The sequence below is a fragment of the Camelus dromedarius genome, chromosome 2 (genome assembly GCF_036321535.1).
Source record: "Camelus dromedarius isolate mCamDro1 chromosome 2, mCamDro1.pat, whole genome shotgun sequence".
Classification (NCBI taxonomy): domain Eukaryota; kingdom Metazoa; phylum Chordata; class Mammalia; order Artiodactyla; family Camelidae; genus Camelus; species Camelus dromedarius.
The window spans coordinates 20,594,545-20,716,440 of NC_087437.1; the positions used below are offsets into that span (position 1 = coordinate 20,594,545).

Here is a 121,896-nt window from a genome sequence, read left to right on the forward strand (position 1 = left end):
TTTATAACGATCAAAAAGGCAAAAATGAATAAATCAGACAATCTCAAGTGGATGTAGAACAAAGGAATTCTTACGCACACCAGTTGAGGGTGTAGCGTGGTATCATCACTTTGGAAAATATTTTGCATTATAAAGTTAAAGATACTTTAAGCTGGCACTTCCACCCCTAGGTGTATACCCCAGAGAAACCCTGGCTCAAATGTTCTAGGAGTCATGCCCAAGAATGTTCACAGCAGCCTGGTTGCAATAGCAAAACACTGAAAACATTCTAAGTGTCCAAGGACAAAAGAGTGGAGAAATTCACATCAGTGAAAATGAATGAACCACATGATCAACATGGCTCAGTCTCAAGAACTTAATTTTGAGTAAGAAACACAAATCATAGAAGCATACATATAGCATTATTCTGCTTCTATAAAGTTCAAAAACCTGCAAAACTCAACAAAATGTGTTTAGGCAAACATATACATGTATGTTTAAGTGATCCTAAAAAGCAAGGCAATGATAAACAAAAATTCTGGATGGTGGTTACCTCTGGCAGGAGAAAGGAGAGGCAAGTGGGATGGGAAAAGTCACATAGGAGGCGTTGAAGGAACCGATGCTCTATTTCTCTAAGCCACTGGTGGGTCTGATGATTTAAAAATTTTTTCTTCTAATCTATCACTGCATAACAAATTACCCCCAAAGTGAATAATTTAAAGCAACAAATACTTACTATCTCACCATTTCTCAGGGGCTGCAGTGTCAGCTGGGGTTGCCAGTCTTTATAAACTAATCTTGGGAGTGACAGCCCACAATTTTTGCCATATTCTTCTCAGTGGAAGCAAGTCACAGGCCTAGTCCACCCTCCAGGGGAGGGAACTGCACAAGAGTATGAACACCAGGAGGGAGGAATCACCCACAGCCACTTCCAAAGGTGCCTACCACACATATTTGGGTGTGTGTGTTCACTTAGTAAATATTCCATAATAAAAATCCCTATGGTGCCTCCCCAGGAATTTCAGGATCAAAGCAGTTTCCTTACTGCAGAAATCCCATGCAAAGCTACCCTTTTGCGTGGCCTAGCCTTGTCTGCCCTCCAACATCTGCTGTCCCCCCATCAGACCGATTGACTTGATTTTCTCAAACAGGCCATGTGCTGTCAAGCCTCCAAGCACTTCCCCCGCACTGTTCTTCCACATAGGACGTCTTCTCCTCACTGATCTTCTCCACCCAGTTACTAACTCGCATCACCTCCCTGCAAAGCTATCTCTGTCCCACTCCTCGCCTCCCTGCCCTCAGGCCCAGGTTGGGTCCTGCTGATCTCACAGCACCTTGGCATTGGCTGCACTTGACTCCAGGTTCTCAGAAGGCAGAGCCCTCCTCCCTGTGTTGCCTTTCAGGACCTAGCCCAGAGCCCGGCACATGAGCCACCCCAGGTGAAACAGTGCAGAGGGAGTGAAGGGATGCTGATGGACAGACAGTTACAGCAAGGGGGAAGCAGAGGCTGTGAAGAGCCTTGGGACAGTTCAGGCGGGCCTTTGAAGCTAAACACAGTAAGTGCTCAGAGCTTCCGAATTCAGATCAGAGACTGTGAATTTGGGTTGCTTGAAATATCCAGCACTATTGTAAGGTTTTGTTTTCTTTTTAATTGAATTTTTTCTTTGGAAAAAATTTTAAACCCACAAAAATTTGCAAGAATTTTACTGTTAACTCCCATACACTCTTCATTTATGGTTAACTTGTTAACATCTTAATACATTTGCTTTCTCTCTTTTTCTTTCTCTGTGTGTGTGTGTGTGTGAGAGAGAGAGAGAGAGAGAGAGAGAATAATGGCCTCCAATGATATCTACATCCTAATCCCTCAAGTTTATGAATATAGTATGTTACATGGCAAGGGGGAATTAATGATGCAGAAAAAATTAAGGCTGCAACTCAGCGGACTTAAAGAGATTAGCCTGGATTACCCCGGTGGGTCCAAGGTAATCACAAGAGTCCTTATAAATTGGGGAAAAGGGAGGCAGAAGAGTCAGAACCAGAGATGGCATTGTGACAAAGACTCCACTGGCCGTTATGTACTTTGAAAATGGAAGGACAACATGAACCAAAGAATGCGGGCAACCCCTAGGAGCTGGAAAAGGCAAGAAAACACATTCTCCCCTGGATCCTCCAGAAAGGAACTTAGTCCTTACTGGATTTTAGCCCAGTAAGACCCATGTCAGCCTTCTGACTTCCAGAACTGTAAGATAAAAAGCTTGTGTTATTTAAAGCCGCTAAATTCGTGGTATTTTGTTAAAGCAACAATGTGAAATGAATATAATGTGCATATTATATACACATTCTCATTTCATGTTTGGTTTTTTTTTTTTTTTTAGTTTTTTTCAACTAAGAGTAAATTTCAGAGATCAAGGACATTCTCTTGTATAACAATAGTGCGACAATCAAATTCAGGAAGAGCAGCTTTTACACAATACTATTATTTAATGTACAGTGCATATGCAAACATGGTTGCTTGTCCCAGTAATGCCCTTTAGAGCAAAAAGATCTGGTTTAGAATCACATGTTGTTGCATTCAGTTTTCATGTCTCTTTAGTCTCCCTCACTCTGGAGCATGTCTCAGCTTTTCACTCTCAAGACACTAATGTTTTTCACAGACCAATTCTTTGGCAAAATGACCCATAATTTGAGTTTGTCTTATTTTATCCTTATGATTAGATTGAGGTTATTATGCACTTTGGGAAGGAAGACCATAGAAGTAGTATGTTGCAAGGCATTTAAACAGCTGATAATTCCACCCCTGAAACCACTAGAAAATGATTACCAATGCAACCCAATTTATAACTTACGTGAAAAATATCTTAGGAAAAAAAAGAAATCGGCCCCACCGTTTCTCTCAGTCCAAACGCGTATTTGAAAATGCTTCAGAAATGGAATTAGTTTGACTGACATAAAAATAAGGCGTCTTGCCCTTCAGAAGCTCTAGGGGGCGCCCGGCAGCTGCTGTGGTGCTCGCAGCACCGTGGGTCTCCTGGGTTCTGCATCGGGTTCTTCCCCTCTGAGCCCAGGAGCTGGCACCCAGAACCCGCGGAACCTGGAAAGAGCATGCTCCCACAGAGAAGCACCCCCGAAAATTCGTTGCATTAACATTTAAAGAAAATCTGGGAGCTGCCTGAGGGCCTGGTAAATTACAAACATTAAAACATGGAGAGAAATAAAGAATTATTTTATAGTCTTCTGTGACGAGAGAGGACAAATTAAATGTAATTTGAATAAATATATTTACCATTAGGTATTTGTCCTCTAAGAAAGATACTAATTTGATACTGGTTGTATAGGACCAAATGTGGGCTGCATATTAATAATTCTATGATTTAAAGCTATAATTTAGCCAGAATGCAATTATGAAGTTGAAAACAGCAGCTGGGTGCTCCCAGATTCTCTACCCCGTAAGGGAATAGTTTGTAAAATATTGACATTGTATCTTTAAAATAATTTGATTCCGATTCTAATTGCAGTTGTAATAAATGCCCTCTTTTTATCTCCCTCTACCTCCTCTCCTTTTCGGGGATGGGATTTCATGCTGACATGAGTGGGCATTAGAGTAAATACTTTGCTATGTCATACAGGAAATCAAGGATTTAAAGTAATATTGTGTTTATTGGTACAATTTCCTCTGTTCCCAGAGGGTTTCCCTTTAAAGCAGGTGGGATGGGAAGAAGAGCCAATGGCTGCAGTCAGCCTGTCCCGGCGGCTCCCTCGGCCCCATCACCGAGAGTGTGTTCTCAGTCTGTGGAAGCACAGAACACATTCATCAGTTTTCCTGTTTATTCATTTATTAATATTCAGCAATGTTTACTGAGTTACAGAGAAATCCTGGCAGAGCTGGAATTTAGACTTTCCTTCCAACAGTTCTTCATTGTTTATAGTGAAAGACCAATATAATTGTACTGGGTTGTAATTGTGAGAGAGAGCTGCTTTCCAAAGGACTCGGTGGGTAGAATTTGCAGTTACAATTGCACCCCTGGAGTTTCAGATTTGGAGACTGAGACGGAGTACAAGGGCAGAAAGTCCAGCACTTTGTGCCACACAAAGAATTGTTCCTGCTGGGCAGTGAACACTCTGCCCCCTGTGAGGAGGTGGAGGAAGGCAAGGCTGTGCCAATAGGTAATTATCAAAGGCTGTGTTAGAATCATGGTGGTTTCCTAGCTCAGACAGATCTGGGTTCAAATCCTGAGCCTAGCACCCGCTCTGGGAACTGAAGCAAGTCGTCTTCTCTTATTTTTCCCATCTATATAGTGAGAATTGTGATACCTGCCCCAGTAATGCTTTGAGCATTAAATGTGATTTACACTTGTGAGAAAGCCTGCTACCCAGCGGAAAGTCAGCACGTGCAGCGCCCTTCAGGGCCTTCTCTTTTGCCCAGTTGGAGGAAAGCGGTCAAACTGCACCCTCATTGAAACCCTTTGTCTGTCAGACTTCTCCTTCAAGGAATTCATGCCAGCCTCAGTCTTTGCTGTTCCAAGAAAAAAAAAAAAAAAGCCAAAACTTGTGTGCAAAGGACCGAATTGGATAAGGAAAGCATTTTTCTTTATTTTAAAATGAAAAACATATATGGAAACAGTGAGAGAGGAATTATCAGTAAGTTGAGTTCACCCATTGCCTACAGAGGGAAGGAGAGAGATCACAATGTAAGTTTGCCATGCCCAAAGCTCTGCAAAACCAAGCTAGTGTCAGAAGATTAAAAAGTTGGTCAGTTTCTTGATAGCAGAAATATGAATTTTGGTGTGTTTTGTACTGATTCCCCTCATGTCACTGTTCTTGGGAACTCCTATAAGTTCCGTCTTGCAACTGACTGTATCGGCCAAGGGCTGGCTTAGGACTGTGAGTTTAAAGAGAGTTCCTGCTCATCCATGTGGCTTTTCAGGCTGAGAAGTTGTTAGTGGAAATCTACCACAAAGGCGTATCCTCTCTATTCTTACAATGAAGCAAAGCATGATTAGCTTATAATTTCATATCACCCAAAGATTAATTAGCCAACCCAGGTTAATGGGCAAGTGTCTTACAAGAAAAATGTACAGCACTGGCTTGGCTAGGTGTTTGTGTATAAAATAGAGTTGTGTTGATGGTTGCCACTTCCTTGTTAGATCTCTTAGAGATTTGGAATTTAAGTGTTGAGGAGCTCAGCGCTTAGCTCTTTTAGCATCAGCAATTTCCCAGGGTCTTCTGCTGCTTTGTCTGTCAAGTGGGGACAATGATACTTGCCCCCAGAGTCTCCCTGGGGTTCCAGCAGAAGCAGAGAGCAGAAAGCACAGCTCTTTGTGGGACTGCAGAGGTGATGTTTGCCGCCGTGCTCCTCCCGCAGTCTTCAACACTAGGGGGCGCTGGGGAAGTTTGAGCCGTGCTCTTAGTGCTGGGTTGACTGGAGGGGAGTCCTGGCGGGTGTGGCAGGGGTGCACTGTCCCCTACAACGTGTGGGACAGTCCCATACAACAAAGCTGTCCTACACCCCACACAAATTCTCCGTGTTCTACCAGAAACTCATGTAGCTGAAGAAAAAAAATACCCTGTTCCTAATTAGCTCATCCTGGAACTTTGCTTTTTATATAAACGCAAAGTATTTTTGTGTGGTTTTAATACTGTGTTTTCTAGAAATGCATCTAACGGTGTAAATCGAGGTAAGACTATGCTTTGTTTCATTATGACTGAAACTTTATTGAGAGTTGTTTGCCATTTCAGAATGTCAAAACCACTCCTGTATTTTAATAAAAATACCCGCGTAAGCCAGCTGCATTGGAGGCTGCCACACGCACGATGATATTATGTATAGGTATTGGCATCTAACGACTGCCTCATTGTGTCTGCTGGTGTAATTGCACCTGAGCATTTATAAATTGAAATACGTATTTTTACAAATTATTTTTATTCCTCCTAACATAACGTTAGAATTGGGACATTAAATTGATTTGGATATATTGCATGTGATTGATTTTTATTTCAGAATGATAAAGGGAACCTTGCAAAATATTTGTCATATAAAAGGAAAGTGTTCTCAGGAAGGCTGATAACCTTTTCGGGCATCACCGAAAATCCAGAATTCTGCACTGCTTCTGCGTTTGATGTTGTTGCTTACATCTATTTGGATTAGGCTCAGCTGCCCTGAACAACATACCCAAATAAATGGCTTAAGCAAGACAGAGTTCTGTTTCTCTCTCCCATAAATGAAGTCCAATGATGAGTGTCAAAGAAAAAATTACTCGGGACAGTCGGTTAAGGAAGATTCTATTCAAGGGGGGCCACTACACAGGGTTGTGTAGTAGGGGAGAGAGATCCAGTTCAACTCTGAATACAAGGACAAGTGGGGGTTAATAGCCAACAAGCAGTGTTGTTGGGGGGGGGGGTCAGTGGATAGAAAATTATTAAAAACAAACATCAGGGTTAAAGGAGGATTCTGGCTAAAACGGCCTAAGGGGCTTCCTGCTGAAGGCAGGCCAGTGTGATCAGACATCACCTAGAGGATAGTGGAGATGAGGAAGCTGATCTGATATCAAGAGTGATCAGATATTGATGGGGTGGGAGGGGTCTGCTAAACTGATTTAGCAGGATCTTGCTAAAACTGGACAATGCAGAGATGAACACAGAAGCTCAAAAGTCAGGGCCTAGTTGAGAAGAGAGTTCAGGGGAGCCTGAATAGAATCATTCGAGGAGAGACTCTTGAGCACAGGCAGTCCAGCCTGGCATGGCCGTTCCTCACCTTCAGGGACCCAGGCTCCTTCTGTCTTTTTGTTCCCCAATCCTCAGTGCCAGGCTTCCATGTTCAACACCATTTTATGATCCAGGATGACAATGGAGCTCTAGTCGTCTTGGCCACGATGTAAGCAGGAAGCTAGGAGCAAGGAGGGCAATGGGTCCCCTGCAGTTGTCTGTCCCCTTATAAGAAGCTTACCCAGAAGTCACGGCCAACAACTTCTGCTGACATCTCATTGGCTGCCCCTAACTGTGAGGGAGGCTGGGAAATGTAGCCTCTCAAGTGTGCCCATTGCTCTCCAGAATAAAAGCAGAGATTCAATAATAAGAAAGAAAGGGAGGTTGGATATTAGATTGGCATTTAGCAATTTCAGTTGCTGCTGCTAGTGTTTTTGGTATTGTACCAGTACCTCCCTCCCCAGGCATAGGGAGCTTCATTATTCATTATGAAGTCCAAGAGGCCTGGGTCACATTGTAGCCCATACACTTACATATCATGTGGTGACCTCAACCACGTGACTTAACCTCTTTGAGCCTCATTTTCCTCATCTGTACAGTGAGGACAGAAATGGTACTTAGCTCCTAGGGCGGATGTGAGATTTACATTGTTTGTAAAGTCCTTACCAAAGCCCTTAGGGGCACCCACCTCTCCTGTCCCACACAGACATGGTTACAGAACAGCACTGTTAGATCCTCCATGAGGAAGCCTGGCACGCTTTGTCTGAGACATCAGCTTGGTGAGCAGAGGATGCAGGTCTCCAGGAAAACCCCCCCGCCTCACACCTGTCAGATCTTGGCCAGTTGCTCTGCGGGAAGGATGCGGAGACAGCTGGGCTTGGTTTTTCTGGGCTTTTCTCCATGGTCCTTTCCGGCAAGGCCAGCCAGAGGCCAACATCTTGAAAGCAGTGAGGTTTCTCTGCAGCATCTGTCTCTCCTGGCTGCACCAGAAAAGATCTGACCAGCGATTGTGGGAACTGCTTGTCTGCATCACTTCCAGAGGAGAAGGGCTTTTTAAATGCTTGTGTTCTTTTAAGCACCATTTACCACCGAAAGGAACCAGGGCTCCTTGGGAAAATGACAGACTCCAGGCTAGGGCAGGATGTAGCCAAGATAAGCCTGGGACATCTTGTGCCAGAAAATAAGGAAGCTCTCAGGACTCCCTGGTTCCTGTGGAAAGGATGTAGAATCCACTTGAAAGGGCTCTGTGGCCAGAGATGAGACAGTCTGAGCATCGAAAAGAATAATGAAGATAATTTATTGAAATATCATGTATGCTTTAAATCCTCTTTAAATGATACTTGTGAAAAATATATTGGGATTTTTTTTGTTTGTTTAATTTTGGTAGGCAATAAATCTTTATTCTGAAAACAGGTACATGAAGGGAAAGAAACAAGCACGTATCCTGTCTTTACTGGATGGATTATATTTCAGAGCAATCGAAGAGATGATGGGGAAAAGTTTATAGAAGAATCATGGCGAATAAAAGAAAGAAACATGATTAAATTAGAAAACCACCATTTTGTCACTCCTATTGAAATAATGGATCTAAGCCACAATCATCAATGCTGTTAAAACCATGAAGTGAAAGGTGAGGGGGCATTATGATGGATAATGAACCCCCTGGTCCATTTTAACATCTCCCAAAATTCAGCATCCAGACGGGATGTGACCCAGGTACGATGTCATGGAACGTCCATGCCACACTGTGAAGTATTCTTACCCCTAAAATTGACCCTGAATCAAACCACACTTCTAGACCTTCCTACCGCTTTACAGAGAGTACGAGGGATAGAGGAACATTTTAAGAGGCACTGGGAGGATACCACCTGCCAAGGCTGGAAATTCTACAGGATAAATGACTCTGTTTCTCCAATAAATAAATGATGTGGGGTAAAGAATGAAAGAAGCTAGTATTATAGATTAAAATAAATTTAAAATACACTGAGACACATAAGCTATGTGCAAAAGGAACCTAACTGGATTCTGATTTGAACTAACCAACTATAAAGAGACATTTTAACACAACTAGGGAACCATGAACATGGATTGGGTATTCGATTTTAAGAAATCACTGTAATTTTGTTATGTGTGATAATGGTATTATGGTAATGTTTTTTACAATCCCTTATCTGAGGATAAAATGATAATGTGTCTAGAATTTACTTTAGAATGAACCCCCCCCCCCCAAAAAAAAAGGCCAAGAAGCCAGCAGAAGCCCCAGGACTGAGTCTCCGTGGCTGATCTGGGTCACCTGCACACCCCTGAGCCCATTGCTGTGTCCTAGGGACTGACGGTGGTGAGAGGCTCAGCTGGGTCAAGTGCCCATACCGGGAGCCAGGTAGCCTCACCTGAGTCACGGCCGACTGTGAGTGGGACCAGGGTTGCTACTAGCCAAAGAAGGGGGCTCGATCTTTGGCAGAGAAGACACACAGATATCCCTTCATCATGTCACCAGCTCCAGCCCCCATTCCTCATCAGTAAAATGGAGGTGATGCTGCTTTCTTGAGGAGTCAATGGGGGCTGCAAAATCCTGGCACTCAATAATATGATAGACCTCGCTGTCTCACCTCCACTCCCTCTAATGGCTCTATTTCTCTTCCTTTTCATGGAGACAGAGCTTGTGCTGGAGGCACCCCTCGAGTCTGCTTGTGTGTGCTGCACGACAGCCACCTCGAGTCACCACGCTTCCTCCTCAGTGGTACCAGGGAGCCCTGGAATTGGCAAAAACCCCAGGAGGAGCGCCACACAGTCATTGGTCAGACCACCTCCAGGTGTTTGCAAAATGTGTTCAGTGGAGCCGGCGGTAGTTCAGATTGCTTGTGCTTCAGCACAACTGTGTGCGGTCAAAACGCTCTCTTTTGGAAAACAATGATTTTAAACATCTGAAAACACACATTTTATTGTGATATGAATACCTTTAGTCAAGAAATCTGGTAACTTGATTCATTTTTCCCCATTGAGAATTCTGATATTTCCTGGCTTTTGATAACACAGGTTGAGGAATTTTTAGTGTTTTATCTTTCTGACTGAGGTTAGAAGTCGTGCAAGGGGCCAAGAGCTCCATGTTTATCATAGAGAAAGAATCCAGTGAGGTAGATCAAGAATATAGGACTTGGAAACAGACTGCTTGTTTTAAATCCTGACTTGTGACCTTGGACAGTCATTTATTTCTTAGACCCAGTTTCTTCATCTGTAAAATGGGGGTTAAAATTTGGCTGTGACTTAAATGAAGAAACTGGTGGGGTCAGGCCCAGGCAGGCCAACACAGGGGGGCAGCCCCCTGCCCCTGTCAGGATGGTCTGAGGCAGAGGGTCAGGTGGGGGCCTTCGGTGGGGACTGCCCTGGGGCCTTCACCCCTTTGTCTTTCCCCTTTGTTCGCCATCTGTCTGGCCAGGGTGCCGCCAGCCAGCTGGGCCCCACCAGCTCCCCTCCCCCAGCCTGGGGCTGCCCTGGGCCTCCCTCAGAACAATGAAGGGGATGCCTTCCGAGGCCTGGGTCAGGCCTTTGCTTTGTGTCCGCCTGGCAACCTCTCTCCCTCCCAGCCAAGCCCAGATGGGCCCGAGGCTGAGGCCCTTGTCGGGGACACCAAAGGGGGGCTTTGTGGACAGGAATGTGGGGGACATAGGACAGGGATGGCCACAGCACCGCGGCCTCCCAGACTCCCTGTTCACCCAGGCCTTGATTTCCTTAGCAGGGATGGTTCTGAGCTTGTGTGGAGACCCGGCAGGCCTAGAGGCATAAGTGTGTCTGGATTTATGAGAACTTTATGCAAAGTTAATTCTGTCTCCTGGGAACTATTCTTTCTTCCTCCCATTCGGACAGCACCGCCTTCAGTTGTGTTCAGGTGGCATTTATTAAGGAAATTCTCTCTCTCCTATAATTGCCGTGCAATGACTCTGTGGATTTTTTTTCTTTTCCAGTTTTATTGAGCTATTGACATATATCATGTGTAAATTTAGGATATACAATTTGATGATTTGATACACACATATACTGCAAAATGATTCCACAATGAGGTTACTTAATACCTCCATTCTCTCACATAATTCCATGTGTGTGTGGTGATAACATTTAAGAGCTATCAATTCTCTTAACAGCTATCAGTTGTATAATACAATATTTTAACTATAATCACCATGCTGTACACTAGGTCTCCAGAACTCATCTTATAGCTGGAAGTTTGTACTCTCCATTACCCCCAACCCCCAGGCCCTGGAACCACCATGCTATTCTCTATTTCTGAGTTCAGCTTTTTTAGATTCTACATATAGGTGAGAATGCACAGGTTGTCTTTCTCTGACTTATTTCACTTAATCTACTGCCCTCAAGATCCATCCAAGTTGTTGCAAGTGGCAGGATTTCCTTCTTTTTTATGGCTGAATAACATTCCATTTTCTTTATCCGTTCATTGGTCAGTGGACACATCAGTTGTTCCTACATCTTGGCTATTGTCAATAGTGCAATAGTGAACATGGGGTGAAGGTATCTCTTCAAAATAATGATTGGTTTTCCTTTGGATATATATCCAGCAGTGGAATTTCTAGATCATATGGTAGTTCTATTTTGAATTTTTTGAGGAAACTCCATACTGTTTTCCATAGTGGTTGCACCAATTTACATTCCTAGCAACAGTGAACAAGTGTTCCCTTTTCTTTGGTGGATTTTTTCTGAGTTAGACTCAAGCACAGGGAAACTTCATAGGCTAAGGGTGTGTGATTATGTGCAGGGGGCCAGAAGGAGGGAGTAGGGGATGGGAAGTAGATAAAACAAAGAAGAAAAAGAACAGTTTCAAATAATTGGTGGGGAGGATAGTTCCATTTTTAACTATATACATAACATCAGGCTTTGAATGTTTAGGTTTTAGTATTTAAAAATAAAATGAGTGAGGAAAGACACTCCCAATAAAAAAAATCACAATGAAGCAGATTTGTCTTCACAGAGAAGGAAATCAAATGAGTTCCTTGTAGAAGAATTTTATCTTCGTTGTGCATTTGATCATCATAAATAGCCCTAGGAGGCAGGTAGTGTTATCACAGCAAAGCTTAAGAAATGAAAGCTCAGAGAAGGTAAGTGACTTGCCTAAAGTCACACAGCTGGCAAGTGGAGGCCAACTCAGACCTCAGTTTCTCTAGTTCCAAAATCTGCACCCCTTTAGTGCTCCCCATCTCCTTTGAGACATCCGATATCCTTTGAGCAAGGTGCTGTCCTTGCTTGCTTTGATGGCAGTGAGGAAGACTCTTCCAGGCAGGAGTCTCCTTCCCTGTAAAGTGAGGATTTCTCATCCCACTGCCCAGGGCAATCCTAAGGCTTAAGTGAGATATTAGATATGGAGGAATTCTTAAAGAGCAGCTGTTCTCTGTACAGGTGCTGCTGTTTATCCCGAGAGCCCTGTTATTTTTTTTTTAATTGGATGCATTTGCAGTCCGGGCATGCTCCACCGTGGCTCAGGGCTCTCCCCTGATAGACGAATGGAGAAATACAGCAGTTCTGGCCAGAGAGCAGGTGGCTGACTGTGATGGTCCTGAAAAAGAAGGGATGAAGATGAAGAGGCAGAGGCAGCCCTGGCAAGGGCAGGAGGGATGATGAGCATCCTAGAGGCAGAGCCGGGGAGGAGGCCTGACAGCAGAAGGGAAAAATGCATACACAAATGAAAGAAAGCAAGCCACGGGAAAGAAACCATCTTATTATCCTCACCTTCCAGCGACCTTGGATGCCCACAACACACACATGCACGCACACACACACACACACACACCTCCCACTGGGTGCCCCCATTCAGCTATGGCCCAGTGCTTTTTCCAGCCCACCCTCCTAAATGATGAAGGTCTCCCAGACCCAACTTTAAAACCCTTAAGTATAAAAAAAAAAGTAATTTATACTTCTATTAACATTCTATATTTTTGTACTATACAGATTTTATTGCCCATTTTTTAAACTGACTTATTTATTTTCTTATTACTGATCTGTGAGAGTTTTTCATAAATTCTGGATACAAGTCCCTGATCAGATATGTGTTCTGCACATTTTTCTCCCCAGTGTGGCTTGTCTTCTCATAATCTTAACTGTCATTCAAAGAAAGGAAAATTTTCATTTTGAAGAAGTCCAATTTACAAATTTTCTTGTAAGGTTCAGGCTTTTTGTGTCCCCTTTTAAGAAATCTTGGCCTAGAGGTTAGATCAGAAAGATTTCACATGAACTCTGATTCATTCTGAATTAATTTTTGTACATGGTGCAAGTTTAAGATCAAGGTTCTTCTTCTTCTTCTTCTTTTTTTTTTTTTTTTTTTGAAAAGACTGTGTTTTCTCCATTGAATTACCTTAGTAAATTTGTTGAAGAATAATTGACTGTATATGAGTGGGTCTAGTTCTGGGCTTTGCTTTGTTCCAATGATCTATGTCTCTATGATCTGTATGTGTGTCAATGCCACACTGTCTTGATTATTATAGCTTTATAGAAAGTTATGAAACCAGGTAACATGAGTCCTTTAACTTATTCTTCCTTTTCAGATGGGTTGGCTAATACAGATTCTTTGTTTTACCATTTGAATTTAGAATCCGCTTGTCAATTTTAAAAAGCCTCCTGGAATATTGATTGGGATTGTATTGAGTCTAGACATCAGTTTGGCAGAGTTGAATCTTGGTAATGAGTCTTCTAATTTATGAATATGGTGTATCTGTCTACTTCTTTAAGTCCTCTTTGACTTCTCTCATCCAAATCTTGTACACACTTTAAAATTTTTATCCCTATGTACTTTATGGCTTTTTATATTAAGACTTTGTGTTTTCTGATATCGCTTATCTCACTTAGTCTTAACAGATTTTCTTCTGTTGATTCTTTGGAAGTTTTTACCTAGATGATCATTTTGTTGGCGAATAAAGATAGTTTTATTTCTTTCTTTCCCATTTAAATGCCTTTCATTTTTGTTTCTTGCCTCATTGCTCTTGCTAGGGTGTACAGTATGATGTTGGTTGGAGTGATGAGAGTGGACATTCTTGTTTCCATTCTTTAGGGAAAGCCTTTAATCTTTTACCAACATGTATGAGATTTTTAGCTGTAGTTTTTTAGTAGGTAGCATTTCTGAGGTTGAGAAATTTCCCTCTGTCTCCTTCTAATTCTTAGTTTGCTGAGAGTTTTTATCATAAATGAAAATTGATTTTTCAAATGCCTTTTTTTGTATCTATTAATATGATCACATAGTTTTTTCTTTAGCCTGTTGACATTGAGAATTACACCAATTGACTCTTGAATGTTCAGCCAATCTTGCATTCCTGGGATAAACCTCACTTGGTTGTGATGTATTCTGTTCTTTAATAGTCTGTTGGATTTCATTTTCTAAATTTTTAAAGAAATGTTTGTATCTATGTTCATATTAGTCTGTGGTTTGCTTTTCTTGCCATGTCTTTGGCTTTGGTATCCGGGTGATGCTGGCTTTATAGAATGAGTTGGAAAGTGCTCCTCACTCTTCTATTTCCTGGAAGAGTTTGTGTAGACTTACAGTATAGAATCGTAATTATAAAAGCTACTTTAAAATCCTTATATGCTCATTTGAACATCTGAGTCATCTCAGTTTTATTTTAATTTATCTTAATTTTCTTTTTTCTTGAGGATGGGTTAAATTCTCCTGATCTTTGTATTTCAAATAAATTTGAATTGTATCCCCAACATTGTGCATCTCATTTTCTAGAGATTCAAGATTCTAGTTTGGAAGTTTATTCACTTGTTTCTTAGCAGGTAATTACCTTTGTTGGATTTCAACTACAAATTCTCTCTTGAGTAGCAGCTCAAACCTTGGTTCACCTCATTTTTCCCTTAAGGAGGCTGCTCACAGTCTGCCCAAGGCATGCATGGGTCAGTGGTTCCAGAGATGTGAGTGGAGATTATGCACTGAATTTGGAACTTCCTCTCTCTGGCTCTCTCCTTTACAGGATCTGCCTTCACTTTTCAGTGGCTACCTTTGCCTTGAACTCTGTCCTCTACTTTTTCAGACCAAAAAGCAAGCTTTTCCAGCAGAGACTTACCTGCTGACTTAGGCTTTCTTTGACACTAAAAGCCATACTTGTAAGTAACTCGCCCTGTGTCATTCATTTTTTCCAAGTATAGACGTCTCCCAGAATCTGCCTGCTTTTGTTCATTGTTCAGCGTCTTCAGGTTTTTTTTGTTTGTTTGTTTGTTTGTTTGTTTGTTTGGTATATTTATCCAAAGTTTTCATTGTTTTCTCTGGGAGGATCAGGTCCTTTGGCCATATTGGCAATGGAAGTATCCTTTACCTTTGTTTGGTCTATATAGTTGTTCCTTTTAAAATTTATTTTAAGCTTTCTTACATATGTGTGACAAAATGTTGTCCAATGTAAAATGAGCTTTTATTTTGTTGAATTCCAAAGACCATGACATCAACAAAAATCTAAGATTATTAAAATGAAGGCTGTTGACACCCTTCCTCATTCTCCACAAGACAGTGTTCATTCTTGGGTGTTCTGACAGCATGGAGGGAAAGCCCTTTGTGAAGTGATTTTCTGTGATGAAGGTGAAGTTGTTAGCTCAGAATAAGGGGGTGGGAAGAACAGAAGAGGAATCACTGGATAAACAATGCCCTGTACCTCCACAGGGGAGACTTCCCCCCCACTTCCTCTGTAGGTGATTCATTTACTCATTAAATATTGACATAGCACCTACTATGTGTCAGACACGGCTCTGGATGACAGGAATATGATTTTCAGCAATTTACTAAGGGAACCAGGCATGAAACAACCCACAGGTACAGAATTTTAAGCTGTGATGAGTGCCACACTTTAAAAGCATAGGGAGTTTTAAGAGTGAGTAACAGTGGAGTCCGGCTCAGCCTGAGAGGTCAGGGAAAGCCTCCCTTAGGAGCGAGAAATCATCGGAAAGAGAAGTAAAATTTAATGAAGTGACATACAACCTGCCAAATGAAAACCCAACAGCAAATACTTTAAAAAAAAAAAAAAAAGAAGAAGAAGAAGAAGAAGTTAATGAAGTATGTGTGCTCATGGGGGTAGTTCCAGGCAGAAGGAACAGCATGTGTGAAGACTCAGAGACGGGAGGGAGCATTGGAAATGTGCAGCCCTGAGAGACCAGTGAGCTAGAGCGTGGAGGACAGGAGGGCACGGAACACGAGACGAAGCCTTTCAGCATCATGGAAGGGCCTGATCATGTGAACTTTGTGGTCCAGTTTAGGAATTTGGTTTTCCTTCTCCTCCCTTTTCCCAGCCTCCTTCCCTTCTCACCCCTTCCTTAAATGGTGATGAAAATAACTCATGGACTGTATTCAAAGAAAACTTAGTGTCCTCCCCCATCCCTGTCCCACTCCATGAAGATAACCACTGTCAGACTTTCTCATATATGCTTCCAGAAGTATTTCACAAACACACACACACGTGTATGCATATATAGCTTCTTCTAAAAGGCAGCTAGTGTGAGAGTGGACGGAGGATGCGGTTCTATGCATGGTGTTTTGGACCTTCACTTGTTCCTTTGACAATACACTTGAAAATGCAAGACAATAGAGACTTTTCAACATCGGCGTAGTTGGATATACATCATTTATTTCAAGGGCTGCCCAGTACCCCAATGCGTGGACATGCCATTATGTATTTAACTCAATCTCTGATTGACAGATACTTTCAGTTCTTTCCATTTTTTTTTATTGTTATAGTGTAGCCAGGAACACTCTTATAAAGATATTTGCGGGCACATGTGTGAGTATATGTGCAGGATAAATTCACTTCAGTGGAATTTCTTGGTGAAAAGCATGCACCTATATAATTTTGAGTGGTATGGCCTAATTGTCCTCCAGAGATGTTTGTCCAGGGCCCCTTCACCATCAAAATGTTCTATAGACATGGCTTATCATCAGGGGCCTAGGAAAATGGGCACTCAACAGTATGGATTAATTTCCTGACACAAAGGGAAACTGCAAATTTGAGATAAATAAATTTTTCATTAAATATCTCTACAATGTATTATTTGTATTCTTCATGAAAAGTTCATTATATTTGAAAACAATTTGTAGTTTATGTATTTGGCTCATTTTGTGAGAATTCGCAAGTTATGTATAATGTTGAGAAATCAGATGTCATGAATTAAATAGCCCGTCATAAGAATTACTTACAGCCAAGTAATTTCAAAAGCAAAATTATAAAAATGCTTTCAGTATTTCAGTATCAGCAAAAATTATGCTTTAATATAGGACATATGAGTATTTTAGTATATTTCATATGATGTAGGGCATGGCTTCTGACAGTAAGGGTGCCTGAGATCTGTAACCATGATTATACAAACCTTATAGGAAATTGCCTGTGTCTTTATATCTTCATCAACATTGTGTGTTTTCAAAATTTTTAATCTATGCCAACCTGATAGGCAACTTTTTTGTTTGTTTCTTTAAAAAAAAATTTAGTAGGGGAAGGTAATTGGGTTTACTTACTTACTTTTAGAGGAGGTGCTGGGGATTGAACCCAGGACCTTATGTATGCTAAGCATGTGCTCTAGCACTTGAGCTATACCCTCCCCCTCTTTTTTTTTTTTTTCTTAGTTTCATATTTATTTAATTATGAGGGCAGTGGAGCATCTTTTTTGTGTATTTACATGCCACTGTTCTCTTTATTGTGAACTAAATTGTTGTGTTTGAAACCCATTTTGCTATTGGATGTTGATCATTTTCTTGTTGATTTGCTAGGTCTTTTATATAATGAGGACTATAGCTCTTGGTTAGTCGCATGGTGTTGCAAATATTTCCCTTCAATTTGTTCTTTGTTTTTAGCCTGCTTTATGAGAATTTATATGTATTCATTTTTGCCTCAGAGAGTTTGACACATTTTTTTCTAGTTAAATTTAAAGTTTTCCTTTATGGCTTCCTGAAGGAAGTCCAAGAACAAAAGGAAGTTTTGAATGTTTTAAGCAGGGAAGTGATATGATCTGATTTGTGTTTTAAATGCAGCTGCTGCCCAGAGAACTGGAGACCAACTCTCAGGACGGCAGGATTAAACCCAGGGGAAGTGGTTAGAAGGTGAGAGGCAATGGCTTTGTTCGAACGGGACAAATGGGAGAGAGATCAGGAGGCAAGACCAACACAGCTGGTGATGGAGAACAAGGGCGAGGGAGGCATCCAGGGTGACTCCCAGATTTCTGGTTCTGATCCCGAAATGCAGTGGGGCAGCCACTCTCCCATTAGCAAACACTGAAGGAGGCTGGGTGATTTATCCAGTTATTGCTTGTTTACTTTAGTGGGGGTCGGGGCTCAGGTTGGTGAGAATGTGAGTTCGGTTTAGGACACGTTGAGTTGAAGTGCTGCTGAGGATCCAGGGGAGAAGCAGAAGAAGCAGTTGGATTGATGACGACAGAGCACAGAGGCGACACATTTTAGCAGGTGTGTTTCCACTTGATGAGTCTTGGTTTCCACATTGAGCATCAAAGCTCAACAAACCCCTTCGTGGTCTTGACTCACAAGGTTTCACTCAAAAAGTTCAACTTGGGTCTAGAGGTTGGCATAGATTTTAGGAATTGCTAAATGATTTTCCTGCCGAGAAAAAGCTTTTGGTTTAAGCAAAAATACACACCCATTTTAATGATTAATTTATGGCCCTAAATTTTTTAAATTTAAATTGATATCAAACACAGAGAAGTTGCAAGAACAGTACAAAGAATGCCCATTTTTAATCAATCTACCTAGTGCTAGTTATCTATCTTTATATTTAAAAAAAAAAAACTACCCTGAAACTTAATGGCTTAAAACAACAACCTTTATATGATGTATCATGATTTTCTGTGTCAAGAATTTGGGCAGAGCTCAGCTGGGTGATTTCTGTTCCATGTGGTGTTGACAGAGGTCATGGAATGCTATTCAGCTAGTGGATGAAATGATCTGGAGAATCCAAGATAGCTTCACTCACATGTCTGGCATCTTGGTGAGGATGGCTGGAAGGCTGAGTTGGGCTGGAAGTGTTGACTGGAGCACCTAGGCAGGGCCTCTTCAGTGTGGGGGTATCAGGGAGCTGGATGTCTTATAGCAGTTTGAGGCCCCTGGAGAAAGCTTTCCAAGAGGTCCAGATTGAAGGTTTGAAGTTTCTCATCATGTAGTCAAGGAAGCCCCAGAGCATCACTTCTCCCACATTTTGGTGGTCTAATAAGTCATTAGATCAGCTCAGATTTAAAGAAAGGAATTGGTCTCTGTCTCCCAATCAGAAGAGTAGCAGAAAATCTTGGCCATCTCTCTTATACCACTGCTCACCAATTGTTAGCATTTTGCCATGTTTGTGTCATCATTCTTCTCTCTGAACTGGTTGAGAGTAAGTTGCACACATCATGCTCCCCTACTTCCTTATATATTTCCTAAAAACAAAGAATTATTTTACATATCCGCAGTGCGGCAGGAATTTTAACACTGAATACTACTATTATCTAATCTATAGTCTGTATTCCAAAATTATCCAAACAATGTAATTTATAGCAAATTTGTTTCTGGCCCAGGATCCAATCCAGGGTCATATATTACACTTAATTATCAGGTCTCTTGAGCCTCCTTTAATCGGGAATGATTCCTCATCCTTTCTTTTTCTGTTATAACTTCGGTATTTTAAAAAGTCATACCACTTGCTTTGTAGAATGTCCCTCAGTTTGGGTTTGTCTGATATTTCTTCCTTATTAGTTTCAGGTGTGTCCTTTGGGCCCAAATACCACAGAAGTGATGTTGTGTTCTTCTCAGTGCAACATATCAGGAGGCAGTGATGTTGATTTGTCCCATTAGCAGTGGCGTTAACTTTGATCGTTTTGTTAAAACGGTGCCTGCTAAGATTCTATTTTTCCTTTCTTGTTAATAATTGCTTTTGTGGAGAGAGTTATTGAGACTGTAAATATCCTGTTCTTCAGTAGACTTTCAGCCACATGTTTTAGTATCCCTTGATGATTCCTGCCTGGCTCTATTACTAGAATGGTAGCAAAGTGGTGAATTTTCTGATACTGTCATTTCTTCTGCATTTATTAGCTGGCATTCTACAACAAGGAGCTGCTGTCCTTTAGCTTTTGTATGTATGGACTTGGATGAACGTATGGATTCTTATTATACTCAATTGATTATAAGCCATTACTGTCAAATATTTGGATGCTTACTGCCTCCTGATGTCTCCTTGCACTTTTGATCTATTCATATTCTTATTTTCTGTCACAGTCCAATGTTCCAGACTCATCTTGTCCCTGAATCAGCCGTTTCTTCAAGAAGCCCTGATTCCTTTTAACAAAGAATGCTTTTTAGAAACCAAAAATTGTGTGCTGGAGTGTGCTCATTGCCAGTCATGTCAGCGCTCCCAGGCTCTTTCACTGGACAAGCTAGAAATACTGGTATCTCTAATTCCAGTCACTTTGTAGGGATCTGCTTGCTTTGCCCCATTTCAGGGTTGTGTCTCCTCTCCTCCACAGTAAGAACTCTGATTCCCGACAACACTGGTATATTCATTTATTCGTTGAGACCTGAAAACATAGAAAATAGTTTTGGAATTCTTGTACTCGTACTGCTACAGAAAACCAAATCTATTAAGTAAAATACAAGACTTATTTGGTTATGTATGCAGCTGCCAAGATATTCATCCGTGAGGCTGGATATGTTGTTGCTGGACTAAAACTACTGTTCTGGGATCGGGAGGGAGCCTTTTCAGTGGGCAACCAATAGTCATTGCCACGATCACTCTGGGTGTTATTTGGAGAACACTAGGAAAGGGGTGAGTGAGGGAGAGGAGACTAAACTGCCAAGTTCCAGGAGAGATGATAAAGGCTTGGACCAGGAAAGCCTTCCAGGGCCATGTTGCCCATGAAATCAGCTAGGTCCTTCTAGACTCTTGCATGCTCTAGTCTGTACCAGCTCCCTGGATAATACATTTCAAATGATGTTGGGCAGAGATATTTTTCCAAGTTTTACTTCTAATCAATGGTTTAGGCCAATAGCATGATTTTCTCTAATTGTCAATTACACATTCCTTTCAACACTACAGGAATCCCAGATCCTTTTAATAGATGGCACTGTAATTGCAGTTTTCATCTTAAACCACTTTATTTTCAGAGGGAATGAGAGACTGTGTCAGGAACATAATGAGATAATTCAAAGAAAAAGATGAAATGCTTGACTACCACATAGGTAATAGCTAATAAAAAAAAGTCTCAGTGGCAGTAGATCAGATAGTGTGGAGTGGGTAACTTTCAATTGTGTGAGTGGAATATATTCTGAGTTATTATTTCCCCATGTGCTCCAGGCCAGCCATCTTCAGTGATGTCTTGACCTGGCTTCCTCTCAGCAGAGTGGGTGCTTTCTGTGTCAGTAGTGGGGTGCAGTGGCAGCACTCAGGGCTTTGGAGTCAGTCACACCTACATTCAGATCCTGGCTCTGCTTTTGTTTTTTTTTTTTTTTTTTTCTCATTGAAGTATAGTCAGTTTACAATGCTGTATCAATTTCTGGTGTATAGCATAATGTTTCAGTCATACATATAAATACATATATTCCTTTTCATATTCTTTTTCATTATAGGTTACTACAAGACATTGAATATAATTCCCTGTGTTATGCAGAAGAAACTTATTGTTTATCTATTTTATATATAGTAGTTAGTATCTGCAAATCTCGAACTCCCAATTTATTCCTCCCCACTCCCTTTGCATCCGGTTAACCACAAGTTTGTTTTCTATGTCTGTGAGTCTGTTTCTGTTTTGTAAATGAGTTCATTTGTGTCCTTGTTTTTTTTTGGAATCCACATATGAGTGATATCATATGGTATTTTCCTTTCTATTTCTGGCTCACTTCACTTAGAATGTCAATCTCCAGGTCCATCCATGTTGTTGCAAATGGACTTATTTTATTCTTTTTTATGGTACAGTAGTATTCCACGGCATAAATATACCACAACTTTTTTATTAAGTCATCTGTTGATGGACATTTAGGCTGTTTCCATGTCTTGGCTATTGTAAATAGTGCTGCCATGAACTTTGGGGTACATGTATCTTTTCAAATTAGAGTTCCCTTCAGATATATGCCCAGGAGTGGGATTGCTGGATCATATGGTAAGTCTATTTTTAGTTTTTTGAGAAATCTGCCTACTGTTTTCCATAATGTCTGCACCAAACTACATTCCCACCAACAGTGTAGGAGGGTTCCCTTTTCTCCACACCCTCTCTAGCATTTATCATTTGTGAACTTTTTGATAATGGCCATTCTGACTGGTGTGAAGTGATACCTCGTTGTAGTTTTGATTTGCATTTCTCTGCCAGCTCTGTTATTTATTGCTGTATGATAGTGGGCTGTTAAATCTGACCCCATAAGATATGATGTGCCTTTGATGAGACAATAAATGGTGAAAGCACAGCATAGAGACACACAGTGAGTGTGAGTTCCCTCTACCTCTGCAACTTCATGGATTTACTTCTGTGCCCTGACAAAGCTCTGTTTATCTATATATCCTCTCAGCTATACAGTGGCCTCAACCTGATGTCCCCCTAGCCAGCTCTGATAAGAGCTGAGAGAAGCAATACTTCCTCCAACACCACACCCAGTATTTATTTCAGGACTCAAGGAGCACTAGGTCACCTGCTTCTCTCTTTATAAAAAAGTCATTTGATAATGTTTTTAAACATTTATCCAGTGTTCAGTCTCTGTATTGGATTTTATGGATGATACAAAGACATATAAGATGTAGTCCTTGCTTTCTAAGAACTTAAAGTCCCACTGAGGACCCCACATAAGTGCAATGCAAAGCAGGCAGACCTGGGTTCAAATCCCAGCTCTGCCACTTACTAGCTATGTGACCTTGAACAGTCACTTAGTCTCTCTGTACCTCTATTTCCTCACCTGTGAAATAGAGCCACCAATACCTGCCTCGTCAGGTCATCACAAGGCTTCGAATAGCCGCTACATGTAAAGTGCCTGGCACAAAGTAGGCACTTGGAAAATCTGAGTTCCGTTGTCTTCCAACCACATGGTAGTTAAATAATGTAACAGAAGACCTATTACAAAACTACCTGTCAGTCATTGCCAAGTGAAAAGCCCTGAAATAAAGGCTCTTGGAGTTCGATGGAGGAGAGAATCAATCAGGCTGAGGTACGCAGGGTAGATTCTTGGATGAAGAAGGGAAGTGACTGGCATCCTCCAAGGGTGGGCTGATTTTCTCAGATGTATCATGGGAGCCTTGTTTACTACACCCATGATAAGGAATAAAGATCTGAGTACCTAAGATAGAAGTGGCACTTTTTAAGAGTCTCATGCTCTACCAACTGAGCTAGCCAGGCACCTAAGACTGAAGAGAGTCATTCAGTTATTCACTCAATGCCCAGACCACTGATCCTGTCTGTCCTTGAACTGCCAGTTCTCACCATCCGTCTGTCTCAAAGGCCTTTCAGCCCACTATGAATGAGTCGTCGCTCCTCCTTCAGTCATCCAAGCCCCCTGGGCAATAACAAACCAAGTGCAGGACAGATACATACCGAAGATAAAGGAAACGCATTTAATGGGCAGGGGTGTGTTCACTCCAGTGGTCCTAACAAAGTACTGCTTTGAACAAAAGTGTTCAGGGAAACTTCCTTGCAGAAGAAGATGTTAATAAAAATCACCAGCTGTGGTAAATTATGTTTTATTCCCAGTTATCAGCTCCCTCTTCTGTAAGAGAATCACACTTCCTTTCTCTGCCAGGACTCCCGGGGATGGAGTATAGAGGTATCCCACTGATTTGCAGGATGGCCATGTGACCTGCCTCGGTCAGTGGAATATGAGAAGATGCAACAGGCACCACATCAGAGCAGAAACATTAAATGCATTTCAGTGGTTTATTTGGCCTCATGCTCTTGTCTTCTCAAATGGTGCTACTGTCATTCTGGGCCCCAGAATGAGAAAGCCTAGTGCTCAAAGGGAGCTAAGCACGGCTGAGTCAGCTTTAAAGCATAAAGCAGACCAATAGACCAGGACACCCATGAGCTAGAAGTGTTTGTTACTGTAAGCCGCTGAGGTGTGGAGGTTGTTTGTTGCCCCAGCAAAAGCTGACTAGTACACCAACATTAACTGAATACTTGCTCGGTGCTGGCACTGTCTCAGACTTTTACTCATTTAATCTTCACATTAATCTTGCAAGGCAGTGTTTCAGCCAGGGTTTCCACTGTAAACATCAGAAAAGTACTCTGGCTGTGTACAAAAGGAAGTACAAAAGGAAGGCTTCTGCTTCCAGCCAAGATGGAATAACATAGTCTGAATGTGCCCTTCCACCTGAAAGAACTAAAACTTAAATGAAATATAAGAAACAATGTTTTAAACATATTACATAATGGGCAATGAAGGATGGGAAACAAATGTGATGAACCCTATAAATGACCCAGTTGACTGCTTGGAGAGTTTTGAAGCCGTAGTGCAAACAATGGGAAACCTGACAGATTGGTGATCTCCTTGGTTTGGGAACATGGAGCTAAGAGAAAAGAGCCAAGGCGACTAAAATGTGCTGAGCAGAATACTGGAAAGGAGAGGAAGAAATACTGCTCACAGAGAGGACCATGGAGATTTGCAAAGGGTCCTCCTGGAAGACTCAGCTGAGTACAGATTAGGGCACACAGGAGAGGAGACTATCCAAGGTGTGGAAAGTAACTGTCAAAAAACTAGAGGGAACAACCCCTGGAACTCACCTAAGACTAGAAATGGTGGCTCTTCCTACCAGCCAGAGTGGACATTAGGCAAAATACAAAATAGATCTTGCACCATGGTGGGAAAAAAAATTACCAAGCATGCAAAGAAGCAGGTTCGCACAACCCAACATGAGAAGAAACATCAGTCCATCGAAACAAACCCAGAAATGACCCAGAGAATAGAATTAGTAAACAAGGACATTTTAATTTATTTATTTATTTATTTAAGAGGGGAAGTAATTAGGTTTGTTTATCTGATGGAGGTGCTGGGGATTGAACCCAGGGCCTCATGCATGCTAAGCATATACTCTACTGCTGAGCTATATTCTCCTCCCGGACACTTTTAAAAGTACTATGACTGTATTCCATATGTTGTAGATGCCAGAGGAAAGAATGAACATGTTAAATAAAGACACAGGAATATTAAAAAAAGGCCCAAGTTGAATTTCTAGAGAAAACTATAGTATCTAAGATGAAAATACACCAGCTGGGATTAACTGCAGATCAGACATGGCAGAAGGAAGGATTAGCAAACTTGAAGACATAAAAATAGAAACTGTTGAAAGTGAAGCACAGAGAGAAAACAGATGAAAAACATGAACAGAATAATAGCAAGTTGTGGGACAATTTCTGTCAGCCTGTGCATGTGTAGTAGGAGTCCTTGAAGGAAACAGAGGGGGCAGAAAAATATTTGAAGTAATACCAGCCCCTAGATTTCCCAATATGAGGAAAACTCTAAACCCACAAATCTAAAAGACTCAAAGAAACCCAAATACATTCATGTAAAGAAAAGTACACCAAGGCACATCATGACTGAATGGATTAAAACCACCAATAAAGAAAAAAATGTTGAAAGTAGCCAGAGGAAAGGAAGGAATGCATTACAAACAGGAACAAGGAGTATTACAGTCGATTTTTTGTTAGAAACAATTTAAGCTAAGAGACCATGAAGCAACATGTTTAAAGCAATGAAAGAAAAAAAATTATTAACCTAGAATTCTTTACCAAGAAGAGTATCTTTCAAAACTGAGGGCAAACAAGACCTTTTCAGATATACAAAAGCTTCAAGAACTCATCACCACCAGATCTGCACTGTAAGAAATATTGCAAGGAAATTATACCAGGGAAATTATACCAGATAGAAATATGGATCCATACAAAGGCAGGAAAGGTATTAGAAATGGTAACTCTATGGGTAAATGTAATGACTTTTAAATTATTATTTGAATCTCTTTGAAAGATAATAAACTGTTTATTGTTAAAAATAACAATGTATTAAAGGGTTTATAACATATTTAGAAGTAAAATGTATGGCAACTAAGCAAAATGCCAAGAAGGGAGACAGAAATACACTGTTATAAATTTTTCCTACTAGGCATGAAATGGTATAATAATACTTAAAGGTAGACTGTGACAAGGTAAAGATGTACACTACAGCAGCCACTATAACAACACACTGACTTACAGCCAATAAACCAACAAAGGAAATAAAATAGACTTCTAAAAAATATTTTTTAAAAAGACAAGAGGGAAAAAGAACAAATGGAACAAGTACAAAACAAATAGTAAGGTGGTAGATATAAACCCAACCACATCAACAATCACACTAAATGTAGTTGTCTAAATACCCCAATCAAAAGGCAGAGATTATCCAATGAGATAACAAAATCAAGTCACAACTGTATGCTGCTTATAAGAAACCCATTTTAAACATAAAGACACACATAGGTTAAAAGTAAAGGGATGAAAAAAATACATTATGCTAACACTAATTTTAAAAAGTGAGACAGATATAGTAATATCAAACAAAATAGATTTCAGAGCAGTGAGTATTAGCAGGCATGAAGAGAGTCATTTCATAAAGGGACATAACAACCCGAAGGCTTACGCACCTTAAACAAAGCTTCAAAACACATGGAACAAAAACTGACAGGACCGCAAGAAGCAGCAGACAGATCTACAAGTACAGTCATACACCCTTCTCTTCATGATTGACAGAGTGGGTAGACAGAAAATCAATACAAATACAGAAGACAAGCAGCACGACCAACCTGACCTCATTGGTATTTCCAGAACACTCCACCCAACACAGCAGAATACACATTCTTTTCAAATGCACCAGAACATTTATGAAGTTCAACTGTTTTCTGAGCCATAAAATAAGTTTCTGTAAATTTAAAACTATTCAAGTTAAAGTTATACAAGGAATGTTCTCTGATCACAATAGAAATAAATTAGATATCAATACTGGAATGACATCTGGAAAATCTTCGAATATTTGGAAACAACATAACACAACTCTAAGTAAGCTATGCATCAAAAAGAAAAAAAAAATTTTACATGATAAAGTATTTTGAGCTGAATGGAAATGAAAATGCTACATTGCAAAATTTGTAAGATGTAGTTCTTAGGAAAAAAATACATGGCACTAAAGGGCTATAAAAGACAAGAAAAATGGTCTCAAATCAATGATCTTAGCTTCTACCTTACGAAACTAGGAAAAGAGCAAATGGATGTCAAAGCAGGCAGAAGAAGGGAAATAGTAAGGATCAGAGCAAAAATCAATGAAATAGAAGCCCTACCAAAAAAAAGAGAGAGAGAGAGAGAGAAAATAAATGAAACCGAAAGCTGATTATCTGAGATGATCAATAAAATTGATAAATTGCTAGCTAGACTGAACAGGCCAGAAAAGATCCAAATTACCAGTATCAGAAACAAGAAAGGTGACATCACTACAGATTCCTTATGTATCAAAAGGATAGTATAAAATATTATGAATGACTTAATGCCAATATATACAGCAATTAGATGAAATGACAAATGTCTCGAAAGATATAAACTACTATGTTTCACTCAAAAAGAAACAGGTAACCAGAATAGCTCTGTATCTATTAAAGTCATTGAATTTCTATTTAAAAACCTCCCCACAAAGAAAACTCCAGCGCCAGATTACTTCACTGGTGAATTCCATGAAACATTTAGGGAGGAAATAATACTAATTCTACACAAACTCTTCTTTTTTCTTAGAAGAAGAAGGAACATTGTTAACTCATTCTTGAAAGCCAACATTAGTTTAGTGCCAAAACCAGGCAACGATATTACAAGAAAGAAAAAGCACAGATCATATTCCTTATGAACATGGATGCAAATGGAATCCAACAATGTATTAAAAGGATAATACATCATGGCCAAGTGGGATTAATCCCAGGAATGCAAAGCTAGTTCCATATTCAAAACTCATTCAGCATGATTCACTGTATGACTGGATTCAGAAAGAAAGGAAATTGGGAAATCACAGAATGACTGGACAGCCAGATCCAGAAAATAAAAACAAAAAGCAAAAATCAAAGCAGGCAGGAACAACAATAACAACAAAATCAACAACAAATGCAGGGCAGCAGAACCACATCTGGAATCACGTCCCAAACCCAAACTGCAGCACTGCCACTCCCAGCACTGATCACTGGACACAGGGGTGGGCACCACAGCTAATGCCACCCCAGGGTTCTGGATGTTGCTGCTGCCAACCCCATCCCATCAGAATGAATTCACCACAATCTTTTTTTTTTAATATATCTGGTTCTAGCGTTGAAAACCCAGGAGGGAGGTTCTGACTGGCCAAGCTGTCAGGAAGCCTGGGAAAGGAAGGGTCACAGGAGGGAGTCTTAGTTGCCAACAAAGAATCTACTCCACCTACTTCATGTAAGTGAGGACTTAGTAAGACAGATTACATAGCACACGGAATCACTGGGACTGTGGGACTACACAGCAGAACAGGCCTGGCAAGGGAGCTTCTGCCACAGCTGAGACGAGGAAGCTGCCCCTCTTGCCCCTGGTCCCAGAAAAGAGCTAGCTCAACTCCCCCAGAAGCACCAGCCAGAGTGGACGCCATGGGTCTGGAGAGTTTCCTGAAGTAGCTCACTTCTGAATCAGACTGGTGTATTTGTCTGGCAGAATCCAGATCACATCCACATCCAGGGCAAGGGAGGCTAGGACATGAAGAAGATTTGTTTGATTTCACCAAAAGTAGAATGTAAGGATTTGAGAGCTCTAAACGAGTACTGGGCTTTTTGTCCTTCAGTGAGAGGTGACTCCTCTTCTTACCCGGATTCATGCGGAGGGGAAATCCTCAGGCTTAGAAGGCAAAAAGATGGATTAGAAAAGGAACACATGGGCAGTGTGGGTGCTTGGGTTGGATGGGGGTTTCATAGGTGTTTATTATATTATAAATAAATAAATAAATAAATAAATAAATAAATAAATAAATAACGGTCATACATGGGTTAATGATGACAGTGTGTCATGACCAAGGACTATGATTAATTAATCCAGTTCTCAGCATTGATGACCTAGAGGAAGGAAGGAAGGAAGGAAGGAAGGAAGGAAGGAAGGAAGGGAGGGAAAGAAAGCAACAGAGCCAGATTTTCTTCCTTCCACTCTTTGTCTTTCCTTCCTTCTGCCCCTCCTTCAATCATTTATCCCATGAACAGTTATTGGATGTCTACTGCGTACCTGGCTCTAGGCTGGGTGCCAAGAGCACTGGGGTGAAACAGACACAGTTGTGCCCTTAACAGAGCCGCTGTCGGCTGCGGGAGTCTGACAAGTCCCACAGGATTTACAAAGTGACAGGTAAGACAACAAGCTGCTTTCAGGCTCCGAGAAGGGCCCTCACCCACCTGGGGCTGCTTGGGAAGACAGTGGAGGTTTGCACTTAGAGAAATTACTAAAATGGAAATGTGGGGGGTGGGGTGCAAAAACGATGAAGAAGAAAAAGACAGCTCTGCCCTAGAAGTGCTCGCATCTCGGGGAAGAGGGGAAGGCAGGAAAAGAGGCAGCAGCAACAGTGGAACTGGAGCCTTGAGAGAGGGAAGCACAGGACGGAGGGCACACACAGAATAGTGTGCACTGAGCCCGAGGGTGTCAGGGAGGCTCCCTGGAGGAGATGGCATGCAGACAGGCAGAGAATCGGAGTTACCTCGGCAAAGTCTGTGCTGGGGAGGAAGGTCATTTTGTGCAAAGGCTGGTGTCAGGGAGGAAGCTTGGTTCACTGGAGTTGCTCAGAGGGTCTCAGTGTGGCCTGGCCCAGAGCAAAGGTACAGGAAAGGGAGACGAGTGCACCGAAGCCAGATTCAGCTAAGGAGTGGGGCAACCATCCTGGGCCATCTGAAGGCATTGGCAGGGGTAATTTCTACTTTGAGAAGACAGCTCTGGCAGTAAAGCAGAGGTGAGGAGGTGGCTGCAACTGTTGGGGAAAGAGATGGTGGCACCTGAGCTGCAGAGAGGACCAAGATCTGAGAAAACAGGCAATCCCACACTGGAGGCTGGGTTCAAACGGGGTTTCCTTTGAGGGAGGGCAGAAGATGAGCAGACATCGCACACATCATTGTCCTCTGAGCAAGCTTTAAGCTTCAGAATTTCTCAGAACTGAGGGACCTTCCTTAACTTCTGTTAAACCATGGTTGATACTTTTGGAAGACAAGGACACCAAGGCTGCAACAGCTGAAACTTGATAAGTAGATTCTAAACCTATTGGGAGACAGGCAAGCAGGTGGTGAGGTTAAAGCTTTGCATTATAAATAGCGTCTCTGGGCTCCTGATTATAGTAGCCCCCTAATGGGCCTTCTGCTCCAGAAATGACTTTGCCGTAGCTCAAGAATTCCAAGAATGCTGCAGATCTTCACCTACTGCTGAGAAGTAGAAGAAAAAGATGTATCAAGCACCTACTTTGTAGGTAACACACTACAACACATAAGCAGACTCAAGAAACGATTTTGACCCTATTTTACAATAAGAAAACCAAGACCCAAAAAGTCTGAATTGAAATTTAAACCCTAGGCTGCCTAGCTATACCCACGAAATATTGTGCTTTCTTTGGAGTGAGACTGGCTAGTTCTCTGAGTGTTTATTTTTTGAATCACCCTTGGACAGTTAAGAACATCTTGCATTAGGTATCTATTGCTGCATAACAAATTACCCACCCCCCCCAAATTAGCAGCTTAATACAGTAAACTTTTATTCTTTTACAGTTTCTGTGGTCAGGAATCTGGGCACGGTGTAGTTGAGTGTATCTGATTCAAGATCTCCCATGAAATTGCAGTCAAGGTGTCAGACAGGGCTGCAGTCTCAGCTGGGGTGGGGGATGGGATCTGCTTCCAAGTTCACTCGCATGATTGTTGGCAAGACTCAGCTCCCACCCCGTGGGCCTCTCCACAAGGCTGTTTCTGTACATGGCAGCTGGCTTCTTCCAGAGAGCTAATCCAAAAAGAAAGTGAGACAGAGAGAGAGAGAGAGAATGCTCAAAGCAAAAACCACAGTCTTTATAACCTGATCTTGGATGGGCCATCCACCACTTCTACATTATCCTCTGGGTGAGAAGCAGGTCATGAGGCCAGCCCACCCCTAAGGGGAGGGGTTACACAAGGGTGTGAAACCACAAAGCAGGGATCTCTGGGGCTATCTTAGAGTCTGCTCACCCCAGTGCAGAGAGTTTTAATAGCCATGCTATTTTGGCTTCTACCAAAATGACAAGTTGTTTCCACTGGTGTCCAGAGGCTGGAGATTTTAGGGCCTGCAAGGACAATTGGGCTGCTGTTGTGGCCACTCCTTTGTGCCTGAGGCACATTTGGAGAGGCCAGTGTGGTGAACCTATCTGGAGCCCTTAAGGGAGGGAGGAGTTAGTTTTTCAAATTGTGGCCATTGCTCCCTCCCCGTCTGTCCTTGAAGCTGCTATGAGGGTCCCCAGCAAAGAGGGTAAGCAAGGGGCATCTCCTCCCCGGCCCTGTCAGCCAGTTTAGTTTGGGTCCAGATGGAGAAACCATTGAAAGTCTTCTTTCAATTCCCCTTTGCGTCTATATATTTTTTTCCTCAAATTTTCTTTTCTTGCCTGGACCTATGTCCATAGCTCCCTCAGTAGCTCGCACTGTAGGTGCTCTGGAAACTTCCTGACAAAGGATATAAAGGACTGCTGTGGAGAGCAGAAATATCATAAGTGTGAAGGTAGTTCAGAACTGCCACTCAGGTCAGTTCAAATCACATTCACTCCATGTCTGTTCTGTGCTGGGTATAGGGAATCCAGAGATGTATACAATGCAGATACTTGCCTTCTGAGGGGGTTCAGAGGCTTAGGAGGGAGACAGACATGCAAACAGATAATGACAAAACAGTAGAGTAAGTGCAGTAAATAGTTGATCAATACACCTTTGGCCGTCGCACCACAGCTGCCCCTGTTTATGAAGAATCATCTTTTCCTTGGACTATTTCAATAGTTTCAAACTGATTTCCTCCATCCATCCACTCTGCTACTGAGAGATCTTTCTAGAATGCAAATCTGACAAACCACTGTCCTGGTTAAAGGCCTCAACTAATCTTGGGGAAATGCCAAACTCTTTGGATGGCTCCGAAGACCCTAGCCATCCCTCCAGCCACATCTTATCATCTTATTGTTTACACTCACTGCATTCGTAGCATAGGCTCTGTGCTGGGATAGGTAGCTAGCCAAGTGACCATCCTGTCCCCCTGTCTCCAGGAGCTAATTCGTCTAGGAAGCACTCCCAGATTGCCCTTCAGATGGGTAATGCCCTGTGGATGCATCAAAATATTTCCCTCGCTGGAAACTGGATTATCTTTCCTTGTCTGTGTCCCTGATGAATAGGTGCTCTGCATGTAGGCTTTTCGGTATCTGGCACAGAGAGGGCTGGGGTCAGATCAAGTGATTGTGTAATGAACTGAGGTCAACTCTGGGAGTACAGATGTAGGCACGCAGATCAGTAACTTTTAATTTCCCCAAGGAAGCACGGCTGCTAGAAGCACCCTCTAGGCCTCCGCTCTGGCCACTCCCTCTTCCTTATCTCTCAGCTAGGACTCGCAATGAAGCGGCCCACCTTCAGCGCTGGTAGCCGGCAGAGTAGACTCACCTCCCGGCGCCTCGAGTGGCGGGGAAGGCTCCGTGAAGCAGGTGCGGTATGAAATTGGACTTTAAAAGATGAGTTGGAGCCTGATCTTAAAAAAAAAAATAAACACGTGTCTGAGGAAGAGGTTATTGAACCATCCTCTTTCCCCGGCTGCTATTTCCCACATGGGTTGGGTAAAGACACCAAAGCTGCGGAGCGACTGTGGGCGCCTCCTCCTGCTCAGGGGCACACACCCTGGGGCTCCCGGCGCGTTCGAATGAATGGGGGAGGACCCGTGCGCATGAATGAATGCGTGAGTGAGTGAGTGCGCGGGCCAGCAGCAAGTGAATGGCGACCGCGCTGACTCCGCACGGCGGCGCGGGAGCGGGCTCCATTTCCCTCTCCCGCCAGCTGGTGGCCTCGGGAAGGTGGCGGCGCCGGCAGCAGCCCGAGCTGGGACGGGCCGGGGCGCGGGATGGTGGGGGAAGGGGCGTTCCCGGCGGCCGCGCCTTCCGCGGCTATTGGATTAGTGGCCTTCAGGGATGAGCTCAGCCGGATCGGCTTTCAGCTGCAGCCTCCGGGCCGGCCGGGAAGGCGGGGAGCGGGCGGCGGCGGAGGAGGAGGGGGAGGCGGCGGCGGCTGCAGCATCCAGGGGAGGCGGCGGCGGCTGCAGCATCCAGAGCTGGCCGCGGCGGCCGACGCGCCCCGCGCACAAAGGCGCCCTGCCCCTGGTGAGGGCGATGAGCGCACAGCAGCCGGGGCCGGGGCCCCAGCTCCAACCACCAATGCGTGCGCTCTGGGCGCGGGAGAAGACGCAGGGCGCGCCAGGGGCCGGCGGCCGAGGCGCGGCCCGTGCGCCCTGAGCTCGGGACTCGCCGCCCTCCCGGTCCGACGCTGAGCTTCAGAACGGCTGGAGCGCGGGCCTTGGCGCACCCCCGGGATCCGCGCAGTAAGGCGCTTCCTCACTCCCATCCGACCTCCCGCACCTTCCCGCGGCGCCCGAGCGCCAACTTCCCCAAGAACGCTCCAACTCCAGGCCACCCTGCGGGGCAGAGGGGGAGCTGCTGCTGGGCACGAGCCGTGAGGACGCGCCCCTGGCCCAGGGGAGCGAGCCCGCATCTTCTAGGTCGCTCGGGCGCCCCTGAGTGGGCGGCGGCGGCGTCAGACACTCAGTAGTCCAGGACCTGCCAGCACTGGCGATTCGTCCCGGGCAGGCGCTTGCCTTCTCTTTTATGGTGAGTATTCTCCATCTTCTGGTGAGGGGCGCGCGGGAGCCGAAATCTGGCCACTCGGACCTCGTGCGAGCCGGCACTCACCACAGCCGGCGCTGCTGGCGTGAGTCCCGTCCAGATCCCCGGGAATTCCTCTCTGCGGGCTGTGGCAGTCCGAGCTGGACGGTTTGAGCTCAGCCTTGGGACGTCTGAGGTCGGCCTCTGGTGCCGTAGGTTCGATGCCCACTGCTTTGCTGGGTAATGGAGACAGCACAAAAAACTAACCCCCAGTCACCCTGCCTGGATTTGGGTCCATGATCTGTCATTCACTGTCTGGGTGACCTTGGGCAAAGCGCCAAACCTCGATTTCCTCATCCGTAGGATGGGGATGATAATGGTACCCTTTTTATAGGGCTAATGGTAGGATCTATGCGGTGGTCCTTGGAATGTACGTAGACCTGTGCCTGGCACATTGGAAACACTCGATCAAATGTTAGCTAGCATTATTATTAGCTGTGTGAGCCCAAGAGTATCATCCAACTTTCCGGAGCTGCAACATCTTTCTCGTCTATGTAATGGGGACAGTAATTTCCAGGGTTTGGTTTGTCTGGGTTGGGGGATGGGGTGGTGCGGGTCGGAGAGATGAGAGGCAAGCGCCTCGCACGCAGTGGTCGTTGGTGAAGTGGTTGGTGGCTGTTGTTACCGTTTACTCTTGACGCTGAATAGTGAGGCTGATCGCCCGGTCCGAGCGCGGCTTGGGGCCAGATCCTGGCCTTGCTTGGAGACAAACTTGGCGATGCTTAGGAAGGGAGGGGGTCGCGCACTCTGTGAGTCACGGGTAGGGGGTGGAGCGTGGGGTCTGGGAAGGAGGGAGGAGGCCAGAGCCTGGAGCGCGGCAAATGTGTCCGCCCGGGTAGCCCAAGACGCGCCGCGGGCTCCGAGCCAGGAGGGGACGCCGAGCCCAGGACCTCTCCCTGGCGGGAGAAGAGTGGGGAGTGGCTGCTCCCGCCTCCCGGGTGGCAGAGTGTGAGCTGTTGAGGACTGTTAAGGGAAAGAGAGGCGGGCACTTACGTACCGCTAAAGCTAGGAGAAGGGCTCTCGGCCCTAGAGTCAGGCTTGAGTTCGAATTCTGTCACCGTCACGAGCCTGCAGTATGACCTTGGGCAAGTACTGTCATCAGTCCCAGCTCGGTTTCCTTGTCTGTCCTATTCTCCTCCTAGGGGAGTTTGGGGCGATGGAGTAGGAATTCTCTCCTCTCTAGGAATCTGAGCCTCCATCCTTCCACCCACCTTCTGCCCCTCTACAATCGATGAGAATAAATCAGAAAGACATGCCTGAGCCTCAGGGAAATGCTATTAAAAGGAGAATCCAGGAGCTGCCTCCCTCCCCCTCTTCCAGGCGGTCAGTGCACAGAAGGAAGATGCAATCAGTGCAATACATCTCTCTCAGTCTCTCCCTCTGTTTCCCCACCGCGGCGCCTCTATCCTCCAACCAACTCCTGCAGCTTCTGTCACTCAGGCTTATGGGGGATCCCGCCTCATTGCCCCCTACCAAACCATTTTTCAAAAAGTTCTACTGATTAATGGAGTTTGTTAGAAAGACACCGGGGTCAGTAGCACACCACGAACATGCTCTACACGGGGCATTATCCGCTAAGACACAAACTCTGATTCCATTTTTTAAACTTCCTTAAGAAGTTCTAATAAAAGGAATTTAAGCCACCTTTGGCAAACAACAAACAAAATTCTACTTGCTGGCCATTCCACTCAAGTATCTCTCCATTCTGTATTTCTGTTTTATTTCAAAGACTGATAAACTCAATTATATAAAATCTACTGGGACATCACCATCAACAGTCAAAAGATGTATGACAGACTGGGGAGACAATCATCACCCCTGTCACAAAGGGCTCATCTCTTTAATGTGTAAAAATGTCCTCAAGTCAACAAGAAAAAGACCGAAAACGGACAAAAGGCCATTAACAGTTCACATGAACAAAATAAAAGTGAAATAACACTCAAACATATGACAAGATGTTCTACCTCACTCAGTAAGAAAAATGCAAGTTTAAACTACAAGATAGAATTTTCATCTATCAGCTTAGCCAATAATAATAACCATTTATCAGAAACATCTTTTAAAAATATAAAATAGATGAAATCCTTCCCAGTCTTAGAACATCCTCAAGGCTGCCATGAAGTAAAATCTAGGTGCCCCCAGGGCCCTCCAGGTCTGGTTACTGACCCCTCCTCCCCTTTCTCACCATTTTCCTCTCTCATTACTTTCTACCCCCTGGAAGTCTTAAGACTGGCTCCTTCTCCTCATTTAGAGGGGCCTGTCCTTGGAGGGGGCTTCACTCCTACTCCAGAAAGTGGCCAAGACCTGGGCCAGTGGAGGGTAAAGGCCCAGCCCCATGCACCTTACAGGGGCTACTTGGTTTTTCCCAAGTTGCCTGACCTGTTGTTACATAGCCAGGTTCTTGAAAGGCCCCTTCTCTGTTGGTACAGGAACCAAGGGTCTCAGGCAGCCTCCCTGACTCACCCTGGCTAGAACAGGCCACTCGGTGTAGAAAAATCAGAGGGTGTAGAGGTACCTGGAGCAAAGTTACCAGACGTCTCTGCCTCATAGTCCTTTTAAAAAGTAAATACATAAGTGCATGTACTTAACTTACGTGAACATAACCGTACATACTTGGCAAGAAAGATGAACAATAAAAAATAATATAACAACAACAATAAAAAAATAAAACAGCAACACATTTTTAATAAAACATGGTCCCTAATAAGTCTCACTTGGTGTATCAGCTGTAGCTCAGTTCAAGAAATAGGGATCTATTCTGAGGCTGTAGGAAAAACGGTTGTCTGTGCTGAACCCTTTGGGAAAGAGGTTGGTGAACCTAAACTTGTCATCACAGACCCTGTGGACCTTCAGAAGAACTTTCCAGGGCAGTGTTGATTGCATGTGATTTTTTGCTACACCTATTGAGCTAATCCCCACTTAAAATGTATACTTTCATTATGAAAAAAAAATGTCTGTTGTTAAAAATGCAAACTATACAAGAGGCATGGAGTGGAAATTTCTTCAGCCTGACAAGTGCTTTCTAATGCAGCCAGAGGTAGCAGGTGCCGGCAGGGTGCTGGTAGGAAGTAGAGGCTGGTTGGGCGCTGGCCTCACCAGCAAGGAATGCAGCATGTGGAACAGAAGACAACCATGGGTGCAGGAATGAGGCCGCAGCAGGATGGAGGGATGCCACAGAGGGCGCCTGGCCCTGCTTGGGTGTGGGAGAATGAATGAATGTCAGTCAGACGAGGGAAGATGGGAAGGCTCCCGGGACATCAAAGTATGGGCAGGATGTGGTTTCTGAGGGGGGTCTGGTATGACTGGTCTGATGTGGGCCATGATGGGAGACTGAGTGTGGGAGAAATAACGAAGGGCAGGTCTTGAGGACTGTTATATGCCAAGCTAAGGGGTGAAGCTTCTCCCTAAGCCACCTGGAGAGTTGAACGAGAAGGCGAGTGGGTGGCTTGGTCAGATTTACCCATGTGGCAGCATGGAGGGTGGGTTGGGGGGCACCGAGTGGAGTCAGGGAGCCCCACTGGGAGACTTTGTAGTAATCCAGGCAAAGTCTGAACTAAGGGAGATCTGAAGGCATTGAGGGAGACCGAGAGATGGGGAAATCCATGGCAGAAATGGGGGCATGCAGAGAGGAGCCTGGTTTGCCGGAGAGGGAAGAGGCTGCTTTCAGCCCTAGGTGTGTGGATTCTGAGGTGTCAGTGCCTGCCCTCCCTCATGTCTGATATCTGGAGAGGGTAGGTGTATCCAGGGGGAAAGAGACCAGCTGGCTTTACAGAAGTGTCTGAAGGAGCACCTCGTTGGTGGCCAGAGGCTTCCAGGTAGGTGGGTCTGGTACTGAGGAGAGAAGGTGGGGCTAGAAACCCAGTTTGGGAGAGTCTGCAGAGGGCTGGAAATGTCAGTCAGAAGAGAAGATGCACGGGAGAGGAAGGAGCAGAAACTGAAGATGCAACACTGGGGCTGCCCCACTTAGGTGGAAGGCAAGGTAGACCCTGGACCCAGGAGGTGGCAGGAAACAGCCCTGAGCTCTACACCTCCACGTGATGGTGTGTGCAGAGGGGGAGGCCCAGAGCAGCTCCCAAGTCCCCCACCTGGCTTGCAGTGCTGGGAAATGTTGATGGGTGAGCCTGGAGCGCTGCCTTCTCCAGAAAAGAGTGGGGCTGAATCCACAAAGACTTCTCGCTTGTCAGCCACGTTTTGTAAGATAAGCAAGTCACACAGATTCCTGGGGCTGGAGTGGCTCCCTCTGACCTGATGCTCCCTCTCCTCTCTCTGTCTCTCTCTCTGGGTCTCCTTGTCTCCCCACTTCCTCACCATCCCCTCTTCCTCTCTAGCCTCCCCCACCCCAGTCTCAAAAATGCCCCTAGAGACACCCCAAGCTTAACCAAGGGAACTTGAGAAATGCCAGCAGGTCCCTATTGTGATTGTGATCTCCTAGAACAAGCCTGAGGCGCACATGATTCCTTTTTCTTTCAGGAATCCTGAGTTTTCAGACAACCAGTTACACTAAGTGGGCAAAGTTCAGCTCGGGAGATAAATGAGGGGCTGGACATGAAGATTATTGTGTTTTCTTTTAGACATTTTCCCAAGAGGGTCCCTTTATGCAGCCCCCTCCCCCATCCCGTCTCCTAACTTTGCTCCAGCCGGAGTCGTGCTGAGCCTCACAGAGGCCAGCTGTCCTGCAGAACAACCCACATGTGCTTGGGGCACAGGGGCAGCTGGAGCGGTGACCAGGCCCACCAGGAATGCACCTCATTGTCAGACCCCTGGCCTCGCTGTCTCAAAGGTGTGTCTCTTTTAAATGACCTTAAAGAGCACACTGGTTTGGTCACTGCCCAGCCAACCTCCTTCATCCCATCCCCTGCTCTCCTTGCTGGCTGACAGCCTGAGCTTCTGTCTTGGGGGATCCTGGCTCAATCACATGTGGGAGGATTCCCATGGAAACCTCACAAGAAGGAGAGGCACAGGGAAGCCTCATTGATTCATGCTCCAGGAAGACAGACGTGAGATGGTTTCACCTGGAACTGGACAGATGGCTCGCTTTGTGAGCTCCCGCGAAGAAAGGGCCTGCCCAGCCTGGAGTCGTGTGAGCTGCATCGTGTGTCCAGAGGGGAAAGATAATGGACGCCTGTGAATCAAACCTTGGGGGTTCTTTAGCTCATTCACCATTGATGGGTTCATTGTGAATGAGCATCTTTTAATGGAACAGCCCTTCTACCTAATATTTGTACTAAGAAAATCTTAGAAACATCCCAGTCGAACCAGGTATCATTGGCACCTTTGCACAGAGATGAAAATTGAAGGCTGAGGATGTTAACTGACTTGCCCCAGTTCACGGAGCGCTGCTCTCCTAGTCATACCTCGGTGGAGGCTCTTTCTAAGGCAGCTGGTTGCTGCTTTTATTCCTTTGCTTGTGTCTGTGCACCCACCACTTTCTCTGAGCCAGAGCCCTGCAGCAGAGTCCTGGGGACTGCAGTGAGGAGACCAGCCCCTGCTCTTGAGTTATCCCCCAACTGGTGGAGGGAGGCAGCCGAGGAGACGTCATGGCCCCTTGTGTTAAGTCTATAATGGAGACAGGTGCAGGGGCTCTGTGGGCACGGGGTGGGGAGCTCCCAGAGGCACTGATACTGAACTGGATGAATTACCCAGGTGTGTGTATGTGGGAAGGATGTGTAAGGGAGAGGGAAGGGGTGAAGGTAGCAGAGAGGGTCAGGATACACGTGTGTGGCCCCCATAGTACCTGCAGGGAGATTCAGGCAGGTTAATGGGGATGCAGGGAAGGGCTTCACAGAGGGAGATGGGCCAGGGGAGGATTAGTGTTAGGAGTTTGTACTTTATCCTGAAAGCCGTGGAGAGCCTGTGGAGGATTTTAAGTAGGGAGCATGAGTAAGTCAGCTTTGCATTTTATAAGTGCTGTCGTACATATTTGAAAGCAATATGCAGTCTATTATAGGAATTCAAGTGGTATCAAACCACACTGCTTTGTACAGTCCTTGTCATTATTCAGACCTGTCACTGGGTCTGACCCCTTGGGCGTGAGCTCTCCCTAGAGGGAAGTGATTGGGTCTTAACACTTTCCTGTAGCCTCAGATCCCCAGGGAGGCATCATTACTGCTGGTTAAATGAAGGAATGAAATTTGCCCCAACTCCCTGCCCCAGCAAGTCCAAAGCCAAAGGCCACACTGAGGGGAGGGTACTTCACCCAGTCATTACCCATTCCTGCAGCTGTCAAGTCTCCTGGCAGACCCCATGCCTGGGTGAGCAGACAAGACGCAGAATGAGATTTCAGATCCTTGGTCTCTGAAGACCGTCACATCTTGCAAACTACTGAGGCTCCTTAAGAAGTGCGACATCCACGCTTGGTGTCTCCTCCTTTCCCTGTCGGGTTGCAACACCCGCCAGTGTCCTGGGAAGGGCAACTGGCAATTTGAATTTTGGTTTTCTTTCTCAGCCATTGTTGAAGCCCTGGGGCAGATCCTTCTGTATAATGTCATTAAGCATCCTCATCCAAGCATGGCCTAAGAAATTATGTTTGGTTTGAGGAAATGTGATGGAGGCACCCTTAGGCATTGTTCAGTATGCCCTCTGCTTGCTGGGTTGAGAGACGATGTTATTCCTACCAGGAAGTTAGACTCCGTTGTATCTCCTGGATGCCTTGTCTGGTGCCAGGTGCTGCGGTGGAGACAAGAAGAGAAATGTGACAAGCAGCCACTACCCCTGGCTGAAGGGAGAGTTTAGGGACTGAGCCTGACTTGACCACTGCTGTGTGTCCCTAGGTCTCAGCAGCCCAGAGCCTGGCACATGGTGGCCATCCACCAAGTGTTTGTTGAATGAATAAATGCGGACTGGGAACAGGAAGGGTGCATAGCAGTATCTAACAAGGGGCAGGCAGACTGGATACAGCCCGTGGTCAGAGGCTCAGAAGCGATGAACATGTTGGTGGCAGGACAAGACCTGGTGTCCCCATCTCCTGACTCCAGCCCCGGCCCTTTCCCTGCTGAATTCTCTAAAGAGCAGAAAGTGAGGCCTCACTTAGTGATGGAGAAAGCACAGCAGATGCAGTGGGGACTTAGGGTTCAGGCAACCCAGGGTGGGACCAGCTCTGCCATCTTTTAGCCATGTGACTTTGGTCAGGCCACTTCCTCTCTGAGCCTCTTTCCTGGGCTGTTAGAATGGCAGCATCAGGTGTCTTTAAGTGAATTACAAAAGTGGCAGTTCCCAGCCCCTTTCCTCCCAGTCAGATGTCCCCAGGCAGAGACTCACAGAGAAGGCCCTGGATGAGAGTCTGTTCTATGGACTGAATCCCCACTATGTGCCCTGCATTTCTCCCACGGTCTCTGGCTTATTTCTCATAACCTGGTTGAGGCTCAAGTATTGGATAAAGGTCAGTATAAAGTTCTGTGGTGAGTAGAGAAAAGCTAGTTGTCTTGTAAAACTGAACTGGACTGTCCAGTTTTCTTATGGACACCACCCCCACAGACCTCCTCCTCCCTCTTACTCTCCCTCCCCTCCCTCCCCCTCCACCAAAATGACAGTGTACCACACATACTGTTCTGCATTTATTTACCTTCATCTATCTGTCGCATCTTCCACATCAGTGCATTCTTTTCTCCAGCTGCATAGTGTTCCAGAATATGGATTCACCATCGTTTATTTAGCTGGTCTTCAGTTTGGGTTTTCCCCAATATTTTGCTATTACAAACCATGATGCTTATGTACGTATGTTGCATATATGTGTATGTGTAGTTTGCACATCTGAGAGTAAACCGGAATAAATACTGAGGAGAATTGCTAGGTCAAAGGGTCCTAATCTGCCATCCACTGAGGCTACACTATCTTACTTTCAGTTTAATAATGTATGACCTGTCTGCTCCTCCAAGAAGGCATTACCAACTTTCTGATCTTCCCTAAGCTGGAAGACAAAAACGGTATTTAATTTTAGCTCCAACTTGTTTTTCTTTTATTATGCATTTGGTAGGGCATCTCTTCAAAGAGCCGTTTGTTTTTCTTTTTGTGTGAGCTGTTCGTTGCATCTTTCCACATTCTATATTTGGGTTGGTCCCTCTTACTCATTTGTAGGAATTTGTCATATATTTGTTTGTGATTTGTGTCGCACATATTTCCCCATATTAAAACGACAAAGTCCAATTTCTCTTATGAGTGCTTTTTGCTATACCATTTGGTTATTTCCCATTTTCATTTCTCATTTTACATATTTGTGTCTTCCTCCACCCCCACTTTAAATGATTCGATTAAATAGCTTATATGTTTTATGTTTTTTTTAAAGTTTGCTCATTGAAGTCATGCATTTAAATTTAGTTAATATGTAAAAATGTTAATTATTTAGTTTTTGGTTAAATAATCTGAATAAAGGTCAATGATGACAATTAAAAAAAAAAAGTGACTATATTGTAGACAAAAAAAGAATAACGTGCAGTGCATCCAAATGCTAACAGTGTTTATATCTGATTAATGAGATAGAAGGTGACTTGGTGGTTTTATACATGTTTTAGATTTCTTTTAACTTTAAACAGTGATTTAATGTTTTTAATTAATCGACTTTAATTTTAAGATTAGTTTTAGATTTATAGAAAAACATGCAGTACAGAGAGTTCCCACATACACCCAGTTTCTCCTGTTATTAACATCTTCCACTGGTATGGTACATTTATCACAACTAGTGAATCAATGTCGATACAAGGTTATTAACTAAAGGCCATACTTTATTCAGATTTCCTTACTTCTCACCTAATATCCTTTGTCTGTTCCAGGATCCCATCCAGGATAATGCTACATTTCTTTGTTGTGTCTCCGTAGGCTCCTCTTGGTTGTGACAGTTTCTCATATTTTCCTTGTCTTTGATGACCTTAACAATTTTGAGCAGTACTGGTCAGGTATTTTGTTAGATACTCCTCAGTTGGAATCTGTTCTCTGTTTCTCTTAGGATTAGACTGGGATTATGGGCTTGGGGGAGGAAGATCATAGAGGTAGAGTGTTATTTCATTACCCCATAACAAGGATAGATACTACCAACATAATAGATTAATATAATAAATGAAACTAGTAATATATATTTTATATATAATATAGCATCATGTGTGACATAAATGGCACATTAAATGATTGAATTAAATGGTTTATGTGTTTTAGTTTTCGTGGTTGTTTTATTTCCCCAAAGAACCAGCTCTCGGATTTTTTGATTAGTTCTTTTATTTTTCTATTTTATTATGCTTGATTTATATATTTTCATTCCTTCTTATTTACTAATATAAGTACACCAAGGATGATTTCCTCTGAGCACAAATTAATGGAATCCCAAGGTTCTAATACATGGAATTTTTTTTTGTTATTTGTATTTTCTAGTTGTTCTACAATTTCTACATAGGTCTCTTTTTTGATCTGAGTTGTTTAAAAGAGAGTTTTTAAAAATGTCCAAGTGATAGGATTTTTGTGATCCATAATTTTGTGATTAATTTCTAGTTTTTCTTCTCTGTTACCAGATTCTGTAATATTGCTGCTTTTTTTGGTGAGGTTTTATTTGTGGCTTAATATATGGAAAACATATACATCAATTAAATCTGATTTATTAATTATGCAGTTTTCATTTTTCTGTCTTTACTTAATTTGGTCCATTGATCTGTCATGAGCTACAAGAGGTAAATTAAAATCACCTGCCTCTACTGTAGCTCTGTCTGACCTTCCTTGTATTTCCTACAGCTTTTGGTTTGAATTTTGGTGCTGTTATTTGATGTGTTTGATCTTCAGTTGTGGATTATACTCTTTACTGTTATAAAGTCTTCTTTGTCTCACTTAAGATTGTTTGCCCTAAATTCAACTTTACTTGCCTAATACCATGGGTACAGTGCTTCCTTGGTTTGAGGTAGCACTTACTTGGTATATATTTGCCTTTCCTATTTTTTCAACATTGTTGAATTACTTTGCTTTGGGGATGTCTCAAATGTAGCATACGGTTGGGGGGGTTTGTTCCCCAGGCTTAGAATCTTTCCTTTCTAGTTTACTATGGCCATTCATTGACATAGCTAGTATTTTGGTCTTAGTTTTACTGTCACATATTAAGTCTTTGTGGTTTTGCTTCTATGGCTTCTTAAAGCAAAATTGTTCCGTGTGTGGTCTGTTTTATTTTGTGTTGTGTTCTCTCTGACAATTTGGAAGGTTTGTACTTTATTTTGAGTTCTTCTGGAGGTTGCCTTTGTAACTTCACATAGTAAAGTGTATTTAATCTTTCTGTTTTTTCAGGCTTACTAGTTGTCTCCCTTCTGACGTAAGTGATCACAAAATTAATTTACAAACTGGGTCACAATTTTTATCTGTTTTGTGACAGCTTTTTTTCTGGTGAGTTTTCTTGCTTTGCCAGATTTTTTTCCCTTTCCTTTCCTCCTTTATTTCTTGTCCAGCATCTTTGACTATATCATGTGCTGGTTCTACTTTGGAAGAGGCAAGCCTTCCCGGATCAGCATTTTGCAGGGGATGCGTGTAGAGGAGGTGCCAGGAAGTATGGAGCCAGGAAGTAGGAGAGCAGGATAGCTCCCTGATTCACGGTTACTTTGTTCACAGGACTGTGGCAGTGGTTTCTTGTAGCTCCCACCTTGTCAGTCAGCAGAGATCTGCAGCAACAGGCTTGCCCCAGTTCAGCCCTCCTCCCATGCTGCCTCACCTGCACACTGCTTCCTGTGAAGATGGCGGACCTGCAGTTTTCTCTGTTAGCCCTGCCCTCCCCTGTCTTCACAGAGTCAGAGGCAGCAGGTCCCAGTGCTAGACCTGTTCTCATTGTTCCTGATTAGGATCCGTTGTTGTTGCTTTCTCCTTCAGGGAATGCCAGTTACTGCCTGGCTCTGCTATCTCTTTCTGAGCTTTGCAGCCACAGGTGTCTTCTGTAGGTGTTTTCTCACACCTCGCTTGATGTTCACTGCTTTTGGCAGTCGTCTGCCATTTTTTTTGGCAGCCTTTCCTTATAAGTTGTGGTTTGGATTACGAATGTGTTACAGTTTTGCTGAAGATAGGATTTGCATTCCTGTTTCTCTTTTCTCGTTTATTTTGGGTGATTTTGGATAGGGAAAGGAGTAACTATTCTGGTATCTTAGAACTGTCTAGTGTTGCAAATTTTTGTGTGTTCTGGTATTCCCTTAGATTAAACATTATCCAGAGCCCTCTGGATAGGGTCGGCATGAGCTGAACCGGGGGTCTGACAATAGAAAGAAAAGAAAAGAAAAGGGGAGTTGAGAATAAAATCAGAGGGTTAAAAAAAGCAATGCACAATATAGCTGCCTGCACTATATGGCACTTTGGCTGGGAGTTAGGGTGGGAGGTCATGGCCAGGCAGAGCAGGGCATGAAAAACACCTGTCTCCTGGTCTGTCTCAGGGGAAGCTATTCAGAGCAGGGAGGGGAGGCGACATGCCTCTGCTCTGGATGGGCTGCAGGCCTCAGCTCTCCATCTCTCCCCACACCCGGGGCCCATCCAAACAGCCCAAGCACCCTGAGTTCTGGCTGGCCTTTTAGTGATAGTGGCCAAGTCCTCCTTCCTGAAAACCAGGATCTTGTCTCAGAGGAGGTCGTCCAGGGTCAGTGCTATTAATGGTGTTTATATGCCCAAAGAAAGACCTTGCCCATCCAAAGGGAAGTGGGTACATGCAGGATGCCCAGAAGATAGAACCAGAGGAAAGCCTGCCCGCAGAGTCTCAGGCTTGGCCCTTGATACTATCTCTCAGATTCCTACACCACTGGGAGGGAGCATTTTATCCCCATTTTACAGATGAGGAAACTGGAATCTTAGAGAGGCTAAGAGACTTTCCTATGGACGCAAAGCTAAGCGATGGAGAGAGGGATTGGGACCTAGTTCTCTCTGACTCCAGAGCCTGGACACCAACTCCCTTATCACCCGCCTCCAGTTCACCTTCCCATGAAGACCCCACCCCATCCTCAGATGGTTGCCTTGAGTGGCCTTGGTGGATCCTTGCTCTGTGTCTGGCTTCTCAAGCTTGGATGCACTTTAGATGATATTTAAGCTCCCCAGGGCAGCCAGGGATGGGAAACACCCTATATGTCTTCAGCCCCGTGTCAAGGGCACTATGTCCCCCCAACCTTGGCAAAGGGCTTGCGCCTTTCTTGGGACCAAATGCACTGGGGTTCTCCAGGTTCTGTGATCTTGAGCAAGTCACCATTTCTCTGGGCTCAGTCCTTATTGCTAAAATAAAATTGCCTGTGATTGCTCTAAGAGCCGAACACAGACTCTGAAGCCAGATGGCCTCAGTGTAAATCTTGGCTCAGCTCCTTATTAACTGTGGGACTTTGGTTAATTACCTATCTCCTCTCTGCTCTTTATTTTCCTCATCTATAAAATGGGATTAATAATGAATGTCTTATAGTGAGGTCTCGTGAGGATTAAATGAGCTTATAAATGTAAACTGTTTAGAACAGTGCCTGGCATACGGCAAGTACTAGATATGTGCTAGATATCATTCTACTCATTAATTATTATTATTAATGAATGCCAAGGGCCCAGCCAAGGCTAAGTGCTTGTCGAGGCTGCTGTTATAACCCGTGTCCTTTGCTTCCTTCCAGGAGCTTGGGCCCCTGCTCCAGCCCCGTCGAGGCTGTGGACGTGTACGGTCTCGAAGCCTGGTTTCCAGCCCCGTGGCCCATCCCTGGCTGCGGGGAGTGGAAGCTCCCACGAGGTAGCGGTGGCCCGCATTGGCCCCGTCCCGGCAGTGAGCCATGGGCCAGAAGCTCTCGGGGAGCCTCAAGTCGGTGGAGGTGCGAGAGCCGGCGCTGCGGCCGGCCAAGCGCGAGCTGCGGGGAGCCGAGCCCGGGCGGCCGGCGCGGCTGGACCAGCTGCTGGACATGCCGGCGGCGGGGCTGGCGGTGCAGCTGCGGCACGCGTGGAACCCCGAGGACCGCTCGCTCAACGTCTTCGTCAAGGATGACGACCGGCTCACCTTCCACCGGCACCCGGTGGCGCAGAGTACCGACGGCATCCGCGGCAAGGTGGGCCACGCCCGCGGCCTGCACGCCTGGCAGATCCACTGGCCGGCGCGGCAGCGGGGCACGCACGCCGTGGTGGGCGTGGCCACGGCGCGCGCCCCGCTGCACTCGGTGGGCTACACGGCGCTGGTGGGCAGCGATGCTGAGTCGTGGGGCTGGGACCTGGGCCGCAGCCGCCTCTACCACGACGGCAAGAACCGGCCCGGAGTGGCCTACCCGGCCTTCCTGGGGCCCGAGGAGGCCTTCGCGCTGCCTGACTCGCTGCTCGTGGTGCTGGACATGGACGAGGGCACGCTCAGCTTCGTCGTGGATGGCCAGTACCTGGGCGTGGCCTTCCGTGGCCTCAAGGGCAAGAAGCTGTACCCGGTGGTGAGTGCCGTGTGGGGCCACTGCGAAGTCACCATGCGCTACATCAATGGCCTTGACCGTAAGTGCAGCTTACTGAGGGAGGGGGCGGTGGGCAGGGGGGTCCAGAGGCTGCCTGTCCTTGGCGGAGCTCGGGAGGGAAGTGCAGGGAAGCAGGTGAGGAGGCCCCATTCTCCATCAGCAGTTGGGATAATCCTGTGGGATGGAGTCGTGGTTAGGACATGGACTCTAAGGCCAGGCTCCTGTGCTTGGCTCTTGACTTTCCTTTGCTGGCTTAGCGATCTTGGACTGTACCTCAGTTTTCTTGTCTGCAAAAGCAGCACCATGATGGTAATCTAGCTCAGGGTTGTTGTGAGAAATCAAATAAGATAATAATATATGTGAGATGCTTAGGGCAGTGCTTAGAACTGGCACCTAATACGTGATTTGGGTATTGATGCTAATTGTGAACCTTTCAGTCTGTGCAAGGGTTGTGCAAAATGATGTCTCCTGTGTGCTGGGCTTCAAGTTCACCGCAGGAGGAGAGTGACAAGTAAGAAGACACAGTCCCTGCACTTGAGTTACTGATAAATAATAAGCAATGATGTTAACAACTAGCATTTATTGAACACCTACTGTATGAAGGGGCTGAACACTGAAATTTAGGCCTTCCTGGTGAGCTGTCTATTGAAGGGGGCATCTAGCTGATTATTGCCTCATGGAAATGAGAGCCACAAGTTGCGGAATCTGATTTCTTTCAGGAGGTCCCAGAAATCTATATTTTTGTATGAACTATTCCAATTTTTAAAGTTGGCAGCTGTTAAAGACACTGTGTGGGCAAACAAAACACCCCTGCAAGTTGCAGTTAAGGCCACAGGCTGCTGGGTTTGACTCCTGACAACTGTAAGTCCTCTTCTCATTTAATATATATAATCAGCCTGTGAGATAGCTTAAAAATCATAGTCACAAAAATGGTTATTGGTTTTAGGAGGGAGTCACTCAGGGAGGCAGGGTGGCCTGACAGCGGTGCATGTGGTTGCCTGTCCTATGTTGAATCCCAGCTGAGCAGGGCCTGGAGTTGGGCACTTATGGCCTTGCACACACGTCATCCAGACTTCCTGCCATGCTCCTGATGAAGCTCCCAGAGGTGGCGCTTACAGCCAGAATTCCAGCTTATTCATTTTAAATAAGAGATATAGTTGCCCCCCTTCACAGAAGAGACACCTGAAGAGCAGAGCTACAAAGAACCAGATCCCAGGCCTTCCCAGGTCTTTCAGCCACCAAAGCCCACTCTTCCCATGCTCAGCCCTTTAGCTGAGGGACTGAGAATGACACTCCAGAAAAGAGGTCAGGAACAAGATTTTACTCAAGTAAAATTGACCTTGACTTGATCTAGGATGGGTTGACCATTTTCAAGGGTGACAGGCCCACCAGAGAGTGCCTGGTATGCTCCGCTCTGTGGTATAAATGGTGGCATTCTTGCTCATATGTGATTGCCATGGTTGTTGGACTAAGATGGCAAAACGTTGTTCTGTTTTCTCTGATTAACTAGTTAAATAAAGAGAAAATGAGTGTGTCCTGAGACAGGCTAGTTTGGTCACTCCAGTGGAGAATGGCCTTGTGGAGAATGTTGGGGACCCTTATAGACATGGTGAACAGGCAAACCCCAGTGCTGAGAAATCCAACAGCAACAATAAGCACTCTTTTAAAATGGAATTGGAAAATCTACTTGCCAGAATTGATCACTTCAGTGATCTGGGGTCTAATGTGCCTCATTTCCCACTGCATCCCCAATCCTCAGTGGTTTTTTTTTTTTTTTTTTTTTGTCTTTGGTGAATCACTCTAACACCTTAGGACTTGTTTTACTCACCTGTAAAATGGGGCAGTGTTGGGTCCCTTTCATTGCTGTGAGATCTTGTGTGGTGGCACCAATAATATGGTAGCTGGGATAAAGGCTGACAGTGATGCCCAGTGGAACTACCTGAGCCAATAGTTAGGTCCCCAAGGTGGGCTTACTCTTGGGTATTGATTCACACTTGGGTATTATCTGTTGCTTGGTTTCTGGGTACAAGGCTAAGGTGCTAACAAGGTTGCAGCCAGTGGCTCCCCTACACATGTTGGGATCAAGAGAAGTCAAGCCATGGTGTTCTGTTCTGTGTACTGCTGAGGGTAGAGGCTGGCTGGGAAAGGACAGTCGTGTTGAGAGAACTTTGAGCTCTTGGGCCCTTCAGGTGGCTGGAGAAGCTTGATGAGACAAACTTGGAACGTTCCATCCTCCCCTAGTTGGCAGTGATCTTTTCAGTTTGGCCAAAGATAGAATGCCCATCCAGGAGGCAAGGGAGGGCCAGGATGTCATGTGATGCAAGCCTGTGGCATCTCCCATTGGTGACTGGATCAGCTTGAGTGCTGTGGTGCTGGCCCCTTCTCCAGATAGGAGTAGCGTTCTCTATCTTGGACAGGGTGTGATTGCAGAAAGGGCTTTTCTGGGCTTTGAAAGGCCTATGGTCAGCGGTACAAGTTCTGACTACAGAGTGGGCCAAAAGACAGGCTGCAGTGGAGTCTGACCTGAGCTGGTTAGGAAGGGACTGGGTGATGCCTGATGCCTGTAGCTGGTGATCTGGGCTGAAGTCCAGTGGATCCTTGGACACCAGGAAGAGTTTGGCCCTACGGAGTCCCTGCGCAGGGAGAGTGACCCAAGGTGGAGTTCTGTGCACGAGAAGAATTCTGAGCCAACATTGGTTGTGGACATGAAGGCAGGTTCCCACATTCATCCCCCATCCCTAGGGGCATAGGGAACCAAGATTACATACAGACAGACCCTGTAGCAGAAAGGTGGGGCCACTCTCTGGGGTTGCTTCCCCGCGAGATCCTGGGGGAGAGAACAGACAGGTAGAGTCTGGCCCCTGTACTCACCAGGAGGCCACGGACAATGATTACCTCCTCTCTCTGGATCTCAGTATTCTCCTCTGTAAAACGGGCATGATAAAGCTCGCCAGCACAGAGCAGACCCACACACAGTAACTGGTGCTCACTGCTTTGATTAACTTGGGGAGCTTGGCCAGGTCCTGGGATTCACCCATGGATCAAAACAAGAGTGGCCTGAAGCTTCTCCTCAAATATGAAGGAAAGAAGTTAATGGATATCACTTTCTCAATATTTGAATTTTTCTGACTATAAAAGCAAGACTTAGAAAGGGCTAGCTGCATTTAACTCTGAAGCATGTTTTTGTGAAGGAAAAGAGCTTCTGGAAGTGCATTTTCCTACTATAATTGCGTTCTTCAGCTACACCATGGAGTGAGAGAGCGTAACCTCTCTGGGGCTTTGCTGTAAAGAGCTGTAGGCCACCCAGGGGCTCTGCCATCTGAGTGAGCTGAGAAGCTCAGCACCGAGGCCGGGCAAACAGGCAGGCTGGCTCCGATGGCGGGGTCCGGGGTCCGGGATCCGGGGCCCAAATCATAACAACAGTAACACCACCACCAGTACGTAACACTAACCTTGTGCTTTGTCTGTGCTGGGTTCAATTCTGAGCACTTCACAAATTTTAGTTCATTTAATCCTTGTAAAAACTCTCTGACTAACACCTATGTTATCTTCATTTTCCAATGAAGAAATTGAAGCACAGAGAGCTCATGAGAAAGTTGTTCAAGGTCACACAGCTAGTAACTGGAGGAACAGGGATCCAAACTGAGGCAGACTGGCCTAGTGGGCCCCCTGTGGAGATGTTTACTGCCGAGGTAGAAAGAGAAGGAACAGGAGAGGCTGCTCCACCCGGCTGGGTGGCCACTCAGCAAAGGACTGGACCCTCGACTTCGACGGTGAGTTTGAGGGAAGCCGAGATGCTATCCCTCCCACCGGCTTCACCTCCAGCCCTCAGAGCTGTTGGCTAAGCACAGAACTCCGTGGGGTGTTTTGAAAAGCTAGTTGCATAAAGACAGTCCCAGCGGTGGCCGTGAATCAGGCATGCTTTGTTCACTAACGACAGAATGTCACTGAAAATGTCCCAACTGCTGGGAGGGTCGCCCCTGGAGTGGGCCAGGGCTTTGGAATCTGCTCTGGGCTGGTTTCCGGAATTACTCCCCAGTCCCCAGCTCCTCCTTCCACATGCGGGCATCCAGGAGGGCTGACAGAATGGCTTTGTCTTCTGTCTTGGAGTTCTTGGGTGGTCAGTAGTACAAGAGTGACACAGGAAGGGGAGCAGCCTTGATTTGGGGGTCATAATAATTAGGTGGGTTTTTTGGGGGGGTGGTACCACCCATATTCTATGCCCTGGGCCAAATGTTTTACTCATTTTGTATTTTTTAGTCCACACAGTAAACCTCGAGGCAATGTTATCAATATTATCCCCATCTCATAGATGAGGAAACAGTCTTGGAGAGGTAAAGGAGCTGCACAGCTAGCCGCTGGCAGAGCTGTGCTTAAACCCAGGTCATGACCACGCCTGTGCCCTGCCTCCTGCTGCCTGGGTCAGCCCTGCCTCCATTCTGCCCACTGATTCCAAGGAGCAGGTGTTGGAGCCCAGGGTTGACTTTCTAAGGGGTGAGGAGGGGGAACCCTAGGATCTCGGGCTTACCAGTCAGGGAGGGCTTGTCCACCTGATTCAAGCCAGGGAAACTAGTTCCAGACCTCATTCCTAGATGGTTTAATTGATCTGCCAACAAGTATTTATTGGCGCAACAGCTCAGCAGAGGAGGCTGGCGGCCAGCCAAGGCTTCTGGTATTGATGAAGGCCAGAGAGAGTTTTCTACCAGGATGACTGCAAGGACATCGTCCCCTTGCCAGAGCTGTGCACACCGCACTCATGACCTTCCTGCTCAGCTCCCGTGTGTCCCCCGGGTGGCACGACCTCCCAGCCTCCCTGACACCTGGCCTTGGCTCCTCTTCCCCGCTGACCCAGGTCTAGACCTGGTCTCCCTTTCGCCCTGTCTTTCTGCCCCGACTCCAGCTTACCCCAGCCCTCAGCCCAGGGCTCTGTCCCCTGCACTGCACAACTCAGTGCTCAGTCCTCCCCGCATTCGCCCCAGTTGCTCACCTTCCCCATGTGTATGCTTTCCTTCCCCAGGTGGATATGAGGTGCCTCAGGGCACTGATGGTCATCCAGGGGGCATGTATGTGTGGGGAAGTGGGCAGACTAGGGACTTAAAAATATGTATGTATTTACTTCTGAAAGGTAAATGGTGCACATGGCAACAAATTTAACCACCACAAGAGCATGTCTGGTGAAATAGCCCCACCCCGTAGCTCCCCAGCATCTCTTCTTGCTGGCAGCTGCCATTATCAGTCTCTCTTCCCCCTTAATAGATCTTGGTGATTGTTTAGCTTGATTAATGTAGAGCTGCCTCATTCCCTATTAACAGCTGTGTGGGTTTCCATGGTATGGCTGTATCGTAATTTGATCACTCAGACTTTAATTTTTGGACAGTTAGGTAGTTTCCAATCTTTGAGAATAAACTTCCGATCCTGATTTGAATTTTATTTCTGCCCCCTTCTGGCTAATTGACATCCTCAAGCCTTAGTTTTCCCATCTGTGCAGTGGGATTATATGTACCTCGCAGAGTTGCTGTGAGTATTAAGGTAGATGCAGAAGTGCCACACGGTCCAGCCTGCGGCTCACGGCAGGTGCATGGCGGAGGGGAGCTGCCGATATTACTGTGCTTGTCCTGTACTAATGACTGTGTGGTGCCCAGGGCTGAGCTCATCTTGGGCACCTGAGCAGTGCTTGTGAATGATTTGATTTCTGATTTAAAATACACATTAATTTGCTATTGAGAAGTCGTCAAACTCATCGTTGGACTACGATCATTTGAGTTGTATAGTTCAGTCAGTCCTTACATGGGGTGTTGTGTCAGCACGGCGAGACCCCTGGGCCCCTTAGTTGCACAGAGCAGGTGCATTAAGAGTGTACTTTGCCGTCTTGTTACTGCTGGTGGGGACTGTACCTTAGCCTTCTCAGCCACCCTCCTAGCGGAGTACATAGTAGGTGCTCAGTAAGTGCATGTTAATGTGCGACCTGCCACCACCTCCTCAGCTTTGATTTTCTCCACTGCAGCGGGACTGGGGTCACAGTTGGCTGGAACAGGTGGGGCTGGCTCTGAGCACCCCCGCCTTGAAGCCTGACCCCAGAGTGACCCATTTCCTCCCCTCATTATGTGCTGCGCACAGCACATATGTCCCTACACCCAGGCTGAGTGGAGGCTGCATGATGGCCCAGCCATCCAATTCAGATCTCTGCACTCAGAAACTGGCCCTACCCTTTGTTTTCCACAAAAAGGAACAGACTTTCAGTTGAAAAAGAGTTTTGGCCAGACGCTATGGCCCTATTTTGAGGGGCTTTTTTTTTTTTTTTTTTTCACATTTAGCACAGTCACAAGTAGGTTCAATCCAGGAAGTCCTGCTTGCAGAAAGGAGGTTTAAAACGCAGGCCTCTTTGGGACAAGCGTCACCTTGGGCCACTGCGGGGTTGCTGCCATCTTTCATAGGAGTCTCCCAGCCCAGGACTCTGTCCTGACGTGGCCGCTAATTAGCTGTGACCCTGAGCGAGTCTCTTCACCCCTGAGTCTCAGTTCCCTCATCTGTGACAGTAACTGACATTTACTTTGCCACGAGGCATCAGGATTGTGGACAATAGATAGAAAGTGACTAGGTTAGTGCCTGGCACACAGTAGGTACTAAGAAAGGTAGGTTTCGAAATTGCCGGTTCTGACTATTACAGCTCCCCTAGGTTGGTAAAATGACTTAGCATTGTTAAATGTGGAAATAATCATTATTAAGTTTGGGTCTGCCTTGTGAACTCTGCATTCCACACAAGGGAATACATTGGCTTGGGGAGGTTTTTGACTCTTGTCTCTTTGAGATACATGATGGAAATGCCACCTGAGATTCAGAGGCCACTGTGTGTTTGTCAAAAATGAGCTGGGAGTGCTCAGCCTTCCCTGTGAGCAGTTTTAAAGGTTTCCAGCTACATATCTGGTTCAAACGCTTTGTAGCTCCCAGCGATGACTTGCCAGGTGAGCATGTGTTCAGCAAGGATGTCCAAACAGGTGGTGTCCTCACCAGCTGTGCCCACGTGTGTGTTCAGCAGGGGTGAGCTGTGAGGTGCTGGGACTGAGGGGCAGCATCTGCCTCTCAGCAGATGGTGACTAGGCCTGGCTGTGGGCTGGCCGCTGCTGGACCTTGGACAAAAGGGAAGGGGTAAGAGGTGGCCGGGCTCCACCTTTCAGGGAGTGGTGGAGGATAAAGGGAGGCTTGGGGCATCTGGGCTGGAACGTGCCATTGGCAGCCTGTGCAACACTCACATTTTACAGGTGGGAGCTGAATGGACCAGAGAGCTGGGAGGACTTGCCCAAGGTTATCTGCTAATTAGCAGCGGAACCAGAACTAAAACCTGGGCCTCCAATTCCCCCTTGAGAGTGTACCTTGCCAGAAACAAGAGAGTGAGAATTCAGTGCAGTTTATGAGTCTGTATTGAAAAACCCACCATAGGTGAAGGAGGACATAGTAGTTTTGGAGAATGATGGGTAGGGGTGGAGAGGACCTAGGAGCTTGGGCGGAGTGTAGAATAGGTGCTCCCCACCCCCACTTCCACACATAGGAAGACTCTCCTTGGCTTCTCAGTGCCTCCCACATGTCAGAGACCTACCCCTGCTCGGACCACAGAACAAGGGGGTTCAGCACAGTGAGGACCAGACATGACTGATCTCTCCATTTACTACTGGCTGACCTGAGCACAGGTTCCCTGACTTCTCAGACCTGTGGACTGGGTATGGTGCTGCTGGGACTCTCCCAACAGACTTGTCAGCTGCACATCTCAAACCTTAATGTGCACTCAAGTCAGATGGGGATTTTGTTAAAAGCAGTTTCTGACTTAGTAGGTCTGGGTAGGGCCCCAGACTGTGCATTTCTGCCAGGCTCCTGGTGATGCTGACGATGCAGCCTGTCGAGGCATCGGGCAGTCAGTTTAGCAGAAGGGTTTCCTGAAACCAGTGTCAACAGCTCCCACTGCCACAGCATGTGAACGCCCTTAAATACAGCACAGCCGTTCTCACTCTGCTAATGGGCATTGGTGCCGATGGAGTGGGTGCTGCTGGGAAAGCAGTGAATTGAGGGCAGGGGGCAAAGCCTCCACACACACACAGCACGTCTCCTCCTCCCCACCATCCGCCCGCCTAACCCCACTGATCCTGCAGCCAAGCTAATCTGCTCATTCCTCCATGCCTCGGTCTGTGCTGACCTCTTTGTTGGAAATGGCCTGCATCCCCGCCCCTGGCAAGGCCCTGTGTTGCCTGGCCTGGCTCTGCCCACCGCCCCTCCTGCCTGGCTGGTGCGAGGGTGGTCCTGTGCCTCCCCTCAACCCCAACCGCCCAGCTGTGCCTTCTGCATCCCCGCCCTTTCCTATCCAACCCCACTTCCCTCGTGTTCTCATCTTCCCCAGCCACCGTGGGCCTCAGTTGACATGTCCTGGAACCCAAGTTCTCAGAGTTGCCAGCGAGGTATACCCAAGTGAATCTGCACCATTATCCATGAATTTCCCCTGAAGGCGACTTTGCTTGAGAAGGGATTACCACAAACAGAAGCAGCTCTTTGTTAAACAGTCATCAAGTGAGCACTTATGAGAGGCCAGACACTGCTCAGTGCTGCGCGTACATCTGATTTAAACCTCCACAGCCCAGACAAACGCCAGTGAGCATCCCATGTGCGTTATCCTGTTTAATCCCCAGGGGTGAGAAACTGCTGTCCCACTTCACATGTAGGGAGACTGAGGCTGAGAGAGATGAAGAACCTGCTCACCGCTCGAGCTTGGGAGGCAGCTCCGGCAGACTCGAGCCCACACGTCTCACCTCCACGCCGCCCGGGGCCCAAAATAAGTCTTCCCTGGCTCTGTGGGTGGTCCCAGGCCTGGGCTTTCGTGTGCTCAGCAGAAGGGTTTCCTGAAGCTGGTGTCGGCAGGTCCACTGCCACAGCACTTGAACACCCTTAAATACAACACAGCCAAAGCGTCCGTTCCCAGCCCTGTCTGTGGGAGTGGGTGCGTCTGAGAAAGCAATGGAAAGAGTAAGCATGTTTGCAGGAGGGGGTTTAAACGGCTGGGAGAGCAGACAGCCTGCTGGGCTGTCTCTACGGCCCCCCGGGAACCGGCTGCTTCTCCCAGTCTCTTCCCTTGGTTAAGGCAGGGGGGCGGTTAGCATGAGTTACGGCCGAGCCCAGACACTAATAAGGCTGCTTGTCTGAGGCCTTCCATAATTCAAGTTAAGGCTGTGCCATTTAACGGCCCTTCTTCATCAGCTCTTCCAGGACTCGGTGCCTCCTTAATGATTTATTTGCTTGGGATGAAATTAAGCCGAGACAGCGTGAGCTTGGAAAATACTGCCGAGCTGGTTCATCCTCTGCTGCAGCTGCTTTCTATAAATAGAGCTGGGAGCCCCTGCGTGTACAGGCTGCCCCATCCTGGGCCCCTGGGACCACACTTGACAAGGCACCTGGGGCCCCCATCTCTCTCTCCGCCAAGGCCTATGACCCGACTAGGGAGCAGTGAGAGGCCAGAGCTGCCCACAGAAACATGGTTGTCCTTGCTTTGGAGTCAGTGAGTAGAAGCGTTTGACTTGATCCCCCATTGGAGCCATGGCCACATTCCCAATCTTGTCCTATCTGTTGATGTTTCTCCCTCAGAATGCACCCACGAGGGTGTCCCAAGCTAAGAGCAGGTTTGCCTTAGTGTTCAGTGAGGTGGATGAAGCTCTGCCTGGTGTCTGGGCCTAGCTGGGAGGGCCACGTGGGATCCCAACCTCGCTGACGGTGTCTGCCATAGGGTAAGGGGCTAGAGTTACAGCCCAGGGCCACTCACAAAGCTCACCCAGGAACCAGGCACCGAGAACAGGGGAGGGATGTTCAGTTGGGGCTCCCTTGGAAGTGCAGACCCCAGGAGACCCAGGTTGCCTCAGGAAAGGGGGTGAGTGTAAGATTGCATGAGGACTGAGTGGGTCCAGGAACGGGATGCTCTCAGGCAGGCACCCCACTGCTGTCTGTGCTGTGTGTCTGTCCCAGACCCCTCCTGCCCACGTGTGCCCTCCCTCTCCTGTGTCTTCTCTGTTCCCTCACAATTTGGGTGTCCTTTGGGGTTAGCTCGCCATGGCCCTAGCCCTGCCCCTGTCCCTAACCACTTCTACCTCACTGTTAGCTGGCACGTGATTTTCCCAGGTCTTGGTTTAAAGTCCGAAGAGTCTCTGACAGGCTCAGTGCTTCTCAGGTGCAGATAGTACCTGCTGGTTCCCTTAGTCATGGGGAGTCCTGGAGTGATCAGCTTCATCAGCATCCCTTAGGGAGAGTGAGAAAAACAGATTTTGGCTGTCTGTCATCTATGGAATTCCTGGCCCCTGGAGTGCGTGTGTATGTGTGTGCGTGTGCGTGTGTGTGTGTGTGTGTGTGTGTGTTGTGTGTATTATAAGCTTCCCAGTTGCAGTAGATCATACTATCAACCCAGCAGTGGCAAGAAGTCAGCTGCTTGGGATGCCTGTCTAGAAGAAAGCTGCTGGAGTGGGTAGGGGTGCAGGTGGGCAAGCAGTGATGTCCCAGGTTTATAGATACTAGGTGTCAGGAAGTGCTCAGAAGAGAGGGAGGAGGGGGGATAGGTCCTGGAAAGAGAAAACCTGGCTCAGTCCCTCCAGCATGGCCACAGGTTGTGTAACTGTGGGCAAGTCACCTCCCCTCTCTCTTCCCCTGTTTCTCCATCACAGGAAGGAAGAGATGGACAAGATGACCTGGAAGGGTCTCCACCGTTCTTTGGCATCTCCTATCTGGAGACCGCACATCTGATTTTTTGGATGACAAACACATGGCTGTGCTGTCTAATACAGTAGCCACTAGCCACATGTGGCTGTTTACATTTAAGTTTAAATTAATTACAATCAAATTAAAAATTCAGTTTTTCAGTTGCGCTAGCCACATTCAGGCACTCCATAGCCACATGTGTGGCTGGTGGCTACCATGCCGGACAGAGCAGACGCAGAACATTCCCATCATCACCCAAACTCTAGTGGACAGTGGTGCTTGGGAGCCACTGGGAGGACCGGGAGGTCTAATGGGGAGGTCGCAGGCCACTGTTTCCATCTTGGAGCTGTTTCTGGGGCCAGTGCTGCAAGGACGGACAGCTCTTCCTGAGTTATTCCAGGACCCAGCTGGAGGAGGTGGGTCAGGAAGATTCAGCACAGATACCCGTCCAAGGAGAGGTGGGCAGCATGACCAGGAAACCTTAGAGAATGTTGACAGCCCTGGGTGGGAGAGCCAGTGAGGGGACAAAGACAGGAGGTATGCTAGGAATGCCAAGGAGGAGGGCCTGGGGGACAGCAGGGGTCAGGAGCCCTCCTGGGGGGAGCGGCAGCTGCACTGCAAAGGCAAGAGCCCAGAACACCCAGGCGCAGGTGGGGGGAACAGCAGCGCCCCTTGCTAGGTCGGTGTCCTTGGGAGCACCCCCAAACCCTCTGAGCCTCCACCTCCTTGTGTGTGATAGGGGAGGAGTAAGAAAGAGGTTGTTATGGAGAGGAAGTAAAACCAGACCCTTGAGAGCCCTTTGTAAATGGTGGCCCGGATTGTGGCAGAGACTGCTTCACGAGGCACTGTCGAGTGTTCGTTCTGACTTGTAATCGAAGCTGTCCTCAGTGGTGATTTTAAGGTTCTGGGATGTCTTTCCTATCTCTCCATCTGGGCAGTAGGCTCTTTGGAGAAAGGGTAAGCATGTTCTTCCCATGTCCCCTTAGTCCTGAGCACGCAGGTGGCTTCCGTCCACGCTGTTCCACTGCAGTCAAACAGAACGGCACCGGTGGCTGCCATGCGGGGGGCCTGCTGACTCTTTCTACTTGCTCCCGACCTGGTAGCCTTTCATGCTCAGGGAGTCATCCAACACTTTTCTTGTCCCTGACACACGTGTGTGTCTGGTTGTCATTTTCTGAACCCACGGCTCATCTCAGCTCTGACCCCAGCCCCGCCGTGTGTAAACAAACCAAGGGCAGAGGTCAAAGGCCAGAGCGGGGCTTTGCTGGCATCTCTTGTATGGGGTGCATTTGGCAGGAAGTAGCCTGGTGTCTGGTTTCACGATGAAATGGGCTTTCATCTGCATTCCTAGCTGGGAGGTGACATTTCTGGCTGACTGTGGATGATGGATTGCCTGCTACACACCGGCCCTGGATAGGTTAATAGCTCAGGACTGGCTCTCAGGACTTTTCATGAAGTCCCACCACAGACAGAGAGGGGAGCTGAACCCCTCCAGATCCACCTGTTCCACCAACACAATTGGTGGGGTTCCTGACAGAACTGGCCATGAAGATAAGTCAAAGTAACTACTGAGCATCTCCCAGCCCCAAACCTAAGTGCTTTATAAATATATGAAATTCCATTAAATCCTTTTTAGTGGGTTGTGCTGACATCCCCATTTCATGGATGAGGAGACTGAGGCTGTGCGAGGCCAAATGGTCGCAGAATCAGATCTGGGATTTGGACCTTCGTCTGCCTGAGTCCCAGGTTTAAAAGTCCTGAAGGTCTCCTTCTTGCCCCTGGTATCCTCCCTCTGATCACAGTGAGGTTTTCCAACACCTGAATGCAATCTGCTTTCCTTGCTCAGTCTCACTCAGCCTGAAGATCTGAATTTCTCTAGGTGTAGGCTTAAGGCCAGGTTTTGCAGAGCTGTGTGACCAGGGCCAGCCACAGAACCCCTCTGAGCCCCAGGTGCCCTCACTGGACAGTAGGGGTCCCTTACCTATCCAGGGAGCTAGTGGATAGTGCCAGTTACATGGCCTCCCCCGGCTTGTTTGGAGGGCCAGGGAAACTGTGCTCCATGGTTTCTCAGTCACTGTTGTCCCCATGCCAACTACCCTCAGTAGAACCCTGGGTGGTGCCTCTCTGGATCCCAGGACATGTCCAGCAGAGGACATGGGAAAGATATCAGCCCCTTTTGGTCCCATGTTCTCAGCTTCTTGCCAGGAGGGAGGCCACAGCTGGCTCTGCCCTGGGGAGGGAGGGTCTTACTGCACCCCTTCCTCTGGGCAGACCCAGGGATACGTACCTCGTATGTGGCCTCCCTCACTAGAGCCGGCTTCTTAAAACTTCTGTCTCAGGAGCTGGTCCCCAGTCCTCAGGCCAACATCTGCATCTTACCAGGCACATTTCACCTCCACACCTTTGCCTGTGCTGTGTCCCCTGCCTGGATGCCATCTTCTTCTTCATCTGCCTAAAGCTATCCTTTCTCAAGGCTCAGAGAGATGCCAGCCTCATTTGTAAAGTGCTCTTTAATGGCCTCAGTCTACACTGACAACTCTGCTCTGTGCTGCTGGAGAACATTGGGTGGGTGGAGGGTCTGCAGGGCTTTATAACCTAGAAAAGATGAAGGCACGACCACATTCTTAGCGACCAGCCCTCCAGCGTCTTTCTCTGTGGCTCCTCCTCCTTAGACTCTTGCCCTGCTTGCCTCTCCCTTCTCTGAGCTCTGGAAGCCTCTGGGGGCCCTGCAGGGCAGAGAGAAAGGCTCTGAAGTCAGGCAGAAAGCCCGGGTTTGAATCCTGACTCCCCTGTTCCAGGCCGGGGCCTCTCTGTACTTTCCCTTTGGTGTCATCGTCTGGAAAATGCAGCTACTAATGGCCGTACTGGAGGATGGCAGAGAGAGGTCAGTGAACCTGTCAGCGTGGAAAGCCCAGTGCAGTGCCTGAGGCTGGACGGCACTCACGTGGATCCCTTTCCTCTTGCAGATCATAACGGCCTAAGACATAGACCCAGTGGGTGCACAATAAAGACTTCTTAGCTTTTGCAATACTTTGTTTTGCGGTGTTCCTCTACTAAAAGCAACCTGAGGCCCTCGACGCTGAGAGCAGGAACATGGTGCTTGCTCTGCCTCTGAGGGGCCCCTGCCTGGCCCTTCCCTCCTCCTCCCTCCACACCCCTGCCCTGGCCTCCCTGTGCCCTCCGCCCATGCCGCCCAGGCGGCTGCACCGGCCTATAAATCAAACTTGTCCCTGGAGACCTCTGACCCAAACCAGATGGCTGGACAGCGCCAGCAGAGAGTAGGCTTAGCTTCCAACAATGCCTGACCCTTCCCCTACCCGACCCAGGGCCTTGGAGATTCTTCAACCAGCTGCCCTGTCAATCACTACCAATTGGTGATCCCAGCGCTGGCAGCAGCTGGGGGCTGTGACCTCTCAGAGACACTTAGATACTGTCTTGGAGACATTCCATTAAGCCATATAAAGATCTCTTAAGGGTTTGCGGTATCTGCTTTCTATGGCACAGGCAGTAGCCTGACCCAATAGTGTGAGCTGGTATGCTCTGTGCCACTGTCTGCCTCCTCCTCCAGGAAGCCTTCGCTAGCTACAGCAGCTGCTGGAACTTCTATAGCATAGAATGTTTGACCCCTCCAGGCAGACATTTGTATACTGTTCATTCCGTCAGTATTCACTGTGTTTTCTCTGCCTGGGCCCATGGGGAAGCTTGGACATTGCCTTGCTACCAGGAGCTCCCCAAGACAGCTATTATATAATAGCAGGACAGGGTGAGCAGAAGAACTCAGAAGGTAGATGCACCATAACTTTGGAATTTAGAACAGCTTCTCGGCGATGGAGTAGTGCTTAAGCTGTCTTGGAGGATGAGAGGAAGAGGGAGTGTGTTGCAGACAGAGAAATGGCATGTGGCAGGGACAGGCTCAGGGTATAAAGCAGCCTGATAGATTCAGGGACCTGCAAACTGGAGAGTGTGCTGAAAATACACCTGGAAGATGAATGGGGGTTAGAGGTAGATCAGTACGAATTAGGTTTGATTGTATGCAACCCCAAATCCCTAATAATACCGGCTTAAACACAAGTAGAGGTTCATTTCGCTCTCATTTAAGACAAGTCTGGAAACAGGCAATCCAAGGATATTGTGGGGCTCTGTGAGGTGATCAGTGCCCCAGGCCCCACCTGCCTGCTGCTCTGCCTTCCCAGCTTGTGATTTCCGTGCTCAAATGTACCTCATGGCCCCGAGTGACTGCCAAACCTCCAGCCTTGGCACCCTCATTCCAGGCAGTAGGATGGAAGAGCTGGAGGGCACACTGTCTCGCCTTAAAAAAGATGTTTCAGAAATACCCTCCTCCACTTCTGCTTTTTGCCCAATGGTTAGAAGGTGATCACATACCACTCTTAGCTGCAAGGAAGCTGAAAAATGTAGTTCTGATAATATTTGCTGCCTAGCACATTGTTCTGCAGAGGAACCAGAGGCCCTACCTTACCTCTGTGGGAAAGAACACGCTCAGTTAATGATGTCTCCTTTCATTGTGGGCCTGGAGCCAACAGCATGCATCCCAGTGTTTGTCTTGCTGGTCTACAGCCAGGAGGTTCTCTCCCCAGGGATTCCCAAGGTGTTCGGTGCAGTTCCTGCAAACAGAGCCAAACACACGGCCAGCCACTCTCCAAAGCCCGAGAGCTGAGCAGGATTCTAGGTGAAGGGTTTCTTGGTGCTCTGCAGTTTGATTTTGTTTCTGATCTACAGCCTCCTTAAGGCATCCAGTGCCCTTCAGCAAGCCTAGAGTCTGCAGAATGGGCTGTGCTGTTAGAGCACGGACTAGGAAGACAAGGCAGGAATACAGTGTACCTGTGTAGCTGCAGCCCCACCCCCATCTGAGAGCTTTTCCAGAATATATTACAAAGAATTTGAGGAAAGTTCTGAGCCATTTTATTTTCACAGCTGGAAATGCATTGTCTCCTGGTTGAATTTCATACCTGCTGTGTGTCAGAGCCCCAGTTTCCTTAGCTGTGAAATGGGATTAAAACTACCTGTCTGGAGGGGTTGCTGGATCACATGAAATAAGAGAAGGTAAAGGAGGGAAGAGATACAGAAGGTAGCAATTAGGAGCACAGGCTCTGGCCTCAAACTGCCTGGGTTCCAATTCTGGCTCTGCTGCTGGTTGCTGTGTGACCTTGTATATGTTACTTAACCTCTCAGTTCCTTTGTTTCCTTATCTGTGATATAGAGATAATAATAGTATCAATTTGAAGGGCTGTTGTAAGGCTCATACATGTTGTAATATGTACATAAAGGGCTTACACACTGGGCACATATGTGCATGTAAGAGGCTGAAGAGCACAGCCTTTGGGACTAGGCAGGGCTGGGCTAAGGTTCCACGTGATTTATTCCTTTGGGCCCTAGTTTCCTCATTTGTGGAAAAAAAAAAAAAACAAGGATAATAGGACCTGCCTTGCAGAGTGAGGATTAGTGACAGAATAGCTGTAAAATGACACGTAGGATACACTCAGTAAGTCAGCACTATGGTGACAGTTATAATAATGATACTGGGTCCCAGGCTCTGTTGTCAGCTTCTTTACCTCATAAGAACACTGGAGAACTAGGTTGCCAGTGACGTTCCCCTTAGGGAAAATGAGGCTCAGGGACTTGCCTGGGGTCACACAGATGGAGAAAAATGAAGATGACATTTGGCCTGGGTCAGCTGACCCCCAGCCTGTGCTGTCCTGCATGGGAACGTTGGTCCTGAAGAGGAGCAGGCCCTGGGTTCAAGGGGGGAAGGGCTGGGGTGGAGCTGGCCCAGAGCTTCAGGGACAGCTGCCCCTGAGGTGTCATGTGACACAGAGGACCAGGGCTTCTGAGCCCATGTCCCACGTAGGACCCTGACCCTTGCTGCGGAGTATAGACTTCTGCTGGTAGGCAGTGGGAGTCACGGGAGGGGATGGGGGAGCATGGAGAAAGCCAGGTGTCCAGAGGCTTCCCTGTCAGTTAGCAGAGGGAGGGGTGGGGGGATCGTGAACTGGGCGCAGACAAGACTGGAGAATAGGGTGGAGGGAGACAGGCCACGAAGGAAGGTAGCCCAGGAGGAGGAACCCAGCAGGAGGCGAAAAGTGCAGGGTGTGCTAGAGGGGCCCCCAGTTCTGGGGTCCCAACCATGTCAGGCACTGTGGCGGCTGCTTTCCGTCCACGATCTTGTTTGATCCTCAGATTGTCCTGGGTAGTGGGTGAGGAAGCAGAGGCTGCAGGGGTGAAGTAGCTCGCCTGAGCTTGCCCAGCCGGGAGCGGGAGTGGCAGGGCTGGGTCTGGGCCCCGAGCTGAGTGCCAAGCCCATGCCCCAAGGCAGATGTAGGCAGGGGGCGGGGGTGGGGGTGGTGAGTGTCTCCAGCCACTTACTTCAGGAGTCTGCAGCCTTGTCTGTGGGGTAGGGCTGGGACACCTCTGCGCTTACAACCTTGAAGGATAGACTTTTCTTTAGGAAGCAAAAGTTTGGTCGTGCTCAGTGAACTGGAAAATGGAAGTGACCCCGGGGTGGAGATTTAAGGCCCTGCTGGCTGCTTGGGCAGCGCTGGGTTTAGTGGCTGGGCCCTAGGCTCTGCACCGCGGGCTGGGGGGCTGGCCCGCTGGGGCCTCATTGCCCTCGGAGTTCCATCTGGGCCGCAGACTCCTTCCCAAGCCTGACCTGGAAGTGGACCAGCAGCCTCTTCTCCAGGACAGCAGAGCCCCTAGCACCTGCTCCTGACGGGACGTTATCCATGTCACGTGGGGACACACAAAGAGGGCCTACAGTTACAGGGACTGCGTTCATCCACACTATAAAAAATAGTGCTGGGAGGCTGTACTCCAGGCAGGTTATCTGGGTGGCAGGAGAAGTGAATTTCTTGCTTCTTTGTGCTTAATGTTCTCTCCAAATCAACACTCACAGAAGGATGTCATTGTGAAAAGCCTAAGTGCTCTCTAGCCATCCCCACTTCCTAGCCGACTTATGGGGCGCCCACACCCCATTCCCTTGGCCCAGGGTGTTGGGTGGTCCTAGGGCCCAGGGGCTCCTCCCGGGTGGCATCCATCTGCTCTGCTTTCCTCCACTCAGCCAGACACAGGTACAACCTGGACATACCCTTGGGGGCACCCCTCAGCCATTGCGGGTGCAGCAGTCAGTGGACAAGTGCGCGGCTCCCCAGCCTCCAGGAGGACAGTTCTGAGGCGCATCCTACACAGCTGCTCAGGGGGTCTGAGCACGAGCCTCAGGCGCCCCCAGCTGTGTGGACTCACTAACACACCTTCTCTCGTCTTCCTCCCTCCCCTGTATTACTCTCCCCTCCCCCTCATATTTATTTCTTGAGATCACCTCCCCCCAAAACTACCTGCACCCAAAGCCTCGTCTCAGGGGGACCCCAGCTAAGACAGGCTCACCCTCACTACTTCCTTGTAGGGCATCTCAGCCGTGTTTCAGGCGTACAAAAGTACATCTGTATCCATATCTGAATACTGATTTCTAGATTCATATCTTGTTCCCTTTATGCTTGTCTTATTCCATCTATTTAGAAAATTTACTGAGTGAAGTAAAAAAGAAAATCCACAAATGGGACCATTCTGCAATGTGCTTCCTTCACGACTGGGTGAAACAATGCAGGGGGATTTTGGGTGCTGGTCAGGGCACCTAGGAGCCCTTCCTGGTGACATTGATCCTGCTTGTGGGGGTGCCCACATCCCCCAAGCATGGGACCAACCCCAGATAGAGGTTACTGGTCCTCAAGGACGGGGAGTGTGTGACAAACCCTCATCCTCGTCCAGTTGGTCAGAATGCACTGTCCTGAGCCTTCTCCACCTCCCCCAGCAGACCAGACCTGGGCTGGGCCCTTGCAGCTGCAAAGATGGGCCGACCTGGTCTACTCCATATGTCCAACAGGGTAGAACAGTCCAGTAAGAGCCTCAGGTTCCCGCAGACCTCAGAAAGGGGACAGAGGGCACACAGGGGACACAGATATCCAATCAAGGAGGGCTCTGCTGAGGAAGGGACTTCTGCCAAGTTGAGTGGAACCTGAAGGAGCAAGACAAGCCATGGGGACTGTTAGAGCAAAGGTGTGGAGGTGTGATGGGGGTATGTGTAGGACAGGCAGCAGATATGGTGCTTCTAACAACTCATCCTCAACTGCAGTGAATTCTTTCATCCCAGACTTTCACAAGCAGCCCTGTGTCTGCCAGCAGCCTCAGGGTCAGGAACTAGATGAGATGACGGACACACTTGGACAGAAGCCCTTACCTTATTCCTTAGGGAATTTGTAAAAAGCCAGCTATCTTTGAAAAACCAATTTTCAGGGATTTCAGAGAAATCTTTTCAGAACATGTGGGTGTAGACAGCTCTGCCACTAATCAGCTGGGTGATCTTGGGAACGTCACTGCAGAGCCTGCTTGGAATTCTCTTCTTGCTTCTTTAAAGCCGTGGTCAGATGTAGTCACTTCTGCTTGTGGGAGGGATGCGGACATTCATGAACACTAGTCTTGGGTGATGCTGGCCACCTACACCTTCTCCCTGCTTATGAATTAAGGGAGACACTAAGCAGAACAGTTCACTCTCTCTTTTCCCCTGCCCCTCATATTGGGAATACACACAGGCTCAGCCCAGAATTTAAACCCCAATTCTCCTACCGTGTGACCCTGGGCAAGTAATTTTTAAAGAAATTTTTCATTCTGCACATGCTAATTGAGCACCTACTATGTGCCAATCACTATTCAGTGCACTGGGGATATAAAACAGACAAAAATCCCTGTCCTTATGAAGCTTATATTTTAGTAGGTAGAGATAGACAATCAGCCAATCAATGTTAGTAAACTGTTAGTTACTGATAAGTGCTATGGAGAAAAATAAAGTGGTGAAAGGGCTAGAATGTGTTGGAAGAAGCTGGAGTTTGCAATTTTAAATAGGGTGGTTAAGGAAAGCCTTGTTGAGAAAGTGATGTTTGAGCAAAGAACTTGAAAAAGTAGAGGGAATGAGCCGTAGGGGTGTATCTGGGAAGGGGATCCACGGAGCAGTAACAGCAGGTGCACAGGCCCTGAGTCACATGGTCACATATGCTGGAAACAAAAGGCGAAGGAAAGAGGAGCAGGGGGTGAGGCCAGAGAGGAACCGGGCATGGGGGGAGGCACACCAGACTCTTGGGAAGAGAAGTGGCATGATTTGCCTTAGGTTTTAGCAGGATCACTTGAACTGCAATCTTGGGAATAAATTGTAGGGGAGCCAGGGCAGAAGCAGGGAGGGCAGCTAGGAGGCTGTTTTGGAACAAATGAGAGACGCTGGTGGCTTTGATCAGGATAGTAGCTGATGCTGGAGGTCTTCTGAGAGTGGGGCCGACAGAACTTGCCATAGAGGGTGAGAGGAAGAGAAGAGTCAAGGAGTTGAGGATGATCCCAGAATTGGGACCCAAGCAGCTAGAAGTACGGAGGTGCCATTGACTGGTATGTGCAAGACTGCAGGTTGGGGTTGGCGGTCAGGAGCCCGACTTTGGACACGGGAGTGCTGAGATGCCCATCGGGCAGTCAGGAGGAGGTGCTGTGTCAGCAGTTGCATGTGGAGTGCAGGGGTGAGGTCCAGTATTCAGATGGTTTTTATACCCAAGACACAGTGCGAAATCTTCTGGGGAGAAGAGGACCCAGGACCCAGCCTTGGGGCACTGTAATGCTTAGAAACCAAGCCTCAGCTTCTCCTTCTGTAAAATGGGGATAGAAACCACAACTACCTCATAAGGGCTGTTGTGAAGATTATGTGAGACAGTACATGTAAATAAAGCCTTTAATAACAAATGCCACAGAGTAGGAACACCATAAACGAGAGTTATTATTAATGGTAGAGATTATTGTCTCAACAAGCATAATGCCTCTTATTTACAAGTGCTTTTCAACATTTAAATCCACTTCCTATCGTTTTTGACCCTGCACAGTGTCCTGAGCAAGAAGACAGGACACACTTACCCCGATCTGGCAAGGGAGAAGCCTGGGGTTCAGAGAGGATAAGGGAGGTGCCCGGCTCTCCACCGCATGTTAGTGATGAAGCCAGAGCTCTAGTGGAGATGCCAGACTCTTGCTTCTCTGATCTTCCTGCCACAGCTTGTTAACGCTGACAAGCGCCTGAAGTAAGCCGAGCAGGTGCTGCTTGCCCAAGAGAATGTGCACGGCAGCTCTGTGCGGGACAAGCCGCAGTGGCAGTGCCCACCGCAGGTGGTGCCAGGGGCCAAAGTTCGTGGCGCAAGACCAGGGGACCCAGTCTGACACCTACAGCGGTGGTGACAGGGCAGGGCAACTTCCTTTTGTCGGACAATGTCCTTTTAAAAGCAGATGCGGAAGCACAGCTCATTCCCATCCTAGCTCATTCAGCAAAACCGGCATTCACCGGGGCCAGCCCGGCCCGCTGCGGCTTGTCTTAGTGGTCAGAGTATTGTCCAACACAGCAGTGAACAAACTTTGGACGAAGCTGAACCCCGAGTTAGCAGCATAGGGACGGGGAGCCTGAGTTGGCTTTGTGTCAAGCTGAGTGGGGTTCAAATCTCAGCTTCCTTGATCCCCACCTGGGAGACCTGGTGCAGGTTATTTCACCTTTTTGAACTTCATCTTCCTTTGCCACAAGGTGGAGGGGGTCACCCTTGATTCTCAGTATCATTTGTGGACTGGAAATAACATATGTAGGGTGAGTGGCACAAAACAGGACTTGATGAATAGCAGATGATATTATTATTAGCAAACAAAAGGGGGACTTCCAGGGTGAAATCAACCTGCCTTCAGCCAAGCCCTTCTCCCTCACTAACCGCGTCTTCCATTCTCAACCGTCATCAGGTGGTCAGTCACAAAGGATTGATTAGAACTTACTGCATCGAAGGCCATCATCACTGATACAGTTAGCACCTCTGTATGTCCCTGCGCACCGGGAGGGAGGCTTGAGGCAGGGACGCAGCTAGACTGCTGGAGCAGCTCAGGGGAGCGGGGCCCTGCACAGGCAGCTGCTGGCTTGGACATGCATGGCCCACGAGCTGCTCCTCTAGAGGAATGGCTGGGCTGGGGGCTCAGTCCCCTGCCATGGGATTCCCAGAATCTCCAAGGGCCCCCCAGGTTTGCTTGCTGCTCAGAGTGAGTGTCCAGCACTCAGCTCCCTGGAACAGGAAGAGCAGGGAGGAAAACTGAGGCTTGGTGAGCAACCCGACACTCACCTAAGACAGGGAGAGAGGAGGCAGTGCTCCCTTCACCAAGAGGGAGCCCTTCCTGTGTGCCAGTGTACACTCTGTATCTTATCAACTCCTTCACCCCTGCTCCACTGCAGAGAGGGGCTGCTTTCCCCATTTTAAGATGCTCAGAGAGGTAAAGCAACTTGCCCAAGATCACAGAGCTGTTTCCAGGACAGTCTGATGATGGGGCTTGTGCTCTTTCTCCTCTCCCTCCCTCCCTCAGCCCTGCTCAGAGGCGGGCTATGGGCTGCACTGTGGCTCTGGGCAGGGGGGTGATGGCAGGGCTGAGCCTGGCCTCCTTGGAGATGAGAGGTGCCAGGGTCCCCACTCAGGGAGGGGAAGGGGAGGTGGGAGGTGGGCAGCCCCAGTGATGTGGGAACACTGGCAGAGGTCATGCAGGGAGATGAGACTGATCCCTTTCGTAATGGAGTCTGTAGGAAGAAATCAAGGCTTCTTGGAACTTAAACCTAAAAATGCCAGCTGGACATAATGACGATGACAACAATAATAAAATATGTAGTAACGCCATACATTGTGGTAAGCACTTTTCATATTGTAAGTCTTCCCAGCAAATCTGCCGAGCAGACGCGACTTCCTTTTCTACTTTGTAGATGAGGTAATAGGGGCTCAGAGAGGTCACTTAACTTGCCCAAGGTCACTCAGCTAATAAGTGGCAGAGCCAGGATCCAAACCAGAGTCTATCTTATTTCAAAAACATGCTTATTCTGCTATACTAACTGAGGTGTGATTTAATTCATCAGAAGGTTTGATCTTAGGTGACAAAGAGGAGGCCCAGAGAGGTTATGCTGGGCTCGAGGCCACAGTGGATTAGTCACAGCTGGGGAAGCTTCCGGATCTCCAGAGCCACCTCGCTACCCTGCAGTGCTGGAGAAGGGCTGTGTGCTAGCTGCCAGGCCCAGCCATGCCCGCCCCTCCTCCACCCTCCCACACTCACATTCATCATGCACATAGACATTTTTATGAGCAGCTCCACCTCTGCAAGAGGCTCAGACTGGAAGCCAAGGGTCTTCTTTACCAGCTGGGTGTGAAGCACCATGTGCCCACTCCCTTGGCCATCTGCAGCCTGAGCCACGCCTGGCCGAACTCTGGCCAAATGGCCCCCTCCCCTAATAGCACATAAACCTCCTGTGTGACCTTAGGAAGTCTCTGCCATGTTCTGGGCCTCAGTTTTCTCTTCTGGGAAGTAGGGGCCCCTTCTCCTGGGATGGTGGGGGCTTGAACGTGGTGGTGTCTAAAAAAAAAGGCAGCCAGGTGCGCAGCACACTGATGACATCTGACAAATGCCACCCTGGCCTGGCCTGGTTCCCTTTAGTTACTGGTAGTCCAGCGTGATCGTGCTGTTTCTAGAACAATATTTGTGGCAACCTGTCTGTCCAGGGCCAGTTGGAGCCCAGCGGTCACCCTCTGCCTCTGACATAGCTCCAGTCCATCCTCCTCATCCTCCCCTGGCTCCCACTGGCAGCCCTTGTTCTCTGGCCCCGGCCCTCCCACCCCCATTGGGCACTGTCTGCCTTTCCCTCCACCATGACCCTGCACAGAGTAGGTGCTTGGGAACATGGTGAACCCTGGAATGTGTGCTCCAGCTGTGCGCAGGTCCGCGCTGCCCCCACAGGGCATCCCAAGGAGGCACTCTGCCTGCCCTCACCAAGCAAGTGTGGTGGGATGGGGCGGCTCCTTGTGCCCACACTCACCGCCGAGCGAGCTGAGCTGCACAGCTGCTCCCTCCACACATGTCTGTGCTCTGCGCTCAAGGAAGGCTTCTCAGAGGAGGCAATTTTTTAGTCAGCCCAAAGAGAACACAGGTTGGGTCTTGTGTTTGCTCCTAACCTTTTTTTTTAAACCCACCTCAGAAGTCCTGTAACAAACAAGTGGAAACCACTTTATCACACCCTGAGGAGGGGGCTGGTCACCTGGTAGGACTGAGACTAGTGGAGGCCCTGTCACTCTAAATCTGACCCCCGTTGCCCACTGGCCTGACCTCCATACATGCAACAGCTCTGAAGGCTTCCTCTTGCCCTGGGAGCATGCTGTGCCTCTGACTGCCCGGGGCAGCGTGCAATCACTGTCTGGAGGTTGGGGTATAAACACCCCAGCTCCCTCGTCCCCTTGAGTAGGATCAGGCTGAGTGTCTCCTGGTCCCCGGGGTTATGCCTGAGTCACTCACTGCAGTAGCTGGAGGAAGAGCACTTCCTAGTGTCACCTCCACCCTCCTGCCTGTGCCTCTCTTGTCCCCAACCCTATACTTTCTCTCTGTGGCTGCACTTTCCTTCTCAGAGAACATGGGGGGATTTGGCAGTGGCCTCATGGGCCACCAGGGAAGCGTTTCATGAGAAAGTGTGTCAGATGAACTCTTGACTCTCTAACTATATGTTCTGCTCCCCAACCAGACATGACTAGCCTGTTCCCACTTGAAGGATGGCATGGCCCATCTCCTGGGCCTGGGCCTGCCTGAGGCAGCGGTGGGGACTGGAGGCCCAGGCAGGCGGGGCTGCCGCACAGAGCCGCGCCTGGTGCTGGGTGCGATGCCGCAGCCCCCTGTGGCACCCCAGGAGAGGACCGCTCTGCCGCCGAGACTGTGGAGGGCATGTTCAGGAAGGGATTTCCGGGCTACTCTGAGGCGGAAAATTTGAGACTGTAAGCTCCTCAACAGCTGTGTCCTCTGTATTGTTTGGGTCGCTGCCTGGAGCGCCATGGCTACAGGATGAATACAAATGCATAATGGAAGAGGCTGTCCTGGGGCTCAGAACAGACTTATTCATTCCGCTCCCCCACCTGCTCCCTTTCCCGCTCCCCTGAGACTTTGCTGGGACTTGATGTTGTCAAAACTCATATAAATCCTAATGTCATCTGGCTCTGTTGACTGCAGGGCCCCAGACATCAGGAGGAAGGAGTGAATTTTCACTTTTCTCTGGGAGGCGAGTGGATGGCAGTGGGGGAGGGGGGTCCTGCCTACCCAGACTTCCTAGGAAGCCACCAGGACCTGGAACACTGAGATGGCTCAGGAACCTTGGTGCCTGGTCCCCTTGGAATATTTTAGGTAATCTGCCCCAGTGCTTTCTGCTTATGAGGCTGTGTGGGGGTAGGGGTGGGGGGTAACCAGGGTGGAGCTGGCATTGTGGGCAGAGGGACTCTCCCAAGCTGAGGAAGGACCAGGGAGCAGATGTGGTGTTGTTAGAGCTCTTAGGTTCGAAATGGGGGAGCAGCCAGAAGGCCCCTGCAAGCAAGTCTGGGCCAAGTTGGCCTGGGTTCAAGAAGCTATAAGAGCACAGAAGGGGTAGAAATAACACCCAAGACAGAAGAACTGGAGGCTTCTTCTGCCTCAGCCAGAAGCTTATTATATCCTTCCCCCTGGAAGAAGAGCCAAACCCGGGATGTGATGACCACCCAGGGCCGAATAGGTTAATAAGGCAGCAGGTATGTTTACTGATCAGAAGAGGGAGATGGTGTGATGGAGTCATGGCCTCTCCAACACACGTCATAGTGGGACCTCACCTCCTTTCATTTGGACCTCATACTTCTTTTGATGCAGTCTCTGTTACTCTTAGCTAACTGAGCGGGCAGCTCTCATCGTCCAGTCTAGGGGAGCTTGTGACTCTCTTTTGCAGAATATTATATCACCAAATAATATTTTCACAGAATATTATGTCACAGAATAATACATCCTGCCAACTGGATTAATTTCCAAGGCCTTAAAAGCAAGACTTGATAGCAATCCCTGATGGGTTCCATCTTATTGCACTAGGCCAAATTTCCCAGAGTATGGAGACCATTTGGGATTCTAATTCCATACTCTGTATTATCTCTTCTCCAGCTTGTGCTGCCTACACACTTGGTAACATCGTAACAAACCTGTTAAAATGTACAACATCCTACATTAAATATAATGGAGGTGTAACTGTCAGTTGAGTTGTGTTGAGTTGCACTTGACTTCTTGACACAATGCTTTTTTGTTTTTTGGTAGACAGTTTAAGTAAACATGTGTTAATTTTAATTTTGCAACTTTCTTTCAGTAGCTTTTGAACCAATAAATTAGCCCCAAGTCTCAAACATTTTTCAAAGCCCTTGAAAAATTTGTGGTTCTTATGCATGGAGTGCCCCATGGTTGGAACAGGCCCATCGTCTACTCCCCTCCCTCTTGGTCAGCTGCATCAGTGTCCTGGGGATCTTCCTGTCTCTGAGTACCCCCGTCTTCAGTCTGGTGTCTTTGGTACATGGCTTCTGGGTTCATCACCTTGAAATACCATTTCTTTTTGTCCCATTCTTTCTTGAAAGTCTGTGTTGGTGGCTGGAACCAGGCCAGACCACTCACCCTGCATGGGGTTTCTCCATCACTAGCTCCCAGCTCCTGCGTGACCCAGTGACCCTCTGCCCTAACCATCCCTGAAGTCAGGCCAGGGCCTTTGTTGGCCCCTGGGCCCATCATGCGGATTCATCCATCTCTACCGCTGTCGGTCGCTGCTCTTACCTACCCTGAGAAGGGGAAGAGCATCAGTGATACTGTCCTGGGCCCATGGAAAGGGCTTTTAAACAAGACAGTTTCCAAGGCCGCCTATATATCTCTTCGAAGACTCACTTTTCCCGAAGTCTTGATCCTTTCTTGGGAACATCTCCAAAGACCTCCTCACTTTGACTCTCTGCTTGTCTCCCACTCAGGAGGGAGACAGGCCTCCCCTCTGTTAGATGAGGAGAGGTGGGTCGGGGATCTGCAGGCAGCTGTATTAGGGAGGGAGGACCAGATGGGGAGCTGGGGTGTGGCCAGTGCCATTGGGCCTCTGACTGGAGGACAAAGTGGTCCTATTCAATAGTTAAAATAATTTTAAAATTTAAAAAATTGATAATAATAGCGACCTTTCAAAGAGTATCCACTACATCTGAGACCCCATTCTGAGCACTTTACATGTTACCTTCTTAAGCTCTCACAATAGTCACAGGAAACAAAAACAGGCCCAGAGCAGATGCCACAGGCATCCGCGGCCACGCAGGCCGGGTGGACGGCCCGGGTCTGCCTGGCCCTGCAGTCCGCACCCATCCTTCCCACCAGACCACCTTCTCACGAGCAGCAGCTACTTGCCGATTCTTGGAGAAACACGGCGTTCCATTGATCCCTGCATCCGGACCTTCACCAGTGCCACGTGGTTTTAATCACCGCAACGCCGTGATTAAAATCTTTTAATAGCCATTAGGACTGCTCCTGCCTCATTACTCTTTACTTCAGTATTTTTCTGTTTCTTCTTTCGTGTTTACTTTTCCAGATAAACCCTAGTTAATCATTTTGGTGCGGTCCCCTCAAATCCTGTTGGTATTTTAATTGAGATCATACTGCATTTACAGATTATTTTAGGGGATAACTGGCATTTCTGAGTTATTGAGTCCTCCGCTGCAAACATGAAATATGTCTTTTCCATTTATTCAAGTTTTCTGTTATGACTTTAGTATGACTTCAGTGTTTACTCTTGCAAGTCTTGCACATATCTTGTTACGTTTATCCCTAGGCATTTCATCTTTTTTTCTTGTCATTATGGAAGGAATCCTACTTTCCATATATTTCCTAGCTTGTTAGATGTCATGAGAAGCTGTTGATTTTTGATTACCAGTGATTTTCTGTCTTGCTGAATTCTTATTTCTTTAGTAGGGTCTCTTTTGATTCTCTTGGGTATTCTGGGTATACACACATATTCTCTGCAGGTGGTGACAATTCTGCCTTCCTTCTCTTACCTCATTATTTGACGAGTACTTCTAGAACCGTGATGAGCAGTGGTGGTGTTGGTGGGATAATACCATTGTTAATGAGTAGGTAATATGTCGCCATTTGGTTTATCATAATCTAATTAACCACCCTCAGTTTTGTACATTTGGGTTGTTTCCAGTTTTTCCCTTCTATAAATAACACTTCAGCGAATGCTTCTGCTCATACCTGCTGTCCTGTTTATGTGTATCAGCATGGTAGGTTGTTAGGAATAAAACTAATGGCTCAAGGAATATGAACTATTTTTGAGTCCGATGATACTGAATGCCAACCGACTTTCCAGAAAAGGATTCTCTAATTAATTTAACCAGCATGTATATTTTAAAGCTGCCAACATTGGTTAGTGCCTCGCAGAATCTCAGGACTCAAGGACCACTTCCTTAGAGGGGATTTATGTTAAGTGAGCTTGGTTGTTAGTCTTGTCAGGAAGGGATTTTATTGTGAACTCAGACATAGTTAAGAACCAGAGATTGGGGCATCAGAATGGGCTGGTGCTGAGGCTGCTGGGGTCCCCTCTTGGAGCCTCTTGGGGTCCCCTGAACTGAAGTTAAGTGTAGCCTATGTTTACCTTCTGAGAATCCCCTCCATTGGGGGTGGTTGAATGGTGCAGCCATCAGCCATGTGCTCCAGTATTGTCCCGACGGTCTTGCCCAGGCCCGAGAAGCCCCAAGTCTGTGGCAGTGGTTGTTGTCAGCCCCCAGCAGCCCTGTGGCCCCTGCTCTGGCTCCCAAGGCTCCGCCCCTCTGTGCTGCCTTTTTGCATGTAAGTCTCACTTTCTTCCATGGCTCTCCAGTGGTGTCTTGGGGGGATCTCGTCAACCCAGCTACGCTGTAGTCAGCCGCTGCACTGCACTGCGCTCTTCCCTGCCACCCTGGTCTTTCCCGTGCATAAAGTAAACAGAGTGTTATGGGTTGAACTGTGTCCCCCTAGAATTCATATGTTGACGTCCTAACGCCCAGGACCTCAGAGTGTGACCTCACTTGGAAATAAGACGTGATAAGCTAAGATGAGGCCATGAAAGTGGGCTGTAATCTAGTATGACTGGTGTCCTTGTAAAAAGCGGGGATTTGGATACAGAGACACAGACACCAAGAAAACGCTCTGTGAACATGAGGTGCGCATCAGTGTGATGTGGCCACAAGCCATGGAGCACCAGAGATGGCCAGCGAATGCCCGGGAGTGGGGGGGAGGCCGGGAACAGACTCCTCTCAGCCTCAGCAGGAGGCAGCCTGTTGGCTCTAGAGCTGTGAGACCGCACATGTCTGTTGCTTGAGCTGCCGCACCTGTGGTGCTTTGTCAGACTGCCGCTGAGGGTGGAGGCTCCCCTGCTCAGCAGGTCTCTGTGTGCTCGGGAGCCATGCATCAGGGTGGTCTGAAGAGGTGAGGAGGGCCGTAAGGGCGGGAGAGCCAGTGCAGCGGGGGCCCTGGCTCCCAGGACGTGGCCGCCCCAGCATGTAAGCCTGGAGCCTAGAGAGAAGGTGGGGGTGCCTTCGGTTCCCAGAGATTTAACTGTACTGCACAGGGAGGGCTTGTGGCCTGAACCCGACAAGGAGTCACGGCGAGGGGGTCAGAGGCCCTTCTTTCCAGAGCCCATGCCAAGCAGCTGCTCCTCTGGGGGTGGAGACACACGGTGGCCACGTAGGGGTTGGAACTTCGAAGAGGTAGAGGACTGGCTTCACGAGACCTGCATCTCTGCAGGTGCAGAAGGGCAGGTGAGATGAAGGCAGCTGGCCCTAAAACGCACCACCCAAACTTGCCAGGGCAAGCGACGGAGAAGGGTATTATTCTGTGGAAAAGGATAGGGAATCTTAGAGCCCAACTACCGTCCCCTTGGAGGCTGCCACAGCCCCCCTCAGGCTGGCTCTGCGTGCCCAAGTGGCTTGGCTTGAGTTGTCCAAGGGCCACCCTTGCCTTCCTCCATGTCTACTGCAGACCCCCAGGCTGGAAGGCTGGGAAAGACCTGGCTGAAAAGCTGGGAAGTGGACCTGGCAGGACCAGAAGCTGGGAACCTTGTTTCCATGGCAGCACTGCATCCTCAGCTTGGGGGATGCCTGCCCAGAGGCCCCTGCCCAGCCCCTCGTTCTGCAGCCGGGGCAGAGATTTCAGAGACTAGTGGCCAAGGGTGGAGCCCACCTCTGCCACAGCTCGTTCTGTAACCTTAGCCAAGTTACTCAACCTCTCCAAAACTCCATCTTCTCGTCTGCAAAATGGAGATAACTCCCACCTTTCAAAGTTCTTTTGAGGATTAAATAATACAAGGCGTATCAACTACGCAGGACACGCTGGCACGCAGAAGCGATCACTGCCAGGTAGCTCTTATTTCTACCTGCGTAATATTCACAGACACCTAGGTTCTTTCCACCTTATGAATAAGGAAGGGGGAACCCCCTTCCTTAGGCTGAACAATAGACAGCACACTAAATATGAGATGCATTGGTGGTGCACATCCATTTAAATTAATCATAATATGTTCCACACTATTCATTTCCACTCACCAGCCCTTGCTCACCAGAGACTTTTTTAGGATTCCCCGAAAGCATTTTAGAGGGATGCCTGCAAATTCATTGAGCTTTGTTGCGGGCAGTTCTCCCACTCAGGGTCATTTTCCTCTGAAAATGCCAGCCACACGTTCCGTGCCTTTTCAGTTGTGCAATGGAGGGCCTCAGATAACATAAATTCCCTGAAATCCTCATAGTTTGTTTATTGACTCATGTAATCATTGATTCATTCATTCCTTCATCAAAGAGCAAGGATTACTTAGGCAAGAGAGCAGTATCCAGACAGAAACAGCAAGAAATTAGAGTTATGAGAAGGCCTGGGGTCTGGGGGCAGCTCAGAGTGGCTAGAGTTGGGGTGAAGGGTGTGGTGATTGATTAATAGTATTTACTGACCATGAACTGGGCACCAGGCTCTGTGTGAGGTACTGAAGATAAGGCAGTGGACAAGGCAGCCAGGGACCCCACCTCCATGGAATTTATAACTCAGCAGCAAGACATGTCACAACCAAGAGATTATCCTGTGGTTCCTACTGTGCCTAGTGGCATGCTGGGGGAGCAGAGGGTGCTCAGAGGCCTAGTCTGCCTTGGGAGCCAGATGGAGAAGGCCAGTCTAGGGAACCTGTAAGCTCAGAGGAAGAACTAACTAGCCAAGTGTGTGCTGTGGGGCAAGAGAGAAGACAAGGGTGTTCCAGGCAGAAGGAGCAGCATGTGCAAAGGCCCTGAGGCAGGAAAGAGTCTGCTACCATTTAGGTGTGGACCTAGCAGATGGCACAGCTAGGGGTGGGGGCAGGCAGCGTCTCACAAAGGTTAAAGGAAGCAAGCAGGAAGTAAAGCTTTGTGTACATAAGAATTTTGAGTGAGGATAATTTGGGGTGTGGGCGAGATTAACAAACTCAGTAACAGCGTCCAAGGCAAGGTGGCTAAGTGGCGCCTTTGAGATGCCTCATGGTCACAGTGCCTTCCCAAGGAAAGCATCGCTGGGGAGAAGAACACTGCCCAGCAGAGCTCATCAACCGCAGGGCAGCCAGGCCACCTCGACTGTGGGAAAGAGGCCACACCTTTGCCTCCACCTCCCACCCTGGCTCCAGGGGCCTCCTGGGCCCTTTCTTCCCTAGTCCCTGGATCCTAACTGGCGTGTAGTCACTGCCCCCAGCTCGCCCTTTGTCCACCCCTCTATTCCCAGGCCTTAGGAGAGGATTTACCTCAGCCCAAACCAGCTGTGGTAACTTAGGAGGAACCAGATGGCTTCTCAGTGGCCATGCCTGTCCTGTGTGCTGCGTAAAGTTGTTGGACGTCTCTGTTTTCTCAAGAACCAGAGATCAGATGCCATGGCTGTTTGTAATAAGGCTTTAGAGATTTACCCCAAAGACGCGTCCTCTGGAGACGGCAGCCGCCAACAGGCCCAGCGTGCCCTTACAGGACACAGTTGATTCTAAAGTGAGAGCTGAGGATGGAGCTGTGGGATGAGCCACATCCGGGGCACCCAGCACCCAGAGCAAGTCAGCCATGTCCTACCTCTGAGCTACTCTGGGTCAGGCCCTGTGTGGGCACAGCGGACCCTACCCATCTCCAGGGGCATGGGAACAGTGCACTGTGTGGCATCCTGGACTCTATGCAACCCCAAACCTAAGAATGTACCGGAAGACTCATGTAGGGCCTTGAGAGGAGCCCGATTTCTGTTCTGCAGTTTGGAAAAGATCTCAGACACTGTTCGCTGTTCATCTACACCTTACTCACGTTTACACAGGCTTGGGTATCTCCCTCCTACTCCCTCCACAGAGTAGAAACAGTACATGGGAGTGTGCGGGGTAGGTGAGGCCAGAGGCAAGCACGCCAGCAGTATCCTGCGGCACGGACTCCTACCCATACGGAGGGACACAGAATAGCGACAGCAAGCAAGAGCTCTGGAACACAGCCACCTGGGGCCACTCAGCAAAGGGCCACATAGCCCCCACCTCGGGGGCTGAAAACAGCAAGCTCACGGTACCAAGGTGGCGTTTTCCTTTCTAATTCTGAATCCTCAAAAATGGATTCCATTATGTTTAGGGTAGTTAGTTTAAGAGGAGGGCATAATATCATTTAGCAGTGTCATCAAATCGTCATGGTACACCTTAAACTTACACAGTGCCACATATCAAGTATATCGCAATAAAACGGAAAAAGTAAAATTTTTTAAAAAGATGAAGGTATAATGCATTTTAGAAAAATTCCCACCCAGAGAAATCAAACTAAAAGTAAGTTGATACTTAAAAGGATAATTTATCAGAAAAATTTGCTGATGTTAAAAAGACTCTTTGCCTAAGTTTCAAATAAATGAGGTGTCAGTGAAATAAATAATCCCAGCATTAAATAATAGAGGCACCCCAAGAAGGGTGTGATTAAATATCTAATGAGGGGCACAGGCAGCGAGCACTGTCAGCTCGTGGGAAGGAAGGGTCCTGGTGGGTACAGAGTTATGGAGGGATGGGGCCCAGAGGAGGACACTGCACTGGGCTGGGAAGGGGTCAATGGGGAGGACGGGGAGAGGTGTTCCTGGTGGGGGGGTGGCAGGAGCACAGGCAGGGAGGCTGGGAAGCATGAGGGAAGTTAGCGGGTGGATTCCTTGAGGGGAGCCTGCTGGGGCCAGACCACGACCCAAACACACTGCAGACATCTCCCAGGTAGCTGCCGCTGACCAGTCCACAGAAACTTCTATGAGGGCCTCTCAGGCCTGCCCCCGAGGATCCCCTCCGCAGGGCTGCTGGCCGGTGTTGTTTTTGGCAGCGCGGGGTCTGGAAGTGTGTGGGAGGAGATGGCCTGGCGGCGCTGAGAGGCTGCCAGGCCTCATGGCCTTCACACAGGTGGCCAATGTCAAGCGGGCAGTGGTGTCTGCGGACCTCGCTGCCCAGACCTGGGCAGGGCCACCCATCACAAGTGAACCTTTGTGGACCCGGCTTACAAAACCGGCCAAATATTTTCCCTGTCACTTTATGAGGTGCTAGCTCTGCCCATTCAACCTGGGAAAAATAAAGTGTCACATAATTTGCTCCGTTAGCGTTGAGAAGGTTTGAAGTTAAGAGAATTCTGTGCCTCTGGGAAGGCCCTGTCAGCCCGAGGGGGAGGGGTTCCCAGGATCCCACCTCCAGAGGGGCCGTGAGCACCAGCCAAGCCAGCTGCAGGTTTTGCAGACAGAGGGAAAGAGGCCCTAAGCCTGTGAAGTCAGCCCTTGAGCTGGTGTTAGATGAGGCGACCCTGTTCCCTGAGAATCTTCTTAAACACCATGCTTTTGGGAGCTCTAGTCCAGGCTCTGCCCTCATCTGCCCCCACTGCTCCCAGGGGAGGCCAGGGAACTCACGGAGAAAGGTGAATGGAATTTTCCTGCAGAACCTCCTCACTAGGCAGACAGGATACTAGAAGGGTTTCAGAGCTGAGGTACGGGGTGAAGAGGGGATGCTGTGCACTGAGGTTGAAAAACATCAGCCTCATGCGGCCAGCAAGTAGGCAGCCACAGGCACACTGATTTCTGGCCTCCCGGTGAGTTTTCACGTCCCCTCCAAATCCACTTTTATACTGCCCATGGCCTAAAATTTCCCTGGTGGACCTGCTTCCCTTCTGCCTCTGACAGTAAGTGTCATTTATCGAGTACTTGCTGTACCATGCCAAGCACATCACTCGGCGCAGCGTTCAGTCCTTTGACTGGGGTTTATTGAACACCTACTGTATGCTAGTCCTGGGGAAGGAAGTTCTCCTTCACACAGCCCCATACAGAGTAGTCGTGAACCCATGGTTACAGATGGATACACTGAGCTCAAAGAGGAGTGGAAGACACAGCTAATACACAGCAGAGCTGGGCTTCAGAGCCAGGCCAGCCTGACTTCAGAGCCTGGCTTCTCCCCACTCCCTCATCAGCAGGGTTCGAAAGAGGCAAGTAATTAGTAAAGGAGAGACAATATATGTAACCCTGATTATAATCTTTTGGTTTGTCCTCGAGGTTATATTCAAATTAGTCATAGTTTTATATGCTAATTATCTTTTGAGATGACTAAAGATAACATTTTTATGTAAAAACAAATCCATCATGCTCACTCAACGCCACCCCGAATGCGGTGACTCCACATCGCCACCTGGTGGCAGAGCTTTGGCACAGCAGGGGAGAGAGTTTAGAAGAGTAAAGACTTGAGACAACAGAGCTTTGGGTGGGAGGGAGTCCATGTTGGAAGTGAGAACCCAGGAGCTCTAGTCCAGGCTCTGCCCTCGCCCGGCCTCGCTGGCCCTGAGTCAGCCACTTCAGCTCTCTGGACGTTAGATCCTTGACTGTGCAGCCCCTGCATGGACTGGTATTCCAGGAGCTCCCATCTCACAGACGTTCCCTGACTTTTTCTTGTCTCTCTTATGTTACATTTACTTGAGGGGAAAAAATAAAAAATGCTTAATTGAATTTTGAGGCGTCAGAGGGGAAAGTGGGGTTGGGCAAGGAGGGCTTTCCAGAGCGCCCCAGTGACTGCGTGAGGGCAGCACCTTCTACGAGTGCGGCTCGGCCCACCATGGGTTCTCCCTCTCTCTGGGATCCTCTCCGACTCCAGGCCTCTTCAGCTCAGTTCTCACCCCCTGCCTTTCTTCAGGGGACCAGAGATCCTCTTCCACACACCAGGAATTACCTCTGATCAGAGTTCAAGATCTCAAGTTTAAGGGTTTACAGAAGGCCTGGCCCAGTTGGGTGGTAGGGGGAGGTTATTTGTTGTATTCACTTGTAAGAAGCAGGAAACCTGACCCAAACTGCCTCCAGCTGGTAAAGGGAATGTGTGCTTTTATCACTGACTAGTCCTGGGGTACATCTGGCTCCAGCCTCACCTGTATCCAGGGTTCAAACATCATCACCAGGATCTGGATCTGGGTTCTCTCGCTCTGATTCTCAGCCCTTCTTTTTTCAAGCCTGGTAGTGCCTTAGGGGTGTCATATGGGGCTTTATGTCCTAATACTCTCAACCTACATGAAATGACGCATCCTAAGTAAAGACAGTGATTCCACACTGACCCCTAAGTCTCCCATCGCACAGAGCACCATCCCTAAGCTCCCTCCTGCTCACACACTCCGGATGGAGGCTCCAGGGTCGGGGTCTTCTTTCTCCCGTCCCAAAATGACTGCAGGGACCCCAGGGGCACCCCTTCCCTCTCTATCCAGCAGGAGCCAGCATGCTCATACCAGCTTTGCCTAGCACGGTCCTGAAGTGCATCCTGATTAGTCCCATTGGGTCACGTGTCCCACCCCCAACCAGTCGCTGTGGGCCCTGGACTGAAATGTGCTGATTGGTTCGGCCCCTGTCACAGGCTCCACCCCTGAAGACTGGGAGGGGGCAAAGTCTCAGGAGCAACACACTCCTCGAGGGAATTCAAAGATGTTTTACTGACAGGAAGCAAAGGATGCTGAAGGCAAAACCATCGGAAATCCATTAGTAACTAACATAAGCATTAGTAGCATGAGAGTTTATAAATGACTGATCATTCAGAAAAATCAGGGTGATAATCAAGGCTATCCTTCTGGTAGCGTCACTTCATTCTCCAGGGAAGTTTCATTTGGTAACAACTGTATCCTGTCCTCCCTACACTGCCATCCGCGGAGAATGGTCACACTGAAGACATATTTCAGTGGCGACTTCAACTCAGAGACCTGAAAGAGAGGTATTTCCTTAGGTTTCTGGGTTGACACATGGCCATGTGCCTTGCATGTATATATCTTCCTGTAACTACTGGGGCATCGTTACATCCCCTCCTCTGTTCTCTGATATCCACTGGGAGATTGTACTTGTTTTATCTACAGTGGGCTTCTCTTCAGTGTTCTGTCCTGCTTGGGCTGATGTTTAAAATTCCACAGAGAGTCCCAAATGGGCAGGGCTTTAGGGACCTTGGCCCAAGCACCCCCCACCCCCATGGTATAGAGAGGGACCAGACAGTGTCAGAGGGGGCTTGGACCAGGGTTGTGGATGGGACCAGTGAGGGTCAGGGCTTTGCTGAGATCACTCAGCCAGTTAAATTACAGAGCCAAGTCTCTGCCTGGCAGTGCCTCCCCAGGGGTACCTCATTACCATGGGATGCCCTAGCGGGCAGGCAGGAAGGCAGCCAATGTGAAGTCCCCAAAGGCACCTCTGCCGTGAATAATCCACAAAATCAATTATCCCCAGTCAGGCAGCACAGTGGGCCGGCCCCTCACCATGTTGTTGCTGGTACCTCTACTGTGCGTACTTCCTGGTACGTGGCATCCTTTCCTCATCGTATCTTGCTCAGGCCAGTGTTCAAAATTAACTTTCCTAGCACCTTCAAATAAGGCCAAAGGAAGAGGTGATGTGAGAGAAGAGACTTGCTTTTCGGCAGCTAAACCACAAGGGGTCATCTGGAATGAGTGCTGTGTGTGTGTGAGTCCTCAGGACCACAGAGTGCTGTACTGAGTGGCACTCTGAGCTGGGACCCCGCATATACCTTAGGGTCAGAACTGGGCCCTGCTGAGAAAGGTGTTTCAGGGTGGGCACAGCATGTGCAAAGGCACAGAGGCTTAAGGAGACAGCAAGAAGTTCAGGAGCGCAGGAGGCAGAAAGCAGTAGCCAAGAGACCAGTTCACAGAGGGAGACCTCACGGGTCTAGTCAGTCATTTACTCATTCATTAAAACCTGGGCCTTCTGAAGTCCCGTTTTTTTAAAATTTAGATTTTATTTACATTAAATACATTCATAAGGAGGGTTTAATTAACAACACGACAGTGATGTCTCCTGCCCACCCCTGTTGCCAGCCTCTCTCCCCAGAGGCAACCAATTCTGTCAGATTCTTGCATTTTCTTCCAAGATAGTTTTCAAAAATCACAAACACAGTGGTCCCCTTACGCACTGGCATGCACCCTGCTTTCTTCACTTTATGCATCAGCACATGATGGATGGGCTTTCTTCTTGACACTGCTGGGAGTTCCATGGTAGTGCCCCAGGTGTGCATCTAGAGTTTAAAGACCTCTCTTTCTGCCCTCATTTTACAGTGGAAGAGACCAGAGGCCCAGAGTAGGTGGGGAGGCCCCCCTTGCCCCTCGCCAAGGTCTCCCAGTTGTCCAGTGACTGAGGCAAGGCTGAAACACAGGTCTTGTGTCCTCCTATCTACCCACTTCCCTGCCTCATGGTCCTGATTTGTCTTTGGAAGAGCGGGTAGGTGAGGCTGCCACTTTGGGTAGACTGATGTATCCACCACCTCATGAGGTATGGTTCCAGATTTCCATAGTAACCTTCAGCCACGTTCCCTCGCTTCCCCCTTCTCTCCTCCTCCTCCTTCCCACCTTTGCCGCAGCAGCCCTGTGTCAAGCCTCCGTCCCATCCCTAGCCCAGCAACTGGTCACTATGACAACGCGGGCCTTCCATCCAGAAGCGTCCTTCCAGGTATTTTATTTTGAGCCCCAATTAAGGAGGGCAGGCTGCTGGCTGGGAGCGGTGCAGGGAAGTGTGTTTTATGGCCTGTGAGAGAGCCCAGGTGCTATTTATAGCTCCTTAACCAGTGTTGCTAAATGGGGTCTTAATTCAAGTCCCGTGGCAACTGCGCATTTTCATCACCGAGAATCTCCTCAGCGCAGTCTCCATCCCTCCATCTGGCAGCCCCTCTCAGGAAGCAGTGCCTCCTCCTTGCCTCCTCCATGTCGGCAGCTGTCAGCAGGCTGCCTGGCCCTCCTGACCTCCTGACACAAGCTGACCCTTTACAGTCCCGCCTTTGGGGATATTTGGTCCACAGCTGTCACCTCGATCAGGAATCTGGAGTCCTTGGGCAGCTCTTTGTCCCAGGACTGGGATTCTGTCCCCAAGCTCCCTCCACCTCTCCCCAGCCTCTCCATCAAAGCCAGAGTGGGGTGAAGGACACATATGACTCAGCACATCAGTAAACATTCCCAAAATCCTTTCCATGAATACCTCATGGGTTAACAGAAGTTTCATTTAAACGGAGCAAGGTAACTATTAGCATTAGCCCCTATTCCTTACAGCTGGGGAATTCAGGCTGAGCTGGGAGAAGGAATCAGATAATGTGATCGCCAGGCACTGTCTCGGTGCTTTACATGTGCCACCTCAATCAGTCTTCACATCACTTGTTTTATGGAGAAGGAGCCTGTATCAGTCGGGATGTGCCAGGCTTCCCAGCTGTAACAGACAAGGGCCAAGTCACAATGACTTCAACCAAGGTTTGTCTTTGCCTGTGGTGCGTGCTCTTTGCTGGTACCCTGGAGGCTCTGGTCTGCAAGATTTGTGTCCTCACTTCAGGTCCAGGGCAGAAGGAGCAGCCCTGAGTGGTCACTAATGGAAAACAGAAGGCAGCTTATATGGACCAGCACTTAAGCTTCTGGTTGGAAGTGACACACAGCACTTCCACTGACATCTCATTGGCCAAAGCAGGACTCATGGCCACCCGCACCTAACTTCAGTGAGTGGGGAAGGGGATGGTGATCCCGTGCCTGGAGGCTGAGAGCTGGAATGTTTGAGAATGGTCCTGACAACATCCACAGAAGCCGAGGGTCCCAGGGTGAAATGATTTGCCACATCCCGCTGGTCCTGAGTGGCAGAGCAGGGATTGGAATACTCAGCTGTTTCTCTCAGAAATCTGTGGTGTTTGTCCACGTTTTGACGTGGGCTCTGGCTTGAATCCTCTCCCCAGCACTCACCAGCCATGTCACCCTCGCTGGGCAAGCCACTCCACCTCTGAGAGCCTCATTTCTCCGTCAAAGGAAGATGCTAGCACAGGACTATTATTATTATTATTATTATTACCATTACTATTATTATTATTAACAACAGAAATTTTTTTCTGACAGTTCTGGAGGTTGGGAAGTCCAAGATCAAGGCATCAGTGTCTGAGGAGAGCCCACCTCCTAGTTCATAGACAGCCGTATTCTTGCTATGTCCTCACGTGGCAGAAGGAGTGAGGGAGCTCTCAGGGGTCTCTTTTTAAAAAGTTTTTTCATTGAAGTATAGTTGCCTTACATTATTTGAGGTATACAACAAAGTGATTCAGTTATGCATAGATAAACGTGGATTCTTTTTCAGATTCTTTTCCATTATAGGTTATTTCAAGATATTGAATACACTGGGTCCTTGATGTTTATCTATTTTATAAATAGTAGTGTGTATCTGTTAATCCCAAACTCCTAATCTATTCCTCCCCAACTCCACCCCATCCCGTGTTCCCCTCTGGTAACCATAAATTTGTTTTCTATGTCTGTGAATCTGTTTCTGTTTTGTAAATAGGACTGTGCTCTGAAAAACAAAACCTTATTCCTAAGTTTGGGGCAAACTCATTTGGCAGCCGGATCAGCCTGAATTGGTGTGAGGCTATTTACAGCGGTTTCTTATTTCACTCAGTGTGAATCGTCATAGGTTCCCCTGTAGAAATATCAATGTGCGTGATTGCAGGCCCTGCGATGTTCTGCAGCACGTGGCATGTGCAACCTAATTACTAAACTCTGGAACTCTGAATTCCCAGTCGGCCCCAGGGTTTTGGATAAGGGGCCACGGTTCTGTGGCACCTCCCTCAAGGGGTTATAGCAAGGGTGAAGGCAGACAATGTGTCAAAAGTTCTCAGCACAGGCCCGGCGCAGAGGAAGTGCACAGTCATTGGGGCTTATTCTGGGTCCCTAGGTGGGGCTGACAAAGCAGCAAAGAGGTGCCATGAGGGCTGCAACCAAAGCAAGAGAACAGTGGGACTGCGCCAGTTCACACGTAATTGAAATCAGCACATCTCCCTGGTTCCCAAGGAGCCTGTCCCCATCGATAGAGGTTCTTTAGGACCTTGTAAATCCTTAAGCATGTAATTGGAATGGCTCACTCTGACAGCAGATAGGATGTTTGTGCAGGTCCTCAGAAAAGACAACATGCTTTGTAAATATGAGGTATGGTTCTCACACATTAAATGGCCAGCCATTGGGTGAGAGCCTGAGATTTCATCTTTATCACTCCTCAGTAGCACACTCAGAATCGTGGAATTTGCAAGGAGGTTCCAAAACCCTATTCCTCTGAAGTTTTCACCTTAAGATTGGAAACTGGGAGCCCATCCTCCGAGCAGCCTCCCTTCCAACTGCTAAATAGACTGCGTTCTACATAAAATTTCACCTGGCAGAAAGGTTCTGCTGTTTTGGCGAAGAGACCCGCCCTTGCTCTTCACACAGGCTGAGAACTGCAACCCAGAGCACCGTGCGTGGCCCTGAGACCTGGGGTAAGACTGCCGGGGTTGGGATCCCAACCCACTAGCTGTGTGACCTTGGCCGGTTATGACTCCCTGGGACTAACTTTTCTCTTCTGTAAAGGAAGATATTGATGGTTGCGATAATTAAATAAGTTAATTTATGAACAATCTTAAAACAGTGCCTGGTGCACTAAACATACTAGAAACGCCAACTGTCTTTATTATTATTACCTATGTTACTAATGTTACTAATATCACAGTGAGTTCCTGGCAGAGCTAGAAACTGTGTCTTCTGTCTCTCACTTCAAGAATCTTGTCCAACCAAAGTCACATATTTGAAAATAAGAAGTGGTAAGGATATGGAGAAATGGCTGGTGGGACTGTATAATGATGTAGCTGCTGTGGAAAAGTCTGGCCGTTCCTCAAAAAATTAAACACGGGATCCATCTGACCCAGCAGTTCTATTCATAGATGTACACCCAAGAGAAATGAAAACTGGTTCTCAAATAGATACTTCTACACAAATATCCATAGAAGCACTAATCACAATAGCCAAAAGATGGAGATACCACAAAATGTCCATCAGTGGATGAATGGATAAACAATGCGACATATCAATACAATGGAATATTATTTAGCCATTAAAAGGAGCACAGTTCTGATACTTGTGACAACATAAATGAACCTCAAGGACGTTGTGCTGAGTGAAGAAAGCTAGATACAGAGGTCACATATTGTATGATTCCACTTATACGGAATATCCAGAATAGATCAGTTCATAGAGATAGAAGCAGATTAGTATTTGCCAGGGGCTGGAGGAAGGAGGAATGAGGAGTAACTGCCTAATGGACGCAGGGTTTCCTACAGGGGTGATGAGAATGGTTCGGAACTTGATAGAGGTGACGGATGCACAACATTGTGCATGCACTAAATGCCACTGAATTGTGTACTTTAAAGTGGCCACTTTTATGTTTTGCAGACTTCATGGTGGGAACATTTAAGAGCTACTCTCATAGCAACTTGCAAGTATAAAATACAGTATTATTAGGTTATTATATCATCCAAGATCAAGGGGATTCTCAAGCCATGTTCCTTTAGGAAACTGGTTTTGCCACCTCCTGAACTAAGATGTTTTTCTGCGTTTTCTCAACCCACACAGTCAAAAAAGTTAACTTTGTCATTTTTCTCTCCTAATATTTTTGTCCATAAATCTCTACCATCTGCCATCTCTTGTCTGGAATAAAATAAGCAATAAGAAGGTGTCTGATCTTATGGAAAAATAGATATTATAGGCACTTTGCGCCAAATACATAAATGTTCTGGGCACTGAGGGGTGCCTCACAGACTCTGGGGCCGACAGTTCTGCTGTTTCTTGGAAGTCATGAGCCCTCTCTGTGCCCCAGTCTTCTCATCTCTAAAATGGGGGCAAACATGGTACCTGTCTGAGAGGTGCTGTGGGGACTGACTGAGCTACAAGGGCTAGTTCTTGCTCAGCAGGTTGCCGGTGGTGTGATCTCTGTATTTGCCACTACACTCATTGGTGGGGTAGTGATGGTGGTGCCTCTGCTGTCTCTCTCTGGCTGTCCCTACCGCGTCCCCGACCCCCAGCTGTTCTCACCTCTGTACAGTGGTTTGTACGTTTTACCAACCTGGTACCCACACATGGAGAACTGGGTAGGAAGAGGGCGTGGGTGTGTCTGGTGACCAGGTGAGTGACATCTCCCCAGTCTGGATACAGAATCCACGCTGGGAGACCGCAGAGAGAGAATGGGTTTTTGTGAAGTTCTGTTTTTCTTCCCCCATGGAGGTGTGGATGTTATGGCTGTGGAAGAAGGGTGCGCAAATTCCTGGATCCGATGGATTTTGTGCCTTTGTGGTTGGATCAGACTTTCTGGTGGTTCATGGAGGATGGGTGGCCCTCGGTGGCGTGGCAGTGTCTGACTGCTTCACTCAGAGAACCGGTGACCACTGTCAGCCTAGGGCTGTGTCTAGACCTCAAAATATTTTGTTTGGCCCTACTAAATTAAAATAACTTAGAAACATCATGTAAAAATCTGGATTCCTGGCTTTTCTGGAAAGGGCAGGGAATCTGGTAACATGGGCCCACATTCCTGCCTGGAGCTGAGGCCGGAGCTGAGTGCGTGTGTGCATCTCCAATGTTGGGAGGCCCACCAATCTCTCCAAATCCACTGCTGCCATCTGCTCCTCACTGGTCACTCAGGGCACCTGCATGGCCCCTAAGCATTGGAGTTTGCAGCCTCTGGTCTGAAACCCAAACACGCGTGATATGAGAAGTGGTTTTCATTCATACACTGTTTGCTAGCTTTTTTAAAAGTTACCAAAAACGACAAATCATTTGCCTTGAAACTCGAAGTGGAAATAGAGCAGTACTTTCTAAATTTACTGGCTGCTATTCTGTGTCAGGGCTCTTTATACATTGAAATATTTATTCGCAGACCTCATCATTTACCACTTCTTAGTAGATACAGTTTTCCTCTTCCAGAGCTACCCCATAAATACAGGGTTCCTCTTGAGTCTAATTGGATCTTTTGACCAAGGGCTGGGGGGGAGAGGCGGGGGGAGCCCGGGTGAGAAAATTAGGCAGACTCCATCCAAGAATTCAGTTTACTCATCAGTTTTGCTTAGCTTTAGAAAAACAAGCTTCCCCCGTCCTCTGGGCCTGTTTCTGAGCTCACACTGGGAAAGGTCAAATAAACACAATAAATCCATTAGAAGGCCTTCGTATTAAACCCCTGGGGCTGGTGCTGCTTAGCAAGAGGCCAGAGTGATGCCGTTTCCCAAGTGGAAGGAAGTTGGCCTGACCTTGGTGATTTGCTAGAAAACGGGAGTCAGCTGTGCCAGTTGGCCTCGGTGGTTGCGAGGAGGCCAGCCCCAGGGGGTTGGTTCTGGCAGTTGGGCCTGCCAGGGAGAAGACCCCCTCACACAGCCTGCACCTGCTTCCTCCTCCTCTCCAAGGTCTTCAGGCCAAACCCCAGATAGAACCAGGTGGATTGAACATCCCCTTAGTACCTGTCTCCACTCAGCAGGGTCCTTCATCTGGGCTGCCTCACAGCTCACCTGCCAGCCATGGCTGGGCTTTGCTGGGTTGGGGGCCTACCTCCACTCCATTCAGGGGCCACCAGTGCAGAGACAGGGAGCTCGCAGCACCACAGGGAGCTGGGCTGGGGTCCGGGGCACCGGGGCACTGACAGTGAGTGACAGAATGGTAGGGCTGGAGTTCCTTGGCAGTGACTGTCACCCCAGCTCCCCCCCGAGAGCTTGGCAACCGTGCTGCCTGAATTCCAGTCCCATTTTCACCACTTCACTGTGACTTTCGGTGGGTGACTTAAAGTCTCTGTGCCCCGCTTTCTTCAGTCTATAAATGGGCTTTCATAATAGTAGCTACCCCACTGGGTCACAGTGAGGAGTAAGGGCAGTAAGACGCGTGAAGTGCTCAGGACGCCTCATGACGTAGGAAGGGCTGGCTAAGTCCTTGCTGTGTCTGTTCACGTTGTATATCGTTATTGCCAAACACCCGGCTAGAGAGCGCAGTGAGCACACCAAGATGTGCTTGGAAAACCTAGCAACGCCCACTGGTGTCTTCATGCTTCTGCTTCTGATGAAAAGATTGGAAGGAACATCCCCAAAAGTAGAAGAGGCTGATGGACAGGGCTGCAGTCAGGGTCCCACGGGGCTGGGTCCGGACCCCGGCTCCCTAACGTGCTGGCTGCGCCGGCCTGCGCACACCGCTGGTAGGAATTTTCTGCAGTTGTCGACGTGGAGGCATCCCACCCGGGGTGCACGGTCCTCAGCTCACCACACCAGCTGCCTCTTTTTTTTCACTGTGTCCTAAAGGACAAACTGCTCTGAGAACCATAACAGCTGTCATTTGATGATGGCCCACGTGTGCCAGGCCCCACACTGGGTACCTTTTCCCTCCACCCCCGTCTCACCCTCCCCTTGCTTCCGGAGAGGCAGAGGTGGTCCCCCTTCTAGGGAGGAAGCAACTGCCACATGAGACCAGAACCAAGTCTGTGTCTTCTCACCCCAGGTCTGTGCGTCTGCTTTCCAGCGATGCCTCCCCCGGAGCTGCACTCAGTCCTCAGCAGGCAAGGGCATCACTGCCCATTAACTAGAATTACACTGTAATTCCGCCTCTAGCCGAGCTCTTGCTTTGAGCCAGGTTGAGGCCAGCGCATGACTTTTCTCGTTCACTTTGCTCTCTGTCTCTCTCTCTCTGTTTCCATTTAACTGAACCTCTCATACACAGGATTGGATTAAACATAATCTTTAGTTGTAATAGACTGTCATCATTGGTGCCGTGCAGAGCCCTCATCCATTCTACTTTGCTGATTCTTGTATTTACTTCTTTCTGATTCAGTGCCGCCGTGAATCCATCATCCAGCCCACAGGACTGGAACACTGACAGTCAGGCCCTTCTGTCCCCCTCGCGGGTCCAGCCTTGCCGACCCCCACCCCTCTGCCTCAAGGCAAACACTCCTCTGAATTTTGTGTTGACTGTTCCTTCTAGATTTTTCACATATAGTACGCGTCTGAATGATGCCTCGTTTAGTTTTAGTTCTCGAACTTTCTAGTTTGTCTCCTCCTTTCTCAGTACCACACCGTGTTCATCACCATGGCTTTAAGTGAATCCTGCTCTCTGGTTGGCTAGTCCCACTGTCCCCACACTCATTCTTCTTTAGAAGGGGACACACCATAAGAAATGGGGGTCCCATCCCTGAGTCCCCAACCTCACCCCGCCTGGGATAAGCACCAACTGTCTCTGAAGGACCCTGCTCCCCTCTGTTGTCTCCCCACATTGGAGGTGCTTCTTACAGTACCTGGAGGGGCAGCCAGGCTGTTCCCATGGCAGCAGCAGCAGAGGAAACTCCTGGGGACGGTGGGATGATCCGTGGTGCAGGGTACGTGCCAGTCAGAGGGCCCCCCGCCCTGAGGCTCTCCCCACGTGACCAGGGGCTGTCCTCATGCAGGGCCGGGTTGCCCAGCCATTGTGCAGCTCCCTGGGACAGGCTCCAAACTGAAAACACTCAGATTTTCTGGGAAACTTTTCAGCTGAGTCAGGAGCACCCCTCCAGCAGACCGAGGAACTGGCGCAGTGTGTTGCTAATTCTGTCTGCCTGCAGGAACCTTGCTGGAGGGTTCTTTAGCCGACTTAGGGCAGTTTGAAAGGGCTACTTTTAAAATTCATTCCCTGCACCAGAAAAGCCGGGCCCTAGTTTGCTTTGTAGAAATGAAGGCTTATTGCAGCTGCCTCCCCAGCCCCAGACATCGGCCTGCCCATTCCCACTGACCCCGCGCCCACGATGTCCAGAGCAGAGCCGTGGGGCTGGGAGCAAGGACAAAAGCCAGTCCCTGCCTGTGGGAACCCACAGTCAACAGGGGGTGAAGACAACACCAACAACAGGAGGTGATTCTGGAACCCTCCATAGTGGTCAGGGATTTATCATGGGCCAGGGCAGGGAGACCATGTTTCCTAAATCAGAAATTAGAGGATGATGTCTGACAGTAACCACAGGAACTGTTCCGAGGGCTCCTCAGACAGTCTCCATAGTGACGAGAACCACTCAAAGGCCTCTGCTGGGGAGGGGTATGCGGAGGGCGGGAGAGGCTTTCCCAGCAGAGGGTGTGGGCTGTGCCCGATGGGGCGAGGGTGCAGGCAGGGAGCCCTCGGGGGGCTACTTTTCATGGTAGAGTCAGGAAGTAACCAGAGGGCTGGTCATGAAGATGGAAAATCGGAGTAGAACAGAGATGTTTAGAAGGTGGATGTGGAAGGCTTGGGGGTGGGGCGGATTTGGAGGACAGAGGAGGGACAAGATGAGTGTGTCTGAAGGTCCAGACTTGAGACCCATCAGAGAAACTCAGCAGTGAGGAGGAACGGGAGGCACTTGGTTTCACCGCAGGGCATTGGGGTGGTCTGTGGAGCAACCCGCTGGAGCAGGTCTGTAGACCCGTGTATGGGATTCCCTGGGGATCTCATTACAATGCTGGTTCTGATGCAGTCAGTCTGGATGGGGCTCAAGACCCTGCATTTCCAGCAGGCACCCAGGCCAAGCCGAAGCTGCCGGCCCACAGACCACACTTTGAATAGCTCACTAGGTCCCAGACCCGAGCCCAGGTGCCTCTAATTCAGGTAATAGTAGGTGCTAAGGACACACTGAAATGAGGTGTGTAGGGGAGGGTATAGCTCAGTGGTAGAGTATGTGCTTAGCATGCATGAGGTCCTGGGTTCAGTCCCCAGTACCTCCATTAAACAAATAAAAATAAACCTAATTGCCCCTCCCCAATAAATAAATAAACCAAACAAAATGAGGTATGTAGAATCACTTTTGTTTCCCCTCCAAAATAAAAATATTTCAGGCTTTGGGATTACCAATACTGAGCATTCTGGTCAGAATTCAGGGGTATGTAAAAGGAAGGGGAGCTGTGCCTTTTTGGAACTTTTTTCACTTGAACAGCGATGCCCACACAGTCAGGTGATGCGTAGGATGTCACATGGTGTGGATCCGTCCCCAGACGCTGCCCATCAGCCACTCTGGCACTTGGCTAAGACACCTAGTGTCCAGTCTCTGTTCCCGGTGAGGTGAGGACACTGGCTTTTTTTTTTTTTTTAACAGATTAGATTTTCTCCACTAATTGGTTATTGTTTCTTCAAATTATCTTCTGAGAAAACTGTGAACTCTCCCCGATGTCACACAGAAGAGATTTCTTTGAACTCATCTTAGAGATATGCCTTCAGAAAGGCCAACAGACATCCTTCTCACCCCTCAGTAGAGCAAAGTCTTATTCATCCTACAGAACATCTCTTAGCTGCAGCCTCCTCCAGGAAGCCATCCTGGACACCCCCAGACTGAGTTACGTGCCCCTCTTCCTGGCTCTCACAGCTCCCCCTACAATTCCTTCTAAGCACAGACCCCTCTGGGCTGAACCATTTATTTCAGTCTCCCTGCCCCATCTGTAGCCCCATGAGCCTCTGTGTGCCCAGCCCCCTGTGCAGCTCCTGGAAAGCACGTTTCTAAGTAGAAGTCTGATGAATACACACATGTGTGATGAGCAACAGTTGGACAAGACTTTCTCTTCAGAGTCCACAAAACGACATTAGGACTCTGGTATCCCTCCAAACCCTTCTTGAGAAGCCTTTAATTAAAAGTGAAGTTCTTCATGCCTTGATGTCCCCTTCTGCAGAATGGGGCGTGAAGACATCTTAACATTGTTCAAGCTTGCTGGTCTTGGCCTTGTTCTAGGGTGGAGGCTGAGCTAGGAGTCCTCCCTAGCACAGCGCCCTCCCCCCAGCCAGGCTCTCAGAGGCTGGGCAGGTGTTGCGCCCGTCTTCCCTCTCCCCACTCCTTCCCAGCCAAGCACACAGAGGTTTCTCCAGGCTGCGTCTGCTTGGAGGTTGAGAAGGCCCAACAGGGGCCGAGGCCACAAACCCTCCAGGAGGGCTTGAGTCCCCAGCACCTGCCTGGAACCATTCATTGGTCCTCACAGCTGGGAGAGGGCAGCAGCTAGCTCCCCCCTGGCTTTGGCAGGGCGAGGCATGGCAGCAAGTGAGCGGGCAGTCAGCTGCAGCCCTGCCAAGATCTTGGCTGGCAAGACAGAGAGTCCTGGTGGCTGGAAGGCCCTCAGATGGGGGATTCAAGTCACCAGATCCCTCATTCCTCTGACAGTGCTGATGCGAACCTGTGGCTAAAACAAGCCTCACTTGGTAAAGCTGAGTACAGCCCCTGAGTAGCCAGCCTTTCCTTCGAAATAACAGCAAATTATAACCAGCCACCTCCCCCAGGATGCCCACCTGGCCTGTGCCAGCAGCTTGGGAGCCACAGCCCTGGGTTTCCAAGGCTCATCTAACATTTATCTCACAGGCATCCCTGGCCTTGCCACTCACTTTTGTCTTGTGTGTTGAAGCCCAATTTGATGGGGTCCAGCCAGAGTCCTTCCACTGCCAGGATTAAATGTGACTTTTGTTCTGCCAAGTGCCAGCTGGTAGAAAGGACCCTCAGCCTTATTGCCAAGCCACTTGCCACCCGGGTAGAGGCTGAGGCCCCGAGGAGGATGGCAAGGCCCCTCCGCCAGATGGTGGCTGAGGCCGGCCAGCACCCAGGGCTGCCAGCTGCTCAGCCACTTCCCACTGAACTGTGAGGCAGGGTCGGGGAGAGGAGGAGGCCCTGGAGTGGAACTGAATTCTAAAGGCTTCTTGACCCCAATTCATGGTCCAGCCCCCAACACTGCGCCCCCTACAGCCACTCCCTGGCCATCACCACCCCCATCTTTCCTGTCTGTCCCTGGACCCTCTGTCCCTGGGGAGAGTGAATTATTCTGCTGGGTGAGGAAGGAGGTGAGGGGAAGGGATGCTGATGGACTGAGCGAGGAGAGAGGGGGAAGTAATGGTCACAATGGAGGTGGCTGAGCCGGCGTCACTGGGGTCCTGGAAGGGGCATTTCGGGTCAATGCTGAGGTCCGTGGTGTGGCCCAGGGAGTGGTAGCCAGGTGGAGGAGCGGGGCCCTGAGGATGAGGCGGTCCAGAACTAGGAGGCTGAGTGATGAGAGGTTGTGCCAGCGGAGGATTCCATCATCGGGGTGGGGGGCGTGGGTGGAAAGGGGACCAGGGAGGCCAGACCAGAGCCCTGACAAATGAGGGGCCAGAGGTCAGCAGATGACAGCAGCAAGGATCAGGAGAGGACCTAGCGCAGTGGTGTGAGCCATGGAGGAGCTGGGGCTTCTCCCAGCAGATGGAGGCTGCAGAGCTTTGTATGTGGCAGAGGAAGCCAGAAGTCCTGAGACGCAAACATCCCCCAGGGAAGGCTGAAGGGCAGTGGTGTCCTGGGAGAGAACACTGGGCTCAATCAGGGCAGGAGGTGGAGAGAGCTTTCAGAGAAGTCGGGGCGCCATTTTCGTGTGGAGCGGCAGTTCCAGAGGGCACAATGGGAGACCCGAGAGGGGGAAGCTGAGGGCTGGGGTCAGAGGTAAGGAGGTGCAGAGCATTGTCAGGGGGCTGGCACTTAGAGAAACCACAGCCACTGGAAGGAGGCTCTTCCAAGCATCGCAATCGACTGGACCTTGACATCACCCATTCTCCCTTCCTTTGCGCCTGTCTTCCATTAACTCTCCTCCTTTCCTGGAAGCTTGTGCCATCGTGTTTCTAAGATTCCTTCTTCATTTTGCTGGAGTACCTCCTTAAGTAGCTTTCAGGCTGGGTGGGTAGAGGTTCTTCTTTAAGAGCCACTGAACACATCTGAAAATGTTGCTGCTGTCTGTTCTGCAGCAGTGTAGCTCCCCTTTGCCTCAGAGCACCGTGGAGTCATTTGGTGAGAACGTTTTGCTGGCCCCACTTTGCCGTTGAGTACTGGGGCAGGGAGCTGGTGGGTGGGCTGGCCCTTAGGGCATGTCACCCAGATGGAAGTGTCTTCCAGTCTCCACGGCCCACCACGGCCACCTCTGCGGTGGAGAAGGGCTCACGCTCCATTGGGCTTCTCTGTTGGACATCAGCACCGACCAGGAGCCTCCCCAAGGCTGCCCACCTCCTTCAGAGAGCCGGCCAGGGCATCGGCCGGGACAAGTGCCCCAGACGTTGGGCTTACACACCTTTAAGGGATCACCCTGATCACTCCGTGCATACTCTGCCCTTTGTTGCTGGAGCTTGGGGCTTCTCAGGGAGCTTCTTCGGTAAGAACCACGTTCACCCCTGGTGTCCAGGGCTGCTGGCTCTCTACTTGGTTTCTCCACCATCCTATCCACCTGTTTTCTGTCTTCCTGAAATTTACCCTAGTGTCTTCAGTGACTGACTCTCCAGCTGTCAGTTCCTTCATACACACACATGTCACATGTGCACATGTCATTTCAGGGAGATGCTGGGTGGAAGGGGCACACACATGTGGGTCCAGGCTGCCCCCTTGAGCACAGCCACACACCGTTCAGGGCAGGTTGTGCATAACGGAGGGCTGTTTTGCTGCGCATCTCTCCTCCACGCATGTGAAGTGACTGGACTGCCCTCTATCCCGGGGAAAGCGAGGGCCCCCCCTGGGCTGTGGGGACCACCTGTGCCCGTCATGCTTGTTGGCAGAGGGTTCATCTGAAGATGCTGCCTTTGTCCCAGCTATAGTCACAACCCTTTTTGCTGGGGAAACAGTAAAACTTACTAAGAGAAAACTCTAGATTCTGAGTACTATCTAGATGTAAGCTGAGGTCTCTGTTGGCCTTTAAAGCTAGGTGGTACAAAGATGCCATATTTTAGAAATGAGCAGGTAATGACATATTTGTCCATTTGTATAGTGCTAAGGGGATTGACACCTGACAGCTGTAGACCTAGAAGGTGGAGGAGCCAAGTCACTGGGGAGGAGATGACCCTTGATTTGTGTCCTGAGAGAGGAGGCAGGCTTCTGACAGCAGTACAGGGAAGGGTGTTCTAGCTGAAGGAATAGCATGAGGGGAGGCCCAGAGGCACGCAGGCAGTTCTCTGAGTCTTTGGACACCAAGGCCATAGTCTGCAGAAAGTGAGTCACACAGTGTCTGTCATGTAGAAAGTGTATGCCTTTGCCCCTATGTTCGTCTTCTCCTTTCTCTTGCAGAAAACAGACAGTTCCCAGGTCTACTTAAGTTCTGATTTCAGGGTTGTCACTCAAAGCTTCCCCCATCTGCTGATCATTGTCAAAAACTGTTGCTAAAGAACTTCACCTCTTGACCTTAAAAACATTGTTCTTTTTTTCAAAATATAAATGTAGGGAAAGGGTTCAGGTAGTGACTAACATGTCTTGGCATCTCCCCACTGTCAGCAGAGGAGACCTCAAGGGGCCCAGAGAAGCAGCTTAAGCCACCAATCTCTGTGCCAGGATCTCTGCTGTTTCCATCAATGACATGACCGTCATAGCCAGATAAACTAACTCCCCTATTTTATTGACAGCAAAACAGAGGCCCTGGGAAGTTCTGTGGCTTACTCAGGGTCAGGCAGGAGGTGAGTGGTGGAGAATTATGGAATATTCAGCTTACCGGAGAACTTTGGAAATGATTGCCTTATGATATTTTTAGCACAGAACCAGACATCCAGCCCTGGCCCCAGTAAATCTTCATCAAGAGCAAAGCATTGTTGTCAATTAAGATGATGTACTGGGGCATCTTTAGAACTACAATAAGTAAATTGGTACTATTTTTAAAGGTACATCTCAGGCTGATAGCCTGAAATAAGATATAGTGTAGAGAGAACGCCTTTGAGGGAAGGAGCATGTTGTATCATACTGTCGTCACAAGGCATGGGTGGAGGTGTCACTACCCCGATTTTACAGATGAGAAAAATATGGCTCCAGGAAGGCGAGCCAGCTGGCCCCCTGGTGGTGGGAGCAGGAACTGGGATTCCAAGCCAGCCCTTTCTCCCCTCCTTGCCCACTGGGGCAGGTGGGAAGATGCCTGAATTGTGTCATATTCACACCCACCCACCAGGAAGCCAGGGCACTCCTAACTCAGTCAGTGACTTTTATTTTTAATGTAAACTTGTTTTTGAAGTATAACATATATACTGAAAATGTACAGGTCTCAGGTGCTTAAGCCTGATGATGTTTACAAACTGAACACAGTGGTATTGCCAGAACTCAACTCAAAGAGCGGAACCATACCTGCCCCCAAATCACTGCTCCCCCCGTGTCACCACTGCCCTAACTTCATCATCCTGTTTTGAAGTCTATACAGATGAAGTTACACAAAATGTTCTTTTACCTGAAATGATGTTCAAGTGATTCATCCATGGTTTTTTTGCATGTAATTGTGATTCCTTCCTCCTTATGGCTGATCAGTGTTCTACTATATGAAGAGACACAGTTTATGTACACGTTTCACCATTGGTGGACTGTGGAATTCTTGTTTCCAGTTTGGTGCCTCTCTTAGCATCCATGTACGTGTTGGTGAGCGTGTGTACACCAGGAGGAGGCTGTGAGCCATAAGCTCAGCCTTAGTGGATGCTCCTCGTTTTCCCAAGTGGTTGTGTCAGTTCACTCGCCCACCTGAAGCCATATGAGAGTTCCAGTTGCTCCACAGCCTCATCAGCACTTGCTACTGTCTTGTTTTCATTGGAGCCATTCTTATTGGCATACAGCAGAGTCACATTATAGTGTTAATTTTGCACTTCTCTGATGACTCTTGAAGTTGAGCACTTTTTCTTATATTTATGGGCTACTTGGATATTCATGATTCCTTTTTAAAAGTCTGTCTTTGTCGGGGAAATATTTCTAAGGATCGCTCCCGTACTGAAAGATGCTGTGTTTCTCTTCCCACCTGGGTGATCATTTACAAGCCTTGACGTTTGGTAGTTCTGAGAAGGCTTCCACAGTCAAGGAGAGAAAGAAAGGAGTTGGGGGTTGGTCCAGGCCACGTTGGGCATCCTCAGAGCTCTGGAAGTGCCACGGCCATGACAAGAACTTTCTCTGTGCACTCTGGGGTTAGTTACTTTGAAGTCATCAGTTAACATTCCCTCAGAAATGAGGCTAGATGGTTTATATTTCACATTTAGAGCTAAAGATATGCTCTGAACTCCAACCCCTCTTTCTCGCTTCCTATGGAGTTTGGGCTCTGGATCGATTTCGGTAACTGCAGAGGAATGAAGGTAAACAGAGCTCTTTCCTTCTCTTCAGCTCCTAACTGGGCAGGAAACACACAGGGAATCAGGTTTGCAGACCAGGCTTAGCATTTTGGGCATTAGGGACCTACTATGTGCCTAGAGCTCTAAAGTGATTGAGAAACTTTTAAGCTTTGGCAATGACTATCAAATGATAACAGCTCGAAATTTTCCTGATGCAAAATGCAAGCCTGTTTTCCTTCAATCAGAGAAGGAACTGCTGGCCTCCCTGGAGAGCCCATGTTTAACAGCCCTGCCCAAGCTCATCCTCACAAAAGACGACCAAACAAATGCCTGGATGGGGAGGAGATGGCTGGAAGTGCTGTATGTTGAATCCCTACTGTGTGCTGGTCACTGTGCCCAGTGCCTTACACTTTCTAACTCATTCAGCCTTCACCACAAATCTCTTGTCAATTAAGACCTGCCCTGTTCTTAGGGCAGGTGCAGGAGTGTGGGGAGCCAAGACAGAAACGTTGCCAGGTAAGAGCAATTTATTTCAATAGCTTAAAACAGCTGTAGAAGACCCGCCCCCACAAAAGCAGCAAGTCATCTCATTCATTTAACAGACCGTTTCTGGGCCATCCCCCTGGGACAGCCTCCTGGGGGCTGGGGGGTGGATCCTAAGACAGATGAGTCAGGCTCATGTCTTTTAAGAAGTTCACGCTTTGTAACCATTCATTGTTAAATGAATGAAATAGAAAATCCTTGCCACACTTGTTTGAGTGGAGGAGGACAGCACCAGGGCCAGGGTGGGCCCAAGGCGCACATACCCAGAGGGGTTCAGCCAAGACACCCGGAGTGGGGACCAGCATTTCCCGAGCTCCCACTGTGCACTGTGCCCAGGGTGAAGTGCAGTGCACCTGTCGTTTTCTTTAATCTTCTCTGGAAATCTGCAGATCGTTGCTCCATTTTACAGATGAAGAAATAAGCACTCAGAGTACCTTTCATAAAGGCACAAACTTACAGCTGGCAGAGCTGGAGCTCAAGATCAGGGACTCCAGATTCCTAGAGATCCTCAGGAAGGGGATGTGCTGGAGGAACTGGGTCTGATGGCCCCGAGAATAGGAATGTGGCAGGCTGGGTCCACGTTGGAATAGGTGAGTGTGAGAGCAGAAAAGATATTTGGTGGCAGGGTAGCTCGTTTAGGTTGGTGCAGACCTCACACAGGAGAAGTGCGCACCGGTGAGCTGGAAAGTGATCAGAGCCAGAGTAAGAACCTGTGGACTGTGCGAGCCTGGGAGACAGGTGACCCTCTCCTTCCCTTCTCACCTTAAAACAACCTTTCATAATTGCATGGAGTTTGAGGGATGCAGCATGCATCTCCAAATACTGGCTTTTGGACCGTGTGATTCTGGACAAGCTTCTTCACCTCTGAGCCTCAGCTTCCTCTTCTCTAAAGTAGGAACGATCCCCTCTAAATGAGATAAACCTAACATAGAAAGGGGGACAGAACAGTTGCTCAATAAATGTGGTTAAGCTATAAGAGTTTCTAGCTGCCTGGGTCCAACACCCAGCTTTGCCATTTACCAGCTGTGTGTCCTTGGGCAAGTGACTTACCCTCTCTGTGCTTCTGTTTCCTCTTCCTTAAAGTGGGGGTAATAATAATAGTTCCTAGTACAAGAGGTTATAGTGATATGAGTTCGATACCTACATTCACGTGAGTTGGTACAAATCAAGAGCTTAGCACAGCACCTAGCCACGTAATACACCTTCAGGAAACAATAGCTACAATTATATTTCATCTCTCATGTTGCACAGTAAACAAGGAGAAATTGCTTATTAAGTAAAGGACTTTTCAGGTTTTTTCCTCCCCAGCATCCAGCGGCACAGGTAGCAAGCATTGGTGCCATAGGAGCTAAAAGGAGATCGTGGAAACTTGCAGTGGGAAGATCAGCTTCCAGCAAGATGTCGAAGATGGGAGGATTCGGGTCGGAAGAGGGGGAAAGGGGTTCACAGAGGCATAATTCAGGGGATAGTGCAAAGCTCGAATCAGAACTACATGGAGGACAGGGAGCAGGAGAACTGGGCACAGGGGTGTTGCCAGGGAAGAGATAGAGACACCTGGAGCGGGGTCAAGTGTTGGCCAAGACCACGTGACTCAGGGTGAGTGATCTGCCTTCTAGGCCTGAAAAGGGATACCTAGGCCTCCCTGGCTAACCACGAGGGTTTGTATGAGGATCAAAAGGGGATACGGAGGTAAAAGTGTGCCACCACGCAGCCTCGCCTCAAGTGAAGGAGGGCTGGACACACTCTTGTGCACAGCTTCCAAAGCATCAGCCAAGTCCGGCTCTGATCTTCATCGCTCTCCTTATTAACTCTGCAGCTCTAGTAAATGAAAATTCCTATAAAAAGCACTCTTTTTTTTTTTTGGCGAGGGAGCTTTTTAAAATGGCATATTCTTTTTTTTTTTTATTGAAGTTTAATTGATTTACAATGTGTTGGTTTCTGGTGTACAGCATAGTGATTCAGTTATACATATATATATATATTCTTTTTCATTATAGTTATTACAAGCTATTGAATACAGTTCCCTGTGCTATACAGTAGGACCTAGTTTTTTTTATCTATTCTGTGTATAGTAGTTTGTACCTGCCAATCCCAAACACCTAATTTATCCCTCCCCGCACTTTCCCCTTTGATAACCATAAGTTTGTTTTCTATGTCTGTGAGTTTATTTCTGTCTTGTAAATAAGTTCATTTGTGTCATTTTTTTAGATTCCACATGTAAGTGATACCATAGGATATTTGTCTTTCTCTGTCTGACTTACTTCACTTAGAATGACGATCTCTAGGTCCATCCATGTTGTTGCAAATGGCATTATTTCATTCTTTTTATGGCTGAGTAGTATTCCATTGTACATATGTACCATATCTTCTTTATCCAGTTATCTGTCAATGGACATTTAGGTTGTTTCCATGTCTTGGCTATTGTAAATAGTGCTGCTATGAACACTGAGATACATGTATCATTTTTTTTTAGTATATATGCATTTTTTTATTGAAGTATAGTCAGTCTACAATGTTGTGTCAATTTCTGGTGTACAGCATAATGCTTTAGTCATACATGAACACAGATATATTAATTTTCACATTCTTTTTCAACATAAGGTACTACAAGATATTGAATATAGTTCCGTTCTATGCAGTATAAACTTGTTGTTTATCTATTTTATATATATTAGTATCTGCATATTGCATGTATCTTTCCGAACTAGAGTTTCCTCCAGATATGTGCCCAGGAGTGGGATTATTGGATCATATGGTAACTCTATTTTTAGTTTTTAAAGGAATCTCCGTATTGTTTCCCATAATGGCTGCACCAAACTACATTCCCACCAGTAGTGTAGGAGGGTCCCCTTTTCTCCACACCCTCTCCAGCATTTATCGTATAAAATGCACTCTTGACCACCTTCCCATCTCTTCTATCCCCTTGTGATATTATTCCTGTCACAACTCTTGTGTTAGCATTTACCATTTACAGTTTTATTGTATCAATGCATATTATTGGATGCTTTTAAAATATCACTTGTTCTATTGACAAAAAAAGTGTTAAGATGCAGCTCCAGGCCTCCACCATGTTCCTGCCTACTTGGGGAAACTAGGGCTGTGCAAGCCTCCAAGACAGCATGTGACCACCAGCATCTTCACTCCTGATCCAGCTGACTGATACATTCCTCTCCCTCCAGGCCTCCCAGCCTGTCCTGTTTTATGCCTCTGTGCTTTTTCCTGTTTTCTCTGCCTAGAATGCCCTCCCCAACCTCACATCACATAAAACTCCTATTCACCCTTCAAAATCCCATTCAGGTATCCTCTCTTTGAAGCTTTCAAACAACACTTCCGTACAGGAACTGCCCAGTGTCTGTCCCTGTGCATTTAGGAATTATTGCATATATTACACTCTATTACAATTATTCACATATTTAAACTCAGACCAGGACCCTTCCTCCACTTCCAGAGCTGCCTTTGGCCTTGAGTTAGTTATCTCTGTATCACTGGGGCCTGGAAGAGAATAAAAGCTTCATAAGTATGTCTGCAATAAAGCTAGTTAAAACTCAGTCGTAAGTCCAGAGGTTCCTTGGCTTATGGATTTTAACTCATGATGTTTTCTAGAACTGGGTATTAGAAGAAATGCATTTCTCTGACCATCAAAAGAGGACACAGGAGAAGTTTGAGGGTCCAAAGTCATTTTAAACAGCCCCCCTAAACCTCACCTGCTTCTAAGAAGCACCCCCTGCAGATCCACCCTAGGTCAGCCTCTCATTTTTATCACAATCCGCTGTGAGAAGTATTTTTTTACATTGAGACACACACATCACAGTGTGAAACATCTACCTCAGAGACAGAGCTGACATGGAACCCCTTGATACAGGCATTGCTTTCCATTTTCTCTTTCTTTTCTATTTTTTCAAAATTGCTGGTCACCACCCAGTGAATTGATTCCATGATTCTTCAGTCTAATCGTTTGCATTCCAGTTTGAAGAACACTGCTAGAAGCCTTCAGCTCATATAACCAGACAAGACTTCTCAGAGTGGGAGCCCGGGGCCCTGAAGGGCAGCTCAGAGGGCAGGCGGGCCAGGGGTGTGCAGGCAGCAGGTGGGGGTGAGAGGCATGAGGAAGCAGGGGCGAGACTAATCCACGCCCTCTCTTTGCAGCCGAGCCCCTGCCGTTGATGGACCTGTGCCGGAGATCCATCCGCCTGGCCCTGGGCCGCCAGCGCCTGGGGGACATCGGCTCCCTGCCCCTGCCTCAGTCTCTCAAAAACTATCTGCAGTACCAGTGAGCCAGGGCGGAGGGGCAGCGGGGACACCCACAGCCCCCGGCCTGTCATCTCACCGTCACCCAGGACATCTTCCCAACTTTGAAAACGAAATGTCTGTTGCCAACAGTATTTTCTGCCTTGGAAGCCGCCCTCCCAAGTCAGATACCTCCAGGAAGAGCCCAGAGCCTGCAGAGATCCTGCCCGCCCAGCAGGACACAGCGGCCACTGGTATATTGATCCAAGAGCCTGTTTCCTTATTCAAGAGGATGAATAAAACATTTGGGCAGGAGACTTTCTGTTGTGTGCCCTGGTGCAGACGGGGCCAGGGGAAAATTGGCCAGCTCCGGGAGCAAATTGCCTCTGAATAATGAATGGTGAAAGCAGCTTGACGCCGGTGCCCCTCTGCGCCCCCACCCCTCGCCAGGGCAGCAGGATTGTCGTGACACTTTAGGACTTTGTACCCCTTTGAATGACTGTTACCCAGGGATGCCCAACTGCAGAATCGGCAAGTGGACAAAGCAGTGTGGAGACACCTCCCAGCTTACCTCTCTGAACATTGTTTACTTCCTCCTCTCGCGTGCGTGCCCTCCTTCCCCACCGCGGACCCCCAGTCTCTGGATGCCCCAAGCACCTCTATTCAGGGAAGCTGAGTCTGACTAATTCACCCCAGGGACAGAGTATATCCTTTATTATTGTTGTTGTTTTAAGTTGCATTTTAAAATGATGTGGTGAGGGCAGTACTTAGTCCAAAGGTGCTAAAGGGGGAACTGGGGGCATTGTGACGCCCACAGGGATGATGTCCTGGGGCTGGGGAGGTTTCCTGGGGTGCTGAGGGTCTCCAGGCAACCGTCCGTTCAGGATACAGCCTGGCTGCCACAAAGCTTTATTTGAGCGAATTATTTTTTCACTTTAGGAGACTTGTATGAGTCTGTTTCTGTTTCACGTGTGTGTGTGTGTGACGTGCTGTTTATTTATCAGTTTGGGGCCGTGGGGGCAGCCTTGTAACTGGACAGGTGGATGTGGGGCACCTTCACCTGCCGGAGGGAGCCTGTCCTCCCACAGGGACGATGCTGCCCCCACTGCGGCCGCCGCCACCACCACAGCACCTCTCGTGTTTCCAACGCTTTCTGCCCAGACTGATTTTTAACTGGAAATTGTCACAGCAGTGGGATACCAGAGCCCCAGATGGCACTGCTTCCCGCCACTTTAATGTGAATTTGACTGATGAATGAGGAGCGTTTCTAATAAAGTCTGTCGTTCAGTCCTTGACTGTTTATGCACCGCTCTTTGGGTGGGGGTGGGGGGCTGGGAGGGTGTCTTCCATCAGCCTGGCCACTCTGTCCTCAGAAGTCATGATTGTGCATCTCTTTCCAGGCCCTTCCCATCTGTTCTGTCTTGTGGTCCCACCTGAGCCCAGGCTCTAATTATCTTACAAAGTCCTGACCCTGGAGAGAGAATGGGCGTGGGGCCTAAAGCCACACAAAGCTAGCCACAATAATAGAAAAACAGGCCAAATTCCTGGTGCCAGAGTCATGATGTCCATGGGGTGGCTCTATAAGGGGGCAGAGGGTCTATAGGGTAAACCCTAAGGAACAACAGTTTCAAAGTGACCCAAAGGTGGGGCTGGATGTGGCTTTGGAGGTGCACGTCATCACCAAGGGGCCAAAAATTAAAATCCCTGATGTGTAGTGTTTGCTACTTTCCATGGTGTAAATACTCCCACCACGGCCAGTTTCAAGCTCCACTGTGATGCCACCAAATACAGAGCTGGGAAGAGATGATCAGTGACCAACCATTAGATAGCATTTCCACCACATAGAAACAATAAATGTAAATTACCCATGAGGCAAAGTCGATAGAAATATAATTAAAAAGTGCTGAGTTTGAGGTATTTACTACCTTTGTTTGTAATATGACTTACTTAATTGCAAGTTGATATGGCTTAATTTTTAATGATGGTTGTAATCAATAACCAGCTTTCAAAATTTCTGAGATTTTAACCATCAACTGTAGCAAGCCAGTTGAGCCAGCTCCAGGATGATGCCCCCAGGCTGCTGGGAATGGAATTACCCAAGTGCGGGTCTGATCTTCTTTGGGCACTCCTCCAGGTATGAGTACTTTTCGACTGGCCTAAGATTAAAGTGATCTCTTTCCAGAAGTGGCCCTTGCAGAGTGGTGAGGAGAAGCTGGTTTGGAGGAGATGGGAGGGAGGAAAGCATACCTGGATGCAGCCCTCACAGCAGTGACCCAGAGTCTGACGCAGGCACAATCAGGAGTTCACGCGTCTGGCTACTCCTGAACACCCACCGTGCACAGAACGTTTCCAGACACTACTCAAAATAGAAATGCAAGATCTTAAAGAAAATGCAAAGTAAATCCAGGGGTATAGAAAAAGGTTTATCATGACCAAAGTTCCTTTGTTTCATGAATATGAAGTTGATTTAAAAATCGCAAAGTGATGCAGTTCATCATATTGACCAAGTAAAAGAGAAAAAAGCATCATCATCTCAGATGTAGAAAAAGCATTTGCAAAAACTCAACACTTGTTTATAATTTTAAAAAGAATTTCAGAAAACTAGGAAGAAGGAAACATTCTTAATCTAGCAAAGGAAATCTGCAAAACACCTACAGTTAATATCATGTTTAATGATAAGTTATTGAATGCTTTCCTCTTAGCTGAAGCGCAAGAAACAGTGCCCACTCTCACCACTTCTATGCAACATTATATTGGAAATCTAGACACTTCAAAAATACAAGAACAAGAAATGACAAGTTATTAAAAATTGGAAAAGAAATAAAACTAACATTATTTACAGATGACATTGTATACATAGAAACGAATCTATAGAAAACTATGAGAATAAGAGAATTTAGAAAGGTCACTGGATGCAAGGTATATTTGTCAACTTGTGTGTCTACATATTAGCAACAATTAGAAAATGAAATTTTAAGAAATGCCCTTTATAGTAACAAAAAATAGGAAAATCTAATGAAAGTAAGTCCAGGCCCTCTACACTGAAAACTACAAAATATTGTCAAGAAACATTGAAGAAAATCTAAATAAATGGAGAGATATATCATGTCCATTGAAAAATTCAATATTGTTAAGATGTCACTTCTCCCCAAAATGACCTATAAAGTCAATACAATAACAATTAAAATTTCCTGAGTTGTGTCATGGAAATTAACAAGTTGATTCCAAATTCATTGGGAATTGCAAAGGATCTAAAATAGCTGTAAATAGTCTAAAAAAAAGAAAAAGAAAAAGAAAGTAGGAGGACTTATGTGACCAGATGCTGAGACTTACTATAAGGATCTAATAATTAAGACAGTTTGGTTTGTTATAAGGATAACAGATAAACCAATGAATAGAAAATAGTCTAGAAACAGACCATGCTTACATGGTAATTGAATTGTGTTACTGAAATTCAATGGGGGAAAAGAGGGTCTTTTCAATAATTGGTGTGGGGTCAGTTGGATACCCACGTGGAAAAAACATGATTCGTCACCCTTTACTTCACATCCCAGACAAAACTTAAGTTGAGAGTGACTATAGACTTAAACACAAAATGTGAAACAACAACAAAAGAGCTTCTAGAAGAAAAATAGGAAAAAAAATCTTCACGCCTTGGGGTAAGCAAGGCTTCTTAAACAGTATACAATGGAAGTAGCCATTAAAGGAAAAGCTAAATATATTGAAGTTCATTAAAATTAATACCCCTTCTTCATCAAAGACTCACATTAAGAAAGTGAAAAGACCAGGGCACAATCTGGAAGAAGATGATTGTCATACACATAACTGACCAGGGATAGGTTTATTCTTCCTAGCAGGCCCAAGCTGGAAACAACCCAAAAGTCCTTCAACTGGAGAAGAGAAAAATACTTTGTGGGGGTATTCATGCAATGGAATACTACACAGTAATTTTTTAAAAAGAGGAATGGATGACTGCTACACAGAGCCCGGATGAACCTCATGACAATGTTGATGCAAGCAGCTAGACATAAAAGAATACCTAATTCCATTTAGGTGGGTTCAGGAACAGACAAAAGCGAGCTCTGACTGTAGAAGTCAGAAGACTGTTACTTTGGAGGGCGCGGAGGGTGTGTTACTGATCTTGGGAGCACACGTGAGGGAGCTTGCTCAGGTCCTAGAAAAGTTCTACATTTTTATCTAGGGGGTAGTTCCATGAATACATACGTATGTAAAACTTCATCTACGTATATAGTTAGGATTCATGTACTTTTTTTTCTGTGTAGCATACCTAAATTTAAAAAAAAAATAAGGGAAGAAGCAGGATCCCTAATATTTTTGTTTTCACAGTTATTTCCTTCCCACTAGAAATACTTTGGATTCAATGCAGTATTTCCCTTGGCAGCAACTAGCATGGTTACTACATCTGAGAGGAGAGGTGTTTCCACTGAGGGGGAAAAGAAATGAGAAAGAAAAAGGAAAACAAGGCGGGTGCTGAGAGATGTGAAGGTTTTGAAGAACAAAGAATCCCACTGTCTCGTGAAAACAGCTCCAGAGAGCCGATGTCTTAGAAGCACTCACTGGAGCACATCTGCTTGGTGATTTCCCTGTCAAGTGGCTACTATAAAGCTAGTGTGGATGCCCTTAGGAGCCTGATTGCTCACAGGGGATGGGTTCTAGAATTTCACGTTTCCATCTAAAAATGCACATTCCTTTCCCAGATAATGGTCGTGTTACACAACAGCTCCTGGGATTTTCACATAGAGCCTAAGAGGATATCACCACCCACTAGCTACAGAAAAAGCAACTTTTTTTTTTCCTGGTAAACAGAGAAGATAAGCCTTCTCGTCGTCTTTTTCTTAAGAAAAATCTCTTGGCAGGTTTATCAATGTGTGGGCAGTTCCACATTCCTTCCCAACCCCTCCAAGATTTTCAGATGAAGTTGCCAGGACTGGCTCTGAATTCCTAGAAATGTGAAACAGAGACTGAAAATAATCCTCTTCTTGCAGAAATACAAACAAATATTCCCCAATGAAATAGCATGACGTCAGGCCTAGAGGCACAGGGAGTGGTTGTGTATATAAATGAGTCAATAATCATGGAGACTGACTTGCCATTTCTCAACAAGCTTCAAAAAGGAAAATAAAATTCCCTCATTTGGTCTCCAGGTCAGTATTAATTTCCTATGATCAATGTCTTTTTCACAGGCTGGAGTCTATGCTTGGAGAGGAATAGTTTGTTATTTCATTTTTTGATCACTAATGAACATATTTGCTTTTTTTTATGTGCTCTTTTAAAAAAAACTCTGGGTTCTTTCATTCAGCATAATTATTTTAAGAAGCACCCATATTTTTATGTGCTGCCACAGTTCATTCCTTTTTACTGCTGAATAGTATTCCAGTGGGTGTTCACACCAAAATTTGCTTATCTGTTCACCATTGATGGACATTTGCATTGCTTCTAGACTGGGGTTATTACAAATAAAGTTGCTATGAATATTCATGTATGGGCATATGTTTTCTTTTCTCTTAGGAAAACATCTAGGAGTAGAATGCTGGATCACATGGTAGGTGTATATTTAACTTTTTAAAACACTGCCGCACTGTTTCCAAAGTTGTGTCATTTTACATTCCCAGTGTGTGAGAGTTCTAGTTCCCTCATATCCTACCAACATTTGATATGATCAGCCTTTTTATAAGTTAAGGTGTGACGTGGTGTTTCATCGGGGGTTTTCATTTCCCGGTCCTTAATGACTAATGGCGTCAAGCATCTCTTCATATGCTTATTTACCATCCATGTATCTTCTCTGCTGAAATACCTGTTAAACCTTTTGCCCGTTTTTAATTGGCTTTTTGTTTTTTATTCTTAAAATTTGAGAGGTTTTTTTTTTCCGTATTCTGGGTGTGAGACCCTTTATCAGATGTACGCTGTATTTTCTCCCAGTGTGTAGCTTATCTTTCCATTCTCATAGCAGAGTCTTTTAAGAGCAGACATTTTTAACTTCAATGAAGCCCAAATCATTAACTTGTTGTTTTGTAAGCTGTGCTTTACCCAGGGTCTCAAAGATGTTCTCGTATGTTTTCTTCTAGAAATTTTATAGTTTTAGGCTTTATAGTTAGGTTTTTGAGCCACTGCGAGTTAATTTTTGTGTATTCTGTAAGACACTGGTCAAAGTCATGCTACTGAGTAGGGATATCCAGATGTTCCAGCACCTTTTGTTGAAAAGACTAGCCTTTCTCCACCTAATTGCCTTTGCGTGTTTGTAAAAACTTAGTTGTCTGTCTGTGTGTGGTCTTTGTCTGGACTCTTTATTCTGTTCTGTTCATCTGTGTATCTATTTGATGCCAGTACTACAGTCTTGACTACTGTAGTCTTATAATTAGTCTTGAAATCTATTAGTATTAGTTCTCCAACTTTGTTCTTTATGAAATTTATTTTGGCTATCCTGGGTCTTTTATATTTCCATATAAATTTTAGGATCAACTTGTCAATTTCTCCCCAAAAGATAATTTGCTTGACTGTCAGTGGGGATTACATTGAATCTACAGATCAATTTGGCAAGAACTGACATCTTAACAGTATTGAGTCTTCCAACATGTGAAAAGCTTTATCTCTCCATTTATTTAGGTCTTCTTTAATTTCTCTCAAAAGTAATCAGTTTTGGTGGAAATGTTTTGAACATCTTTTATGAGATTCACCAAATATTTAACATTTGTTGATGCTGTTGTACATTTAAAAAATATTTTCTACTTTGGATCATTGATTGCTAGCATATAGAAGTACGATTGATTTATGTATGTAAATATATCTTGCATCCTGCAACATTGCTACACTTACTTCTAAGCTCCAGTATGTTTTTCATAGATTTCAACAGATTTTCTGCATAATGGATCATGCTGCCTGCAAATAAGGAGAGCTCTACTTCTTTATGACCAATCTGGATGCCTTTTTTTGTCTTTTCCTTGCCTTATTTCATTGGCTAGACCTGCCAGGATGATGTTGAATAGAAGTGGTAAGAGCAGACATTCCTGATTTGTTCCTGATCTTAAGTATTCAATCCTTCTCCTTTCACTAAGATGTCAGCTATAAGTTCTTCATCGATATTCGTTAACAACTCTAAGGAGGTTCCTTTAGAAGAACTGCCATTTTCTGTGAGTTTTTATCTGGAGTGGATGCTGGATTTTGTCAAGGGGTTTTCTCCATATTTGAGATGATTGTATGGTCTTTCTCTTTTAGTTCATTAATATGGTAACTAGCATTGATCAGCTGACACGTGTTAAACCAACCTTGCTCCTGGAATAAACTCACCAGCGACGTATGATTCCTTTTTACACATTATTGGACTTGGTTTGCTAACATTTTGTCTTGAATTTTTGCATCAATTTAGTGATGGATTTAGACTCTAGCTTTCTCTTCTTGTAATGTCTTTTGTCTGGTTTTGGTGTCAGGGAAGTACTGACCTCATAGACCGAGTTGGAAAGGTTTCCCTCCTTTTCAATTTTCTAGAAAAGTTTGTGTAGAATTGATATTATTCCTTCCCTAAGTGCTTCAGTGAAGTCATCTGTGCTTGAATTTTTCTTCCTGGATAAAAAAGCAAGACCCAACTTTATGCTGCCTAAAAGAAATACTTTTTCTTTTAAAGAGAGTTCATGTCTCATCTGTTCTGTTCCCTTTTTCTTCTTTTTCTGCCGTCTTTGGGGTGAACTGAGTATTGTTTATGCTTCATTTTCTCTCCTTTGTTGGCTCAGAAGCCAAAGCTCTTTGCTTTGTTGTGTGCGTGGTTGCTTTCAGGTTTTTACACCCCTAACTTCCCACGCTGTGCCTCCCAGTGCTGTTTTACCTCCACTCACATCGTATAAGAACCTTGCGGTCTCGGCTTTCTTTTCACTCGTCCCAGCTTTTGTGCTTTTGTTGTCATAGATTTTACTTGCACATATGTTACAACCCCCACAAGCCATCGTGGTTTGTTGTTGTTGCTGTTTAAACAGTCAGTTATCTTTTCAGTGAGATTTAAATAAGAAGAAAAAATCTTACAAACTTACCCTTTCAGTTACCATGCCCAGTTTTCTTCATAAAGGTACATATCTGCGTATCTGAATTAGGACTGAAGATTTTCACACTGACCCTCTGGTAGCAAATACCATTGCTGTCTTCCTTCCTTTCCTTTGTTTGTTCCTTTGGACATCTTGAGGCTTCTTCCATCTGTGGTGGGTCATATCCCTCTCTGAATGTTGTAAGATCACCATCATTCAAGTACGCTTTGGAATGTTCCAGAAAGACAGCCCATTCTCCCCTCTGTGTGAAGCGGAATGTGCCATGAGCTGGCTGGTAAAATGAATAAATGGACTTTAACAGTTTGATGCCAATGAATTGAAACCTGAACGGAAGTTCAAAGGGCTCATGGCTGCCGGGGAGACCTCTCTTTCCTGAAGACAGACCATTCCATGATTTCTGCAGGTCGGAGGAAAGTCAGAAGCCTGCAGAAATTTGCAGAGATATTTGGAACCTAGTTCCTGACAAGATGGAAAGATGAACACGGGATACTCTTCCCTCAGTTTTTAGCTCGTAGTAGACAATCAATAAATAGCCACACACCTTCTTTCATAGACAGAGGCTTTCAATGCAAGGGCTCATCCTTCAGGCTTGCCTTCTGTCTGATTTCAAACCTGGGTTACTCCAGCCGCTGAAATAGGCTTGCCTTTGCTCCACAACGCTCAGGAACAATAAACCCCACATTACAGTCCACAAAGCCACAGATTCAACCAACCAGGGATAGAAAACATTCAGAAAAATATTCCAGAAAGTTCCAAAAAGCAACACTTGAATATGCTTCGTGCTAGCAATTATTTACATAGTATTTACATTGTACTTACAACTATTTACATAGCATTTACATTGTATTAGGTAGTATAAGTAATCTAGAGATGATTTAAAGTGTATGGGAAGATGTGCAGTAGACTATATGCAAATACTACACCATTTTATATAAGGGACTTGAGCACCCCTAGATTTTGTTATCTCTAGAGGGCCCTGGAACCAGTCCCCTCCACTCACGTCAGATACCAAGGGACAACTGTACTTTCTTTTTTCTTAATTCAAGTTCAACCTGGCTCTCAGCCCCCACTTACCAGGACAGGGAGATGCCCAACAGAATTCATTACTGGGGATACCCTCTCTTCCCCAGGGTCACCCAAGAAGCCAGTGGGATTTGCACAGGCCTGAAAACTTGAGGAAGCATCTCAGTCTTCAGGTCATCATGGCCACCACTGAGACAGTCCCATCGCCCATGTTGTCCATTTAAAATGTGTCAACTGAAAAAAGCATGCGCAACCTAAAAGCTGAGAATTACACTTTCTTTGGCGGACTTCCTTACAACTTCAAGCCTCTCCAAACAGCTCCGAGGAACTGCTCCGAAGAGGTACGGGAGGAGCCAGGATATATAGGAATTTTTGCAACAAAGACCAGGTAGTCGTAACACCAAAAGATTACTGTTAATTAAAGAAAACCAGATATCTCAAGTTAAGGAATTTAGCATTTTTCTGTGTATGGGAAGAGATGCAAGAGTCTGGGCTCGCTGAAATCATTCCTTCACTCTGCACCTTTGCCATCTATCTAGGGCCAGTGTCCTGTTCTTTCCCATCCTGAGTCCCCTCAGGTTGCACCACTGAGGGTGGCTGCAGTGGCTCAGGGCTTGACAGTGGGCATCCTGTTTGTTTCCATCCTGAGTTCCCTCAGGGCTCATGGTCGGGGTGGCCTGGCTGAGGTGGCTTGATGGCTGTAACATCCTTTGTTTACTGATATGACAGGCAACATTTTTCATTCACAAATGAGTGGTGTCACCGCCTCCTGCCTAGCATGGGCACAGCATTTGTTCACTGCTGCACCGCAGTGTCACACCCCTTAGGGTCCAGTCCCTGACATCTGTATGCCTTCCCTCAGAGGCCCCGGCATGGAAGTGAGGTGTCATGCTCACCTGACAGGCACTTGTCACCACCTGCCTCCCCTCCATCCCCTGAAGTCACCCACACCCCCCAAGCTCCAGCCTCTGCCGGTCCCCCTCCAGGAGAGCAAGGCTTAACCCCATCCGCGTGGAGCTGCTTCTGGATGTCAGGCAAGGCTGTCACTGTAGGTGTTCCGCTTCCAACTTGAGAGCTCACGGGGCCCAGGGTGCAGGCCAGAAGTGCCCAGAAGCTAACTCCCTAGAGGCAACTTCAACCAATGATGAATAGCACTTGGTGATAAATACGCCAGCTCCTGGCCCCTGGGGTGGGACAAGGCAGAGGTGTGTTTCCCACAGTCGCTCAGGCATCCATGTAGAGTGGCAAGCTGGTTTCCCTCCTGTTCCCACCTCTCCACTCCCCTGCTTGTGACTCCTGGGTTCACCTCCCAGATTGTCCCAAATCCTTGTCTTGGGGTCTGCTTTCAGGGATCCTGACCTAAGGCTCCTGGTAGCTTCCATTCTGGGCTCTGAAACCCAAAGCATTGACATCTCCGGAGTCAAACGAGTCCAGACACCGTCTGCCCTGGTCTGTTCAGAGAGGCAAGAGGAGAGAGAAAAATTACCTTTCCCTCCTTCTGAGAGTCTCCTCCTGCAAAAAGAATCTGAGAAATGAACAACCAATACATCTTCCTGCCATAGAACATTTCCCTATTGAACATCCAGTGAACGTCCAGCCTGATCCATGGTCAGCGGGGGGATAAAGAAGAAAAACAAGAAGGTGCAGGTGACCCAGACCTCAGGAAAAGAACGTTACCATTTGGTGGGTGGGAACAAGGAGGGAGTACCTTGTCTGGTCTGTGTCGTACAGTTACTGCCTCCAGGATTTCTTGGAGAAACTGAGGCTCAGAGGAATACAGTACCTTGCTCCAGCAGAAGGGGGCCCTGTCCAACCTTGGTGTGACCAGACATTGGCCAGCCCTGACCCAGGGCTCTGGGCAGCTCGGAGGGGACGGTGGCAGTAGCAGACTCCACATTGGACAGAACCAAGGCAGGGCTTCTTGGCCTTAGCTGAACTTTTTTTTTTCTTACTTTATTAGAAATTTTAACTAGAATTTAAACATAGCAAACTCAAACTCAATTTTTTAAAAAAATACTCTTTTGTTAGAGCAGTTTTAGATTCATAGCAAAATTGAGAGGATGGTACAGAGCTAACACACATGCCCCTGCTCCCACACATGGGTTTGGCTCAGCTTTTTAAAACCATGTGCTCCAGCCCCACACAGCCCTTCTAGGGATGGTGCAGCTCAGAGAAGTTAAAATGAACATTCACGAAACAGGGAGGCAACAGGGCAGGGAACACCTGATCCATCGCCCACCTGAGTGACTCAGGGGTCCTAGGGGGTCACACAGAGTAGAGAGAATTGTTGGTCTCTATAGTCAAGTCAGCAAGGCTCAAAGTCACTGAGACTGGGGACCCAGAAGCCTCTCAGGAACACTATTGGTGGCTGTCACTTATTCTGGCCTCCTCGCCTGTAACTTGTCTCAGAGACCCTGGAGGGGTTGGAAGTCTCTGCTGAGACAAAGCGCAGGCTGTGCTCGGTTGGGCGGGGAGCAACTTCTCAAAGACACAGTCTGTTTGGAGCGTGCCTTCCCCGGCTCCCTTCTTCTAAAGACCAAGAGCTTGCAAACACTGCAATGTGAACTAGGCATTAAAATTTTATGCACTAATATATATTTTACTGAACTTTTTAATAACCCGGGGAGAAATGGTTTTAAATAATTCAATATGGTGTTGGCCCCGAGCTGAACTATGCTCCAAGTAACCATGTATAAAATATGACACTAATATTGCATACCTGAATAGAATCAATGTTTATTTTGATAATAAGCCATTTGAATTCGAGTAATGTGGGAGTTACAGTTGCCATGGCAGCGTCTTGTTAAGGTTTTAAATGAGACGTCAACGGCCACAGCGACATAAATGCACACGTTCACCTCTTGCTGTTTATAAGTGAACCAAGTGGACAGTGAATAGCTTATTCATCAATAAAATTTTAAACACCATTTATGAAGCAATTGAATGACTGAGGAAGTGTGTTGCCAGTAATGTGTGTTCTTTCTCAGAGCCAGCTTCGGGATTTTACAGAGTCCAGCGTGAGGATGGAGGTCACCCTCCCCACCCAACAAGAAGGCCATTGTCAGAAGAAGGTGTCACTGACACCTGACACTGACACAGTAGGTGCTCAGGAAATTCTTATTCGATGAATTTTTAACGGCTGCCTTGGGAAGAAGAATTTAAGAATCTGAGTGGTTTCCAAACCTGGCTACATATCAAAACTACCTGGACGTGGTATTAAAAATCCTGATTTCTAAACCCCACCTAGACACAGTGTCAGAATCTCCAGATTTGCAGCCCAGGAATCCACCCCAAGTCTAGGGTAAATTTGCCTTTCATTAACTTTCTACAAGACTTTTAGGCAGAAGATGTTAGAGTTGGAAGAAACCCTGGAGATGACCTAATCCAACCCTTGAAAAATCACATAGCAAGTTTGTGGGAAAGCTGGGACCCAAATCAGTCTTCTGGCTTTCAGGCCAAAAGCTCTGAAATTCTTTCCAGTAAGCCTGGGCCTCCAAACTGGGGCATGTGTCCACTGGTTGAATTATTTAGAACTCTGTTGGTTACAAGTGAAAGAAACCTAATGCAAACCAATTTAACAAAAAAAAATTTTATGGCTTCAGGTATAGCTAGATCAAGGAGCTTACATGGCCCATCGGGACTTTGCCTCTTTCCATGCTTCAACTCTGCTGCCCTTTGTATTGATTCATTCCCAGGCAGATTTTCTCTACTAGGTGGCCCCAGAGCTTCTAGGCTATCTTTTAGCAGTTTAGCCATACCAGCAGTAACAGGCCTTCTCTGTCCCAGTAGTAGCAGCAGAAGTCCTGAAGCTGATGCTCATTGGTTCAGCTTGGGCTACATGTTCACTCCTGGAGCAACCCCTGGGCTCAGAGGAACATAACCTGATTTCCTCCATGGGAACAGAGGGCAGAGTCTGACTGTAGACAGAGAATGGGGAGGGATGGTTCTCCCAAAGGGAAAACCGAGGCACAGTCACCAGAAAGAGATGGAGGCAAGGCAGGAAAAACAACAGAAGGGCTATCTCCACGCCAAGACTGTGCTGGCAGAATGTGGAGTCACAGGGAAGTTCAGGCATCTTTCTGCAGCTCCTACTTTACTCATGGAAAGTAGTTTAACACACAATGTTACGTTAAAACAAGCCCAGAAGTAGAGTGCAAAATTCTCTTGAATTTTTAAGATGAAACATGTAATCTCAAAGAGCCCTGGAGCTTGTAGCAGATGGGTCAGGCTCACCCCAGACTCCCAGGGGCCCCAGGCAGGAGCTCAGTGGATACGCTTACTGGTGGAGTCTGGGAGACCTGAACCACAGGGTCTGGCCCTGAAATGCAGCTTTGAATTATTCATTATTTGCTCTTGTTGTAAATCTAATATCTCCCCACCCTGTTTGGCAGTGCCTGTCCCTTACCCCTCCTTGGCTGTGGGGAGCAGGTCTTCTTTTGGGTAGAAGGTCTGGAAAGCCTCACTTCCACCTCCAGCCTCAGGTACTTTACCTAGGCTGGGTCCTGCAGGGGCAGAAATGAGGTGCCCTAGAGCCCAAGCTGAGGAGAGCGAGAGACTGAAGGTGTAGCCCTGGTACCATCAGACGGGCTGTGTGGTGTGGCTCCTGCCCTTGCTTTGGCAATTGAAGTGGAGGACATGGGTATAAGGCCATCCACTCATCCTACTGAGTGCCAGGTCCTGTTCCTGGACACTGAGCTGTCAGAGATGAGTATAATAGTGTCTTTGTTCTCAAGGTACCCCCCAGTCTGAGCACAAAGTTGGGTAGGCTTTCTTAAGCACCAGGATCGTCGTGTCTGGTTGTGCAGTTTGAACACTGCACAAAAGCTCCAACTGAGAGGCCAGTGGGGCTGAAGTCCAGTCAGCACTCACATGCTTATCTGTGAACCTTGGCACAGATCTGTGTCTGCCTGGAGGAAGAGGCACAAAACCACCCTGTGGCTAATGGCAGCCCTCAGGGGACCATGTTCTCAAGTAAGAGTAAAGCCGAGTAGGATGCTGGAAAGCAGAACCGTGGAGTCTGAGGTACTAGCCCGCAAAATAGGGTCTCCAAACCCAACAGCAGGGAGAGGGGAGAGCAATTGTGTGCCAGTGATAAAAGCAGAAGCCTTAGTCAGAAGGCAGAGAGAGCCTGGAAGCCCAGACACGAGATGATGAAGTCTGGAGGGAAGCCTGTGGTCGGGGAGGGCCTGGGGCAATCGGTCTAGAAGAGGCAAGGAAACTGCCAGTATGCTCTCTGACCCATCCCAGCCTTCTCCTGACCAGCTCTGTGCTGCGGGAACTGCCTTCCCTGGACCCTCCTGCCCTCTGGCTACTGGGCAGTGCCGTGTGCAGGTTCCAGCCCGGCTGTGTGTTGCTCCCTTCCTCCAGATGACCTTTCTCCACCAGCCTGACTTCTTTAGAATTCAACCCAGGAGGCACCTCGCTGAGGGCAGCATTTCCTCTTGCTCCGAGCAGATCTCACATCTCTCCTCTGGCCCCACGGTTCCCCGCACTTCCCTGTAGTAAGACTCACCGCCCATGTTGTTGTAAGCTGTAAAAGGGCTGATCTATCAGTCCCCTCCACCCCCTCACCCCTTAGGGCTCTGAACTCTCAGATGCAGGGAATCATCGCCCTTCTCTCCATCCCCAAGGACCTGGCACTGGCCTGAAGATTGTTTATAAAGGGATTTGCACAACTTCTCACTGAATAATCAAATACCCCACCCCCATCGCCCACCCTCCCACAGCAGAAACTGTCAATGATCATTCTCGCTCTGAAGATGAGGCTAAGTGACTCGCCCAAAGTCACCCTCTTAAAAAGCGGTTCTCCCACCCAAGTTCCTTCCCACTTTGTCCGCAGTGCTTCGCAGCTCCTGGGCAGCCTCTGCTGCTAATGCTTCTCTGAGACTTTTTTTAGAGTAGGCACAGAGCCTCTCAGGATGGATACAGCAGCAGCTAACCTCCATTCGGAGACCTAAGAGTTTTCTGGAGCCAGACTGCCTGACTTCAAATCCCAGTACTGCTCTTCGCTATGTGCCCTTAGGCAAGTTGCTTGATCTCTCCAGACTCTAGCTTCTTCATCTGGAAAGTGGGTTTGACAGAATCCTTATTTTGTGAAGTTGTGTAAAAGTTAAATAAGTTAAGACATGCAAAGTCTTGGCCCCGAGCCTGGACCATAGGAAGGCCTTTTGAACGTGGACGAGTAGCATTGGACAAGGTGATTTATCAGGTGGTATATTCGAACTCATTGCTTCTCAGACTTCAATAGACATGTGATTCACTTGGAAGTTTTCTTAAAAAGCACATTCTGATGCAGGAGGTCTGCAGTGGAGACCAAGACTCTGCATTTCCAATAAGCCCCCGGGTGATTCCTGTGCTGCTGGTCCAGGAACCACCTTCTGAGTAGCAGGGATCCGGGTCAACTAGGAGCAGGACTCTGAGAGTCGGGGGTTGATGGGGGGGGTGTGTTATTATGCAATCAGGGGCCCTGTGCAAGGTGGGAGGAATCTGGGGCGGGCAGAAAGGGGAGTAGTAGGAGGGGCAGGAGGGTGCCCTGCAGACCGGTGCCCTTGGCTCTTCAGGTGAGGGGGTTGGGGAGGGGAGGACCAGCCTCCCTTCCTGGATCCCGTCCTCCCACCTGTAGATGGACTGTCCTCATCCCACCTGTGCATGTGTCTGGCGGCTCACTACTGCCCCCATCTGTCCCCAGGGAGGAATGCTGGGCTGAAGAATGGCCCAGAGGCAGCTGGACCAGCAGGCAAGCAGCCCTGAGCCTCTGTTCACTGGGCAAGAATGACTTCTCCCTAACCCTTCCTTTGTCCTCCATCCCAGTTATGGAGTGTGCAGGAGGTTGGGGGGGGGGGCCTGGATCACCAGCCTCCTGCCATCTGGGATCTGGTCTGGTTCTTCCCTGCCACACCCCACCCAGAGAAGAGCCCTCCATCCCCTCTGACCTGGGACCCGCCTGGTCACCTCTCTCAGGCCTCATTGATGAGACCCAGCAGGGCAGAGAGGCTCAGGTTCTTTGGGGGGAGTCTGAATGGCAACAGATTCCCCAGCAAAGCTGTCAATAAATTTTAGATTTCAGAAACTGCCATGGGACAGAGTGTTGTCAAACAGCCCCCACCTCGCACATTTTAATCACAAAAAAGCTCCTTTTGCTGCTTTGCAGTTTTCAGCACGTGCATGTGCTTAGTTAAAGAGCCAAGAAGCACAGAGGAACTTGTAAGGGAAGGGCCGCGGCCACCTTCCCCTCAGGCTCCCAGCGGGTTACCCTGAACAATGCCAGCTGCTCTGTATCTTGAGGCAATATAATTTTAATATGCTTTCTAGAATGATCAGTTTGGGACATTGCCTGTTAGCTTCCTGAGTCAGACAATCATGTACAGTTCTGGGTTTGGATGACTTTGTAAGTATAAATACCACCTTTATATTTCTACTTCCAGGCCTACCGTCCTTCCACAGTGTCTTTTGACTCTCCCCTGATGAGATGAAGATATTAATTTCCCTCTCTATTCTTTCTTCCCAACCCTGGTAAGCTGTATTTTATTTTTTCAAGATTGATGTTCTGTTCCACAACTATCAATTAGGTTTCTGTTCTTTGTTTACAGGCCGAGCCTAAAAATTGAAAATTGGGAAGCAGCGTTTACATGATTATGATTAGGCCAGTGCTGATGGTGGCTGAGCCAGCCCCTGTGACATACCGTGAGCACACTGTCTTTCTTGCCAGCCTTTTATTTGTCCTGGAGTTTCTGTCTGCCTTTCTTTTCTTTGTACCATTCTCTTATCATATCCTCACTTTTGTTTTCAATTATTCCTTCATATGAGATATTCTGATGAGCAGAGAATTATGCTGAAAAGATTTAATCACAAACCAACCCTATTTAATTCAATATATAGGGATGAGTCTTAGCAGGGAGCAATCCGAATGGACAAATCACTAGCCACCAAGGCCTGGGGCAGGTGCTGGAAGTCCCCTGTTGTGCCAGGCATTAACTCCTAAGGTCTGGATCGTGGTGAGGTCCAGCTGCCAGGAAGAGGCTGGGCAGTGGAAGAACGGTGGCTCATGTTAGCTGCTATTTAATTACCAATTCAAAAGTTCTTAAACTGGCACATCCTGGCTAAACATCAGGCCTGCCAACGAGTCATTTCCTCCTGAGTCCTCCAGCCATCAGCTCCATCTGCACTGGCTGCTTTCTGGA

At 47.5% G+C, this 121,896-nt stretch overlaps 1 protein-coding gene across 1 annotated transcript; it reads left to right on the plus strand.

Moving 5' to 3' along the window:
- Positions 1-32,966: 32,966 nt before the first annotated feature.
- Positions 32,967-105,946, plus strand: SPSB4 (splA/ryanodine receptor domain and SOCS box containing 4). The gene is made up of 3 exons (XM_031444387.2): positions 32,967-33,505; positions 46,135-46,981; positions 104,562-105,946. The coding sequence occupies exons 2-3, from the start codon at positions 46,288-46,290 to the stop codon at positions 104,687-104,689; spliced, it is 822 nt and encodes a 273-aa protein (XP_031300247.2). The 5' UTR covers positions 32,967-33,505; positions 46,135-46,287; the 3' UTR covers positions 104,690-105,946.
- Positions 105,947-121,896: the final 15,950 nt, after the last annotated feature.

Bases quoted from the DNA above. Each gene is read 5' to 3' on its own strand.
- SPSB4 (XM_031444387.2), top strand. From the start codon at position 46,288: ATGGGCCAGAAGCTCTCGGGGAGCCTCAAGTCGGTGGAGGTGCGAGAG. The intron at 46,982-104,561 runs GTAAGTGCAGCT...CTCTCTTTGCAG, and splicing joins CTACATCAATGGCCTTGACC to CCGAGCCCCTGCCGTTGATG.